This window comes from Hydra viridissima, unplaced genomic scaffold (genome assembly GCF_058129835.1).
Source record: "Hydra viridissima isolate aposymbiotic clone 2 unplaced genomic scaffold, HvirCarnegie_v1 scaffold_3, whole genome shotgun sequence".
Classification (NCBI taxonomy): domain Eukaryota; kingdom Metazoa; phylum Cnidaria; class Hydrozoa; order Anthoathecata; family Hydridae; genus Hydra; species Hydra viridissima.
In genome coordinates this window covers 18,106,791-18,227,808 of record NW_028324302.1, presented here as the reverse complement: position 1 = coordinate 18,227,808, position 121,018 = coordinate 18,106,791, and the positions used below count along the sequence as shown (strand labels likewise).

The 121,018-nt window shown below is 28.7% G+C and overlaps 9 protein-coding genes, 2 long non-coding RNA genes and 1 pseudogene across 31 annotated transcripts; 6 read left to right on the top strand and 6 right to left on the bottom strand.

Annotated features, from left to right (window-relative positions):
* The first annotated feature begins 4,280 nt into the window (after positions 1 to 4,280).
* On the top strand, positions 4,281 to 10,459 carry LOC149891273 (uncharacterized). 2 transcript variants are annotated; one of them, XM_090081898.1, is made up of 10 exons: positions 7,145 to 7,280; positions 7,380 to 7,494; positions 7,779 to 7,871; positions 7,993 to 8,173; positions 8,301 to 8,390; positions 8,559 to 8,633; positions 8,720 to 8,789; positions 9,089 to 9,154; positions 9,284 to 9,471; positions 9,653 to 10,459. In XM_090081898.1, the coding sequence occupies exons 2-10, from the start codon at positions 7,411 to 7,413 to the stop codon at positions 10,294 to 10,296; spliced, it is 1,491 nt and encodes a 496-aa protein (XP_089938024.1). In that variant the 5' UTR covers positions 7,145 to 7,280; positions 7,380 to 7,410; the 3' UTR covers positions 10,297 to 10,459. The 2 variants fall into 2 exon arrangements, 1 of the variants encoding a protein (XP_089938024.1); XR_016450757.1 differs by lacking the exons at positions 7,779 to 7,871; positions 7,993 to 8,173; positions 8,301 to 8,390; ... (3 more) ...; positions 9,284 to 9,471; positions 9,653 to 10,459 and adding exons at positions 4,281 to 4,792; positions 5,111 to 5,225; positions 5,994 to 6,214; ... (1 more) ...; positions 6,590 to 6,644; positions 6,839 to 7,015 and having other exon boundaries at positions 7,135 to 7,280.
* On the bottom strand, positions 10,438 to 12,870 carry LOC149891272 (uncharacterized). The gene is made up of 6 exons (XM_090081899.1): positions 11,761 to 12,870; positions 11,489 to 11,639; positions 11,189 to 11,379; positions 10,920 to 11,064; positions 10,761 to 10,826; positions 10,438 to 10,631 (listed from the first exon to the last, which is right to left on the bottom strand). Exons 1-6 carry the CDS (start codon positions 11,914 to 11,916, stop codon positions 10,438 to 10,440), a joined length of 903 nt encoding a protein of 300 aa, XP_089938025.1. The 5' UTR covers positions 11,917 to 12,870.
* Positions 12,871 to 14,194: 1,324 nt separating this feature from the next.
* LOC149891271 (uncharacterized) lies at positions 14,195 to 18,667 on the bottom strand. Its single transcript, XR_016450828.1, has 3 exons — positions 18,502 to 18,667; positions 17,205 to 17,284; positions 14,195 to 14,402 (listed from the first exon to the last, which is right to left on the bottom strand). It is a non-coding gene; the product is annotated as an uncharacterized LOC149891271 (long non-coding RNA).
* Positions 18,668 to 19,560: 893 nt separating this feature from the next.
* Positions 19,561 to 21,909, bottom strand: LOC149891270 (uncharacterized; annotated as a pseudogene).
* Positions 21,910 to 28,532: 6,623 nt separating this feature from the next.
* Positions 28,533 to 60,593, bottom strand: LOC145200522 (M-phase inducer phosphatase 1-like). Of its 2 annotated transcripts, none has more exons than XM_090081416.1 (17): positions 60,456 to 60,593; positions 37,195 to 37,286; positions 37,038 to 37,104; positions 36,603 to 36,638; positions 36,450 to 36,483; positions 35,428 to 35,637; positions 35,128 to 35,301; positions 34,761 to 34,841; positions 34,517 to 34,569; positions 34,314 to 34,374; positions 32,426 to 32,528; positions 31,396 to 31,433; positions 30,974 to 31,036; positions 30,725 to 30,823; positions 29,245 to 29,372; positions 28,952 to 29,069; positions 28,533 to 28,809 (listed from the first exon to the last, which is right to left on the bottom strand). In XM_090081416.1, the coding sequence occupies exons 1-17, from the start codon at positions 60,494 to 60,496 to the stop codon at positions 28,675 to 28,677; spliced, it is 1,533 nt and encodes a 510-aa protein (XP_089937542.1). In that variant the 5' UTR covers positions 60,497 to 60,593; the 3' UTR covers positions 28,533 to 28,674. The 2 variants fall into 2 exon arrangements, with proteins under 2 accessions (XP_089937542.1, XP_089937541.1); XM_090081415.1 differs by lacking the exon at positions 60,456 to 60,593 and adding an exon at positions 37,418 to 39,511.
* Positions 40,728 to 60,128, top strand: LOC145200506 (uncharacterized). Of its 3 annotated transcripts, XM_090081414.1 has the most exons (31): positions 40,728 to 41,702; positions 43,287 to 43,852; positions 43,957 to 44,269; positions 44,381 to 44,585; positions 44,779 to 44,831; positions 45,536 to 45,583; positions 45,665 to 45,739; positions 45,838 to 45,951; positions 47,370 to 47,545; positions 47,760 to 47,855; positions 47,935 to 48,070; positions 48,207 to 48,287; positions 48,467 to 48,766; positions 48,934 to 49,013; positions 51,380 to 51,539; positions 51,783 to 51,846; positions 52,755 to 52,840; positions 53,133 to 53,229; positions 53,381 to 53,568; positions 53,681 to 53,778; positions 53,976 to 54,071; positions 54,197 to 54,269; positions 54,451 to 54,537; positions 54,707 to 54,793; positions 55,006 to 55,122; positions 56,911 to 56,973; positions 57,221 to 57,409; positions 57,664 to 57,752; positions 57,890 to 57,967; positions 59,321 to 59,382; positions 59,461 to 59,572. In XM_090081414.1, exons 1-30 carry the CDS (start codon positions 41,235 to 41,237, stop codon positions 59,379 to 59,381), a joined length of 4,344 nt encoding a protein of 1,447 aa, XP_089937540.1. In that variant the 5' UTR covers positions 40,728 to 41,234; the 3' UTR covers position 59,382; positions 59,461 to 59,572. The 3 variants fall into 3 exon arrangements, 2 of the variants coding, with proteins under 2 accessions (XP_089937540.1, XP_089937539.1); XM_090081413.1 differs by lacking the exon at positions 59,321 to 59,382 and having other exon boundaries at positions 59,461 to 60,128; XR_016450621.1 differs by lacking the exons at positions 57,890 to 57,967; positions 59,321 to 59,382; positions 59,461 to 59,572 and having other exon boundaries at positions 53,996 to 54,071.
* A 6,758-nt stretch (positions 60,594 to 67,351) lies between the features above and the next one.
* On the top strand, positions 67,352 to 69,629 carry LOC149891269 (uncharacterized). Its single transcript, XM_090083364.1, has 2 exons — positions 67,352 to 67,981; positions 68,412 to 69,629. Exons 1-2 carry the CDS (start codon positions 67,759 to 67,761, stop codon positions 69,392 to 69,394), a joined length of 1,206 nt encoding a protein of 401 aa, XP_089939490.1. The 5' UTR covers positions 67,352 to 67,758; the 3' UTR covers positions 69,395 to 69,629.
* A 6,265-nt stretch (positions 69,630 to 75,894) lies between these two features.
* LOC145180255 (heme A synthase COX15-like) lies at positions 75,895 to 83,449 on the top strand. Of its 4 annotated transcripts, XM_090083117.1 has the most exons (9): positions 75,926 to 76,149; positions 77,866 to 78,052; positions 78,339 to 78,525; positions 78,996 to 79,166; positions 79,752 to 79,833; positions 80,145 to 80,299; positions 81,153 to 81,266; positions 83,129 to 83,307; positions 83,372 to 83,449. In XM_090083117.1, the coding sequence occupies exons 1-8, from the start codon at positions 76,041 to 76,043 to the stop codon at positions 83,264 to 83,266; spliced, it is 1,143 nt and encodes a 380-aa protein (XP_089939243.1). In that variant the 5' UTR covers positions 75,926 to 76,040; the 3' UTR covers positions 83,267 to 83,307; positions 83,372 to 83,449. The 4 variants fall into 4 exon arrangements, 2 of the variants coding, with proteins under 2 accessions (XP_089939242.1, XP_089939243.1); XM_090083116.1 differs by having other exon boundaries at positions 75,895 to 76,149; positions 83,129 to 83,449; XR_016451141.1 differs by lacking the exon at positions 80,145 to 80,299 and adding an exon at positions 80,327 to 80,406 and having other exon boundaries at positions 83,129 to 83,449.
* Positions 83,450 to 86,324: 2,875 nt separating this feature from the next.
* On the top strand, positions 86,325 to 98,227 carry LOC145202452 (drebrin-like protein B). The gene is made up of 15 exons (XM_090080879.1): positions 86,325 to 86,651; positions 86,902 to 86,957; positions 91,845 to 91,957; positions 92,085 to 92,159; positions 92,319 to 92,459; positions 93,718 to 93,795; positions 94,962 to 95,048; positions 95,119 to 95,183; positions 95,799 to 95,934; positions 96,156 to 96,479; positions 96,558 to 96,606; positions 96,777 to 97,012; positions 97,364 to 97,418; positions 97,523 to 97,738; positions 97,852 to 98,227. Exons 1-15 carry the CDS (start codon positions 86,569 to 86,571, stop codon positions 97,986 to 97,988), a joined length of 1,851 nt encoding a protein of 616 aa, XP_089937005.1. The 5' UTR covers positions 86,325 to 86,568; the 3' UTR covers positions 97,989 to 98,227.
* A 10,496-nt stretch (positions 98,228 to 108,723) lies between these two features.
* LOC145201713 (extracellular calcium-sensing receptor-like) lies at positions 108,724 to 112,786 on the bottom strand. 6 transcript variants are annotated; one of them, XM_090080874.1, is made up of 3 exons: positions 112,334 to 112,539; positions 112,131 to 112,210; positions 108,724 to 111,790 (listed from the first exon to the last, which is right to left on the bottom strand). In XM_090080874.1, the coding sequence occupies exon 3, from the start codon at positions 111,707 to 111,709 to the stop codon at positions 109,181 to 109,183; it is 2,529 nt and encodes an 842-aa protein (XP_089937000.1). In that variant the 5' UTR covers positions 111,710 to 111,790; positions 112,131 to 112,210; positions 112,334 to 112,539; the 3' UTR covers positions 108,724 to 109,180. The 6 variants fall into 6 exon arrangements, with proteins under 6 accessions (XP_089937000.1, XP_089937004.1, XP_089937002.1 ...); XM_090080878.1 differs by lacking the exons at positions 112,131 to 112,210; positions 112,334 to 112,539 and adding an exon at positions 112,767 to 112,786; XM_090080876.1 differs by lacking the exons at positions 112,131 to 112,210; positions 112,334 to 112,539 and adding an exon at positions 112,566 to 112,759.
* Positions 112,787 to 113,989: 1,203 nt separating this feature from the next.
* On the bottom strand, positions 113,990 to 116,854 carry LOC149891268 (uncharacterized). 9 transcript variants are annotated; one of them, XM_090080880.1, is made up of 6 exons: positions 116,493 to 116,854; positions 115,444 to 115,544; positions 115,125 to 115,185; positions 114,801 to 114,973; positions 114,477 to 114,544; positions 113,990 to 114,270 (listed from the first exon to the last, which is right to left on the bottom strand). In XM_090080880.1, exons 4-6 carry the CDS (start codon positions 114,927 to 114,929, stop codon positions 114,120 to 114,122), a joined length of 348 nt encoding a protein of 115 aa, XP_089937006.1. In that variant the 5' UTR covers positions 114,930 to 114,973; positions 115,125 to 115,185; positions 115,444 to 115,544; positions 116,493 to 116,854; the 3' UTR covers positions 113,990 to 114,119. The 9 variants fall into 9 exon arrangements, with proteins under 9 accessions (XP_089937006.1, XP_089937012.1, XP_089937007.1 ...); XM_090080886.1 differs by having other exon boundaries at positions 115,454 to 115,544; XM_090080881.1 differs by lacking the exon at positions 116,493 to 116,854 and adding an exon at positions 115,971 to 116,482.
* Positions 116,855 to 117,146: 292 nt separating this feature from the next.
* LOC149891267 (uncharacterized) lies at positions 117,147 to 120,087 on the top strand. The gene is made up of 2 exons (XR_016450445.1): positions 117,147 to 117,559; positions 117,785 to 120,087. It is a non-coding gene; the product is annotated as an uncharacterized LOC149891267 (long non-coding RNA).
* The last annotated feature ends 931 nt before the right edge of the window (positions 120,088 to 121,018 follow it).

The window sequence follows — 121,018 nt, the reverse complement described above, 5'->3', positions numbered from 1 at the left end:
ATATGAGCTTACCGATTTCTTCCTTGACTACTTGCCATAGGTTTACTATAGGATTCAAGTTTAGACTTTGTGCTGACCAATCTAAACACCTTGATATTTTTGCTTTGGAGTCAGGCTTTGGTATTTTTTGCCGTATGTTTTGAATCACCATCTTGCTGGAATAAGAATTCTCCATCGAATAATTCTCGAGCAGATGGTAGCATATGGTTTAAATATATTCTAACATACTTAGGGGAAGTCTATGTATCCTCTATAACATTAATACGCCCCACACCATTCCAACTGAAGCATCCCCAGGCCATGACATAATTGTCATACTTTATTTTCTGTTTAACATGCTTTTGTTGCATTAATTCACCTGGTCTTCTCAATGTCCAACGTCTATCATCTGAACCAATAAGGCATATTTTTTTTTCGTCCGATCATAATACCTTCTTCCAATCATCAACGGTCCAGTTTTGATACCTCTTTGCAAATGCAAACCTCTTTGCAATATGTTGTTTGGTAAGTAACGGTTTTTTGGCAAGTGCACTACCATGTAAATCATAATCATGCAGCCTGTTTCTAACAATTCGAGGACTTATATTGACTAAATTAAGTTCTCTGAGTTGATTCGCAATATCTGTTGCATTTGGTCTCACAGAATTCTCAACCAAAGTGATGATTTTTCGATCAATCCTTGGAGTTGTTTTTCGTTTTCGTCCAGATCTTGGCAAACTTTTGAGTACTCCATTCTTTTTAATTCTCCCCAGAGAATCTTGAACAGTTGATTTGGGCATACCAATCTGTTGTGCAACATCTGGAACCGTTTTGTCTTCTTTTGAGAGTACTTCCATCTCTTTCCTAGCAACTTCTGTCAATTTTTTACTTTTCACCATGGTAACGGTTGTCAATGGATTCTAAATGTTACAGAAATAGAAATTTTGATTTTTATCATTTTTACTTATATTATCCTAAGCAACTAGGATACTTATAAGATCTTACATCATGAACTTTATTGAATATCTTGACCAAAAATTAGCAGAAAGTAACTTTCCGGATATTTTTCCACAGTCATTTTAGTTTTTCTCACCAAAAGAGACATCTACCTAGTGTAGTAAATGTTTGATGGTACACTTAGAGCTTGTCGAGAGCTACAAAAGTATTTATAGGTTATGAGGTTTCTTTCAATTAATATAGAATTATACCTAAAAAAAGTTTGTCTGGATACTTTTTTCCGTAACTGTAATTTCATTGAAACTCGACCTGATTATGGAAATTGATAAATATAAAATATTTTCGGATTTAGCATCCCAAAGTTGTTTAAAAAAACACTGGAGCGCTGGCAGAATTTAGACATTAACTTTAGACAGAGCTCACACATTTGTCAGAATTATGAATCGGCCAACAAATTTAGATTTATGAAAAAATTTTTACAAAATAAATGGTCACAAATGTTATGAACTACTACGACGAGTCGCGAAAACAATCAGAATTAAGGATTTAAAAAAAAAAAAAAAAAAAAAAGGAATTCGGCCTTTTAACTGATTTAATTAGAGAGGAATTTGGAAATAGAATAAAAGCTATTTTAATTTACAAAAATGCATGTGATACTAGAGATATTTTATAAATCAAACTTTCGAACACCAAAAAATGGACTTTTTACCTCTTTTAAGATGTTTTGTTACATGGCCTTCTTTATAGAAGGCCTCGACACCGCACAGTGGAAAATAAAGGTGTGTTTCGGACCAAAAATCGATAACTTTTTTGTTACTAAAAATAGAGATTTGAAATTTTGCACAAATGTAAAGTAGTATATGACGCTTCTTGTGAAATACTCTTTATAAGAATTTTTTGTTATACAATATTAAAAATAAATAAATAAAAATCAAAAACTTCAAAATTGGCAGTTAGTTAATTTACACTTTAACACAATGCTTTACAAATATATGAAAATACCTTAAAATTATTAAAAACTACGAAAAATACATAAAGTGCTTACCTACTAATTATAGAAATATTTAAGACAGTTTCTTAATAACAATTTTTAAATAGTTGTTTTTATGAAATAATGTATAGGTATATTAAGGTGGTACCAGGGTAAAGGTAACTTTTTAACAAGAAATTGAAAACTATTAATAGACTTTAGCTCTTTTCTGTTAATGAACAAAAAAAATATATAAAACAGTAGCCAAATAAAAAAATTTTAGTGATAACGTCATTAATTATGCGCATAATTAGTGTTATTTTACCCCCAAACCTTCTTATTCTTTCATCTAATATAACTAACTCAAAAAGAGTCAAAACTGCTTGAAAATTTGAACATGAATTCTTTAATGTATTTAGAATGTTGTCTATGAAACAGAATTTTTTAAAACATTTTTAATTTTACCAGGTTGACATTCGAACTTTAAGATATAAAATTAAGGGAAGTTTGGGACAAAAGCATGATAAAAATGAGCTTTAAATAAAAAATAACAAAAATTTGCTTCATAGACAACATTCGTAATATGTTCATCTTTAAATCTGCAAAATTTCAGCCCATTATCTATTTTCTATGAAAAGTTATTTTTTCTGAAAAATTGAGATTTAGCGAGATAAAAAGCGTTTCTAAGGTCGTTGTTATGAAGCAAGAACCAAACTGCTCTTTAAAAAAAGGCCAAATTTGATTAAAATTAAGAAGATTTTTGACTTTTTGCAAAACGCATATTGAAATAGGTAGATTTAAGAATTCAAAACATTAATTTTGGTATTTTTCAAAACTTTATCAAAAATAGCCGTTTTTTACCCTGGTACCACCTTAAAGGTACTATATCATAACTACATAGGGACTTTCAGTTCCTGAAATCAGTTCGTTGACTTTCAAAAGCTGCGAATATCTTCATCAAGTTCTTGCACATTTCACGCAAAGAGTTTATTTGGCTCTTTACTTCATCTACAATGGCTTTAGTTTTCTTGGAAGTCTCTTTGCAAAATTCAATGCATATAGGTCGACAAAAACGAACATATGAAGGTGCCGGATTTTGCCAAACAACTGCGCCAGTTACTTTATCAATTAGTTTGATAGGCACCAAAGAACTAGTAAACAAATTTGCATCAGAAATAAGTTCAGATTCCTCTGGAAGTTTCTACTTGTATTGGCTTTGGCCAGAGGAACCATCACAGCCCCATTTACTATATGAAAGTAAATGCTTGAATTCAATACTGTACAGAGAATCTATGGTCAAAATTCTAGCTACAGTGTGATCCAATAAATCTTGCAGTTCCAGAATTTTCGCATGTGTGTTCGTAATTTCTATTGCAGAAGATGGTGGATAGCAGGTCTGTTTAATTTCTTGAATTTTACAATATGGTGGGAATATGGAACAGTTTTGTTCATTTGTCACCTTCCTCATATACAAATATTGTGCTTTTGTTAAATCTAAATCAATAAACACACTGAGTGCTTCTTCATCAGTTAGCATATTTTTCTGGCTTGTGTTTTCCATAAAACTCGATGTTAATTTTTTGTCTTTATCAGCAATCCTTAATGATTCCACAAGTTTTGCTTCTGCTTCTTCTCCTATTGAATGCAACGCCTGAAGATATGTATTAAAGATATGCTCCATCGTTTATTAAAAGACGGAATAATGTGCCTTTAAATACCACTAATGATGAAACACAAGTTGTCCTCAGAAAGTTGATAATTTTCTTTTAAAATTGTTGACAGTGCCTCAACTGTCATTCCTCCATCAATATAGGAAAGCAATAATTTACATTTCAAACACTTAAAAGTTGTCATTTTAACAAGTCACAAAAGTAACTTAAGTAATATTCAATAGTCAAACGAGTCGGTTTAATTTCCACTGTGAGTTTCTTATACTGATATAAATGTTTCAACTCTTTATATATTGGCAGTGTACATTCACCACAAAATGAGTGCAAAAATAAAAGAATGCCATGGTATCAATAAAAAATTGATAATAAATTAAAAAACATATACCAAGCTATTGTTATAAATGAACAAAATTTGAAACCACGATAAAAAGCGGTTTTCTGTTTTTTTACTTTTATCACTCTTTTCTCGATAATTTCGGAAACCGCACGTTTCTGCAACTCATTCTTATACATGTTTTTAATAAACACCTAGGCTACCACCCGTTCCGCATCTTCTAAATGGGTTGAATCTATTATTCTAAATTTTAGAATATGGGTTGTATCCACGCTAGATGATGCTTTTTCTCATCCGATGATTTAGATTAATGGGTTTTTACACTAATTCTAAACTCGCGCTGATTTCTCTAAAAATTCAAATTTTAGGAATGCATTTGCGAAAAACAAAATGGCACCTAATAAACGATTTCACAGCTTTAAAAAAACAATCAAAATAAGAGGACCAGGAATATCAAAAACCAAAAAAATTTTTTTTAGTTTGTTAAGCCCAGCTTTAGTTTCTACTCAAGAAAATAGTTCAAACTCAAATGCTGTATCGATAAACAATAACTTAAGTGATAATGAGACAGACTTGCAAGCCGAGAAAAGTGGTTCCTCAGAAATATGTTCTCAGCCTTCAATAACAAGCTATTTAAAACGAAAACTTAAAGAGGATGATGATTGGGAGAAAGTGAGAGAGAAACTAAAGTTAGTATTTATTTAGAATCAGTTTTTAGCAAGCGATGCTTTATGCACAATATGCATAAAAAATAATCAAGTTCCTCCAAGAAAAGCAGTTAGTCGTTGTGAAGATTGTGGATGGCAACAGTACTTCTGTTTAGAATGTGCAACATCGCATCATAGCAGTTGTAATATGTTTCATGTACTGCAGTTATGGAAGGTAAATGGGTGCATATATATATATATATATATATATATATATATATATATATATATATACACACACATATATATATACACACACATATATATATATACACATATATATATATTACACACATATATACACACACACACTCCGACCCACACACACACACACACACACACACACACACACACACACACACACACACACACACACACACACACACACACACGCACACACACACATAGCTATAGAGTTATAAAAGCATAATGAATGAATTATAAATAAATCATTATACATATTATAAAGTCAGTTTTTTAAAATTTGAAACAGGATGGAAAGTTTGTTCCAATGTTTCCAAATAATCAACTTATTATTCCAAATGGTCATGAGCATTGTAACTCCTTTCTTCAAAACGTAAAGTCAATAGTTTTTATTGATTTGCAAGGTATACTGATTGTTATATTTACATATTAATATATATTGTATAGTTGAAAATATTCACGTGCACTTCAGTTTTTTTTATTCCTTTTAATATGCAAATAATACAAAAAAAAAAATTGAAAATGAACAGTGAAGTTTGAGTACTGGTTCAGAGGGCTTCAAGTTTTATATAAACAGCAATGGCTTTAATTCCTGACTCAAGTACCATATGTGACAACCAATTGTATTTAATCTGGATCTAGACACAGCTTTTGAAGTGGACTAGTAATTTTGCAGCAATCATATTAAATTCAGATTTTTGAAAGGAGCATTAGAAGTATTCGGAAAATTCATCCAATGCTTACATGTATTAGCACTACAATGAGTGCAAGACAAGATTTCTTGCCCAAATCTTGTCTTGCAGCTATTTGAGATCACATCTTAGAAATTATTCACTTGTAGAGAGAAAGAAAGATATATTACAGGAATTACTAAAACATGGTGAATTAAAAAAACAAAAATGGTAGTTTTACTAAATACTGTATTTAAAACTGCACTACTGAAAGCACCACTTGACAAGAATCCATTACATTCAGAGGGGTTGAGGCCTTCCTAAACATTTCCTGATTGGAAAATTAATTTAGGGTGATGAGCTACTTACTTAAATTAGTAAAAAAAAAATTGCCTCCAGAAAATAAAAAATAACATAATGTGTGTGTGTGTGTGTGTGTGTGTGTGTGTGTGTGTGTGTGTGTGTGTGTGTGTGTGTGTGTGTGTGTATATATACTTTTAGGGCGTCAGCATTTAAAGAAAGTGGTTTTTTGTTCATGTCAGAGTGAGGCAGAGACACTTGTTTCTGTTGGATTTTGGCCCGGTTCAGCAAATAAGCCAGTCACAGCTTTTGATATGAGACTGCTTAACATGCTCTCTGATCTTTTGTTGGAGTGTCATTGTTCCCTAGATAAACTTTGCGCAACTATCTCCTTGTGGAATGGATCTTTGTTACCAACATATGTAAGCATTAAAAGATTTTATTATTCATTTGAATTAAATTTATATAAATGTAATTTCATATTTTACAAAATCAGTATAGTACTAAAAACATTTTTATACATGTAGATAAAAAGTATCTACAAAATCTTGAACAACTCATCCTTTGAAGAATACAGGTTAGTGGTTTACTGTGTGAAACTCTTTTTTCTCAGCTCATGAATCTGTCAAATAAATTTCAGCAGTATTTTGTATAAATAAAGAATGCTTCACAAGAATGGTAGTTAATATATATTAATACAATTTTTAAGTTATTTTTTGGATATAAAATTGAAAGCCTAAAATATAACTTAAATTATTTGGAATGTCATTTTATATTCTACTGATGTTTTTACATAGGTTTTTCAGGCATTCAATAGAGATTCAAGTTGAAAAATGCACACTTTGTCCAAAGGTAATTGCAACATAATTATTTTATTAAAATTAGTATTTAAGTTATATTTTTTTGGAGGTTTTATACCCTATTTATAATATGTTCATAGAAAATGTGTTAACACATTACTTGTTAATCACAAATATAGGTATTTAAATAATTTTTGTTTTTAAAGTTACAAACATCCTAAATATTAATAAATCTACCTATTTTAGCCTAATTCTAATGGAGTACTCATTGAATGTATGGATGCATGCTTTGGATTTGTGCGGAAGAAAACTGCTGGCTCCAGTTTTAATAATCCTAAATATAAATCACTGTTATTTGCTGATCAGGATGATGTAGATAACTTTATTGAGGCACATTCAAAAGAGATTAAGAAGTCTGACAATGTATATTTTAGTAAAATATCTTAAAAATGTATCAAACTATAAAGCAATAAATATTATTTTATTACTATATACTTGCATGTTATATTTTACTTTTTTTCTCTTTTTCTTTCATTTTGTAGAATTGTAGTCAATACAGAGCTGGAGAAATAATTGAAAACATATGATCAAAAGGAAGAAACGAAAAGTATGATGAAAAAGGTGTTTTTGGTAGAATTTGTCGACATGGTTTTCCAAAAGGATTTGTTAATTTGAAGCATGGTGAAAGGCAAGCTCATTTTTTATTTTAGTTATTCATAAAATTGAACTTTATTTTTTAAACTTGAATTTGTCTATTGTTTTTTTTTTTTTTTTTTTTTAATTTTAGGATATCATATGCTGTTTATGAGTTAAAGCGGATGATTGAACCATATGTTGGCTCAACTAATATTGAAATCAAATGCATGTATGATATAGCTTGCATTCTTCATAACCACCTTCAGGTAATATATTTGGTTAAGCTTCTTTTTGTATTTTTTATAAATAAGCAAATATTGTTTTGCTTTGTGATAAAATTAAAACCTAAGTTACAAGTATTCTTTTGTTGAAGAAACTACTACAGATGATGTATAAGGTAAAATGAAATATTTAATTAGTATAAAAGAAAACTCCTTTTTTTGTATTTTATAATATCATTTACTGGATGTACCAAGAGAATTCCCAAATATATTTAATGGTGTAATGTATTAATATAAATGTTATATAGGTTAGTCTTTTCAAATTTTAGAATAATAACTGTTACAACCTTGGCAGTTGTTTAGACAAAGTTCAATTTGGTATACCCATTTTTCATGCATATGTTCATATCTCTAAATGTCAGGTAGTTATAATTTCAATTATAATAGCATTTATTGGTCTTTTTTAAACCATGAAAAAAAATATAAAATTTTGTTGTTGAAATACTAATAACAGAGTAATGAAGGTTTTCCTTCAATGTTCAGATGACCTATTCTCCTCGGCGTGTTAAGGGATTTGGTTTAACAGATGGAGAAGGTATAGAGAGAATGTGGTCATATTTAAGAAAGTTTTGTTACATGACAAAAGAAATGACTGCCAGCAGAAGAACTGATTTACTAACAGAAGCTTTATTACATTATGCACAAAGAGTGAGTCGAAATCAAGGTATTGTTTATGCTTTTTTTTTTTTTTTTTTTTTTTTTTTTTTTTTTTAAGATTGGCTTTGTATAAAAAAAATCTCTATTAATGATCAGTAAATGTTTTTTTTTTTCACAATAGCTTTTTCTTTCAGGCAGGTATTTGGAATGTAACTTAAAAAAGACAAAAATTTTAAAAGAAAAATCTTTAGCAGAACTGCAAGAACTGACTGGGAAACTACCATGTAAGTTTTATTTTAAATTATTTTGTTGATTTGAACAATTAAATTAATTTTTATATGTACTATAGAAATCAACACCTATCTAATTATCATAGAAATGAGTTAGGTTGGATGCAAAAAGAGTGGTTGGCTGAATCATAAATTTATACATAACATTTTTTCTCTTGACAGCCGAAATTTTTGTTACTGATTCACTTGTAGAGGAATGGAAAAGAGAGCAGATTGAACTTTTAGAGGCAAAAAAAGGTACCTTAAATTTTTATTAAAGTTTTTTTTTATGAAGTCAAATAATTTTTTAATATATACGTGTATAATATAAGATATATCTTTAGTATCATGTTACACAACGTCTTCCTGGGAAGTTGACTATGCTCGTCTGTTATGGGATCACTTTCAGTTGAGGTGGTAGTTAGTCATTTGTTGAGTTTTAATGTAAAACTGTTTAAAAATATTTTTAAAGTTGTATTTTTCATGACAATATTTGTGATTTAAATGGTTAAAAAACATGATTATGCTTCATTTCTTTTAATTTCAATGAAGATACTTTTAAATAAATTTAATAACATTTTATAAAATTTTTTTGAAGTGTACAGTGTAATGTGTTTTTTTTTTCTTTAAATACATGTAAAGAATAATCCTCCCTAATTTAACAATAATCTCCCAAAAAATTATAATTTCCCAAAATTCCCTTTTTTTTGTAGAAACTCAATTGCATCATCACAGTTAAATGGAAAAAATCATAGAGATCTGATTACTAAAGCATGCAGGTATAAGGTTACTTAAGGTTTAAGATAATGTGATGATTAAGGACTTTTTTTTGGTCTTTTTTACTAAAACTTAGTTTTGTTTTATTTCAGTTTCTGCAGAGTGAATAATCAAGTTATTGGTATTTTTAGGTTGGATGAGAGACTTTCAAAAATTGAAAGAAAAAATAATGTCAAGGAAAGATGGAAAAACTCAAATCCCACTTTTATATTAGGAGTTAAAGTTGTTGAAGAAGAAAGAAGAGATTCTATTCTCATGAAGCTGCATTCATTGTCAATGGAACGCCACCTCAAGTTGATGTTAAAAGACAGATACTCTGGTAATATTTTTTTAGTAATTATTTACAAAGTTTAGTTTTAAAACACATTAGAGGTTTAGATAACTTAATGAAGTTGTAAAAATGATCTACGATTGGTTTTACCTAAAACTAATTATACGAAAAACTAACTTTTCACTTAGTAAATCATTTTTTATGCATTTTTATTTGCTTTGTCATGTAGTTGGACAGAAGCAAGCTATTCGACTGGCACAGCGTGTTAACCAGCAAACAAAAAAAATGAAGATAGAGTTATCAAAGTATAATGCACAGTTGTCTCTTATTAAAGAGCATGTTGACCTTGCTCTGGAACCATTAACTTTTGAAAGTGTAAAGGATCCAAACTCCAAAATATTTTATAAATTCGCAACTAGAACGCTATCACAACAAATCTCTTTTGATATAAAAAGTCGTATTATTGAATTAAAAGAACTTTTATTGCGATGTGAAGAAGAACGGTCTTTGCTTCAAACTGAGTGTCAAAGTCTTTTGGATTCAAAATTAGAATTACTTTCTGTACTTACGCAAAAGTGTGAAGTACTATCATTTAACATTGACAATTATTCTAAGGGTTTATCGGCATTATTAAAAAACAAATTAATGCAAGTGGAACATGAAATTGACACTGATAAAAATGTGTATGAGAAATTTGGTATCAAGCTCCCCATTGCTCTTAGTGCTCCACAGTGTGAATATCTTGGCAGCATCAATACTAACGTTATTTTACCTAGCGAGTCTAACCAATCTGATAGTGAAGAGTCGCTGGAACTTTCTAACTCAGAATCTTCTGACTCTGAATCAGATTATAACTTTTGTACTAATTATTAGAGAGTAATTATTGTTTTTTATTGTTCAATATGTAAATATTTGTGTATAACTTATAATACTCTAGTAATGCTTTTAAAATGTAAAATTTCTTTTGAGCCTCATTAAGTCCATGTAAAACTTCCTTTAACAATAAATAATATGTCATTTTTCATTAATAACAAAAGTTATTTGTTCTTTTATCTTCATGATTTTATTTATTTGTTTCTTTCCGTAATCGCACGGCTTTTTAATGCTGCCATCTTTTTTTCTCCACTCAATATCCTCTGGGATCCCTTGAATAATAAAGTTCCCTTTTAAATAAGGAACCTTTGCAGTTTTGCAATTGATTGCTTTAGCTGAAAGCAAGGTAAAGTTTAGTTAGAATTGTGGCACGTTCACAAAAATTTACTTCTAAATCAAATTTGATGAATTATATACCACAAAGTCGATGTATAATATCTTAAAAATAAACAATTTTACTATACCATACGATTTGTTGAACAGATCCTGCAAATCTTGATAAGAATAGGATGGCTCCTTTTCTTTAATCTCTAACATGATATAAAAGAAAAAAACTAATAAGAAGGCTGATGAAATTTGCGATATTAGAATAAAATGACTTCGTTAATTTTTATAAAACTTACCAAAGAACTTCCTAATCTCAATATCAATTTTGATGTTGCTGTTTAGGCATTCTTTCCCTCGTTTAGACCCATAATAAGAAATCTCATTGTTCTCATCAACTAATATGTTAGCACTTTCAACGCCAAGTTGTTCAAGAACAGTTATCTAAATAAAAAAGAAAATTCTAATGTAAACAATAGCTTTAAAATCTATTAATGATTATAAACTTTAACTACAAAAACTTTAAATTTTTCAAAAATAAGAAAAACCAATTGAAGATAAAACTAACTTCATTTAGAAGTCTCTTTTTGTGCTTCTTTAACAGATGTTTTTTTTCACTTTCTGACATACTTCTGACGTCGACTTCGTTAATTCGTTTCGCTTCTTCTTCGCATCTTTCTCTCTTTGATGGGCTCAACTTTTTCCATTCATTGGAAACCAATGTGTTTCTCATAGAATTGCCAAGACCGTTTAACCTACCTTAGTAAACAATATTTGTGAAATTGTAGATTAAGTCGGTAGTTATAGTGAAAAGTAATTTAGAAACAGTAAGCCATCACAAACTATACACAATAAATTAAAATATTACCTTCTCTAGACAATTGGCTGTAAAACATATTCTGTGCAGTAAGCCGTCTGTCTCCAGCCTTTTTTTTGTAACTATATTCTTCTTCGCAGGAAACATTCTCAGGCTGTTTCCTCTTTTTCCCTACTTTGGCATTTTGATTACCAATCCATTTCTATTAAAAATACATTACATGATGCGAGATATAATATGGTGTGAAAAACTTTAGTTTATTGTTAAATGTTTTTTGTTAAATGTTTTGTTAAATGTTTTCAACTGGAAAAAACATTATTTACCTTTACTTTTTCTATTGGAAGGTTTGTTTCAGCAGCTGCTGCTTTGACTTTGTCTTTCATTAAGGTAGATGTCATACCTGATTCATAATGTTGAGTTAAAATAACCTTTACCTCATCATCCATTTTTGCATATTTTTCTGGCCTCTTGTTAGCCATGCCTTAGGTCATTTACAATTTATGCAAATTTTTACAATAGGTATTAATTGTTTGATGGGTTTTACCTTAAATTATTTCTACGTTACTTAACCAACGTTACTAAATTCATCTTAACTTTTTTTTTTTTTAATTGCTAATTAATTGTCAGTTGCCGATGCCATGAAAGATTACGAATGAAGGTTATAACGGTTAAATCACTTATCCGAGTTCAACCTAGCCCTCTCACGTACCTTTAAAAAGCAATAACTTTGTATTAGATTTGGTCACAAGATTTTTATAAAGTTTATTTGGTCAAATTAGTACTAAGTTACTTTTCGACAAGAAACTTATTTCATTAAGAGTACGAGGATTATTTCCTAGTTTGTGTTCTGTTCAGGGACCTGAGGATTATATTACATTGAATGATATTAATAGAATTCAAATAATTTTAGACTGTAAAACATTTTATCTTAGTTGTTAACATGTTTTCAAACTGCATTTTATGTACTTTTTCTGTCTTTTGATACTTAAGAAATTCTAACCCTAACTTTTAGTACCAGAGTTGTAAAAAAGTATCCTTAAAGTAAGAAACTTTTTAATGCTAGTTCATTTGCTTAGTTTCTTATAAAAAAAAAAAAAAAAAAACGTGTATAAAGTTTAAAGGAATAGAAAAAGGAAAGGAAATAAACCATCTTTAAAAGCAATCAACTATCAATACTAATAGTTACGAACAAAATAATTCGTTTACACTCAATTAGCCTGTATGTCTTCATTAAGTATAAACTGGTTGGTATTAACACCTTTTTGTTTCATTATAAATTTCGAATTTTTTTATAATAAATCACTAATTTTCTTTATGCTGCGCAAATTACATCGCTATATCAAATTCGCTCAATACATTGCTGCCATAAGATAAGTTCAACATGCATTTCATTATGTTTCTTGAATACAAACTTAGAAGAACCAAAACACGTTAATTTCTTTTTTTTTGCGCTTTAACTGTAGGAACTGTAGGATGGTTTCTTCATGTAAAGATTTTTTCAATACAGATTAAAGAGAATATCAATTTAAAGTGCAATTAAAACTGTACATTAATTTCTAAGTAATGTGAAATTTTAATTGCATTTTAAATTGATATTCTCTTTCAGTCATTCTTTTAAATAGCTTCTGTAATAGAACTACTAACTGCAGAAAGGGATCGTGTCCATGTTTTAAAAAAATGTTCTACACTTAAAACAAAATACATTAAAAAAATTATGTATTTACCTTACGCACTTACCGTTGAATAGCTAGGAAAAAATTGAAAAACCTAAGTTTGAAAATAAAGTGTCAAAATAGTTTTTTGTCTTTCTTGTAAAATCCGGATTTGTGGACTTGTAACCTTTCTGCAGTTAGCGATTCAGTTATACAACATGTTTATCTTCTTTTCTTATACTTTGTTCTCGGAAGAAAACCATAAATAATAGAAACCATATCAAAATAAACAATCTATTTTAGGAATGATTTGGAAAATGTTCTTGAAAAGAATGAGAACGAAACCGATACACCAATTAAACGATGAAATGCAGCAAAAATAGGATTTTAAGCAAAGATTGTAGTCACCACATATCCTATTATCAATTATTAATTAAATATTAATGAAAAACCTGGTCGCTGATTTCACCTCTTTACAGAAAACAAGGAAAAAATTGAAAAACCTAAGTTTGAGCTAACTGCAGATTTAAGCTAAGCAGCTTAAGCTGGATCAACACGACACACAACGCGCGGCACTTTTCCCAACCACCGCAAGTTTAATTTAATGGCACTTTTCCTAACCACCATCTAATTTAATTGAAGCGCTGCGTTGTTCGTTATTGTGGCTCCCGTTACCCTCAAGCAATAAAAGTACTCGAATACATCAGCTGATTAATTTTAGCTCATTAGAAAATTTAAAAGAAAAAAAAACTAGAGACCGCCGATTCGTAACTGTTTATCGGATTGCGGATTGTGCACCGAATTATCTATGCTAAACGGTTCAAATAACTTAAGAATTGATTTGATCCGAAAATAATGAATCGGAAAATAATTAGTTAAAATTTTTTCGGATTGCAATCCGATTCGATACTTTCGGATCGGATTGCAATTTTTTCGAATTGGAATCTGAACCGATATTATTTATACGGATTTATACGGATTCAGAATAAGGAATGCTTTTGAAATAAGATTCATTTTTATTTATTTATATTTTTTGGCTGGGTTTTTGATGCCTAAAAAAAACCCGTAAGGTAATTTTAATAAAGATATAAAGAAAACAAAAAAATACAGCAAGCATAATATATCTTTGAATCGTAACGTTATAAAATATTTGAGAAACAAAAAACAATACAAGTTTTGGTGAAAACTGTTGAGCCACTTTAAAAAAACAAAATATTTCAGATGATATATGAGAAAGGATTTCTGATGCTTCAGTTGTTTCTTGCACCAAATTTTTTTAACAACGATTTCTACAGTTGTATTTTGTTAATCACCTAAATATAAAAAAAGAAAAATTATACGATGTCAGAGGAGGTATTTTTCTTATAAAAACCTTTGCACTTTTGTAAAATGTTTGTATTAAAAAACAATAAACTGGTTAAATCAACTTTCGTACAGAAACTTGCGCAATTGTTATTCGCAGGTTTTCCAAAAATACCTAATAGACTTTTTATTTTTATTAACTATAGTAGAGTGAACTGAAGAGTTTACGTTGGTGAAATGGCACCTTGGAAGAGGAAATTAGGTTAACAATATCAGTAACATAATCATCTTCCATCAACATAAAGACGGAAAACATACATCCAAAAAAATTTAAGCTCTAATATGAAAGTAACTACATATAAGTGTTATCATAACCTATTTCCAATTCAAGATATATAATAGATATTGTATCCAAAGATTGGATGTAGAATAAAAGATGATTTTAAAGATGCTGCAAGGGAAACTTGGAACAAAATCAATAGGGAAGAGGAGGGAGCATTGGTAGACTTGCAAATATTCAGCCATTTTAAATCAATTTCAACTTTTGAATGCAGATACCAAATGTTGTTTATAATCATTTCTTTCACAGAAAATATTGTTAGGTTTTAAGCATTTGTTACCTGTAAATGTACCTTTTGTTTATTTTGCCGCCAGGTTGAATTTTTTTCACGTTTAACTGTGTATGGTGAATACAATACTTTTAAGTTAAGGGTGTTTTTTAATGTTTTAATTTTTTTAAACTAAAGTTTAAACCTAAAACTCATAAAAAATTAAAAAATTAAAAATTTTTTATTACAAATATTTCATTTTGAAGCACTCATTTGTAAAAGGTGAGGATTGGTACATTGAAATCGGGTAGCATTGGTACAGAATTTTTAATATCTGATTTGTAGATTACATATATACTTGGTACAGTGTAGTAAAATATACTTTTTACAATGTGGTTCTTATTCTCAAATGCTTTGCTAATGTATAAACTATGCACTATGCAATTTAAATATAATTGTTTAAATACTTGTTATTTAAATAAATTATCTTCATGTTTCTTTCTATGTTATAAAATATTTTATTCATTTTAAAATCTGTTTAATCTTTAGAAAATTCAAAAGTATTATACTTAACCATTAGTATTTCTGAACATAAATTATATTAAAACATAGCTAATGCATTTAAAAAATAGCGAAAGTTATTAACCTCCAATTTTTTCTGATATTCTTTTTGTTTTTTAATTTCTTGTTATAACGTGCCAATGCTCCCTCCTCTCCCCTACAGAAGATATGAAGTCAATTTCATCCCAAATTATTTAGCTGAAGTCAATAAATTTTGGGTAGCATAATGAAAATTAAATTCTTCCTTAAACACTTAAGAAAAGAATACAGACAAAAAAATACAACTATTACTTAATTAATACATCAATCTATCAGAAAATCCTTCTAACAAGATGTTACACTAACATGCAACATTCATACAGCATTAGAGAAGGTCCTGATAAAAATCAAATTTAATAACAGAGTAAAATACAAAATTAACCGATAAATATACTTTAAGTGAACTTCATCTCATAATTATAATACAACAGTGGTAAAATTTATTTAATAAATTTAATATATCTGGTACTTGCTTACTATCTAGATGTTGGCAGCGGTTCAAATGAACTACTACTTTTTTTGCAGGCTCTTCTGCACATGTCTATGTTTATCTCTGCACACGTTTGTTCAATCCATTCACAAATATCACCAATTTTATTGGGTCTGTCCTTATATACAATATTCTTCAAGTAGCCCCAAAGGAAGAAGTCTGGAGGAGAAAGAACCTTGTCTACCTTTTGATCAAGCCAGCTTCTTACTTGACAGGAATAAGGGGCAGATGCCCCATCTTGTTGAAAGTACATACCATGTTGTTTAACTTGAGGCCATAAAAACTCTTCAAGCATTTGTAGATATATACCAACTGTGACTGAAATGTCAACAAAGTATGGACCAATTAGACCACTTGAATATTATTCCACAACACACTTTAACTCCATTCTTTGAATTGGACAGAGTATCAGTTTGTGCTGATTAGAGTAGGCCTGATAAGAACAAATGATGGTTTGTAATACCATTCATCATGAAGTGTCTCGCATCTGAACAAGTAATATTGCTTAGCAAGTTGAAATTTCGAAAGTCATGAAGCCATGGTTTTTTTTATATATTTAAATTAATAATTAAACTTTATATATGTATAGATTTTAAATAAATATATTTGGTAATTAGGAGCATTTTAAAACCAAAAGCATGTACAAAATTTATGAAACACCATGTACAATTCTCATTAAAAAGTTTTTTTTGCAGAAACGTCTTGTAAAAATCAGGTGTGATTGATAAATTTATAACTATGTATTACATAATTATAAATCTATTAACTACACCCTTTAATAAATAAATTTATAATTATATAAATAAATCATTACATAAAATAATTATAACTAGTTCTTCTGTTGTCAAGCTTCTATTTCTATCAACAACTAACCATATAGAATAAAGTAAATGCGGTAGTTCATTTTATTTTTGTTACAAATAAGTTTAAATAATTAAAAAAAACAAAAAACAACCAAACAAAACAAATCACAATTTAAAATTTTGAAAGGAAATGTGTTCAGCTTCACACAATTTATAAGGTACTTAACTAAAGATTTAACTTAAAGATTTTTTAAATAATAAAGTTCTATTTTAAGAAATTCTCTCCAAAGATTAAATATCAGATTAACCCACAAGAAACAGATATAGGGGATTCAATAAAAGCCACAGAGAAGATGAGACAGTTCTACTTACTATGGTTCCCTTTGAAGAGCTTTGTTCCCAACATGCTTCCCACTGATAGTGAATTACTTAAGAGATATTACTGGCTCAATCTGAACAAAAACATCAGGTACATAAGATTAAAAATCTAATTTTAGTATTTGTTAAATAAGTATATTTAAGTGTATACATAAATACATAAAATTTATTACAGGCTGTATTTGACAGCACGTTAATTGTCACTGAACAGAGCATCAAGATGGTCAATAATTACTACACCCTAAAAATGCTTAAAACTCTGGATCTACCTTAGCTGCTACAAGAAGATGAAACATTTTTTGATGGAGAGCTGTGTCCTGTTTTCCATTCACAAGATAAATATCTTTGACTTTATCAAAAGTGAAACAGACAGGGATAATGAGGCCAAGAGGGAAAATGTAAAATTCCTGAAATAATGCCTAAGGAGAGACAAAAAGTAACCAAAGATTTTGAGAAAATGTTTGCTTTTGGAAGGGAGAAGCTAAAGAAAATGGCACAAGCAACAACGCAGAAAAAAAAGAGGAAGAAACAAGAGGGTGACCATATGGGTAGAACTAGAGTTATCAGGAAGTGACAACCAGACAGAACTTGCCTCCAGCTTAAGTCCAGCAGAAGTAGAAGAGGATTCCAACTGATTACTTTTTAGCTAGAGATAGTATATGAATTGAAAGAGTTTGTTTCCCTAAAAAAAAAGAATTCCTCAGCTAGTAATTTTTGCTCTTAAGGACATGGAAATGGAAACAGAGTCAAGACCAAGATGCTAAAGAAGTCATATGATGCTCTAGAAACTAAAGATCTGAAGAATAAGAAGCTTAATACTCAGATTAATATTGTTCTGTCAGCACTGGAGAGTTTGTCAATGAGCAGTCATACCTTTTTTATGTTGGAGATCACAGAGAAAGTGCTAGGAGGTTTGTGAAAAATACATGGAAACTTGTCAAAAGCTTCAGCCTTTTACTTCTCTAAATGTGTCAGTCAGCCTAACTTTTACACTATCCTGCTGATTTAATCCTACCTTATCTTCAAACCTAACCCAAACCTCAACTTTAAGACTACTAGATAATAAGGCAAGTTAAAAGTGAACATTAACAAAAACAAGATCAAGGCATCATAAATAGAATCTCACCAAATTATAAAAAATACAATTACCATTGAAGAAAAATTTTACTTTCATAATTTAAAAACTAAATGTAAAACTGTTCTTAAATCATCATAGTATTGTAAACAAAACAAAAAATAAAAAGCATTTTTAGTATATAGAGCAAAGAGTGTAGCTAAGCAGTATACTTACTTGGAACTGCAACAGTTAAAGAGAATTTTATAACATAATGATTGGGAAATATTAGTTTCAATAAGAATACATTACATAAATTGATCTGAATACAAAGTTCAAAAACGTATTCGATTAACTGTTTTCCTATCAATTGTTGAAAAAAATTTTTTTTAGTGAAATTTAGTTCCAGACCCCGCGCTCATTTCGGTAAATTTAGAATTAGTGTAAAAACCCATTAATCTAAATCATCGGATGAGAAAAAGCATCATCTGGCGTCGATACAACCCACATTCTAAAATTTAGAATAATAGATTCAACCTATTTAGAAGATGCGGAACTGGTGAGGCTACAATATTACATTAAATGTAAAGCGTGGGGAAGCGTGGGTAACTACCAAAAGTCTCAGTGAACTTGAAGAATATTATTTTTTTTCATTTATTTTATTGTTCAAATAATTACTCCTAAACTGAACCATATAAGTAAAAATGTATAATTTTCTTAAAATCTCCATAACATGAGCTTTTCAAAAATGTATAATACTTTATACTTATTCCTAGAAAGTTTTATAGAAAATTCACTTTTAAAGTGATGAAGCGAACAGGTTTGAAATGAACATCCGCAAAAGTAATAAACAGTAGGGCTTCAAATCTTTTATTTTTACATAAAATTATGTGAAATTCCTGCATTATAGTAATGATTGACTATTAAATTATTAAATAAAATTGAAATATAATGATAGTAGCGACATTAGTAAAAAACATTTATGATATGCTGTTGCTCTACAATTTTCCTCTGTGCACCGTGCGCGATTTTTTTTGACTGAAGGCCGATTTAAAAAAAAATATCGCGGTTTAGTAAAATAGAAAAATGTTGTATAGCTTTGCTAAGACTAAATATATAATTAGTGAACATTCTACTTGCATTTTTTTGATGCATTATTATAAAATTATTTTTTTGACGTTAAATTAACAACTTTTTTATAAGCTTAAATTATTTATTAAAATGAATAAAAACATTTTAAATCAAAATTTTATATATATAATATATAAGAAATAATAAGTAATGAGAAAAATACACCAATAAAAAACCAAATTATTTTTTTACTAAACATGAAAAAAATTTTTTACATAAGCTTGATTTCTTTTAGTTTGGTTTCTTTATTACTTTTGGGAGTGTGAAGTAATGCAAAGTTCTTTAAAAAAATGTTTGCTAATGTTTGGCATTGTTTCTTTGCAATAGAAAAACGGTACAACTCTGCAATAAATGCAAACTGTCGTATAAGAAATGTTCTGCAAACTCTTTTATCTAATAAAGTAAAAAATATGTAGCAAAATAAGGACCACTGAGATAGAGTATCTGATGGAATAGTTAATCCTCCTCTATTTAAAGTATTCAAATAAGTTCCATATTTTTCATAATATGTAGTTGTATCTTCATCATTTTCTTCAGTAGAACACTTTTGAACATAACCAGCAATATAGACAATAGCATATAAAATGTCTATATTTATAGTATCTTCTAGATCTGCTAAATTGTAAATTATATCAATTTCCCTATCATTTAAATCTTCAAGACATAAAAGACAGTCATGGCCATCATTTCCTTCTACATCAATATTCAGTTGTAGCACCAGCTTAGCATGTTGAATACGTACTTTTTCGATAACTGATTTAGCTGTTATAAAGTAAGTACCACCAGAGCCTTGCCTTAGTTTTCCAAAACATTTTTCAATTGGATCACTAGAAAACCAACCTAAAATAACATATTCATTTCCACTTGATAAAAGATGACAAGACAAATCAACTAGGCCATGACAAGTATGTGAAAGAGCATTGTATCTCTCGTAAGTTGGCGAAAGAGCATTGTATCTCTCGTAAGTTGGCGAACACGTTTACCAGATGTTGGTTTCATATTTTCAGCCATTGTTGCAATAGCGAGCAACTTTTTTAAATTAATGTCATCTGAAGATCTGATTACATTACGCGACTCATCCCTAAATCTAGCATTGGCACCTGGACATTTAACATTCACTATTTTCCAAAATTCTATAATTAACTCCAAAAAAATAACAGTACCCTTGACACTTTCTTGTTCTATTTTAGGATGAGTTTTTAGAGCTGCAACTGTCTCTTCACTAAATATTTGTAAACAAGTGCTTACTTTTTGTCGTTCTATTGGTTTAGGATTTATTGATGTTTCAGTCAATTTGGATAACTTTATTAACTGGTTTTTTTCAAGTGTATATAAGTTAATTAAATCTCTCCAATTTGCAATGTGAGTTATTTCATTATGAATAAACTGCAACTGACCTAGTTTTTCTGTTAGCCAATTGTTTCTTATGCACTTCAAAAGATGAACATAGTCATATAAAATATAAGAACCATTTTGACATAACCAAGGTTTTCCCTCTACTGTTTTGAATTTAGAAAAGAAGCTTTGGTTAACTTTATTTCCATCTGTAATAATTGCAATTACTTTACCATTACACGTAGAGGTTTCTATGGTGTCTACAATTAATTTGCATTGTTCTAGTTGGAAATCTGAAGTCAGATTACTAACTGGTAAAACTCTTGCTAAAAATTCAGGTCCACCATAAAGACTTTTGACCATAAATGAAAGTACAGTAGTAGCTAATTTCTCTGGATCATTAACAGCATTTCCAAAAATATTTCCACTTTGATATAATAATGCTGCTTTTACATAAACTTCATCTATCAATAAAACACAATTTCTTTTTTTTTCATCTAAGTTCGATAACACAGAACTTAAAAAAGTTAAATCATCCTGAGAGTTTATTTTTGAAGTTATGCGCGTCAAAGTTCGAATACTTGGCAACTGATAATCATAACATAATCGATGGTAGGTGGAACGACTTGTTGCAAAATATTCAAAAGCTCTCGTTATTATATCAGCAGAATAGACTGCACAACCCACAGAATGATTTCCCATTACATTTAGATGCTCAAGAATTATTTGAATTTTATGATCCTTATCCTTAATTTTCAGATATCTAAGGGCTTCGTTTAAAGATGACTTTGTACAAAGAGAAGTGATTTTGTTATTTGACAGAGGTTTAATAATACATTTTGAACCAAAATGAAACGCTTCGAACAACAAACTTTGATTAATTATCAGCAAAAATAGTGGAACTCCACAATTGAATACTTTAGATTGGATGAAAATTGAATTGTTTTGCTTGTATGTAATCAAATCATTATCATTAGATAAGTATTTTTCGATTTCTCCAAAGTTTAAATTATCAATTATTTTATATTCTTCTAATTCATCTTTTTTGATACCTCTTTTTGAAGAAGAAGATAAAGTCTTTCTCATTTTTGGTGGTGGAGAGGTGTAATTGAATTGCGTGAAGAAACTATTTACGGCGGATTTTATTGACGTAGTTTATTTGATATGTTGTAAATATAGTTTAAGCGGTTTATTTTATGAGCATATTTGAGATTCTTTGTATAGTATAAATTGAAGGAAAACTTTTTGTAAAGAGAGAATTTTAAGGAGAAGAGAAAATGTAGAGCTGAAACGTTGTGTTCGCTGCGAGAAAACAACAAGCTAACCGGGCACATGATGGAGCCATCTTCGAATAATTAGAACATCTTTGAAAAATACGATGGTATATCCGATGCCGCAATTTGGTCGCAGCGAACCAAAGTTGTTGCAGAGAAGCAACGCGTTGAGTTGACAGTGCTCTTTCCAGTTTTGTTGCGAAGTAATACTTAGTCTTCGATTGTTTGTGAGTAGAAGATAAGAAGTATGTGAAGAGAATCGAAGATGTCTTTATTTATCGAGTTTTTCCTTCGGATGCCTACGTGGCATGATTTGTGTACGAAGCAGAAGATGAGAGATGAGGAACAAATGGATGTCTCTTTTGCTGATCTAAAACGTTTCTCGTGTTTGGCAGAGTAGCCTGACGAGAGGGTGCGACTGGCGTTGCAGTTGGATTGCCAGAAGCGGTATTTGAGATTTGGATCCGCAAAAGAAACAATTGATGTGATGTTCCGCAAAGCAAGAGTTGCTTTGAATTAATTGTGATCCCGAAGGATCAAGGAGGAGTGTAATTGAATTGCGTGAAGAAACTATTTACGGCGGATTTGATTGACGTAGTTTATTTGATATGTTGTAAATATAGTTTAAGCGGTTTATTTTATGAGCATATTTGAGATTCTTTGTATAGTATAAATTGAAGCAGGGTTGCCAGATTGGCCATTTAGTGGCCAAATCCGTGAATCTGGCCACCGCAAAAAATAATCGGCTTATCGGCAATTTAGCTATGTTTGGTTTTTTTATCCATTATTTTATTTCTTAAAACGATTATTATAGTAGGCTGATTATGATAACTTAATTATTAAGTGTAAAATAATGTTATTTTTTAAAATTTTAAAATGTTATTTTTATTAATGCAGGTATAAGGTATAAAAATTATAATATAAATAGTTGAATATGTTTAATGTTTTTTTATAACTTCTAAATTAGAAGTTATAACAAAGTAATAACGAAGTAATAGTAAAAGTAAATAAAGAAGTAATAACAATTCTAGTAAAAAAAAAACAAGAACAACAGTTTGATTTTATTTATTTTTAGTATCTAAATTTTAATCAGCTATGTCTTCAGAAAAGTGGAAGACTTCTTATGATGTTAATCGCCGATATAAAAAGATATGGGAGAAAAAGTTTTCATGGGTTCAAATGGTTGAAGATGGTACCCATAGAGCATATTGCAAATGGTGTCACTGCATCATTAAGCCTAAAATGACCAATCTTGTCACACATAACAACTCTTTGAAACACAACCAAAGTACTCCATTAATTGAGAGTGTTACCGATATAAATTTATCAGAAGATATTAAAAAAGCAGAACTTCATTTGGCTTTAACTATGACATGCCACTGTGCTGTGCACACTGTTGACCACTTGAATGAAGTTTTTGTTGTTTATGGACGTGGAAGTTTACTAGAACATGTAAAAATCCATAGAGCTAAATGTATGGGATTGATAAAAAATGTTATTTCTCCTTCATTGAAAGATGATGTTGTTAAAGACTTTAAAAACAAAAAATATGCCATAATAATAGATGAATCTACTGACATTTCAGCAAATAAACATTTGTGCATTTTAGTTCGTTTTTTTAGTGTTTTAAAAAATGAAATTGTGACGAAGTTTTTGGGATTAATTCTAGTCCATGAAACTACAGGGGAAAATATATTTCACTTGCTTGATGAAGAAATTAAAAAGTGCGGTCAGAGTCTTTCTAATTGTATAGAATTTGCCACAGATGGTGCATCAAACATGATAGGATGTAATAATTCTGTTTGGACGAGAATTCAAAATGTTTCACCTAACTGTATCCAACTTAAGTGCACATGTCATTCATTAGCATTGTGCATTGAAAATGCAGTGTCTAAATTGCCTTCTAATATTGCTTTTTTATTGTCAGAAATACCCTATTGGTTTCATAATAGTGCATTGAGACGTGAAAATTACATGGACTTATTTAATGTAATGAATGCTGCTACCAAATCTGAGACAGCTCGATATGCCCCTCTTCCATTTGAAAAACCTTCATTTACAAGGTGGCTTGCTCATGGAAAAGTGATGTTTAACATTTTAATGAATTGGGAAGAGCTTAAAGCCTATTTTATTTGTGCTGAACTATCACCTTCAAATTTTAGGTCCAGATTCAAAGCAAGACTTTTGAAAGAATTGATGTCAGACACTGAAAATTTTCTATTTTTTCACTTTATAACACCTGTTGTTCAGGAATTTGAAAGAATGAATAGTTTATTTCAGCAAACAAAAGCTGATCCCTGTGACCTTTACAAACAAATGAATTTGTTTCAAATGAGCCTTAAGCACAGAATTTATGATTTTAGCAGTAACAAAAAGAATATATATAATGTTGACTTTGGTGCTAAATTTATAAAAGAATGTGATTCTTTTTTACAAAAGTCCAATCATAGCATTGACTCTTGTATCAAAATAAAAAATGTAAAAGAAAGATGCCTGTGTGTATTAGATGAAGCTTATAGTCAAGTAACATCTAGACTACCATCATCAATGGAGACATAAAAATTTATCGAACTTGAATCCAGATATAATTTTAAGTAAAGAATCAAGACCCAACGTTTCTGAACTGCCCTTTTTACATCTAGTAATTGATGACTTGGGTTTAATAGAACAGTATCGAAAAATTCCATTTGTAGATTGGAAAGAAGAAGAACCATTTAAAGTAGGTGGCTTTCCAACTGATACTGAGCAGTTTTGGCTAGGTGTACTCCAGCATAATACTTTTAAAAACCTTGCAAACTATGCCTTAACTTGTTTGATAACACCTGTCAGCAATGCTGTAGTTGAGAGGATATTCTCTCTTGTATCTGCCACTAAAACAAAAGCCAGAAATAGAATTTTACTAAATATGTTAGATGCTGTTATAAGAATAAGATCAGAACTAATTTTTTCAGGAAAGTGCTGCAAAGATTTCACTATCTCAAAAAAAATGCTGACTAATTTTAGTTCAGATGTAGTGTACAAATCTGAAATTGAAGACTCTTCATTTTCAGAAAATGTTGATGACTTTGAAGATGATATATAACAATTGTGTAATGAAAAATTTAAAAAAAAAAATTGCTAATGGTTTTATTTCTCTCAATAAATGTGTTTACCCCAAGTTAATATAAAAAAGAAGCAATATAAAAACTTACATGGCATTATTCCATGAAAAGAAATAATTTTTTATCATTGTTTTATCAATATTTTAATAAAGGAATTATTACGTTAGAAACGACAATAACATTAGAATCAAGTTTAAAATAGTATTTTTTTTTTTAATTAAATGGATGATTATGTCAGTATTAGTATTTGGCAAAAGCTATATACTGGGGTATGAACAGGAGGGCGAACGCCCCCCAAGTCGTCAAAATATCATTTTTTTATTCTAATTTTAATTCTGGCTGTTTATGCCCATTTAATTTTTGTTTTAGCCCCCTTAATTTTCTTGACCTTTCTAAGCCACAGTCTCTCTCTCTCTCTCTCTCTCTCTCTCTCTCTCTCTCTCTCTATATATATATATATATATATATATATATATATATATATATATAGAGAGAGAGAGAGAGAGAGAGAGAGAGAGAGAGAGAGAGAGAGGGAGGAAGGGAGAGTATAATTTATATGTTTTAAATGTAAAGCCTTTTTTAATCAAATTAAATAAAAACTATTGTTATAGATTTTAGATAACTTGATAAAAAATATATAATAATAATAATAATTGTTTTCTATTAAAGAGTTTATAATTTAAGAATACATAAAAAAAAATTTTATTTACTTAGCTAATAAACTTAACTTTTTTATTTATTTTATTTATATAACTACGACAGTTTTTACGGTATGTTGATATGATCTAAAGAATCATTGGACAAATTTTATCCGATTGTCTTATTTTAGCCAGTAAGATTTACTTTTTGAAAATTAAACCAATGCGATCACGGAGAATTTGGCTACTTTTTGGCCACTTTTGGCCATTTCTGGATACCTTATTTTATATTTCTGGCTACCGGGTATCGCAAAATATCTGGCAACCCTGAATTGAAGGAAAACTTTTTGTAAAGAGAGAATTTTAAGGAGAAGAGAAAATGTAGAGCTGAAACGTTGTGTTCGCTGCGAGAAAACAACAAGAGGAGAGACAACTTTTAGAGATATTTGGAAACACTGATGGAGCATGAATCGGTCTCAATTTACCACGACATAATGTAAACTCCGCTTCATCTGGCCAATGCAATTTACAAACAGCAGTGAATTTTGTAACGGTCCAATTTAAACGAGGGATACTAATAAACCATTTATTTTTTTCAGATTCTTCACGAGGGAATTTATATACAGATACATTACAACCTGAAGACTTATAATTTGAGGAACATTTTGGAACACAGCATTTTAAAGGCATTCTAAATTATTTAATTTAAATTCACTTGAAGAATAACTTTAAATATTTCTGAAAAATAGCAATCAATATTTTACACCTTTATCCAAACAAAATTTGCGTTTATAAGAAGTTTTTAAAAACCGGCCTTCAGTCAAAAAAAATCGCGCACGATGTCGAGGCCTTCTATAAAGAAGGCCATGTTTTGTTACTATATTTTTTGTTAGTTAATTTTTTGTTAGTATATTTAAGAATGTCACTCGGTCTACATGATGAAATAATCTAACTGCTGTGAGGAACATTTTCCAGTCAATTATGTAACTAAGTGATTAAAGTGATGAACATTATTACATTAAATAAAAAATTGTCATAAAATAGGTTGAATCAAGAGAGGTTTATGTAGACAAAAACCCTGTGAAATAGAAACGTTTCTTAGAAGAATACTTGCTATACGCATCTATACTTATTCGAACCTATACTTGTTTTCTGCTTAAAAAAAAGGTTGTTTATATTACATCATTACGGAAAAACCTCAGTACTTCTTTGTACATACGCCAAGCTGTCGTTTGTCCAGGTTGAGGCTTTAGTTGCTCCAACAAAACGGACAAAACTATTGAAATGCCCTTAAAACTTGGTCATAATGGTTATACTAGAGAGGATGAAGAGTTAAAAACTTTTTACTAAAAAAAAAAAATTGATGACTTAACAGGACATGACACTTGATGATTAGCAAAAAAGATGTTGAAAACACGTAAAGATGTTGCGACGGCACTAAATTATTCCTTAAAATTCAAACACCCATGGGAAAGGATGAAGCGCATTTCCAGCTAGGACATGCTTCATATTTTATTTTTATACTCAGTCAGTTTTAAAATTATTTTAAAACTTTTACTGCCCTGTAATTACATATTCATAAGGCGTTAAGAGAACTGATGCCTATTAAATTTAATTCTCAACTCGAGTTTTTCGGGAACGGAATACAACCTGAGAATATTTCATTTATGTAACACTTTGTTTACTCGTGTTTTTAATTAATCATGATTAATTTAAAATTTTTTTAAAAAGCTTAAGGTTTTTGCAACCAAGAGACTTTAACAAAAAAGAAAGGGAAGTCTAATAGAAAATTTATATTTCATTGTCAATCACTTTTCTAAAAATAAAGTTCATTTCTGAGGGGTCCGACAAATTTGGAATAATACAGGTAAATTGATTAAGTAGACTTATGTTAAAATTAATAAAAAACGTCACTGAAAGTTTTAACTTTTAATTTTCATTAAACCTCAAGAATTAAGAGAATTTTCTTGAAGCTTTTGCAAATATTAAAACCATTTGCACCCCGTTGGCGACTATATGTCGACACGATAAATTCCTTTGTAACACCTTCGGCGACTGTAGGTAGCCATTCATACAATTATTTGAATATCAATTTGCGTAATCTTTTTTTTTTTTTACTTATCTTTATCTTGATTTAACTCAAAATCTACCACTTTTACTTGAAATTACAACAACTTCACTGGAGCAACAGGTATATTATACCAAAAAAAAAAAAGAACCATTATTTAAACAAAAATAAAGTTTACACGAGTCTTTTTCACCTTAAATTTTCTTTGTTTACGCTAAATTTTATTTAAAAAGGAATAATCATAAATTATATTTAAAAATACTAATGAAAACACACTAAAAAACTGAAATTTCAATAAATCGACCATTAGAAAATGGCAAACTAGGGTCTCCTTAGTGCGAATAAAAAGCTGAACCAGTCAGCTACAGGAGGTGTTAGTAACATTTATGAAATTCAACTTAAGAATCAATTTTTCGAAATTCAAAAGCCATTTTAGCATGTATAGAAATATCTGTATAACTTTTCAAATCAAAAACAAACAAAAAAGTTAAGTAATAAATATACAGTACAAGTTTTTAAATACTCGCACATAAAACCATCACTAGTCATAAATTTCATAAGTTTTTAAGTTATATTTACATTGGGATTTTTATGATAAGCGCAACATAATAATTCAAAAAAAAAAAAAAAAGAAAAAAAAAAAGAAAAAGAAAAAAATTTAAGAGTGTGGGTAGAATAGCTTATTTACCAATTTTAATCATTTCAAAAGTTATATTTTCAGATGGAAGATAAGTTTATAAAATCATTAATTAGAATAGGCAGGGATATAGTTAAATTTGTGCAGATTTTTAAGAAAACTAATCAAAATGAAACTTACTTGCTTTGGGCATAATCATATTTATTATATACATACAATTATTTACTCAGTACCTAAGCCCAGTTCTTTTACGCCCAGATTTATCTTCTGTCCAAGACTTTGAACGTTTACTGAATTTCTTTAGCTCCTGTGCGAAATTAGGATCAGACATCTCTTGATAAAACTGTGGTGTGCAATACTCCTGCAGAAAAAAAAATGCTTTTAAGTAAACATGTTCCGATCCGAATAAAATTTAAAACTCTAAATTAAAACTCTTCGGCGCTAAAAACAAAAAAATCATTTTTCTACGTAGAAAGTTCAGAGAAACCAACAGAAAGCCTCACTTTTTTTTGCAAAAAGAACTCTTTGTAACCTCCTTCTAGTATATACATTTCAGGGTAATAAAGATTTGGGTAGCAATGCTGATGTATGTCACGATCCTTGTTACGCAAAAAGCGACTCCTAAAAGTCACAAAAGAATTGTTTCTTACATTGACTGCTTTTAGCTATATACCCCGCTAAACAGAAATAGATGTAGAAATCGATGAGAAGAACATGTCTGAGAATGTTTTTCTCCATCACTCTTTGTTTAGTGACTGTTAAGATTAATTAGATATTTTAAAAATATAATACTTACATCTCTGGACCTCTTTTAGATGAGAACTCACAATGAAATACAAGCACAATTCGTTTTCCATTTTTAATTTTTGGAGATTTTAAAAACTGACGAACAGTTTCCTCTTTTTCATAGATATTAATTGCACCCTGAGTTAAACAAGCATTAGTTAAATGATAGACTACATTACATATATATGGTATATCAGGATGTCAAGGATGAAATTTGCAGGAAAAAAAGCTAAAGTTGGTTGATTGCTTGCAAATATAAGGAATTATTTCACTCATCAAAATATGCACACTTACTATCTATAAACATTTGCCATTTAAACATTAGCTTGTTTAGACTGATGGTTAAAAACCCTGGCAGACAAGAGCCAACTAATTCTTGGAGGGCCAGTTTTACAGCATTGTCAAAATTAAATCGTTTTCAGTTGAGCCAAAATATTAGTCAAATTACAAAAGAACTAGCAATCAAAGGAACTTAAGTCTGGTAAAAATGGAGGATGATGAAGAAACTCCAACTCTAATACTTGTAGTTTTGCCACAGTTTGTTCATGTTTGTGCACTGTGTGGTTTAGGGTTATCATATAATAAGATAGGAGTCAATCTGTTGACAACTATGGGCTATTTTTTTAAAAAACTTTTTGTGTCTGTTCATCCAGTTGGTTGCAGTATATTTCTGCCATGACAAATGAACCAGGTTTCATAAAATCATAATTGATCACTCCTGTGCTAGGCCAACAAACACTCATCACCAGCTTCTTTTGATGTTGCACTTTGGGGTGTGTTTCGGTGATCAGAAACAACTTAACCAATTTGAGCTTTTAATGAGTTAATACTGTTTATTTGCTTTCAAACTTCAATGATAATTGATAGGCACTTTGAAATGAGTCAGACTCAACAGTGACCTTTAGTTTGTAATTATTGACATTTGATTATGGGCGACCATGCGGCTCATTTGTGAGGTCAGATTTACTTGTACAAAGTTTGGCTAACCAATTTGGAACTGCCTGGTGCATAGTAAGACAAGAGCCACATATTATATTATCATTTCACATTTCTGCTGCAGTTGCATATAAAAACTCATACCTCATAGTATAGATTCTGATCATCCCATTTTTAACAAAATGATTTCTTAAAAGTAATAAACTTTTTTAACGCTTAAAATGATTTCTTTAAACCAGTGAAATTTGTAACTTTCCAACAAAAAACAAAACAGTAAAATACTAGGCCAATGTCAAATAATAAGCTGTTAAAGTTGGCAATATACTTAACTGCAAACTTCATCTTTGACAATACATTTGAAAACTATCAGCTTCTTTTCTTTCTTTTGATTTTTCAGAAAAAGGAGGAAGAAAAGGGTTACAAAAATATTTTTATTCATGAATCTTAACCTTTTTTTAGACCACTAACTGCTTTTTGTAAACCCATAAAATCAAATCATGAAAAATGGAATAGAAGTAGTTTTAAAAAACAATTAAGCAAATAAAATTTTTTACTTGGATATGTCCACCATCATATTCATAAGGATACCGACAGTCAATAATATAATATTCATCAATGACATCTTGGTAAACGTTATCAATGACACTTGCAAGCTGTAGCAAATAACTTTTTTAAATTAGAAACAAAACAGATTGATGACAATTAATTTAAAAGGGCTAATAAAGAATGAAAAGCAAAAAAATTTTGTAGCAATTATGAGAACTTGTATCCTGTTTTCTGAAAATAGTTTTATATAAACTTACAGTTTCTGCAGTGATTCCCTTGAGATCAAGATGTTTGCTTTTTACAACAGGCAAACAATATTCCTAGAAACCAGTGTATTCAAATTTAAGTAAACAAAAAAAAAAAAAAAAAACAATTCAAAAAATACTGAAACTATATAGAATTTTTTTTGCCTCTATTCTTTATAATTCACAGGATATAACTTAATATACATAGATTTTCTCAATTAGCACAATCTTGTTAACTCACTAATCACTTTTTATAGAGAATGATTGAGCATGATTAAGTTTATAAAGTTGAAATTTTATATACAATCAGGGTATATAAACAAAAGAGTTTTAAAACCAAAAAAATTTTTGGTATTATTTCCTTTTCAACTTATATCAACAAAAATTATAATAAATGAAACTTTAATCAAATGATTGAAGTAATAAAAAATTACCCTAGAGCGATCACCAATCATATTTTTGTTATCCATATCTAAATCAAACAATGAATTGCATAAAATGTATAAAACTGTCATTCCAGAAAAAAATAAATTAGCACAAGCAAACAGATCAGAGATAAAAAGTAAAGATTGCAAAAATTTGTTGATACTAAGCTCTACCAAGTTTAATGATATAAAATGATTTTAGAGGTAATTTTAACACTGACAATCATTTCAGGCATCGATTCAGTTTTTATACAAAATCTCAAATAGAAGATAATCTTTAATTAGTAAATTTCAAGCCTTTTTATAGACACATGTAAAAATTAACACATATAACACGTAACAATGCTTAAAAAGTTTCCATTTATAAAAAGATCTTTTAAAAAACATGGAAATGTAGATCAGATTACACAATTAAAAGAAAGACCTGTAATTGATTTGATGACTATTTTTCATAATAGTAACATTGGTAACATTACACCATGGTGTAAAAAAAGGCCACTTTCAAAATTTATAGATCTTACTAGGAATTCAAAAATTGATTTATCTTGATTTATTAACTTTATTATTATTATTATCATCATTATTTATTTATTTATTTTTTTTTTTTGGGGGGGGGGGGGGGGGGAATTTAATAACACACTTGGTAAAGATTATTTAGTAAAACTGGGTGTTGGTCTTATTTTTAAGTTCTATTAATTGAGATAAACATATATTTTCATTTCAAGATCTACTTAAATAAATTTCACTCCATTTTGCTTAGCAGCATTTAGGTTGCACTTTGTGGCTGAATTTTACATTAAAGACAGGGTATAATTAATAAGAAAAATAGTCAAAATTAATCACAACTGTGTAAAAAAGTTTTACTATGTCATTCTTTTAATCAGCTTAGTATTAATAAAAAATTTACAAAATTTAAAGACCACTTTTTAATTACCAAAACTATTAATTGCAAAAAAAAATCGGGAAAACATTTTAAACCTAAGAGATCTTTTCAGTATAAGATTTGATAAATATAGATTTGGTATTCATCAAGCCTTACCAAATAAAGATGTGATTTCCACACTTGGTGATTTGGTTGAATGAGTATCAAAAGATTGTGAGCGCTGCAAAGTTCTCACAGGAGTTTTATTTTCTATTAATCTCTGAAAAATAAATTTAAATTAAAACAATTTATTTTAAAAACTAAATCTGATAGCTATATAGCCAAAAATATTACTGACAATAAATAACATAAATAAAGAAACTGCTTGATATATGTAAGGCAGTTTGTATGATGAGGAGTTTTTGAAATTGTCTGTTAAGATGGTTTGCGTACAGATTTTTATATAAAAATCCTGCTAAAGGTTTTTCTGTTAGTATATTTCTTTAGCTTTTTTATTAGTATGTGTTTTTCTCATGAATTACAATACAAATGAAAAGAGCAGCACTTAAACAGGTTTTGTTTTTAATTTTTTAACATAAATTAATGTAAACTTAACCAATAATATGCAATTATTTATGATGCTGATACAACTTATTTGGGCCTTTATTAAATCTTTGTCTATCCTACCCCAAATAGAATTGATTGAACATAATTCTGGCACTCAAGCTAAAAAGGGCATTGAATTTAATTTGCTTTCTTCCATCCAATCTTTAACTGTGCAAGCTGTGTGGGCAGGAGCCATATCTTGTTAAAATTACCATCATTTTTTTTTTTTCAATTAATCAGCATGTCTACTGATAGAACCAACCAGTTCTCTACCATTTCTATGTAGGTGTGTTGACCTGTATAGATACTAAACAAACCTATTACTTTAAAATTAAAGCACCCCTAAATACTAGCACACTCACACTATCATCTTATAACCTTAGTACACCTAAATAATTGCTATGCTTTTCAGATTTAAATCTTTTAACCAGAACTTAGCTTTTCCTGTTTATTACATTAGAGATTTTCTTCACTGAAAATTACTTGCTTCTACTTTTCTGTAGAACAAACAATTCTTTTTTATGTCAACTTAATCTTGAGAGCCTATTTTTGGAGATCATGAAACAAAGAAATGTATGGTAAAAAATGTCACAATTTTCTTCTGGAATCTTGTAACTTTGTATGTTTAAATATACAAATTATCTCAAACTTCAGTTATTTGACTAGTTACATGACTGATATAGAATTTGTACCTTATTCTTTATTATTCGTTAAAAATTTAAAAACCAAACGCCAATCTTTAGATAAAATAGTTACAAACTGTTAGTTTAAGAAGAACATAAAACAAAATAAATTTCTATTCAATACTCTCCTCAAACTTTGTGAGCCTATATCTTTTTTATATGAACTTGATAAAACTGAATTAACACAAAAGGAATAAAATATTAGGTGTGGAAAAGAATTTTTGCAGTTTTAATGAATATATTTTATCATATTTTTGAAAAATGGGTGCTCCACACAAACACCAAATACAAGAGATCATGGAATGATGCTGGAGCATCAGCAAAACATAGCCTAAAACCATACTTTGTCGTTGAAAGTCCATGTTGCGTACTAGGTGGGTAAAATCATTTATTGGGAGATACCTCCTGAATACAGCAACTCTGTAGTGTGGACAAATTAGCAGCAAACTTCACAGAACTTTGCCCATGTCTGAAGAAAGTGATTCCTACATAACAAAGCCTGCCCTCATATTGCAAAATTAACTCATGAGAGACTGATGGAGTATTCTTTGGTGCTAGCCCCACCAAATTTTCAACTTTTTTTTGTCCCAGAGTATTATGGTGAAATCTTTACTCATAAGGTCCTTAAAGAATGGTTTGAAACTTCTTCACACCCAAATTGATTCAATTCTACAAGTATGAGATTCATGGAGAAAAAACAAAAAACCTTAGTAACACTTTAATTATTATTTCTCCAAAATTGCTTTAGCTAAATCAAGTAAAATGTTAACACCAACCTTTTCTAATGGCATTAAGGCAGGGTCTGTCTCATATAACGAATTACTTCTACAGATCCAGCTAAAACACAAATATTTTCACAACCATATTTTTAGAATCAGAGAAAGTAGAGAAGCTTTAACTAACTGTTGGTAGATTACCAGAAAAGTTATTTTCTGTAAAATTTAAATGAAACAAAAAAAAATTAAGAAAAAAGTAAAACCTTCTGTGCTTTTTCCTTGATATTGGACTACTTCCATCAGCTGGTTTGTCTCTCTAAAGAAAGAAGTGAAATTTACATAAAATATTTTAAAAAAAGATGATTTCCTTATAATCATATCAGCCTTCAAATATTATTCTTTTGTAATGACACGATTTACATAAAAAAGAAATGCTACTTATTTCAATTTCAAATAAAATCAAATTATGAAAATTCCTCTTATTTGTATTACTATTTGGTAATTTACCTTTACTGAAAAAGATAGTGAACGATTTCTTTGAAGTGGAACACCAGTAGGTTTTTGGAAAATATCATTTTTTCTTTGTAACTAATGTTTAAATTTTAATACAGACACAAGTTTTGTAATCTAATCTAATTCTAATATAAAAACTAATAATAACAATAACTAAGATAAAAAATTATCAAAATAACAATAGTAGTAACAATAATAAATAACAACAAATACAAAAACAAAAACAACAGCAACAACAACAACAACAAAAAACAATAAAAATCTTCATAAAAATGCTTTGCAAAAATATTTCATAAAAAACCAAGCTTTATAAAAATTCTTTTAAAAATATATAAAGCACTTTTTAGTAAAATAAACTTACAAAATCTGGTAAATTCTCTTTATCTTCTTCGGATCCAGCATACTTAGAAACTAATGGTGCATCTAATAAGCCAATAAAGGCTGTTGGAATGTTTGTAGGAGAACTACTTAAACATTCTTGTGACATTTCATCAAAAAATCCATCATCGCTGTTGTAATGATCTGCAATCATGCACTAACAGGGAGAAATTAATTAGTGTTTTACTAAAACTCTAAAAGAGATAGTATTAATTAAACAACTTCATTAAATATCAGAGTTTTGTTTATACTGTCCCTATAAGTAACAAAATTAAGAAAATACCAATGTCCCAGGTGGAGCTGAATTTGATCTTCCACTGGCTTTCCTTCTTCTAATCTCAAAATCTGTTTCCAGTTCTGGAAAGTCATCAAACATTTCACATATGGATAGGTCACTATGATTTTCTTCAACATTTTCAGCAACTTCGATTGGTATAAAATTGGAATCAACATTATTGAAATTGTGTGGCTCCAGTACCTTTAAAGTGTTATTCTGAATCCAAAACATATGCAATCAAATAAATTTATAAACAGATATTTTATAACCTTAACACAATAGTAATTAGATAACGTTAACAACAATAGCAAACAAAAATTAGCATTGTGAAATGTAGAATACACAGAATTGACAAAATGTGTTTAATATTTTAACTTTATAGTTATACATAATGCTATTCTTGTATTCAATCCTATAAATTGTTCTGATAGATAAACACTTTATGTATTTGAATTATTAAAGCAGAACTTAACATAAATTGTAAACTCCTTTTGATGTATGAGACAATAGAATATTTATAAATGAAATCTGGGTATATATCATTAGATTCAAAATTGATAACTAAAACTTGCATGTGTTTTATTTTTCTTTAAAATCTTCTCCTTTTTTAATTGTTTAACATACATTTTTATAAGAACACAGAATGAAAAAGAATAAAAATAATTTATCTGATCATTTTTGTAGTGTGAAGACAAACTACAAAAATGCCGATATCTTATCTATAAATTAAATTATTTAAAGAGTTTTTTTAAAATATGAAATATTTTAACTTTGCTGAGGAACAAACAAAGGCATCTAATGTTTTCATTGACATCTTATCTAATTCAAACTTTAAAAGAAAAAACTGTAAAAATAACTGTTTTTTTTTTAAACATATTATTGATGTTTAAAATTTAAAAGGAAACCTTACAAATATATTGCTTCATAACTCAATTTTAAACAATTTATTTCTATGAAGCAAAACAAAACAAAAAGTTAAGACATTGAAATTTTTGAATATAAAATGTATAATATATGACAAAACATACCGGTGAAGAAAAACTTCGCCTAACCATCAATCTTCTACAGAAAAAAAGAAAGATTTAGGAAGAAAGAAAAAAAGTACACAAAAGCAAAGATTATTATCAAAAAACTTTTCTTTTTTTAAATTTGCACAACATTCAATTTTTGTGTCAACTTACTGATGTAGTGAAGAGCATGCTGCTAATTTTCTTGCTCTAAAAAAAACACCAAAAGTATGTAACTGAATAAAAATTTGGAAAAAAACCCATTGATTTAACTTAGTGAATTCTGATATCTCTCTAATCAAATAATAGATGTGAAAAAATATATATATACAGTACAGATCTCAATCTCTGCATTGAATTATGTTCTACTAATTATACATCAAATAGTATAGCTATTACTATATAATGCATATTTTGAAACAATGCATACCAAGATAATTAAGTAGAAAAATAGTTAAAAGGCTTAAAAAAAATATATGCTAACAACAATTATGGCAATTTACACACCAAGTTTGCTAACTTTCCTACTCCTTTTTTAGTTAAATACAAATTAAGTTGGAATGTTAAATGGATATTTTTTTTGTTAAAAACTGAGAAAATTTAGAATACCTAATGTTTTCCATTACTGGTGATTCAAAATTAGGGCATTCTAACAAGGGGGAGTCCAAGCCAATTCCTAAAAAAAAAATCAATTATTTGTAATTAGTTAACCCAATTAATTCTTTTAAATAAGATAAAAACAAATAATTACAATAGAAACAATTACCGGATTCAATAGATTCTGTAACTGAATTAGCTCTTTTAGGTGTAGGTGTTTCATAATCAAGTGACAACCTTCTTCGAGGGGTTGATACAGAACTATAAGAAACAAATCATGAAAATCTTAAAAAAACATGTCAAACATGAAAATCTTATAAGTTAATGTCCAATAAATGATGCATGGCTTTGAACTATACATATATTGAATCTGTGTTTTATTATGGTCTAACCTTAACTCCAAATCTATAGACAATTCAGTCATTGGTGAATTAACAAGCCGTCCATCCATATTAGCTGTAGATATAAAACTGCTGGATATGATAATTGATAAATCTATGGGTTGAAGCTTACAAATTTGCTTATGATGATGATGACAGAGTAACTAAAACACATTAGTTGCCAAATTTCTGTCCAACAGACCAGCTGTGTCACCAGAATAAATTTAAATGTATTACTTTTGTTATTTTTAAACCAACTAAAATAATTGCTAATTATCAGGAATCTTATTTAGTCAAATGTGGTTATTGGACTGTTTAAAACGAAAGATTAACTAAAATGAATAGGATTAGTTAAATGAAGATACAATAAATCCTAAAGTTTTTTATAATTTTAAAAATGTAATCTAATTAGTAAATCGATCTTGCAATTTAAAAAATTTACATCAAGAATTTAATTCCTAATATGCAATAAATCCTCTTAAAATTTAACTAGAAGTAAAACATCAGCAGAATATAATTTTTCTATTTTTAACATGAAATTCCAAAACATTTAGTTACATTCAGAGACTCACAAAAAATACTCTGGTGGTCTCATCATTTTTTACTTTATATGTAAAAGGGCAAATATAGTAGCAAAAAAAAAGAAAAAAACCATCTTTTCTTTTAACTTTAACATTTACTATTAAGAATGATAGGTAGTTACTAGTGCTACTTACTAACTTTGATTGCTTTCTTTTTTTTATACTGTTGTATTTCTATATGTAACAAAGTTTCAAAGATTTTAATGACTTTCATGGATAGTTATATAATGGGTATTTTTTGTAATATACAGTTTTTATACTTTTATTTTATCTTAGCAATTTTAAAGTAGAGGGGTGCCCAACATTTGAGCAAAACACACCCAAAACCATGTTTCCAAGCTGCTGTCTCATGGCAAATGGTTTTGATCTGAATTGTAATAGCTTCTCTGCATTTCGGAATGACTGTCATTGTAAGTATTTAGTTCTGGGTGAAGTGTAAGTGTCTTCTAATCAGAATAGACAAAAGGGATGTCATGCTTATTCTTGAAGTTAAAAACTAATCTAGTCTTGTGTCTTTTCACTGCTCTGTTTTTGACATTAATCAGTTAACTCTTTACAAAACTTTTTATTTCCAAATCTTTCTGAACTACCTGTTGAATTGTACAATATGGAATTTTTAAATATTCAAAATTTGTAGCAAATTTGATTAATTTAGTGTCTTAAGTTTATGGGGCTCCTCTGTAATATTTAACTCATTATTTAAGTTGCAGCTCAATTTAGAGTTTTTAAAACATAATGCTGTTAAATGATACAAAGTAAGATGGTGCATTAGTCAACAAAATAACAGAATTAACTCATGTTAAAAACAAGCATAAGGCAGTATCAACACAAAAGCTCTCAAAAGATGAAGTGAAAAAAAGAGTTAAATACAGAGTCAACTATAGTGACATAGTCAGCATGCATAGGAATTGTTTGGAGGGCACCCTGCTTAGAATCAACTGGTTTCAAACAAGAATCAAACTTTGTCATCTACACTGGGCATCAAAAGATTGATCCAGCAAGGTATTAAACATGCTATATTCCATCAAATCCAAACAGTATAACTTTCGTTAATCAACAAAACATTAAACATATTTTTTTTTTTTACACTAAGAAAACCTCGAATGAGATAGATTGACATCCCAAGGTTAAAGGTTCCATGCCAGAGTTCTTAATGTAAAAAGCTACCCAACTGAAAGTTCTGATAAAATTTAAATAACTTTTTATGGTATTTAAGCTGAAAAAGTTCCTTTTGAATTGTTCTAATGCAATAAATACATTATTATGATTTGTGCAACTCCTGTTAAACCATTTTAAGGCTTAAGTTGCAACAAAAATATTGGAAGCAATTAAAAGCAATAAATATACTATCAGTTACCAATCATAAACACTCAATCAATTTCTGACAACAAATTTCAAAGTTACATACCAAAAAATAATAAGATAAGAGGTAGTCTTTTTGACTACTTATATGTATTTTATTTCATACTGAATACTTGGCACTGCATTATTTGCCAAGTGCAAAATCTTTTTTTCTTTTTTACGCTAGATTTTTCCAGATTTAATGTTAATTTATTATTATTTATTAATATTCATTACACTTTTCCAGATTTTGTTGTTCTATTGACTTATTTGCTTTGCTGATAACTCCTGGATGTCCCTCTGTTATCTGTATTAAATTTTTTATCATTACTTATTAAGTGAAAACTTACAACTTAGCTGTGGTTTAAAACTAAAATATGATTATAACTGAGGTAAATCCTAACTTTAACATAACTTTAATGTTAACAGTGTATATTGCATCAATAAAAACACCTCTTAAATATATTTGTTTAGGTTAAAAAAATCATAAAAGAATAAATCTACAATAACAAAAGTAATTAAATATGTTTATGCTTTAACTTACTAACATTAAAAAAAAAAAGCAAAACTATACTTAAACATTTTATTAAATATTAGAAAAGAAAATTTTATTAACTAACTATGTTGACATTTATGGGCTAGTTACTTATTATTGTTATTTTAACTACTTTTACATAAACTTAAGCTGAAGAGTAAGAAAGAATATTCACATATTCACGTATAGAACTCAGCTTTAGGAAGAGAGGGCTATTGCTAAATTGTATAAAATCTACATGTAGACAAATATATAAGACATAGGGATTCATCCATTGCCTGAAAACCATTTGTTGACCATACTATCAAAAATATGCAATCAAAAAAGTCTAAATGAAACTTAATAAAAATCTCCACCTGGTTTTACTTAAATCTATAAAATGTATAAAAAATATTGCAGATACATAGATCTATAAAAAAAAAAAAACACATTTTATATATACTTTTATCTTATAAGAGAGCGCTCTTTTTCGAATAACTTTTTATTAAATACTTTATATTGTTTTATGTCTGGCTTATTTGCCTGGGTAAGGTAATCGATATTTAATGTTAGTTTTAGTTAGAGTTTTTTTTTTAAAAAAATACCTGTTCATGACATAAGAAAGATTTTTAGAAATATAGCCTCACTCTATTATTATAGCTTATTTATATACAAAACGAAAACTATACTTTCTAGTTATGAAAAACTATTAAAATAACCTTTTAAAAAAACTGAAATAATATAAACAAGTTTTCGATTAAAAAAGCGTTATTGCTCAAGAGTTGTTAAAACGGTTCCAAAGATTTAGAATTGAACTGTACCGCCAAATAGACTTGAAGCAAGATTTATATTCAGGCTAATTTATTTAACTCGATTGCCATAGCCGATATTCTATTTCCATAGGGACGGCTATAACAACACAAAACGCCTAATGCTAAGATTTAATTTCTCTCCATTCAAAGCCTTGAGTTTTTCAGTTGGTGCACCCCGTAATTTTAAAATATAAATGTCATGTTGAATACGTTTCAATATAATACACAATTCCCAGCTTATTCAAGACTAATTGAAGTTGTAAATTGGCATGTTAAAATCTCTCAAAAGATTAAATGATACTTTAACTACTTAACATTCTTTTTAAAAAGAAAACATTTCTTGAGAGCTTTTTATACCCAGGTAGATATGGCAAACAATTATATAAGTATGATCACTAATAGTTGCTCCATAATTTGAAGATCAGCAAAACTCATTTTCAATGAATAATGGTTCACATAAAATAACAGTTAGCTAAATATTTATAACTGCTTGAGCATATATCATCCAAATTAGTTAAGTATAAAATTGAAAAAGCTGCTGAATTGATTATAACATGTTTTTACATACTTACGTATGAATAATGCTTTACAAAGAAGAAATGTTAATTTTAAAGGCAAGTTTAACATTACTAATTTTTTACAATGCATCCCCTTGTGATTTGGGTAATAATGTATCCTACACAGTTATTTTCAAGAAAAATGTATTTGGCTCTACATTACAGCAACAACCAATAGTTATCTCAAAATCTGGTGAAAAGCAAGCTTTAGATATTTCTTTTAACCTTTCTTGTACATCATTTGACAATGTCTCTGTTACTATCATATGTAGATCATGTTTCTGGATGGATTTGGAAATCAATAATAGTCAATTTTTATCTACTTTAAAGCAAGAGAGAAATAAAGACTTGGTATTTTTTTCTAACACTAAAATAATAAATGTCAGTTTTTCTTGGATTCAAATTTCCACTGAAATGCTATATGATGAGTTGAGAGTTCTTATAAAAAATCATGCTGAGGTTTTGTTCAACCATTCAATTATTAAACTAAATGTAAGTTTTTTCTTTTTTCTTTAAGCTTTTACCTAAAATTAAATTATTATTATTTATAGAAATTTGTTACAAGCTCAATTTTTTTTAAAAACTTTTATTTTGCTTTTAAAATTCTAGAGTTACTAAACGAATCATAGAGGTTATATATTTTATATCATGACATATTCAAAATTAAATTTCAAAGTGTTAAATTATTTGAAGTTACTTCACCTGATTTCAAAATTATTCTTTTTGTTATCTTCATGTGAATAATTTCAAGCAAGAAAGAATATGTGTAGTAACATAGAGTATTAAATATGTTTAATTTTTACCACTTAAAAAAAGGTGCCTTTCATCTTAGATTAGCTATCTAGATTAACTAGTTTCAAAATATTTTGACTATTTAAAATTGTTTTGCTTATTATTTGTTTAAAATGCCACAAAATGAGAATCTTGACATGATTTTTTAAATTATTATTTGAAAGTAAAATTGTTCTACATACTTGTTCTTACATCCAAATAAGATAAACAGCAATTAAAAAAAAAAAAAAGAAAACAATAACAAATTACGATAAAGTAAATTTGGTCCAAAAAACAGCAAAGTTATATAAAATAGCCCCAATTTGCTTTTTTGTAAGCTATTCATCTTTTTTTTTAATCAATTTTAATATTAACTCTTTTCCTAATGACTTTTTGTTTTTTGAATCAGAATATTTTATGACTCGTTATTTTTTCAAGCAGTTCTCTCTTTACACCACTCTTTTTTTCTTTTTCTTTTTTTTTCTATCTCGGGAAGCTATTGTTTTTCTAACAGTTGGATATTACATCAATACTTTTCCTAAGTAAAGTGTTTTTTACTGCATTTTATTTTTCTTATTAAAATTATTTTTTTCATTGTTTTTCACAGCTTTTGTTAAAGCTTCTTTTAAGTTCACTATAACTTGCCCTTAGATCAGCTCTTACTTATCTTGTTATAAGTTGTTATAGAATTTTTGACCAATTTTAAGAAATTGATAATTTTCCTACTTTTCTATTGCAACACTTTTTATAGAAAATAAATAAAATTAATATTGATTAATAAGTAAATGGTCTCAAACCAATTGTTAATGGTAACTAACAGTGTGAAAAAAAAAGGAGTCAAATGAATTGAAAATTTTGTTCACTTTTTTTTTTTTTATTAAATTTTTGGTGAAATTATGAAAAAATATTAAATTACTATATTCATTAACATATCAGTTGTTGAAAAATGATGTTTTACAAATAATGTTTCAAAAAAATCTTGTTTTTTTAAAGTGATGTTCCTTTAAAAAAATAATATACTTACTTTTTATAAGGTTTTAAAAAAAAAAAAATTTAAATCATGTTATTTTTATTAAGCCCAAATATTTATGCCAATTTATAAAAGGCGATAGACGGTTGTTAAGATAATGCTAGAAAGACAATACTTGAATCTCATGAAATATGCATAATCTCTTAACAAATTTTTAGGAAATATACTTAAAAGTATTTAAAATAAACTCTAGGTATATTCCTTTTGTTAGAATATTGTTACTGCTGTACTTTAAATTAATTTAAGTGAAAACAAAGTATGACATTGTTTTTCAGGTTTCTTTTTCTTGTCCAGAGGTTCTTGCTGTAATAACACCTTTAGATGTAATACTTCACCAAAATACTTCATTTCCTATCAAACTCAGTTGGCAGTTTCCATTTTATGATGATGCTTTGTATTCTATGGAGTATACTTTACTATTTCCTGAATTTCTAATGTTTAAAAATTTTGATTGCACCGCTGGTAATTTATTAAGTGTAAATATGAGTGTAAAACAGATTACCTATAGATTTAATCTTAGCTCAAGTCTTGAATGCAATGGGCTGATGGTTTTTAATATGCTGGTGACTCCTGGATTAAATTATTTTATCAACATTTCATTGAAATATTCTAGAAACATGCAGCCATTCTGTATTTATGAGAGTAAAAAAAAAATATCTGTTCATATTCCTCCTGCAAATATTACATGGCTATCACATCAAAATCTGTTGAATTTAAGTGCTGGTGATGAAGTTAATGTTACACTGATCTATAGAGTTCCACCAAGTTTTTTTGTTTTCAATATTACTATATTTGAAAAAAAGGACAGCCATGTTATTTCTACCAAAGAAAATTATGTCAAGTGAGTTTAAGTAATTATTTTCCATTTACATTCTATAAATTCATTAAAAAATTATGAAATTTTGAATAAACATCTGTATTTGACTATTGTAAATTTTTTTATAGATGTGATTTATCTGGTATTTATATTCCACAATCATATATTTGGCTTTTAATGGCTCGTTCTTCTGTTTTAAAAAAGGCTTTTAAAACAAATACATCAAGTTCATTGATAATGTTTCCCTTTGGAGTAATACATGCAGAAATGGAAGAAGAATTTGTTTTGAACATAACATTTAAACTTTCTAATGATTTGTATTGTTTACCAGGCAGGGAAATGAATTTGATTATTGAATCTGATATAGGAAGATTACCTATCACTTTCAAAGTTATTAGACCATTTTTTAATCCTGATTTGATAGTTAAAGAATTTTTTGAGGTAAATTCTATTGTCTTATAACTAATTTTTATATATCAATTTATTTGAAATTAATTTATCTTTTTGAGTATGTTATGGTTTGAAAACTTCAATTGTTTTGATTATTTAAAGATTACAGGTAAAAATCTTCTCACAAATATTTCAATAACTCACTCACCAACCTCTGCTTATTCCGCTCATGATATTCAAGTGATTTATGAGTGCAACGGAATGGGAGTTTCTGTACTAAGCAAAGATCCATTTGGAATATTTGCTTTATCTGAAAAAGTTAGTCTTTCAGACAAATTTCTATTAGGTGAAATAAAAAAACTGGAAGGTAAGTAGTTCATTTTAAACCTGTTAACAGTATTTAATTGGAATTAGGTTTATTTTTCAGAAAAGCTCTGTTTTTCTGTCTGTTTTTTAAGGAAAGATGGCTGTTTTGAAAAGCATAAAGCTTTTCTTCTGAAAGTTTTTTCAACTAATAAACTGAAAAATAGCCACAGCTAGTAAATTTTAATTTGTTTTAGTTGGAGAGAAAGCACAGATTTTAATCAGTGGATATTTTTATGAAAGTCTTTTGGTGAGTGTTGTAACTTTGTGAAAAAATTTTTTAAACTGAATGAAAGATTTTTTTTAAATTTTTTTTTATTGATGATAAAATCTGAATAACTTGCAGTGACAGTCGAATCAGAGGTTTGGTTAAGAAATTATATGGTTTGTTTTTTGGTTCGAGCTCCTGAATCAAAACCAATTGTGCTCTTATAAATAGTGAATATTCTAGTTTACAAATATACAAATACAAAAATAGTTGTTTTATGTAAATAAAACAACTTTTTTTGTATTGAAATTTTTAATTTTTTTTGTCTGACTTTTGTCCTAAAAATTTCAAAACCAATGATTTACAGAGGCTGAGTCTAAGTTAATATTAAGCAAGTAAATACTAAGAAAGAATAAAAATATGAAAAATGCTTTTTCAGATAATTAAAATATTGAAGTAAATGATAACTAAACAAAAAATATGATTTGAAAATAAAGATATTGTTGGAGTAATTTTACAATCATCAATAGATTCTATTATTAAAATTGTCCAATCAAATTTACTCATGTTTAATGGGTGAGAAATAATACTTCAGGCCTTTAGAGGAATGCAGTAGTTGTGCATCTTACATCTGAGAGTCTTTTAAGCATTTGATGAATGATTTTAGTCAGATAGCAAATATAATATTGTAGTTTTGTTGCCCTTTTTTTATTTACTGCGCACATTTTATGCTTTTTTGTTTTTAGAGTGATTCCTGTGACCAAAAGGTTTCTTTGTTTTGGAAAAGTCAACAAGTGAGCAGTAAATTTGTTTGCATAATAAAATATTTTGCATTTGATTTTTAAACTGCTCAAAAATTTTTCTTTTTGTTTCAGATTTATAGTCCTCTCATCGGTCCACAAGAATCTGAAACAGTTGTAGTTAAGAAAAAAGTAGTATATAGAACTTATGTAAGTATATTTTTGTAAAATGTTGTTGTTTTTAGAAAGGTTTTTAAAAAGCCAAAACATTCTAAAGTTAAGGTTAATGAAATAAATATTTTCTTTAGGAAATACCTAATTATGGCTTTATATTTCTTGGTTTTTTTATTGGTATTCTGTTTGGAGTTCTCTGTTCTCTCATAACTGTATGCTGTTTTAGAAAATATTCCTTTACAAAAAAAGTGAGTTGTGTAATATTGCACCAATATTAAGTTCATAATAATAATAATAATGATGATGATGATAATAATAATAATAATAATGATGATGATGATGATGATGATGATGATGATGATGATGATGATGATGATGATGATGATGATGATGATGATGATGATGATGATGATGATGATGATGATGATGATGATGATGATGATGATGATGATGATGATGATGATGATGATGATGATGATGATGATGATGATGATGATGATGATGATGATGATGATGATGATGATGATGATGATGATGATGATGATGATGATGATGATGATGATGATGATGATGATGATGATGATGATGATGATGATGATGATGATGATGATGATGATGATGATGATGATGATGATGATGATGATGATGATGATGATGATGATGATGATGATGATGATGATGATGATGATGATGATGATGATGATGATGATGATGATGATGATGATGATGATGATGATGATGATGATGATGATGATGATGATGATGATGATGATGATGATGATGATGATGATGATGATGATGATGATGATGATGATGATGATGATGATGATGATGATGATGATGATGATGATGATGATGATGATGATGATGATGATGATGATGATGATGATGATGATGATGATGATGATGATGATGATGATGATGATGATGATGATGATGATGATGATGATGATGATGATGATGATGATGATGATGATGATGATGATGATGATGATGATGATGATGATGATGATGATGATGATGATGATGATGATGGTGATGGTGATGGTGATGGTGATGGTGATGGTGATGGTGATGGTGATGGTGATGGTGATGGTGATGGTGATGGTGATGGTGATGGTGATGGTGATGGTGATGGTGATGGTGATGGTGATGGTGATGGTGATGGTGATGGTGATGGTGATGGTGATGGTGATGGTGATGGTGATGGTGATGGTGATGGTGATGGTGATGGTGATGGTGATGGTGATGGTGATGGTGATGGTGATGGTGATGGTGATGGTGATGGTGATGGTGATGGTGATGGTGATGGTGATGGTGATGGTGATGGTGATGGTGATGGTGATGGTGATGGTGATGGTGATGGTGATGGTGATGGTGATGGTGATGGTGATGGTGATGGTGATGGTGATGGTGATGGTGATGGTGATGGTGATGGTGATGGTGATGGTGATGGTGATGGTGATGGTGATGGTGATGGTGATGGTGATGGTGATGGTGATGGTGATGGTGATGGTGATGGTGATGGTGATGGTGATGGTGATGGTGATGGTGATGGTGATGGTGATGGTGATGGTGATGGTGATGGTGATGGTGATGGTGATGGTGATGGTGATGGCGATGAAAGTTTTGCTATTTATTTACAATAACTTGATTTTTTTGTTAGTATATTTTGCAAAAAAATGAAGTTAACATAGCTGATTTTGAAAGTGGCCAGCACCAGAATAATGCAAATATACTCTCAACTGAAAATGTATTTTATCCAAGTTTTGATACTGATTCACCAAAAGTACTTCCAAAGAAATCATTTCTATCCAAGCTGAAATTTTGGTCAAAAAAAAGGTGAACTTTTTCTAATTGTTATGTAACTTGCTTAAGTTTGGTCAAAATACTTTTTATTGTATCTTGCTTAAAAACTTAGTAGAAGTAAGTATCAAAGAAGAAGATGGAATTTTTGTAAAAAAAATTGTATTAACAAATAAATTTTTTTAACTATTTAAAGAATAAATTCAAAAAAAAGATTTATAACTACATTTCATATTACTACTTTTTTCAGCATCTCAGTGGCTCATGAACCTGAGTTTAAAGATGAAGACTTATGGAGATCAGCATTAATGCACAAAGAAAAAGAGCAAATTTTCAAAGTGCCTAAGTATGTTTTTAGCAAATAATAAATTTTACAAAATAAATGTGTATGTAAGCATTTATTTGCTCAAGCATATCGTTTTCAGGATTGTAGAAAAGGAACATGAGTTGCTACATAAATTTCTACTAAGCACTTTTCAACAGCTTTGGATTAATGCAATAAAGACATCTCTTCAAAAAATGCATGATATGAAAGATATCACAGATGAAGTACTACTAAATGTAAAATATATTTTCCAATTAGTTTGTCCAATCTTTACTTAAAGATGTTGAATTCAAGCAAATGGTTTTTTATTATTATTACATTGAGAGGGTTATTAAGTTATTTAAATAACCATTTTATGTTTTCTGAAAAAAGGCAATACATTCAGTTGACATACTGTTATCAACACTACAAAATCATTTAAAAGTTAGTTGTTTGAATGGTAAAAATGAACATGTGAGTAACAAACATTTATTCTCTTTTTTTTTCTTTACAATTTGGACTTTGTATTTTTTTGTTCATAAGCTTGTTAAATACTCATTTTTTAGAATATGTGAAAAAAAATTGATATATTCTTTGGTTGATATGTTTTTGTTGTAAAGTACAAAATAATACTTATATTTCTTTGCCTTTAGGAATTGATTGCAGAAATTATTCTTTATTCATACAAACAGGGGCTATCTATATTTGAAGATAATTTGCGTTTTATTTCTATTCCAATACTTGACCAAAAGATTACTGGTAAACCAAAAACCATTCAACTGGAAAATAATGCCTTAATTGAAGGTCACAAAAATAAATGTAAAAAGTACAGAGAAGACTTGAATGATATGTTTAAGTTACTGTGCGATAAGTTGGTTTTTGAATGTCTCCTTGACGCTAATGGATGCTATATAAGCAGTTCTTTTGCAAGTTTATCACATTCAATGTTTTTGGTAAGTCATATTTAATATAGAATTGCTTTTGCGATAAAAAGTTTTTAAAAAGATTATTTGAAGATAAATAAACATAGTTTAAAAGTAAATTCTTTTTTTTGATACAATTGATAAATTATACATGTATATTTAAAATCGAGATGTTTATATTTATGTTGTACTTAAAGGCTTTTCTTGAAGAGTTTATATCTTTATTCACTCCATGGGTCAAGCATATTGTTTTTAAGCAACTGGATATGCTGATAAGGTTGGTTTTGACACTTACAGTTTTGATTAAATAATGGAGTGTCTATAAAATGGTACTATCCATATACAGTGTGTCTAGAAAGTTTATATGAGGGCAAAGATTTCATGATAGTGGTCTAGTTTTTTTATGTTAAAATTGTCAAAACAAAAGATTTTTTAAAATTCTTTTTAAAATAATCTTTATCAAGCTTTAATTAACAAATTAACAAATTTTGTAATTGAATTTTACAAATTTTTATATATATAAATACAAGGGCAAAATATAACTATTAAATAGGTTTTACAAAAACTGACAAATTGAATTAACTCAAAAATCTTACATAAAAATTATAAATTAATATTTAAAATAACCTCCTTTTGCTTTTATACTTAATTGGGTGCTATGAGGCATGGGTTCAAACAATATTGTGCAATAATTCTTTGACAATTCTGCCCAAATCTCTGATAAATGTTGTTTAAGATTTTCAAATAAAATTATCTTATATATGGCAAGTTTTCTGTCGATACAGCTCCTTAAATGCTCAATAGGATTTAAATCAGGCAACTGATCACAACAAAGAATAGCTTTTTAGCCTTTTTCATTGAAGCAGTCTTGAATTAAATGAGCAGTATGAGCTTTGGCGCAATTCTTCTGAAATATCCAATTTCTGCTTCTTCCATAAAACAATATAGCTGACTGTTTTAAACACTTTTCAAGAGTATCTTTGTAGCTATATTGATTGATTCTTCAGATGTATATATTGCTGAGACCTGGACATTTTTGAGAAATACATCCCCATATTTCAGTCTCTGCCTCCTTATATTCTTGGTATAACATAGGAAGATAAATAATTCTCATGTTTGTATCTTTTGATATACATCTTTCCTTTGCATTTAAGTAATTCAAAATTCGCCATTTCAATTGTTTTAAACACCATTTCAATTGTTTTAAACAGTCTTTTACAGTCAAAAGATATTTTTTAATGCTGATATTTGATCCTATGCCTTTATTGAGTAAAACCTTCCTCACTGTTTCTTTGCCTATTTTAAAATTCTTTAAAGAATCATTGAATTCTCTGGTTAGATTACAAATGCTTATCCTAGGATTTGATAGGACCGTGCAAAAAATGACATTTTTATTTCTTTCAGTTAACATTAAAGACCTTCCAGATCCTGGAGAATCTTTGATTGTCTCAGTTTCTTCAAACTTTTTTAATCTATTTTGAACAAAGCCCACTGAAACACCAACTAATATTGCTATAGCAACATTGGTTTTCTTGTTTATTGAAACCAAAAATTTGCTATTTAATACTATTAGGGGTACTTTTCTTGCCCATTAGGTCAAAATTTTGCCTGTCTCATGAAAAATCTTTTAGTTGGCTGTAATATAATTTATAAATAACAAATGTTATCATTTTCAGAGGAAACTTTTTTTCAGAGAATATTGGATAGATAAAATAAATCAAAAATTGATTTGACTGATGTCATAAAAAATTTGCCCTCATATAAGCTTTCTGGACACACAGTAAAAGGTTTTTATTTAGATAATTCTACTGCACACTAGTATGAAGTCCTTTGTTTTAAATTCAAATAGAAGAAATCACATATATATTTTATGCTAATAATAGTCTACTAAACATTCTTAGAATGAAAAAAAATCTTGTTTATTTGTCCTCATGTCACTAATCTTTTTATGTATATAAAGTGACATGTAAAGATTTGGAAATGATTATTTTTTATTTTAATTTTTTTTTGTTAAATCTTTTTTTCTTTTTTGTCCTATTAAATTGAAATCTTAACAAGAATTTGATATAAAAACTGATTCTTTTTAAATACTTTAAGAAGTATTTAAAAAGAATTATTTACCAATTTAACTTAACCAATCATTTACCTTTCTTCAAACATTGTTTTGTTACTTTCAATTTATATTTTCTTTGAAATATCTTTTCTTTAAATTGATGAATATGGAAATTAACAAAAAGCCAATTTTTCCTGTGAAACATTTGATTATTAGAGCTGTTTTTACCAACAAAAAATTCTTACAAGACCTCATTTTCATGTGCTAAGGTCTTTAGTTTGTTTAGTTGTGAAGGATTGTTAGTTTGAAGACAAGAGTTGCTACAAAAATAAGTTATGTTATCAACTAAGTTAAAGCTATGTTGTGTCAATTTATTCTGAAAACAACTAGAAAAGAGAGCCCTAATGGAAATAAAATAACAGATTTTTTTTTTTGCACAATTTAATACTTTTAATGTTAAACTCCTTTGAAACTCTCAGCTAAATTGGACAAAGAAAAAAAGATGTAACAAAAAAAACTTAAAAAGAGTGCATCTTGCCCAAGCTATTGCATGCTGTGTATATTTCCCCCCTCCAACTTTTATAATATAGAAAACGATATATTTCTCAATGCCTTTCAACAAAGTTTAAAGAAGTTTTTGTAGAAGAACTAAAGCATGTTGATAGTTACTTTAAAAACCAAAGATACATTCTGGTGGAAAAGTTTGAGAAAAAACATTTATTGAGCTATCTACATCAAAGAGACACATTGGTAAGCTAATAAAACTAATTTCTTACTGAGATATTTTGAATTATAGTATTTATACAAAACGTTCAGCTATTACATTTTCATCACTTAATTACTTTACCTTCAATATCTAAATATGGTGCAATTTTTAGTAAGTTAATAATATAAGTCATATTTGTTATGCTTTTTCAAATCTCTTATATTATTTGTTATTTGTATGATAACTTTTTACCATGGCATTTTATGATTTTCCTTTGGCCTTGCAAGCTTGAAGATCATGTTAAATCTTTGGATTCATTATGGGCATCAATAGTATCATTTTCTGAAGCCGGTAAAACTTTCTATTTCATAGTTGTAAATGTGTCAGGAATAAATTTTAAAAAGAATTTAAAAAAGTTGATATCTTTTTAAAAATGTGTTATTGTTTTTTTCTACATGTTTTAATCTTATTCTTATCTAAGATTTACTCCTATGTAATTGTTTTTATAGATAATTTAGGGTGTTCCCAATATGAGTACTGGGTTTAGTTTTTGAATTTAATGCATAACTTATTTTCATCATAATATATTTAGTCAGTTTTAAAGTACAATATTGCAATTATTTATGAGATATAGTGTCATACAAATGTGCACCACCTCTCTGCTGACACTCAACCCAACCTTGATAACTTTGTTTATGCACTCATTAAGTTAAAAGTATGTTTCATCAATAACAAATAGCTGTTTGCAAAATTATCTCCTCACTTTAAACGGTCTGCTCGTGTAAGTCTTTGGGTCTGCCATGTAAGCGTGCAGATCCAGATCTTTCAAAAAAAATTCCTGAAGCACAGTTTAGAAACTGCATTTGAGTTCTACAATTCAGTCAGTTTGTAAAGAGAATTTCCTTTTATCCAATTCAATTACAGTTTTCAAGTAAATACTCATTTCAGTGTGACATGAGTTTTCATATTGTTTAGTTTCCTCAAGTTTTTAAATTAATCTTTGAATTTGAGACACATTTGGATCATTAATTTTAGCAATGATTTTTTAAAGTTTCCAAGCTGTTTCAGCAAAACCTTTCCCATTTTTGTGAATTTTGACCACAGAAATACATAGGATTTCATAATTACTTATCACTAGATTAAAAATGATTGGTGCAAACATTAAATCAAGCACTCATATTGGATCACCTTTTACATAAAACACTACTTTTTAACATCACATGTAACTTGTATAAACATTTAAAAAACTTTTAACACAGAATTCGTTGAGAATACAAAGAATTGCTTAAAAAGTGTTGTACAAGTCATTCAGTCAATGAAAGAAAATGATAATAATTTTCATTTTGTAAGTTTTCTAAAAAGTAAAAAGTCTTTTTCTTACTAATATGATATATATATATATATATATATATATATATATATATATATATATATATATATATATATATATATATATATATATGTATATATATATGTATACATACATACATACATACATAAATATATATATATATATATATATTTATGTATGTATGTATGTATGTATGTATGTATGTATGTATGTATGTATGTATGTATGTATGTTTTTATCTATCTATCTATGTATCTATGTGTATATAAAATTTTACTTTTTGTAGAGTATGTTTGAGCTAAATAACTTATTGGTTGAATTCCTTCAAGATACAATGAATATTTTTATAACTCGTTTAAATGTGCTTTCTCAGAACCTTGCTCGTATGTTCTTTTAGTTTACTCCTTATTAATTTTTCCTTTACTCAAAGGTTATATTCAAAATTGGTTCTTTAGTATTTGTTATTTGAATAAAATAGGTACTGCAGCAATCTCTCTTGTTATATATTTTATTTAAATGTATTTTATTTCATAGAGGGTATGTTAATGGATGAAGCTCATATTGTAGACTATAATGAAAAAAGTTTCCAAGAAGAAGATTGGGATACTCTAAGGTTTAAAAAAGATTTTTTTCAAGATCTTATCCAATATTTGAAAAAAGAGTTTTGTGAATTGTTCGATGAAATTTCCTCGACAAACAGAGTTTTCTGCTCACAAGTTGAGGTAAGCATTAACATCAGCTCTGTTGCTTTATCATGCATTTTCTAAAGTTTCTAGTAAACCTTTTTCTGTATCCATAATTGGTAATATTTCTATATATAAGTTTAATTGCTAGAAACATATTGTGCACCTACATAGTGCATCATTGCAGAAACTGCCTTCAATCAAATCAACATTACCAACAACAGTTATACTTACTAAAATTTTGGTCAAGTACGCAGTGCTTTTAATTTAATTTGTGATAATGTATTTAAGTGTGAAATAATTTTCTACTGTTTGATAGATATAATTGCTAACAATAGCAGTTGCAATAAAAAATACCAATATACAATATACAATTCATGGTTCACTTTTTTTAACTATGATAATTTCTTTTCATATAATAATGATGGTTATATAAAACTCTTTAGATCCACAATATATTGTTCAGGTCCTGTACCTTGGGGATCATGGGAGAGTTTTTGGTCACATTCTGCTTTAACTACATTGTCTACAATCATAAATAAGTGAGTTTTCATATCCTGTACAACAAATAAATTTCTTTTGTCTCATGGATGGTTAACAAAAAGGGCTACATAACTTGGTTTTAAATAATATGTTATTTTATTATATTTGTTTATTAACTTTTAAGATTTTCCAGCATTGATTGCATCAAAGCAATAAATATTAAAGAAAATATTCATAGCATAATTGAACATGAAAAGGTCAGTTACTTGTTTTAGACACTCAATTGATTAATAAAATTCTTCTGTTTCATAATGAGTTCATTCTTCCTTTTGTACTGCTGCTGGTTCTTCATTTTTCCCATTATTATCTTCAGAATTAAATTTTTTGAGTTTTAAAGTATCATGTCGTTGAATTTAGAACAACTATGTTTTGATTTAGAACAATCATGTTTGGTTAAAAAGAAACTTCAAAGAGATGTTGGGGTGCATCATTCAATCAGTTGATAGCATGTTTCATTCTATTGAGGTAAAATATAGTTGCTTTTTTAGTTTTTAAAAGTTCTTATAACTTTTTTATAAATGTACTTTGCCAAAAAAAATTTTTTTATTATTATTATTATTACTTAAAAGATAAAAGATTATTCATATGATAGTGACAATATACTTAAAAATTTTTTTTTTTTTATACATAAAAGATGAAAGAATATTCATATGATAGTGACAATATACTTGTAAACTTATACAAAAAGAACACTTTGTCTGGAATCACTACCAATCTAGAGGTATCAATATTTTGAATTGATTTATGTTTCATAGTTTAAAAAAATTTAGGTTAGAAATTCTCCCTCTATACAGCCATTACTTACATGTAATTAGACAGCATGCAAGTTTTTTTAAAGCATTATTTACCTGTAATTAGGCATTAACAAAAACTTTATTAAGGTGTTTTAAAAATCATACCATTAACAAATCAAAATTTTTTTTTTCATATTAGCTATCTTCTAAAGAATCCCTGTTTGATACATTAAAAAACTTCGTTATTGGAATTCTAATAGAAGCTCAACAATCAAAAAATGAGCAAGTTGCATCCCATGTGAATATTTTTATGCAGGTTTGTTAGTTTTATTCAAATTCAAATTCACTTAGTAGTAATGTATTGTTATTTAAAATTTGGTACAGTGTTCAATAAAGCATAGTTCCTTTATCTATTTTTAAAAAAAAAATAAAATAAGGTTTTGATGAAGTTTATTTCTGTTTGCTATAATAAAATTTAAAACAAAATAAGCTAAAGATAAAAATCCACTTTCTCATCCACTACAGAAATATTTAAAGTTGATCAAGGCTTTTTGCTAGGTAAGGCCAGAGAAGATTTTCATTGCTTTTACTGTTAAATGAGTAAGTTTCTCCATAATAAACTTATTTAAATAAACATTTATTGAGTACAAGGACGCCTCAGAGCAAAGAAACCTTTTGAAACTCCTTTTAAATAAAATGCCAATCAGATGAGCAACTTGGTTTCAAGTTTTGCAGATAGCCTATACTTTACACTATTAGGAGTTTATTTAATATTTCTTGATCAGAAAGTCCAATTTTTAGTAGGTGTATTACTTGCCATTTTAGATATGACACATGAGAATTCAAAATTTTTCTTGAGTTATTGGAGACATTTTCTTCTAGCAACTACAAATTCATTTACATTGATTATTTGTTTGCAGTGAAATTCTCTTGTAGAGTCAGATGCTAGAGATTTTTATTTGAAACTTTATTTTTATAGTGAAATATTGTTTTTAAGAACTTGATCATGATTTATACTATATATGTTGTGATAAATTTGACAAACATTAAGCTTGACAAAGAGAGACTTCAAAATGTTAATGAGGTTGAAAAGGTTATTTATGGTATAAATATAAATGAATATAATTCTTATGATAATTGTATTTATATTACAAAGTATTGAAATTAATTACTTATTTGTACGCTGGTTTTAATTGCTCTTTTGGCGTTCAAATTGAAGTTGACTATGTTAAGATCTTCACAGATTATCATTATTAAGAATGAGAATGAGTACCATAATTAAAGTATCTTTTTTTTTTGTCAAATTTGCACATTAAAACAGAACTGATTTCACAATTAACAGAGCACTCTGAGAAAAAATGGGCAAGAATTATCTATTTTGGAAAATCTAATGAAGGTAATAACACAGAAGTTATCTTTAGATCAAGCAAAGAATGTTGCAAGTTTATTGTTGGTGATGATGACACTGATGTATGAACTGTTATTGTATCATTAGTGTGTTCATTTAAAAATTTAAGTTAAGATCAAGGATAATTTTCTATTTTTTGGTTCATGGTCAAGGTAAAATGTTACATTGTCCGTCCAGATGTGCAATTTGTACCACCAAATTTATTGAAAGCTATTTGGTGTAGATGTGTATCTGATTTATGTAACCGTTGTAAAAATAGGATGAAGCGGGTACTAGCCTTTGGTGGGTGTTACAAAGAAGACTGCAGCAATACAAATTGAAAAAAAATAGCCTGTAAGGCTGTCATTTTTATTCCTATTTAAGGCTTAAACATTTGTGACATTCTATCTAATGATGTTTTTCTTCCTACAATTTAACCAAACCAAAGATTAAGTTATGATTAGCATACAGCTAATAAACCTCTTTCAAAGGAGGTTAAATTTAATGACTGATGGCTGAAAAGTCTGATAAACAAATTGATTTGAAATTTTATTTAAAAACATTTATATTTGTTGAGAATGGATTAAGTCTGATTACTTTTTAGTAAACACCTTTTTTTCCAGTTTATTTAAGAGATTAATGTTAATGATGTAAAGGAAAAGTTCTTACGCAAAATAGATTAGCATGAAAATATCTTTACAACATGCTTTTCTTTAGAGCATTGTTAAAGTTTTAAAAAATAGTTATACAAATGCAGATTCTGATGTCAAAGAAATCATGGTTAGATTTTTTTTTTTTTTTTTTTTTCCAACTTTTTATACAAGGTGAAACTTTGTTATTTAATTTATTCTTTATGATTTATTTTTTAGCTAATTTTTTATGATGGACTTTTTTTTATTATGGACTATTTTTAAATTAGTTTCTTCAAATTTTAGAATTAATTTTTAATTCCACATTTCATATTAAAAATGTTGCTACTTCTTTCCCCATCTTTTAATAGTATTTTTTATGTTATGGCTCTTTTTAGAATTCACTCAAATCAGATTTACAAAGTTTTCTATCATTTTGCTCGCTATTTCATTCCCCAGTACCAGGTCAATTGCTTTCAGATATTTCATTTCATCAAGATGAAATCACTGAACATCTCTATCATCTTGGGTTGCATCACCAGTTTAAAGAGCGAAAAGTGATTTGCTATGAAAAACTTATTTTTGAGGTTAGTTTTATAAACCAGTTGCTAATATACTTTATTTGTTAGTATCAGTTTTTATTTTTAATATCTGCTAGCAAACAGAATTTTTTATTTATGTTTGTTTTCTTCAATAAACAATCTGTTTATGCATAAATTGTAAGTATGACACCTTTTTATTATAAGATATGTTTTTAACAGATCTACTTTTCTGTTATTTTCTGTCATTTTAAGTTGCAATAAGATGTGTTCATGTTTTTATGTTGTTGATTGTATTTTAGCACTTCAATTTTATCAATTTCTTGCATTCCAATCATTTGGTTGAAGAGTTAGACATGGTTTTGTTGCTTAGAGAACTTGCTAATGTTTTGTAAGAAATTTTAATATTTTCACTTTGTAAACTTTTTTAAACTTCAGTTTTTAACTTTTTTAAAATCCTAAATTAGATTTTGTAAAGTATACCAGATGTAACAGAAAGTTTTGTTTTTAAAATTTCATTTTATTTAGATCTGAAAATAAACTAAATGCCTTTTATAAAAGTAATTATGGTCCTTTACTTGACTTGAGATGGGATGAGCTTTACAGGTGCTTTTTTGTTCCTCACTAATAAATTGTTTTGCTTACCAAACAACATTATTGTTTTGTTTTGTTTGTTTTTTTCGCTAAGGCATTATAAAAGCAAAATGGCTCTAGTTGCAAGACACATTAGATTTTGTCACTGAAATGTTGTTTTAAAAGTTTTTCCTTAACAGAAATTCACTACCCATCAACATGCTTTTCTTTTAGACTCCCATCTTTAATGTGAATATTCTAATTGTCACGTTTTTTCAAATTGAATTCTAAGAAGCATAAAAAATATTAGTTAATTAACAATAGCTAAATTAAATTTTAAAAGGACAAGAGGTTTTGTCAAAAGGACACCAATATTTACATAAAAAAACTTTTATATACTTTCAACATGAAAGCGCAATAACTAATAATAAAACTATGTAAACTTAAGTATAGTAAGTTTTTATTTTTGATTGATTGATAGTGTATATGTTTTTTATTTCAAAATGTCAAAACAAGAAAATTTATGGGGGAAATCTTTACATAATCTTACAAGATTCTCGATTCACTGCACAAAAGCTTGAAAATTTAGCTAGGTAAAGTAAGATAACTTGTGCATGGTTAAACATTATTTAGATACAGTCATCCTTAGGTAGATCCACTACTGAAGCAGAAAGTGTTACAGACCTTGAATAATCATGGTTGTGATTGAACTAAGAAATTTTGTTGTACACAACTTAAAATTGAGGCAGGTAAATAAAAAAGTATAGGTTGTATTAGTATCTTAGTTTTATATTGAGGAGTTGTGTGTCTTAAGAATAAGGAAATCTATGTAAAAAAAAAAGTTCAAAGCACTTCCTAGTTAAAATTTTTGTAACAAAAAGTCATCTAAAGCTGTCCTCAACACATTTAACTTTCTTGCAAGGAACTCCCAGGGATATACTTATTTTGGCATGCTATTCGTCATATGGAAATAAGAGCAAATATTTCATTGCTACTAGAGCTATTAGAGTCGAAATTTACTCAAAGGAATGTCTATATAAGCGCCCCAAAGCCAATTTTTTTTATAAAGATAACATTAATTTTATGCCCGTGGACATGAATCCTCCCAATAACTCCGAAATCCATCCGATCGAGCGCTATTAAAGAGAAGTTATATGACAGAACAATACAAAAATTGGAATATAAATGGAAAGAAATTTTTAAAATCTTTGGAAAATCTGTTTTGTAAAAGCTGATCGAACTATAGCGCAGTTATGTGATAAAGTTCAGAAAAATGAAGAAGGAATGTAAAATGGCTGCAATTACATTTATAAAATTCTAATACTTACAATAAAAATAAATTGGTGACAAATTCTAATGTGCTGTTCCTTATTATTTTATGATCAGACTGGCTGATTCACTCCTCAATAAGCAAGTCTATAAAAGTTTACCCCAACCTCCAGTATGAGGTAATCATAACCCTTATTTCCCTTCCAGCTTATTTTCTCTTGAGAATTTCACGGATATTTCATGTTACTTTCGTTTAGCTCAACTGATAAACAAATTTTTAACCATGAAACGGAAGAGCATAATAAAGTACCCCCTCGGAAATTGAAAAAAGGGATGAACTCTCGTACGTCCAGACAGAAAAAGGAAAAATAAGTTCTAAATAAACAAAAATGTTCTCTTTTAAATTAATGAAAACTAAAATACGAAAACTTTGTCTTTTGATCTTTTGTATTGATTTTAAAAAAGTCATTTTATATATTTTGAATCTTCTTTGTTTGCTTTTTTACACTTGCTCTATCAACAATAAGCGTTCAATATTTTTACACAGCATGCTTATCCTGCTCTTGATTTTTTTCTTTGCGATTTTTTATTTCGTCTCATATATTTTGTTTGTGTAGAAGCAATCTCTTTTTTTTTTGTAGCTGTTAAATTATTGTGATGAGCCTGTTTATAAAGCTGTAAACATCGAATTTTTTTTTTTTTCCTTCGATTTTGCATTAAAAAAAAATTCATTGATTTCATTCAATGACAATTATTTTGTTTCTACCTGGTAATTGTTATTATATTTGTATATATCTGTATATATAATTGTATTTGTATTGTAGGTAATGGCATTTTTTATTTATACTGTTTATGAATTATAAACTTTTATATTTCTACATATAAACTGTATGTATTTTTTTTAAACTAAAAAAAAAGAAACAAACTATAAAATTTTACTATTTGACTGGTTATATATTGCTAAAACGCTATTTAAAACATTTTTACCCTTTTTTAGCCTAACTAATTCCCGCGTTATTTTTCTTTTCTTTTTTTTTTTTTTTTTTTTTTTTTTTTGTATGAATTAAGGTTGTTGGTCGAAGAAGCATGAATGTAATAAATAACATGCTTTGAGAACATCTACCTGTTAATTTTAATACATTTAAATCACTTTTAGAAAAATGAATATTTTTCATTTTAAAAAATTTAGTTGAGCATTTACTTGATGCTGTCATTGTTACATTAAAATAAATATTTTATTGAATGTTCGCACCTTTTTCTCCTCTCTCGATGCCACTGATCACGTTTTTTCATTTACAGCAGCGGAATTCTTTTTATGCATCTTGCGTATTGTCGACTTCAACTACAGAATGGTCTCTGTTTATATCAGAACCATCAGGAGAATAACAGTTCAAACCTTAACAGCTACCAACCAAAAATTCTGAAATAATCCTTAGATTATCATAAATAAATATGGTAATGACTGTTTAAAATAATCTTTAATTCAATAAGAAATTCTTCATAAATTGGTGTATTACCGTCATAACTATTTATGGGTGCTTTTACAGTTTTGTAACACTAATGTGAGAAAAAAACCTTTTGTAAATCAAAAATTGTTCATGGCTGATAAATACGCAAATTTCACAGGCTGATACAGAAAAAACTTTTTAGTAAAAAAAGTTTTCAGGAAATGGGGCATATCGAATTACAGTTGAGCTTTTACAGCGTAAGACTTGTTTAATTGGATTGGCTCATTTAAACTTTCTTCAGCTTGTTACTGGCAGTTATGGTTCAGCCTCGTATGCATCTTTTAATTACCCGTCATATTGCTCCTTTTTCTAAGTTTTAAATAGTTTAAGTAACATAATGACATTGTTATCGTGTTGTAGCATAATGACATACTTATGTTGTAGTATAACATACTTATCATGTTGCAGCATAATGACATACTTATCATGTTGTAACACATCAACGCTAACGGTTCTAAATTGGATTAGAGCTACTTTAATTAACTTTAGTTCATAAAGAAAAAAAATTAATCAAGAAATAATTGTTGATAAAAAGGTGTGGGTTTTAAGATTACCCATTTTGCTTGAATTAAAAACATGTAAAATTTTACAAGCAACGAAATTATCAAAAGTTTTGATTTGAACAACCCAAAAATGTTTGATGTAATAAATTATTATCAAATTTAAATATGATAAAAACATGATTCTATCGCGCAACAGCAATTCAAAAAATGCTTTCGGCTAATCTCGGCCATGAATTCAGTTGTATGTTTATTTCAGAACCGAAAGGGCCCTCGTTTACCGGAGTTAACATTTAAAAAAATTAATTCCCCGGTATTGATTTTTGTAGATTTGCCCCTCAAACTATGTCGCCTTAAAAGGCGATATCTTATCAATAGAAAAGAATATTTAAACGCTAAAGGGAATCTCCTTGCCGTGTTTTTTGCACAGTGTGTCTGTGCCGTCCGTTGATAGTTCGCTGAAGACTTTTCTGCTCTTAGCTTACAGGGATTTAGATCAACTTAAAAATCAATGGCAAAAAATTTTAAAAATACGATTTCAATAATCTTCAAATAAAAAATTAGTCTTGTGAATTCTACAGACCATACTGTTTGAATTCTACTGAACATTTAGTTTGTTTCAACGGCTCAAAATGTTGGAACGAATAAGTGTTTTATTGAATGTAATTTTCCGTTACGAACTTGTTAAAATTGGTTTCTGGTATTTTTAATTGAATTAAGATAAAATCGCGTTTCGTTTAACTAGGGAATGTTTTTATTTCGGCAAACTTTTCGTTATAACGTTATTTATATAATATCGGATTATTCTAAACAATTAAGCAATGGCAACCAGTGTGCTTCCGTTTTTTTTCTTCCTGTTTAGAAAAGCAATATTGATTTTTTTTTTAAATTCGTTTCATTTTCAAATTTTTGTTTGATGGTTAACAATAAAACGCTTCCGCAAAATGTTAAAACAATTTTATGGTACCTTCCTTCACAGGGCATTCGGCCATAAACCTTTCATTGACGTCCTTTTTGAATTAAAAAGCATATAGCGTTTCCTCATTTGTTGTACTTTAACGTTTATTACTGTTTGGATAAATCTTATTACACTTTTCAAGGTTTTACTTTTAATTTTCAAGGTTTTTTTAAGCAAATTAAGTATTTTGCTGCCAACATGGTTGAAAACAGAAAAGTTTCTTCCATATAATTTAAAAGGCGATCTTTATCTTCTTTTCTTCTCACCTTCCATAGTAGATAAAAGCATGAGTCCTGAAATTTATCTGATTTCTAATAAAATTAACTTTTGATAATTACTGTTGCTTTAGCTGATCTGGTATAATGTTTTATCTTTAGTAGAAGATTGTTTCGAATTATGACAAACAAGTTACTTTCTCATTTATCTTTAAGATCATCGTTAGCAAATGAGATTTTGATGTTCGATTCAGCTTGCAACTTCAGTTGCATTAAGGAAAATTCTATTACGCTACATTGACATAAAATTTTTTGGGAGGAAAGATCATCTTATATTAAATCATCTAAATAAAAAATAGGATCAAAATAACTTTAGATTTGTGGTGGAGGATAGCTCTAACCTTGTAGCAAAGTTTTAAATTAAGCCCCGAAAAGGAGACCGGTAGATGCTCTTTCACAGGGCCTTCTATAATTTTTCAAATAAATGATTTTCCATAATCAACATGTGGATTTTCGCCATTTTTTTTCATTCAGGAATATAAAGTTTGCGAGACTTGTGACTTGCACTATCCGTATATTGAAAATTTTTTTTTTGAAAAACAACAAACCGGTTTAAAATGTTCAAAACAAAATAAAAGTTGCATGTAATCGGCCTAAGTAGTAAGAAAATATATTTGAAAATTTTCGAAAAGACCGTTTACACTGTTACAGAAGCACAGCCCAACGTGCTGACTAAAGTGTGAAAAATTTAATGACGCATTCTCTGATCTGTAATTTACATACTTTCATCCAATAAGCTTCATTGTTTAAGTCCAAATTTTAAAAGCTCAGCAAGTCAAAGGTCCTTGTTCAGATTGTTGATGCCTTTCTAGTTATAGAATTATGAGTTTTTCTCATCAATCGCATTTGAAAAATCGTAATCTGGTTCTGCGTTACCTCTCCTGAAGATGATTGATTCCTATACAAGTTTTTGGGATACCTAATTTTATAGGCCTCTTTTCTCCTATGTACCAAACTGCAAGTATTTCAGATAGAATTACATTTAAAAAACATTACATTTACACATTTGACAGAGCATAATATCTTTTCCTAAAACATTGAAAATTGCGAAAGTTTTTTGAACTTTTTTAAATTATGTTAAATTGTTAAAATTCTACAAAATAAAACGCTGCCATCTGAGAAAGCAATAATTGCATTGATCAACTTTTTATCAATGAGTACTCATTCAAATATCAGTCCAGCCCAGGGTTTGTCTTGATCGCCGAATAACATTACGAAACATACTTTACAATTCTCACATATCCTGATAGATGCACAATTCTCCTGATAGATGCACAATTCTCCTGATAGATGCACAATTCTCCTGATAGATGCACAATTCTCCTGATAGATGCTACAATTCTCCTGACAGATGCTTATAACTGGTGTTACAACTTTTTGATTTTTTTTTTTTTAAAAAAAGATTTTCTGTATCATAAATGGATGAAATTTTGCTTAAAAACAATTAAACAAGCTCTAATTTTTCTTATTTAAAAAAAAATGGTCACCCTAAAATCAATATATGGAATAATTATATTTGTCTAACATGGCTGCTTTATTACTCTTACTTGAAGATAAGCAGTAAAAATAAACCTATTGTGGACCTTTCCATGAATGGCAGCATGGCCAAAGACATGCTGCCATTCATGGAAAGGTCAACAATGATGCTAAAAAGCCTCTGAGTACTGTCTACACTGCGATTAAACGTTTTCAAATGACTGGTAGTGTTAAGATATGCCTGGCTGTGATTCGAAGAAGTCAGTTTGAACTCCTCAGTTGATCAAGGCAATCAAGGGTAGAATTTCTTGGAATTCAATAAGGTCAATGAGGAAAATAGCTAAAAAACTTTCTATCAGTGAGCACACAATCAGAAATGTGGTCTAAAGAGAAAAAAAGATCTAAAGGCAAACTCAAGAGCGAGGATTAAGAAATATCTGATTTTCCCAAGTGTCAAAGTCTTCTTGAAAAAGAGACTAACACTTCTGAGCTTCCTGAAAAAGAGACCAACGACCATCCTCTTGTCAAATGAAAAGATGTTCACTGGTGACTCAGTCTCAAACAGTAGAACCATTGTAGAACTATGTTTTATTAGTCATCAACAAGTCCAGGCAGTTCCTGAGCATGTAAAGTATATATTCAAGTCCAAACAGCCAGCTTCAGTTATGATGCTTGGTCTGATTTCTTTCTAACGGTCTCAAAATGCATCCGATCTTCATCAAATCTGATCAGAAAGATGACACTGTTGAGTACATTCAAATCCTGGAGAACTATGTCAAGCTCTGGATTTATCCTCACAACTCTCCAGATAACAATCTTGTATTTTAGCAGGATGGAGCATCTCCACATACATCCCAGAAGCCCCAAAGGTGTCTCCAGGAGAACCTGCCAAAACACTGCTTTATAGAGTTATGTTCCCCCTTGATCTCCAGATTTGTTACCTCTTGATTATTCAATCTGGGTGGATGTGGAGTCAAGAGTTTGTCGACGTCCCAACAACAATGTATACTCACTGAAGAAGGCTGTTATCAAGAAGGAGTGAGATAAGATGCCAAAAGATCTAGATTACCTGTTCCAGGTTCATGAATTGACTTGAAGCAGTGATTGATACTGAGGGAGGACATATTGAATAAAGATGTGGTAAATGGGTTTCTTAACACTTTTTGTTAAATAGATTTTTTTATTTCGCTTCAAGTTTTTATTCTACATTAATTTTTTTCAAAACACGAATTTTTTACGAAATTTGCTGTCGCATACGGCTAAAGAGTAAAACTTTAGTTTTAGAATAGTTCTTTATAATTATGTCAATGCCAGGAGTTTTACAGCAGTAAATGTAGGGTTAGATTACACTGGCTTAAAAAGAAATTGAGGTAAGCACGAAAATACCCATTTTTACCTGATTTGGGGGTGTTGAATTCAATTTTGCCAATTTTATTCATCACCTTTAACTTTTTAGATATGCACAATGTGCATTTCGTACGTATACGGTGCATAAAAGCGTATATGCACTCAGGGTTAATTCTAATATTGTAAGACTTATGACTTATTTTTTATATATCAAGATGGATTTTGGCAGTTAAGGAAGCAAGTCTCAATCTATACTCAGTGGTGCTCTGGCAGTCATTGGAAGAGGTTGTCTCGCAACGCGGAGCAGGAGGTTGGTGTCCCCTCAACTATCGTGTTACACATCTTTTTGGTAACTAAATATTAGTATTACATTTTCCAATGCACATTTTATTCCCTTGCATATGATTTAGTTTCACCTTATTATATTTTCAAATTCTCCAATGGGCTTCAAGCAAATCAAAAACTTCCCTCCTAAGAACCGCCTATTTTCGCTATTTTGACTGTAAAATTAGTGATCAGGACAAGTCTTAGACCCCCACACATCTGTTGTAAACCTCAGATCCGAGAAGTGCTGAAGGATATTGATTTTAAGGAATTTCTTAGTTAAAGGAACTGAGAGCATGGGGAGTATACAAGTCAGTCTGCAGTGGCTTCCTTTGTAACACACACTTACCAGATCAAAGTCTTACAAGGATGTGAGGTGCCGAATGTCACTCAAGATTCATTTTCTCCATTTCCGCCTCAACCTCTTCCTGCCAAATCTTGAAATCGTGAGTAATGAACAAGGAGAAAGATTCCACTAAGATATTACGAAGATGGAGATAAACTATCGAGGCAAATGGAACCCTAGCATGATGGGAGACTTCTTCTGGATGCTCTTGTATGACATACCGGAGGCAAAATACACCAGATCTTTTAAGAAAACATACTTTTGACTGTCTATGGTACTATGGTTTAAGTAATTGTGTCACCCAAGTATATTTATTCCATGAGTGTTCTTTATCTATCCTGATTTATCAGCTGCAACTCTTGAAATATGCAAATATATTCTCTGTTTATACTAAAATGAGACTTTAAAAGCTAGAAAACTAGAGGTGGTAGAGCAAAACTATTTAAAATTTGTAGTTATATAAAAATTGATTTTTAAATAACTTCAATTTTGCTGTAATTACTGTAGATTCGGAATGACTGCTATTTCTTGTCAATATTTGATATCTATTAGAATTAATAATTACTTACAAATAATATTTTAATACTTCTAAATTTTCAAATTTTTTAAAAAATTGTTTTAGTTTAGAAGCTTAGGTTATGTAACTAAACTTCAAATTTGTCATGCAAAGTTGTCATGTAAATCTTATTTATAAGTTAATTGCAATACAATAAAAGTATTTAGCAGCATTTAGATAACAGCTGTTAGAACTATACAACCGGATTTCATTGTTGAAAGCTATTTAGCAAACTAGAATATATTGCACGGTAATGTGTCAATAGTCACAATTTGCTTAAAGCTGAGATTAAACGTTTTATAAAGTTTTTTTATTTTATACTTTTTTTTTTCTTTCAATTTTACTTGCTTTAGATGAAATTAAGTTTACTACTGTTTAAAACATGGTTTATTAACCAAAATATTGATTAAATTCGTTCAACCGTTGCCTTAATAATTACCGTTTATTACTCACTTCATAAGTAGATAAGTAAAGAGAACAGGAAGAAGCATTAAGACTTTAATCGGGTGCCAAAAACGTTGTTATAGTGTAATTCTCAAGAGAGTAAAATGGATTAACTTTTACTTATACCTTTTTGAAATTAGTTGATACTGGTGGCGTTTTTCCCTATTCCATTAAAGAATTAAAAGAATTTAATTAACGTCTGAAAGAATAACCAAATAACTCTATTTCTTCACGCACAGATTATTAGCATTGAGTCTTAATACAAAAGAGCCTTTAAGTGTTTTAAAATGTGTTTAAGTCTCACGTTGCTACTAGATAATTGTTAGAGTTATCGAATTATTAAATTAAAATTTGCAGCCAATCATTTTAAAGCAAAACTAAGCTCATAAACACCATTAATTTTAGTATATCTTCGTATTACTTTATAAGTTTAAAAGGAGACGAAAGGTATGATATAAGTAGTGATAGCTAAAAGAACTGGAGTTGTGATTAAAACTAATAACTCTAGATGAAATGATTATTTTTCTAAGAAGTTTGTTTAATTTTTTTTTAATGTTTATCAAATCACATAACCAATATATGCATTCTAAATAAATCACTAATCAACGTTATTTGAATAGTAAAACTGAACTTGTTAAGCTTTTAGAGTTTATTAAATTACCAATGATGGCTTAATTTACTTACTGAATTTAAGTCCAACATAAAGTAACATAAGTGAATGGAATTTTTTTTATCAAATCAACTAAAAAAAGTGCTTTGAAAATAACTTTTAGGGATAGAAAATCTTTGAGTTATTAACAAATATCAAAGATTTTTAAAGAATGTCAATCATCACGGGAAATCTTAAGTCACTGCTGACGATCAAGTTCAAAGCCAGACATGATTCGTTTACAGACCAATTTAACCGTATTTTCATGGTAAAAATGACAATGGTGGCAGCATTTTTATTAGGTTTGAATTGGTTTAAAGATACTATCACGTGCATTGTCCCTGCAACGGCAGGAATAGATAAAGGTTACGTTGCACAAACGTGTTGGATCCAAGGTGAATACTTGTTCTTTTTTCCTATAAAATTGAAGAGCGTTTAACAGTGTGTTTGACGAAGAACATATTTTTGACACTCTTCATGTTCTTGTTATGTTTTATGTTTGAATGACCAAACGTGTAAACTTTAACTTAAACTGTAAATACTATAAAACATTTATAACAAAAACGGTTAGATATGCCGTAAAATTCCAAGTGAGATTATTTCATAATGGGCATTTAGCACATGCACTTTCAAATAATTTTATATAGTTTAAATTTTTAATTACCATGGTACGCAGCTTTTAAAAAATAAATCAGAAATGAAACCAACCAACTAAATTTATTAGGATAATCTAGATGTTACTTAGCAAAAAATTTTTAAAGAATGTATAAGAATTTAGCTTATTTAAAAACTGCAAACATTTTATTTAATGAAATTACTTACTAGGATTTTACATCTACAAAGAACTAAAACGTATACCTGGTCTTCTTGGTTACTACGGTATACCCAAAGATATATACCAAGATGGAATGTTCTTCGACGGAACCCTATGTAAAACAAGTGAGAAGAACTGCATTCCAATGACAAAAACGTTTTACTTACAGTATCAATGGTTTCCTTTCTACGTTGCAAGCATTGGTCTGCTTTATTATTTTCCTTACATCATATTTCGCTTTGTAAATACTGATTTAATTAGCCTGAGAACGAGTATCAGAGCGTTAAATGTAGACATCGATGGTTTGGTGAGAAACTACTTTAATTACCAAATTAACCCACCAATGAGAATGAACATGCGCCTCATTGGAAATATGGGAATAAAACTAGGTTATCTTTGCGTGAACGTAATTGCGTTTACGGCTACTGACAGTTTAATTAATAATGACTTTAAAAACTACGGTTCTCGGTGGTTGGGTTGGAGCAAGGGAACTAACCAAGAATCGTATGATTATACAGCAAGCAGAGGTTCTTACAAACCTGGAGAAGTTCTTTTGCCCACTTTTGGTTTCTGTGAAGTACTTGAACTAGGTCAAGATATCAAGCACACTGTCTACAACAATCATCGCTTTGTATGCGAGATATCTCAGAACGTTTTATACCAATATGTTCTTATTATACTATGGTTCTTGTACATCTTAGGTATGGTCATTAGTTCGATAGGTTTTATATTGAAAATTGTTGATCATATCGTCGCAGTGGGTTTTCTCTCTCAAGGATCTGAAGCAAAGGTTGTATATGAATCGCTCACTTTTCGTGAGCGTGAGTACTTAGAATACGTTCGAAGAAAAAACATGCCCGTTTATGGAAAACTGATTCGTAAGTTAAAAGATGAGCGTGTACCTGACCTCCCAAGTAAATACTCGGATGAAAGTTCTAAACACCCTTATTCCGCAAATCAAAAGTTACTTAATGAAGGTATTGCAGAGTTATAAGATTTTCTATTCGTTAGTTTGTATTAGCATAAATTTATAGTTTTTAACCATGCCGATTACTACAACATTATGATAACCAAGGCAGAAGAGTTTGAATTCATAGGGCTTTTTGGCTTTATTCTCATTATTGTTTGCTGTTATGATATATTAGACTCTTCTTTTTTGCGTTTGTTGTTGAAGTTGATATTCTGTAACTTTTTGTTTTTTTTTTATCTCCGAAAATTCTTTTCCCGAACTATTTTGTAATAAATGCAAATTTAAGTTTATTCATCTAGACAGCCTTAAATAAATTGCTCTGATACAAGTACTTTCAATGAGATTATTTTGGCATAAATAAATTTTAGCATGCGTATGCTCTAATTCTATAATACCTTGGCGCGATAGCAAGTTACAGATTAAATAGTAACTTGACACGATAGTAAATCACCGATAAAATCGAAATATTTAAATCTATAATATCTTGGCGCGATAGCAAATTACAGATTAAATAGTAACTTGACACGATAGTAAATCACCGATAAAATCAAAATATTTAAATGTAAATGAAGAGGAAAATTTACAAACTTTTAGAAAAATAATTATAAAAAACTTACAAATTTTTTAAAAAGTTGTTCAGCAAAACTCTGAAGTTTCAATTATCTCCCAATTTGGTAGCCTTCGCGCACAATAAAATGTTATCCACTTAAGTTAATAGCATTGTTGTAATGTTTTTTGTTTTTTTTTTTGTGCGAGGATTTAAAAGTTCAACAAATGTCTGCTATCAAGTGAATTATTTTATATATAATCTATAGACAGTCTCAATTTTAGTCATTTAACTTAAGATTAGTAAATTTCTAATAAGATCTAGAGATTGGGCAGGCCACACCATTACTGGTTTCACCAAATTCTTACCAAACCATTATTTAACTACTTTGGGAAAATGTTTTAGATTCTTATCTTGATAGAATACTGTTGTAATGGGTATTTTTTTCTTCTAAAAATTACAAATCTTCATTGAAGCATTACATCTTGCAATTATTTTCTGTAACAAAAACTTTACTCAATTCCTTACATTAATTGTATTAGACCTAGTCCATACCAAGAGAAGTACCCTAAAACCATAATATTACCAACTCAGTGTTTCAAAGATTTTTTAATATATTTTGGATCGAATGCGTGTTAATGTGACGGTAAACATAAACAGCGAACCAAACAACAAAAGTTTAGATGTGCCAGTGGGACCCAATCTCTTCGTTCGTCAGCAAATTTTAAACGAACTTAGTTGTAATTCTTAATAAGAAATAGTTTTTTTTTTAACGCTGTTTCCCCAAAGTAGTCCGATCTCTCGAAGGCGACGATGGTAACCCAATGTACAAAAAATCAGTTTTAATAAATATTCAGTTCTTAAAAGCGTCACATTTTAATGTATTTACAATGGAAAACAGTTAACAGCTTTTTCTAGGTCATTTTTCAGATTTGATAACTTGCATTGCTTTTAAAATATTTAAAATATTTTGCGTGTTAAAAATATTGTTATTGAACTATAAATATTAGCCTCTTCTTGAAGAAGTAAAAATTATTTGAGTTGGTCCTGGGGGCGATGTTAGTCTCTAATCATACATAAAAAATGTAAGTTTCTAAAATATATCTTTCTTATATATGTACACTATAACCAAGGTGTCTTGTCGAAATAATCTGTTTTCCAATATAAACATTCCTGTGCTATGAATGATTGAAATCGGAAGCGTTTATACTGTTTTGTTCACCACTATATATGGTATATATTATATGATTTATATAATAGATACAACTAATTTTTAGTTGTTTGTTTTCCAATTTCAAAAAATTTTACAAGTATAGTTAGAAAAGAAAAAAAAAAGAGCAGATTTTTAGCCAAATAGGTTTTTTCTACTGGAATAAACAGTTCAGTGTAGCTACATGACCAAAGTATTTCTCAAGAGATAAATACTAACATGGCTGTGAATACTTCAAAAACTTTACCTTTTATAGTGAATTTTGCATTTGATGTTTAATCTCCATTTTCTAATTATACAGCAAGAGCTCAAACTAAACTAAATGCTATCTAGAAGTTTTAGTGCCTACTAATCTCATTTTTGTGGATTAAGAAACTAACATATACTATCCCTCTTACAAAAGTATCTAATTTATTTTTTAAATGCAAAAAACTACCTTTTTTTCTGTAGCTTACAGTTCATAGAATACATTTCATGACTAAGTGAGTGTAAGCTCTATAAAAAAGCAGGCTCTTTATTCCACAGCTTTTTAATTTTAAATATTTTTTTATGAAGCTTAATTGTTATTATTATTGACTTAAGAATGTCTTTCGTGAACCAAAATTTACTATGATAAATTATTCTTTTTTTTGTTTAATTTTTGTAAGGGGAATATCTTTATAAGGGGGACTAGTTTGTTGATAGAAGTACCCAGCTCTGGAGTAAATGTTATGAAAGGCAATGTTGAATATTTCATTAAAGATATTCAGATTCTAAATGATGAAGTGATGAAGATTCATATTGAACAACATTTTAAAAGTTTTCATTTTTCATTCGTTTTGACGTTTTTCGTTTTTGCTGTTCAAAGTTTATTTGTTTTTGGATTTTTCGTTTTGTCGTAGCCGTAATATTTTATAGATTTTTTAAATTCTATTTTGATATGTAACGAACAAGCAGCATGGTAAGCGTGTTGTATAACGCAAATTTATTCGCAATTCTTTTTCATTTTATCGTGATCTACACAGTGAATTACTTAATTCCTTGACAAGGATCCAATAGAAAGGAGAAAAGAGCTTCCCTTATGTTCATCCATAATTAGAGTTTGGGTTGTGCACAACGGGAAAGAATTTCTACAGAATGAACGATTTCTTTAACAATTTTTTAATGCATGCTCTTTTTTGCTGTATGACAATCTTATTTAACTATTTTATATATTACATCATGATCTTTTAACTGATTGTAACAACGCTTTTGAATATATATGGGTAAAATGCGTTAACAGCATCATGTTGTATTACTATACATTACAATTCCTAATATCGTGTTAGAAGTTTCATATGGTAGGCAGAGATAATTAAAAATTAATTTAATTGTAAATAAAAAGAAACTTGGAAACTTTTATTATAAAATGCATCTAGTTACTAAAGAAACCTAAATAATTGTAATCGAACAGATGGTCGAAAAATTTTGTGACAAATGTAAAACGTTTATTTCTACATCACTTTTCTTTTCTGATTTTTTCATTAAACATACACACCAGCTGAACTTAAATAATCTCCTAAAATCTTCAATTGGTAGTGCTTTTAGAATTATATGCTGCGATAGAAACAATACTTTTTGTTTGTTCAACCACTCAGGCATAATGTGAGGTAGATCCAGCCAAAAAATGTAGTTATCATGTTTTTTGATAAGTTTAATCAACTTTGGTAAACATGATTTGCTGGATGATCTTTTGTTGACTTTATCATATTGTATTTTGCGATAAATTGTTAATTGTGGAATGCCTTCATGCGAAAATGTTTTATAACATCAGACTCTTTCATTCGTCCAAATATAGAACAGACGAGTCTTCAAAAAAGTTATCTTCCACACTGCAATTCTTCATTGAAATATTTACGTACCGTCAACCGGGGCTACTTTATTCCGTTTTTTATGGTTATTTCACTGAAGTTTAAATTTAAGCTTAATAAAAAGTTTGCTTTATAAAATAAATTGATTTTTCAAGTTCTAAAAAAAAAAATGTTGATTTAAGTGTAAAGTTAAGTTCAACAATTTTATTAAACGCTACTTTAAATAATGAAAATATTTTATGTGTTTATAAAAATATGGTCTTTAAACTCTAAAAAAAAAAAAAGAGGTTATATTCAGTAATTTCACAAAGCAATTTATTAAATAAGTGCAATATTTTCTTTTAAATAAACAAACATCAAAAACAAAACAAAAAAAAATCCAAAAATAGGCCATCTCATAAATAAAATAACTGAATTAAAATACCAATGTTTTCACATTATTCCGCACTATTAAACAATTCTGGCACTGAGAAGATCCCTCTTTTGCTCAAAATTTTAGGAGGGCTTATTCCTCCAATTATTCTATCCCAAGTATAAAAAAAATCTTTTTTTTTGAGAGGCCATTTCCTATTATATGAAGATTTTACCATGATACTTACCATTTTAGATTTTACCATAATACTTAATTTTACCATGATACTTACTGTTGCTCCATTTTCGTCAAAAAATTTTATGATTCCAGGAAAATATTCATTTTTGCAATTTATTACAATTAAAAATGTATCAATCTGCTTGTTAATTGGTTTCACCAAGTCATAAAATAAATGGTTATCCAGAAGCTGGGTACCTAATGATTCTGTTTTACTGGAACCATCGAGTGGTTTTTGAATTTTTCTCTTACGCTTTCTGGTTGATTTTGAAGGTTGACTACGATTCAAAGCTTGAAAATATAGGCTGTTTACCTGGTCTCATCAAATGTTTTTGGTTTAACTTATCAGTTATTGTCTTTCTTGGTATATTAAATTGTTTAGCAGCTATACGTTGACTTAGTGTTCCATTTTTTATTAAATCCAAACATAATTTTAGTGTTTTAGTTGAATAATTTTTGTTACTACGAGCTCCTATCTTCCTCTTGTAATACCTTAACGTCCTTAAAAACAATTTGTATCTGTTAGCAAGATTTATAAAATATATAGTCTGAGGTTGCTTTTCACCACTTTCTTAGCTGGTGCAAAGTAGCTCCTTTTTGGTTAAAACATGGCACACAAACTATTTTGAACAGCACTTTCATAAATAATAGTCTAATTTAATTTTTTTTTTTGCATAATTTAAACTACTGATAGTTTCTTCGCATATAAACCTAAACTTTGCTTCAGTTGATTAAGTTCTCGTGCAGAAACACGCCACTTTTAAAGGAGGAAAAAATGGGGAAGAAAAATGGCTTCCATAAATATTAAAAAAACAACGCTTAAGATGACAGCATTATTCAAAATTAATTCCAAAAATTGAAGATAATAGCCCAACAAAAAAAAAAAAACCAAATATATTTAAAGATCAACATTGTTAGTAGAGCTGGTGAACTACAAAAACTTTCAATATTGGTGCAAAGTAACCCCCGTAGGAGTAAAGTAGCCCCGGTTAACGGTATATCTAGAATGAGATTTAAACAAGTTATAAATCTTTATGAAAAAGTTGTTTTTTACTAAAACTTTCCGACCACCCGTTTTATCTATTTTTATTTTTTATTCGTGTAGTTTTTATTTATTTATTCAATAATAGAGGTTTCTGATATAGACACATCAATAGCACATATGTGGTACAGGAGAAAACGTTAAAGGAAGATTATGGTTAAAAAAACTTTTTTGCCACAATTGCCTGTCCGACGTTTACTTCTATCAACTCTACAAAAACAGCAATCTTAAAAATGATTGATAGATTCTCTCCATTTTCTAGGCATTGCAAACCTCATTAACTTTTTCTCAGTGACACCTGGCCTAAAAAAAAATAAAAAATTGTGAGCGATGTAAACAGGGCTGTTATATTATTATAAGACAACGTTCGTACTGGTTTTTAAAAATCTTAAAATATTCTATCAACAATTACAACACTACCTGATACGCAGGTACACTATACGTGACACTGTAATACGTAGTTTGGTAGCCTACTTTACCCATCACAGGTATGGTATGGATACTGGTAAAAAAAGTTTGCAATGAGGATAATTAATGAACATTTATCAACTAGAACATTACTATATTACCAATAAAGTATTAACAATAAAAACACTATCGTACAAACTGCAACAGATAATTGGGTACCGTACCCATAACAAAAATATTACCGGTACCGTTACAAACGTTCCAATTTTATAACTTGTGCATTTATTCTTATTCACTTGTGTCCAAATCCACCTCATTTTTTAATCAGAATTAACCTTTTCACGTAAAAACATATAGCTCAAAGAATATTCATTTTACCGCTAATGACGTAAATTTGACATCTTTTATCAAATAATTAACTGGTAGTCAACATTTTTCAGCTATTAAGTTTGATTAACTGCAAATTGCAGTCACCGGCATATTTGCATTGAGGTTTTGTCCAAATTCACCTCAACGTCCGAAATCACCCCAACTAATGGTATGGCTTTGTCAGAATGGCCTAACTGACCTCTAAATAACTATATTGTCTAACTATAAGTTTTTATTACAATATTTAAGTATATATTACAATAATTAAATTAAGCTAAATAAAAGTTAAAAAGAATTTTCTTAAAAACGATTATTTTTTTGTTTTCGTCCCGAACGGTATTTTACATTTACATTTTCTACCCCATAATTAAATACGTCAATTTCTTATGTATTTTAAAATATTTTTATGTATATTAAAATAGTTTTAAGCTATGTAAAGTATTCTTTTAAATCCTATATTTTTGATAATTTGATGAAATAAGCTTGGGTCTTTTATACCGAAGCTAAAGTAAGTATGATTTATGTATTTTTATTTAGTACATTGATTTTTCGTAATAAATATATTTAACTACATTTTCAGTACCGTAACACATCGTAATTTTAACACACAATAAAATTATACTTTGTCTTTCATTCTGCTGATCCTACAACTACTACTGTTAGCAAACAAGCAATAATGCTAAAAGCTCGAGTCAAATTGTTTACCACAATTGCATCAGGTGCTGAGGCTCTATTATTGAAGCAAAATGCATCAGCAACTATAAACAATTCAAAGAAATTGGTTGGTAAGCTCTTTATTTTTATTTTACCTGATATAATCCTTTGTAAAAATTCTTGATTTTTCAGTAAGCACACTTTAGATAATTGTGTAGCTAACATCACAAAGCATTTTAATTATTTTTTTACCTTCAATTTTTCAATCAATATACTTACATAACTTTCTGTATGCTCAGTAGAATATAATTTGACATTTGGTAAAAGGTATTTAAGGTCTTGCTCTTATACAGTATCACACTGATTTTGTTGCTTTTTAAACAATTTTTAAGTTTAACAAACTTCAAAAACTCAGTTTCAATAGAGTTGCCAAATATATTTACAAGAAAAACCTGCTACTAGTTAAAATTTTATTTTATTTAATTTTCTTAAATAAACTTTAGTTCAAGTAATTTTAACTTACAAACACCATATAGTTTCAATAAAACCACTGTGAACTATAGTAATTGTTAGGTTTTATTTTTTACTTACTAATAGTTTATTTTCAATGTAAATATATCTTAAAAACATTTTTAAAATTTGGCTTGTGTACTTTTATATTATTCATCGTAACTAAATTTATCTTGTTGAAATCATTTGTTAATTTCTCAACAATTTTAATATTATATAGTAGGTATTACTATTTGGAATCAAAAGCTTCTTCCCTTACTTTCTAAATGACCCTGTAACAGATTACACTGGTGAAAAGATAAAAATTCTTTCTTTATTATAGAATAAGATAAGTTTTTCTTACTAATTACAAATCTGTAATTGGTTTAGCTGCAGCTCATCATATTCCTGAATTATTGTCTAATAACAATTTGGTGAATTTCCTAAAAACAGCAAATGAAGGGGAGGGGGTATATAGAATATTCTTGCATACTTTGTTTGTGAACAATCAGTTGTACCCTTACGTGGCTTTATCAAGTCAGATTGATTTATCAAATCCAGTATAAACAATCATGTCTCTTGAACATACACATATCCTTTGGAATTTTCAGTAATTTCAGTATTTGTAAAAAAATTTTTATAAATATCATTTTTCAGACATGAATTATTGAGATCTGAATTGAGAAATTAAATGAGTTAAAGCATTAACATAAAAAAAATCATATTTATGTACCTCATACACCATTTAAAAAAAGGAATGCTAATTCATAAAGTTAGTAGACATTAAACTAGCTGCACTATTTCACAAAAAATATTGATGTAATGCATGTATATACATAATATATAAATGTAATATATATGCATACATAATATATAGTATGTATGTATGTATGTATATATGTATGTATGTATGTATGTATGTATGTATGTATGTATGTATGTATGTATGTATGTATGTATGTATGTATGTATGTATGTATGTATGTATGTATGTATGTATGTAATTAAGAGGGTATTATAAAATCTGTCATGTGTTTGTTATTTTAAGTGTTAAGAAAAGGTCATCATCATTTCTAAACATGTTAAAATGTGGTTTCAATTTCAAATTTATTAAATTATAAATACTAAACTAGTTATAATGATTTTATTGGAGTGATAAAACTACCGCAGTTTGCTTATGTTTTTAATTTAATGACAGTAAAAAGCAACAATATACAAATTTTTAAAATAAGTTACATGTAAGAACCTTCTAAAAATACTTACAAATTATACTAAATTAAGTTTTGGAAATAAAATAAAAACCAATTAAAAACATGGTTTATAAAGTATTTGTTAATTCCATATTTTTCAAAATGTAGGGTACTGGCTGTTGGGTTGTTCTGGAACAGTTGCAGGTGCAGTTGTTTTAGGTGGTATTACTCGTCTAACTCGATCTGGTCTCTCAATGACTGATTGGCATTTGATTAAGGATATGAAGCCTCCTCGTTCACATGAAGAATGGGTTGCAGAGTTTGATCGATACAAAAATTTTCCAGAATATAAACTGTATGAATATATGTCCTGTATGATAAATTTAAATGAAATGCTAATATAATATTTAAATTTACAAACAATGCATCAGTATATAGAAACTCATGGAAAACAACTATTAAGTTTAGCAACAGTTGGGTGACTTTCTTTTCTTTTTCAGTATTGTTTCAGATTTGACATTTGAAATATTTGTATTTACTAATACCAGGAGTTTCACTAATTTTTAATAAACTCCAAGTAGTAGTAGGACAAATTAATCAATTTTCTATTAACATAAACATTTGTAACAACTATTCTTTAGTGCTCGAAGTGATATGACACTGGCTGAATTTAAATCAATCTTCTTTATGGAGTGGCTTCACAGAATGTATGGTCGAGGTGTTGGACTTGCATTTTATTTGCCAGCTATATATTTTTGGTATAAAGGATATTTTAACAAAGGAATGAAAACAAGGGTCTTGATTTATGGAAGTCTTATATTATCCCAAGTATGTTTTTCCCGCTATTCTTTATATGTAAAATGGTTGGATTTCTAAATTAAATTTTCTTAAAAAATTGGGAATCAGAATAACTTTTTAAAGTTTAATTATTAGGTAGATATTTAAATTTAAATCATTATTCCAAAAATATAGGTAAATATTTAAACTTAAAAATGTTATTCCAATGAACATCACTACTGTAAATATGTTTAGAAAAAAGTTTTTAGAAAAACAAAATGAGTTATAATAAATTTTTAAAAATGATTTCATAAAAGATTATAAATCACTTTTGCATTATGATATAAAGTATTTGAAATATTTGTATTGTGCTATCTAATATTAATTTATTTTCTTAAATATATGAAATATATTTTAAATAATATAAATATATTTTCCTAATTATATACGTAAATATATGACTATTTTTAACTTGCATGGTTTTAAGGTATGCTCCACAATGTTAAATTTTTTGTTACTAGGGGCTACTTGGCTGGTATATGGTAAAGAGTGGATTAAAGGAAGAAACAGCAGCTAATACTGATTCTCCTCGTGTTAGTCAATATAGACTTGCAGCTCACCTAGGAATGGCTTTTGTTGTTTATTCTGGGCTATTGTGGCAAGCTCTGACTCATTTGTTAAAAGAAAATTCAGTAAGTTATTCTATTTTGTTGTGAAAATAAATGTAATATTGATCAGACTTAATGATTTTTATTTATGACATAACACATTTTTAAAAACATCTGAAGCAGTTTTTTTCATTTCCTTTAAAAATAAAAATCTTTTTTTTTTCTTCTTCTTATAAAAGCAAGTGATTTTGATTAGTAATGATTTTAAAGCATACTTAAGGAACTGTTGAGCTCCATTCTGCTCTCCATTCTATCTCCATTCTTCAAATTTTAGAATTTTATTTAGTGAAGGCCTTGATTTACTTTGATGTTTGTAAACCAAAAAGGAGTTACTAAAATTCTGTGAATGAAAAAATTCTGTCAATATCAAGCAACAACATTGATGAAAGAATGTCTATTCTATTTTCTGTTGCCTCTGTTTTATATATCCCATCAAATTTTCTGTTCCCTTGATTATTATCAATCATACAAAGTATCTTTTCAGAGTGTAATTTTTTTCAAATGCAAATGTTTCAACACTAGGATAATGTTAGTTAGATAAAGAGTATCTTTTGTTTATTTATATGAGTAAGATAATAACAATTTTTTAAAAGATCAATTCTTATTTAGATCATGTATACTCCACAAATCTCAAGACTCAAGAAGTTTGCTCACACCTCAATGACACTTACTTTTTTAACTGCTCTGTCAGGTTTTTTTGTATTATCTTTATTATATTTATTTTTGTTGTTGTTGTTGTTGTTGGTGTTGGTGTTACTATTATTATTATCACTATTGCTATAATTGTTTTATTATATTTATTTTTATTATAGTTATTTTTATTATTATCATTTTTATCATTGTTATCTTTTTTATTATTATGTTGTTATTAGTTTTACATTTACACTTGAATGTAGAATTATTAAACACTTATTTTATTGTTTAATTATTATGTAATTTTGCACTTTTTGTATTTTTGTACTATGTGTTGCAAGTATTTTTTTATAAACATCATAATTGCAGGAGCATTTGTTGCTGGTTTGGATGGCGGTTTAGTTTATAATTCATTTCCAAAATTTGCTGATAAATGGATCCCTGATGATCTATCAAGCATCCAACCATGGTGGAAAAATATATTTGAGAATCCAACAGCTGCTCAGTTCAACCATAGAATTTTAGTAAGCTTCTTCAATATTTTCTTTTAGGAGCAGTATCAGAATTATGAATTGGCTATTTTTGACAGAAAACCAAACACATTTCTTTGAATTATGAATCAGCCTAAAAGGTCAGAATTATAAAACAATATTACAGTGAAATTTTGTTTGCAATATTTCAGTGAAATAATATTTTCTTTATTGTTTTCGAAATCAATATTGATTGGTTCTAAAATGTCAGAATTATTTTTTTAAAAAATCACTGAAAAAGGTAAATTAAAATTAGAGTTATTAAGAGGTAGATGCAAGTTGGGTGAATTCCCCTAGCAATCACAAACTTTGGGCCCCATAAATGATGTGAGAATCCTTTTTAAAATATTTTGATCCCATAACTTAAATATTTTGCTTTTTCTCTGGGAAAGCTTACAAAAAGATTTTTCCCAGCACCACTTGAACAACTCACCAACCCCAAATAAAAAACAACTAATGTTGGAGGTCTTAAAAAATATAATAATATATGAATAAATGTATGCTGCTACCTGAATGTGTTTTGTATGTGTTTAACCCACAAAACAGTTCAAATGAAATGTTACATGAAGACAAATATTTTTAACTACCTGTGAAATTTATCATTTGTTTTCTCCATAACTATTCTCTTATTAATATACATTACTGTTGTTCACAAATCATCAGAGTATTTCAATTTACTATTATTTCACATCAATATTATGTTATTTTCCTTTGTAGCTAATTTTATATTTTAATTCAATTCTGAACAAAATTGTATATATTTTGTACAAAACATTTTGAACAAAATAGTATAGATTTTGAGCAAAAAATTGATCAATTTAAATTATATTTTATCTTCCTTCTCTAGGCCATCACAACACTTTCAAGCATTCTTGTTACATTCTCCTTAGCTGCACCTATAGGTTTACCATGGAGAGCTAAGCTAGCGATGAATTGTTTTTTTGGAGTTGGTTGTGCTCAGGTAAAAACTATTGAATTTGCTACAATTGTCTGTAATAAAAAAAGATTTTAAAATTGTTTCCCCTATATGTAAATTTATTTAAGTAGATTTTTAACAGTTTAACCAATATTGTAATTTATCTAGTATGTTAACTTGTTTAAATTGTAGCAATTTATACTTCAAATGTAGTTAAATGTAGACAGTTATTAAATTGACCTATGCATTGAGCTATTTAAAAAATCTTTTATTTAAAAAAAGCTGTTGTTAAAGAATCTGGTTACAATTTTAAATATGACTGATATATAGAGGAACAAGTTTTAACTTTTTAAAAAATGGAAGGAAATTTTTTGATATTTCCCACTATGTCATGGGCTCTGATCTAAATTTTGATGTTGGTTTTGATCTGGTACCCTCATTTTCTGAGAAAAAAAGAACTACATCGTTTTGTATTTTATAACTATTTCTGAGAAAACCTTCAATACTAAGTATGGAAACAAAGTATTATGCTATGACATAAAAATGAAACAAATGTTTATGAGCCTTGTATAAAATTTTGTAGAAATCTTTCTCAAAGTGACTTGAAATTTTTCCAAGCTATTGACACATGACAACCATGAAATGATTATCATGTAAAAGTTGTATGATTTGAGGTCTTCTAAAAACCCCTTCCTTAATCTTTGCTACACTCAGTGCTAGTGACGTTTTTCTGATATACATAAAGGCTGCACTGTCTTTATCAAATTTGTTCGCCATATGAGTATAATCTCTGCTATCCCATAAGCAAAGAAAAGACGAATACAAGCATAATTCAACTGAAGACCAGTCAAAATTGCAACACCTAAACTGCACAGGTGGCATATTTTTTCCTAGCAGATACATTTCAGAATTTCTTTATGTTTGTGTATTTTTCCTGAATTCATATAGAACAAGCGACAGGTGCATATGGAAAAGCGTTACCATTTTGAAGAAGAGCATGGTCAGCTTGCTTCTTTCCTAGATTTTTAGACGTCACACCAAGTCGTTCTTTTAGATATGAAATGAGGGAAACCTGAATGGGCTGTAGTATGATATGGCTCTGCATTATCTGTATTTTCATTCTCCCTGGTTGATGAATTTTTTGGAGGAGGCGGTTTAATTTAGGGGTTGAGTATGGAATGGTAAGTCAGAGGAATTAGGTACTAGGTAGATAGCTGAAGACAAGTAGGAAACACCTCTTCTATCTTTTGTGACTAAAGCCAGCGATAGAAAAGAAACAAAGGTTTTCTGGATGAACTTCTTTATAATCGCAATATGAAACGGAATTTCCTTTGCATAATGTGAATTTTTCTAAAGTCAAATCATCGGTCCAGAATAAAATAATGCATTCAAAAGTATGCTAAGTAACCTGTTGTAACGCATAAAGAAATCACCATAATATTGAAAAGCATATTTCATTTTGATTACAAAAAGAATTTTCTGCTTTCGTTTAGTCTCCTAGAAGGAATTTCTTTTGTATGCAATCCTATGTCAATCAAATACCACAGGATAATTCAATTTCGTTCGGAAGATACAACTATTTATTGCTTATTATTATTACTCATTACTATTATTACTTATTGCAATCAAACAATTAAAAGGTAATAGTCAGTATCATGGCAATCAGAAGTTAAGACTACTGAGACGCGATTTAATTTTAAATTTTCAAAAAATTAGAGGCCGCCAGCAAAAAACGAATATCAGATTCGAAATTAGCGCTATCGGTTTACTTTGGAACAGCTTATGGCTTCTTTTCATTTTTTAAATGTGTTACACTGTGTTATTGTTATTTTATTTCTCATTATAAATTTCATTTTTCTGTTTATTTAATTATTTAAGGAATAATAATATTAATTTGTTTTCTTAAGATTGGACTTGGTATAGCCACACTTTTATTGTATGTACCGACGCATTTGGCTGCTACTCACCAATTTGGATCACTGACGCTGCTTTCTATGGCAATCTGGTTTAATCACGAGCTCAAATCTAGCAAAGTTCCGAAATAACCAAAGCATCTCCTACACGCGTACGGTTGAAGTTGACCCAACTTTTTACACATTTCTCTTATGTTGTTATATCTCCTATTATAATGCCATTTGTCCTAATGTATATGTAATGTATTGCATATGCAGTATGTCCTATCATAAATGTAATGCCTTTTTTAGAATCTAATGGGTTCTTTTTACTGATATTTCTCTAATATCTCTAATGGAAAGTAGATTTAACATATTGTTTTCCGATATGTGACAGTTAAGTTGTCTGCATCGATGACGATTAATCTTAGAAGTTCTTGTAATTCCTTTGTAATGAACTTTTAAGCAATTGTATTCGATAGCATTCCATCGTTTAATCATAAGCATTCTTGTATAATATTATTTCTACCACAACTTCATATACTTCTTTTGATCTAGTTTTTCACAGTTTCAGAAAAGCTTATCGCACGTAAGTTTTCACACCTCAATAGTATCATAACTGATATTATTGAGCAGGTTTTGATCTACTGCATTTCATAATCTGTAAATAACCAACTTAAGCTTGGATTAAAACTTCTAGCTTTTAATAATTAATATCTTCGATACTGGTTATTATTTAATTGATCTTTCGATAATGGTTATTATTTAATCGATCTTTCAATACTGGTTATTATTTAATCGATCTTTCGATATCGATTATTAAAAAGCAGAAGTTGTAACGATGTTAGACCGACTGGAACTGAAGTTGGTTGTCAATTTACGGGTCGAAGTCCCCGGGCGTAAATACATTTTTTCAGACGTTCGATGTTTTTTCAACCTTCTATGAGTGACGATTAGATTGCAAACCACTTTCCCACAGGAGGATATCTCGATGCACTGTGGTTTTAGGATTATTATCATCAATATAATGATCCACAATTGATTCTATCGATGAAATTCGATGCGATTCGCAACGCTAGTACTGCTCAGCCTAATTAATTTTTTTTTTACTTTCAAAAATAAAAGTTTACAAAAATTTTACTTTCCAAAACAAAAATGCAAATTACTAAGAACATGAGGCTTGGTGACCAGAGAGGGAAAATAAAGCTAACACACTGCACAAGCCGCATTTAAAAATAAACCATGGTGATTAAAACATGTACTTCATATATTACAAATACTGAAAAAGGGCATATACATTTGGAATTTTGGATTTTATATTATGTTTCGGAAACAGGGTTTAGTCACCCCGCTCACCATAAAATTACTGTTAACCAAACACTTTAAACAAAAGTAAACCTTACTAAGACATATTTGCAATTAAAATTTTTTTTTCAACCAACAAAAATGATTACATGTTATGAGTCATGTTAATGAAATTAAAACAAATTGTATCGAGCCCCTTGAATCCATATTTAAACCACTTAAACCAAATTTAGACCACCGCATTTAAATTTTATTCACCTGATCCTAATTTAGCTTAAAAGGTTAACTCAAGTTTTATATTTATTTATAATTCTTAACTAAAATGAAGTAAATTACCCTAAAAGCTATACATATCCAGTCGTATATATGCAATCATGTAATAAAAGGTACTTTAAAAATCATGTAAGTGCTTAAAACTAAATTTTGTTAACTATCTGGACGCCCATTAAAAAAAAAAGCTTCACAGCAATTTTTAAATTTTTTTAAAATGTGAAATAAAATTTTAAAATTCACCTCGTAAAAACGTTCCTCTTCTTATGCTACGTTCGTCTGTTCTTCTAATGCTACATTATTAACGAGCATTGACTATTGTTGTCTTTCTTTATTGGATTTTTATTTTTCTGCTTTTCTAATTTTGTTGTTTATTTTTCTCTCTTCGTTGATGTTCTTTTAACTCCAGACGTTTTACTATTTCACGAGTAGCCTATTTTTTTTTGTTACTATGCTTCATGTGAGTTTCATATGTTATGGAAAAGCTTCTTCTAATCTTGGATAATTTGAAGCCTGCATTTCAAGCATCGATAAGACAGAACACTTCTATATAAGTTTCCCAGGTGAGCGAATTGTTGAAAGAAGGTTTTAACTTCTTAGTAAACAGTTATTTTTGAAGACCAATAGATCGCAGAATTAGTTCTTTTTTACTGAGTAAACAAAGAAATGAATTTGCAATAAAAATTATCATGGGTTGTTTTGTCAAGCAACTCCCTGTTTACCATCAAATATGTCGCATTAGAAACAGAGATTGTTAGTTTTGTAACTTTGAGAACAGCAGAAGGGTCTAGGACATATATGCCACATGCGCGAAATAATTAAATATTTTTGGTTGTCATGATCTTATCCCATGCTATCTTTATCAAAATCCAAAAGTTGTGCCACGAAACAACGGTACTAGAAAAAGAATCCGCCATCGATTTGTCAGCGTAAAATGTTTTCTTTAAACCACAATGAAGATTTCCCTTGCGTTGTCTAACCTGAATTTGATACACTACAGGCTGTTCCTGCAGGACCTGTTTCAGACTGAAGGCTTGCAAAAAATTTAAACATCTTACCTGTTGCAATTATATAAAGAGGTAAGCATGCTTACCTCCTTATATAATATGAGTGCAGGGATGATGCATCTTCCCTGCACATTAAGAGTAGCTGCAACTGTAATCATTTCATGATTGCTTCTTGTACAACTTTAACGGTATTTTGTTCCAGTTGCGGCTTTAACCTATCTTGGTTAATGATCTGATGTGATTGCTGGAATCATCCATTTTCCAGATATTGGAGAGAGAGAGAGATTTTGTGTTTAAAGACCTCCAACGATTGGATTGCAGACTTATCCACCTTCGTTTGGGAAAGACCCTGTATAACGTCAGTCTCAGACTGCCTCCCCTTTGTAGAAATGACGAAAGACCTCAATAATTCTTGTAAGACGGCCTAGGGCGACTCATATACTTAATCTTAACCGTTTTGCAGATATTAAATGTTGAGAATGTGTAATAGTATTTGACTAATTCGCCCTTAAATAATCGGTATTCATTGACTTGGGGTTTAGTAAAGGCACCAACAGGATTACGCAATGATTAACGGGGTTTAGATTACTTTATACTTTAGATTACTTTATACTTTATACTTATGATTTTAAATTTACAATTTTAATTGCGCATCGCAAATTCTTATGTGTGTTATTTTAAAAATAGATTAAAATAATGGTATCTATGCTCATAGATAGTTTTTTTAAAAAATCTTTATTATAAGCATGATGCAAAAATTAAATATAGAAAGAACAACAACTTTGTTTTTGAAATTCGCTTCAGTTGTTTTTTTCTAAATGTTACGATAAGCTGCTTTTCATTACTTTTGGACTAGTACAATATAATATCTAAATGGCAGTAAACTTATCAAAAAATAAAAATGCTCTCATAAAAGCATGGGAAGATCTATGTAACCCAAGTAGTAAAAAAGACTGGTAAGTTTTTTAAGAGTCAATTTCATACTTCTCAAGTTATGGCTGTTAGCTACACATCTAAAGTGAACATAGTTCATCAAAATTATCTTTAAATGCATTTGAAATAAAACAAAACATCAAATAGTACTCCATATTTCTGACATCTCCTTAAACATGAGACATAAAACTTTAGTACTTTTAAATACTTTAAAATTGAATAATCAAATGATGTTTTTGTAAAAAATGAATGAGGATTTATTAACTTATTTAGGGTTTTGTTTGGTTATGAAGGGTCATCTTTTGACTTGAAAATAGTCAATGATGGAGGTAACATTTCTTGTTGTTTGCTTGTTAGTTTCTAAAATTAAATAAGGTTATATAAGTATATGTTTATAAGAATGCATATAATCTAAAAATGAATTTATTTCCTTTAAAATAAAAAAAAACAAAAACTGAAGTGCTGATTACATTTTATATTAAAAAAAAAATGCTTACGAAAAACCTAAAGTAATTTGTTAAAGTAAATTGTTCTTAAATATTTATAGTTATACATAAGTATATATACTTTTTCATTATTACTTACAATCATTCATTTGTAATTTTTAAAAATCCAAGTTTTGACTTGATTGTAAACAGGTTATTTATAGTCATCTCAAATAGATAGATGATTATTAAGTAAAAAAATTTATATAAAAGATAGACAATGATTAATATATATATTACAAATTTTATATCAAAAATAGACAATGATAAATATATTACAAATAGATGATTAAGTGAAAATATTTTTTAAAAATGTAGTCAAAATAGCATACAATAAGAAAATAAAAATAAGTAGGATAATGTTTTTGATACCTTAGTACCTTTCTATAAAGTTCTTAAAAATTTGTCTGATTAAATTGATATTGACTTGTATATGGAAGGGATTTTCATCATAGGTATTATTCATGCAAAGATATTTGAAAATGATATACAAAACCTCCTTTAAACTTAGCCGTGATAAAAGTTCCTTTTTTCAAATAGTTACAAAACTTAAGCAAGTGATTTTCATTTCACTAGGTTAAACTTGTATATTCCACATTAATTTTTTCATTTATGATTCTCCCTCTAAGTTATTGATTGTTCTTTTCAAGTTATTGGTTGTTTTTTTTTCTTCTAGAAATCTATTGCATACATTTAATGGGTTTTTCTTTTTACTCTTGTTAGCTTTTTTTTTTTTCTTTCCCTTTTCTGTTTCTTTTAACCATTGATGATTTTACCAATGTGGATTACAAATATTTTTCTTATATATATAGTACTTAATGAATTTGTTGGTTAAACCCCAGGCTATTTCAACAATATTGTTCAGACTCCTACAAACCTTTTTCCTATTTACAGGAACATGCTTCCCTAGCCTAAAATGTTATTGGCTGTCATTATTTATTTTTTCCAGGTTTAAGTTTTTCTATTAATAGTTGACCATTATATCTTATCTGCTATTTCCAAGATTCCATTACTTTTTGTCCGAAAGGAATTTATTGGTTTGAAAACACTTGTCTAGTGGTTATATTTTATTTGTAGGGTTACTTGAGAGTTTTAGTGATACTAGATTTTATTATTTAGTAAATTTTCAAAGATAACCATCATAAATCAACCTGTTTGTTCAGCCTTGTTTTTTTTATTTAAAATTATTGAAACTGTTCTGTAAAATTATTGAAAGACTATTAGAAGAGTTGTGGTTCCTTTATCCAAACATTTTTTCTAAAATCATATAGTGTGTATTTTGTGACATTTTTGTAAGTCAGTATATTTGTACTGTAGCACCTTGAATAAAATTATGGGTGGTATATACCCAGGCACAAGTTATAGTGTTACTGATTCTCCTCTTGATTTACTAGCTATGTAAACCAAAAATTTCCCTTTCTACCCCTGAAAAGATTCATTTTGATTAATTTCAATTCAGGTTCTCTTGATTCACAATAAAACTAAAATCAAGTTTCTCAGAATAATTGTAATAAATATTTTCTCTTACGATTTATGATAAAAATTGTTAAATAAAAAAAAAAAGCTTTTCTTTTGTAAATTTTTAGGCTTTTTTTAATGGTGAGTTTGGTCTCCTCAAAATAGAACGGGAAAATTAGTTGTGATTTTAGTTAAGTTTTGAAAAATTTTTTTTGTTACAAAGTTACTAGTAAACCACAAAATAGTTTCCCATTATACAATATTACTAGTGATATTGTTTAATGAGAAACTATTTTGTTAACATAAAGTTTATTACAAGAGTTTAAAAATCCAGTCATAAAAAAGAAATTAAATAAAAACTTATATCAAAAACACTGAGCACTTGGTTCTTATTGTTTAAATCAAACATTTTTTAGCTTCTTTTTAAGAATTTACCATAGTTTTAACAGAATGCCATTGCTTTTAGCATAGAAAGTATTATTAGGAGTATTTGATACTGTTTACCCACATATGGCCCGAGAAGGCTGTAACCCCAACTTGATGTTCCAGAGAAACCCTCTGGAGGGAATGATATATACACACACAAAAATTAAAATCAAGCTATTTTGTCTGAGAAAAAAAAAACCATTTTTAAAACTCTCAGCTTTTAATACATTTGTTTAAATAATAGCTTCATATACTTTGCATTTATTACAGTATAAGTAATTCTTTCTATTCAATTATGAAATTTTACTTTTGATTTGATAACAGAAATATGACTTATGAAGCTTTTTGTCTGCAAAAAATCATAAGTAATTTCCATCAAATCTTTCAAATAGAACTTTAATTTATATCAACCATAAGTATTTTTGTGGTGGTGGTTAGTAGAATTTTCAAAACTGTGTTTTTATCGAATTTCTGGGAAACCGCTGTTGCTCATTTAGTTTGCACATCAAGTGACAACAAAATTCACTAGTTTGTAAATGCCAAATACAATAAAATCACATGAAGACTGCAGGAAGACTGTGTTTATGTTTTGTATGAAAAAGTGTACTCACAGTCTTACACCATTTCTGATTGAAAGAATCAAAGAGCATTATTCATGTCAAATTAACTTTCATGATGCAAGAATGCCTAAAGACATTTGTGACAGTTGCAGAATTCGTCAAAGAAAGCACGATGGAGAGAATATCAGTCTTCCAACTCTTTTTCAGTTTTTCACAATAGTCATTTACCCCACTAAAAGGTGTCAGATTTGTGATTGCCTGATCTGCAAAATTGGCCATACAAAGCTGAATGAAAAACACCCCTTGGAAAATTTGAACACTTCTCAATCTGCAAAAGTTGAAAGACGATGTTCATTTTGCTTGACAGTAATTGGAAAAGGATTGACACAAAATTGCACTCAATATACCTTTAGAGAAAACATGATCCAACTTGCTTCAACAGACCCCGCAGTAGGTGAACAAATTGTATCTTCAGTAATCACTTCTAAAGATGCTTCACCACATGGCACTATCAGAGTCACACAGGCGAAAGGTGGAAGATTTCTTCCTCTTACACAAGGTAATGTTTTAAGCTAACATTACTCTGAAACATTTTATAAGATGGATTTGAGAAAAATAGAAAACATTTTACTTTTGGTTCAATACAAGTTATTTGTTTTAAGATTGGAAGTAAAAGAATTATTTATTTATTATTTGTTATTTCAAACTCTTAGTTTTAGAAAATACAAATAATATCTTAAATATGTCCACTATTTATTAAAAAAATACTTCAACGTCATTCTAGGTCCATCTTGCTCAAAAACCCTTTTTGGTAGTAAGCCAAAGCTGAGAGCAGAGGATTTAGTGCAACTCCAGTCAAACACAAGGTTGTCTATTCAGGCATTAAAAAACTTGCCACCACTCTGAATCAAGTTACAAAATCACCGATTGTTGAACCAAATTATAGAGCAAAGTTTATGCATCTTGGAAGTCAACTTACCAATTATTTTTCTTAGAGTGTAATTGATATTTCCCTGGATCAAACAAAAACAAGGCAACAAATTGTTGTACACTGCAAGAATCTTAAAGAGATTTAAAATGCGATCTTGACACAGAGACAAATATACTCAGAACATCTTGTCAAGCTGGGGTTGTATAATGGTGGTGGCTTTTTCAAAATCAGTCTGGGTACTCAAGAGCTTAATAAAAATAGTCCCATTCCATGCCCACTCAGCAAAAAAACCTTGACTTGCCAAACTGCAGCAAACAGTAGTGTAAAACGACAACTTCTTGTTGCAGTTGCTGAAGATGTACCAGAAAATTATTATAATGTCAAAAGGCTTTTGACCTTGATCTGTCCTGAAAATGTTCCATTTGCTGTCATGTGACTTGAAATTGGCAAACATTCTCTGTGGTTTGCAGTCAAATGCAAGTAGTCACCCATGTACATGGTGTGACACTGACTTGCGAAATTTGGAAAATTGTGGAAATCTTCATACATTTGAATCACTTCAAAATTGCTTTGAAGCTTTCAAAGCTGGTGGAAAAGATGTAAAAAAGCGAAAGATTTCAAAAATGTAGTCCGTGAGCCTCTTATCTCTAAGTCAAATAGTAAACCTGTGCTTGACTTGATTCCACCCATGGAACTGCATCTTCTTCTGGGTGTGGTGAAACTCCTCTACAAAGCATTGAAAGACAGGTGGTCAAAGGCAGAAGAATGGCCTACCGCACTTCACATTAAAAAATGAGCAACAGCGGTTTCCCAGAAATTCGATAAAAACACAGTTTTGAAAATTCTACTAACCACCACCACAAAAATACTTATGGTTGATATAAATTAAAGTTCTATTTGAAAGATTTGATGGAAATTACTTATGATTTTTTGCAGACAAAAAGCTTCATAAGTCATATTTCTGTTATCAAATCAAAAGTAAAATTTCATAATTCAATAGAAATAATTTATACTGTAATAAATGCAAAGTATATGAAGCTATTATTCAAACAAATGTATTAAAAACTGAGAGTTTTAAAAATGATTTTTTTTTTAGACAAAATAGTTTGATTTTAATTTTTGCATTTTTGATATCAGGGGTGTGTATATGTCACTCCCTCCAGAGGGTTTCTCTGAAACATCAAGTTGGGGTTACAGCCTTCTTGGGCCATATGTATACCATAAGCCTCCAATAGCTTGTATATAGAAGTAGCTTGTAGGATTTAGAAATCCTCTGCTTAAATTTTTTGTAATTTTTTTTTTGACATGAAATTACTGAATTTTTAATAGTCAAGGTTGTTTTTTTTGTTTTTGTAGAAGATGGCTTAGAAGAATTGGTAGATGAGTTAAGTGGAGGGAAAATACTATATGCTGGTTTAAGAGTTATTGACCCAAATACCAATTTGCCTAAAATAGTCTTTATTAATTGGGTACGTTACAGAAACTTTTTGAGAAAAAAAGGTTGTATTTCAATAAAGTGTTTCAAATCATTGCTCTTACTCAGTTTTTTTTTTTTAATTTTCTTTTTCAAAATAAAAATTTTGAAGTTTTTTGTAGCAAGGGGAAGGAGTTCCATCCTCTGTTAAAGGTAAATGTGCTAATCATCTTCGTGATATCACTGGTCTTTTTCGTGTAAGTAAATTCAAAAACGTAACTTCATGATTTTGTTATCCTGCATAAATAAATTAAACAGCAATGTCTTGAAATAAATTTGAACTTATTATACATTTTTAAGTTTGAACTTAATTGCTGGATTTGTATAATTTCTATTTATTTATAATATCCTTACAGGGTATTCATGTGCAAATAAATGCTCGATCAGAAGATGATGTTGAGAAAGACTCTATTATGGAGAAGGTGAAAAGCTCATCAGGTGCCAACTATAGCTTCCACAAAGAGGCACCCAAAGAATTTATTCCTCAAGGACAAATTGTACTAAGCTTTATTACATTACTTTATTTTCAAATTATTAAAAAGTTTTTGAAAGGTTATATTTAGTGGTGAGGTGTGCCTATCTTTTAAAAAAAACCATAATCAAATCATCAAAAAAAATCATGTTGTGAGGTTATTGCAAACCTAAATATTGTGTAGTCATATCTTCAATTTATAATATTGTCAATCATACACTAAATTTTCATATTATTATTTCCTAACTCTCTTAATGAGTAATCTTTTGAAAATCAAATAAGCTTTAGATGTAAAAATTTGCTATGCTTCACTACCATTACTATTATTACTATTGTACTATTTTTCTTTTTATTATTAATATTTTAGCTATTATTATTATAAATATAATAGTCATAGCAACAATTAGAATAACAATAGTGATAATGATAGTAATAATAATAGTAATAGTAGTAGTAATAAAAATAATAATAATAATAATAATAATAATAATAATAATAATAGTAATAATAGTAAATAATATAAAATAGTAATTATTATTACTATTATTATTATTATTATTATTATTATTATTATTATTATTATTATTATTATTATTATTATTATTATTATTATTATTATTATTACTATTATTATTACTATTATTATTATTATTATTATTATTATTATTATTATTATTATTATTATTATTATTATTATTATTATTACTATTATTATTACTATTATTATTATTATTATTGTTATTATTATTGTTATTATTATTGTTATTATTATTATTATTGTTATTATTATTATTATTATTATTATTATTATTATTATTATTATTATTATTATTATTATTATTATTATTATTATTATTATTTTACTCAATTTTACGATTGCATTAGTTGATTGAAAAAAGTAATACAAAATTCATATTTTAGATGATATCACAATATTATGAACTGACAATTTTCTTGTGGGTTTTAAGAATTTTAAGAAAGATGTTTTTAAAGCAAGAATTCAAAGCAGCCTTTTTGAATTACAAAATATTTGAAACTTCAGTTTTGTAATAGTAGTTAAAAAAGAACAGATTTTATTGTGTATTGGCATAATATGATGATTTATGATCTTTCTTAATTTGAAAAATTTTTTAAATGTTATAATTTGTGCACCACATAAAAAAAGATCAGTAGTAACAACTACATGACTTTCACCAAACAATTGTTTTAAAAGCATGTAAAAAAATTTACACATCTAAATAATTTTAGTCCTATTCCAAAAAATGTACGACTAATATTTTTAGGGTACCAATTATGAAAAGAAACGTCCTGACAAAGAGATTGATGTTCAGAAAAGGAATGAGTTCTGGGCTAAAACTGAGGTAATCCATGAAGGAGTTTATAAATAAGTTCTTGATTGTTTCTTTTTCTATTATCAGAAAAGTAATTTTATTTGTGTATGTTAGGATGATCACTTGGAAACTTTTTTTAAAAAAAAAAATAATGTTCTGTATGATATAATGATAAACTGAAGCAACAAGTAATTTTATTTGTGTATATTTGACTAAAAACAACTAGTAGTTAAACTAAGGCTTTTATACTTTTGACAAAAATTAAGACTTTAAATCACTTGGTTAACTTGCCTTCACAAATAAGAAAAACTTAGTAGTAAGTAAAGAAAATTTGGTAAAAAGTAAGAATAGCTTATCCAAACAATAGACCTGACCAATAAAAATTTACTTGGAATAATATTTATTTTTACTTATAATTAGGATGATTAATAATGTAAATAAAAGTATTCTTGAAATAGTTCTGTTTAAACAGTGTTAAAAAATGGTGATTAATTCTGTACATTTTACAGAAGAAACGGCAAATGACATTCCATATCTTGGGTGGATATTTTTTAAAGGTTTAAGCTAAAGTAGGATTTCCTTCAACAATAAAGTTCATCTCTTAATGATAAAGTCAAGATGTAAAAGAGATAACTGTACCAAGTTATTAAAGAGATAACTCCGAAGTGCATATATACTGCTGGAAAATTTAAAAGCAGATTTAGGTTTTTTAGAAAATTCAAATATAAGCTTCTTATTAAATTATCAAACCTCCAAGCTTGATTCCTTGTAAATGAACTTTATGTTAAGTTTTTTGGCCATCCCAAAAAGTAAAACCCAGTTTTTGAGAGTAGTTAGTAAACTTCCAAAAAAAAATTTCTGGGACAATTTGGATCAGAAAGCCAAAGATCAGTATTCAAAAGAAATGATCATGGGAATATCTACAAGAAGCAAGGTGTGAAATAATATAAGAATGGATACTTTCAAAAATTAATAAATAAAATGTTTAAACTAAGCGTTACAGTAATCTAAGTAAACTAAGCGTTACAGTAATCAACTGACATGGAAATCTTATCAATAAATAAACCGGAATTAAGTTTATTTTTATTGGTTAATTTTCTTTTTGTCATTGTTTTTTGTGTTTGTGCTTATGTTTCTTACTTTTACCTATTATGCACATTATCTAATTGCTACCATTATCATTACTAAAATTTCAGAATGATGAAAAGCAAAGAAAGCTTAAAGAAGAAAAAGAATTTGAAGAACAACGTATTAAAGAATCAAGACTGAGGGCTGAAAGAGAAGTAATAATAACTTTTACTTTTTTTTGTATTTTATAATTTTTTAACTGAAATTTTAATATCTTGCTTTTAGAAAAAAGAAGAAATGGCCCGAGAGGCAATGATACGAGAAAGATCAAAATCTATTGATGAACAAAAGTATGTCATATCATTTTTATGATTAGTGAAAATTAATACTTTGCAGTTCTGTAAGATTGACCAATTAGGGAAAATTAAATATCTAAAATTAGTGCTTCCAAGATTAATAATACCAAATGTGTGATAAAATGACTGACAACTTTGACATTGTGACACACAATTTTGATATTGTAATATTGTTGTTTGTGATTGTCATATGATGTGACTCACTTTTTGGCTAAAGGATGTGGACTAAACCAATTCTTCCAAAGCGATATTTTTAATGGTAATCTTTTAAGAGGAATAAACTCATTTTTTGACTAATGATTTGTTGAAATTAAAAGTTAATCATGGAGCTACAGGTTAGGAAAGGCAATTCAAAATGTGGCTTTATAAAATTTAAAATATGGCTTTATAAAATTTAAAATTTAGTTTTATAAAATTTAAAATGTGGCTTTATAAAATTTAAAATTTAGTTTTATAAAATTTAAAATGTGGCTTTATAAAATGTGGCTTTGCTAATTTTACGTCATTGGCTCTTCATAGTTATTCAGTTACTAATCACTTTGCTTTACTTTTTTATTTCATTAAAACTAAAAATATTTTGCTTTTGTAAATCATGCTTGTTTTTTTTAGAGGAGCTGCTTTAAGTTTGGAGAAAAAAAGAGTTGAGGAAGAAAGACTTAGATATCAGCAGACATTAAAGGAAGCAGAACATGATGACGAAGAGTTCAGAAAAAGATCTGAAGAAGAAAGAAAACAACGCTTACTGGTTATTTTTAATGTTTTTTTTTTTTTTTTATCAAAGAAAAATTTTTATCAAATATTTTGTTTTGATTTGATGAGTATAAGAATCATAATAATGATATTTTTTTATGATTTGATGAGTATAAGAATCATGATTAGGATAATTTATAGTGGTTAAATAGTTGCATAACATTTTTTTTATCTTTAAAATGAATCAACCTATCTTTTTAACCTTTTATATGGCAGGAGGCTAACAAATTGATTCAATCTCGTCAGCAATCTCCTAGAGAAAGTTTTAAAAAGTCTGAAGAACCTGAACCAATTCCAACACCTGTACCAAGCAAAGGGAAAAAACAACCTCCACCTACTGTTATGAAAAAACATGTAAAACCTGTTGAAGAATTTCATCAATCAGAAAATCTGGAAAAAGCAAAACCTTTAGAAGTTGCACCTGCTGTTGTTATACCTGATGTAGTTTCTCATCCAAGTAATGAGGTTAAAAAGGCTACACCAGCACCAGGCATTCAGTTAAATCGTGAACCAGAACAAAAGCTGCCCCCAGCAACTGTTGTAAGTGTTTTACTCTGTAAATTATCTGTCAAATTTTTATGAAATTTACTTTTATTACTTGATCACACTTGTTTTTAGACTCCAAGTCATTCTAATGTTGCAAAAGCATTGTTTGACTATAGTGCAGGTGAGGTTTACTTCTCTTTATTTCTCTTCTAATATCAAATATCTTTCTAATATCAAATATCTTTCTAATATCAAATATCTTTCTAATATCAAATATCTTTCAAATATCTTTCCAATATCTTTCTAATATCAAAATATTGGAGTCTTTAAAACAAGTTTGTCTTATTTTAGCTGATGAAAATGAAATAACCTTTTTCCCTGATGATTTGATTACAAATATCGAGTTTATTGATGATGGTTGGTGGAGGGGTACTGGACCAGATGGTTCTTTTGGTTTGTTTCCTGCTAACTATGTAAAACTTATTGAGGAAGTACCAGTTGTTACCCACGAAGCAGTACCGCAACAGTTACCTGTGCATGTACCTGTTAAACTTGAGGAGAGCGTTTCTTCACCCTCTTCTCATAAAGTTAGTTTTCTCACAAAATATTTTAGATTATTTTTGCTAATACCATAGAATCACCTAAAGAATCCGTAATATCAGTAAAAATTCTGATTTTCAGAAAACATTTTGCATCTCGAACAAAAATGATTTTTCACAGAAATTTATAGCCGATGATATTATTCAAAATTTCAACTTAACAAAAATACGAACTTAACGTCTGTTTCAATCTGTCGATCGTATGAAAAAATATATGTGTATATTCATAATAATTTGATGACATTATTTCCATAAAAAACGTAGACGTTAACCTCAAGCCATCAGTATATAGATACTATTTGTAATGTATGCTATATATTACTAATTTAACTCTTTTAGGAATCTGTTGTGGGTTCTGTTAAGAAAGCAAAGGCACTATTCGATTACCAAGCAGGTTATAAGACTTTATTAAATTTTTTTTTTTTTTTTTTACCTCCTTTCATAAAACACTTTTTGTGATTTTTTTTTTTTTCATTTCACTTTCTTTATTATTTTAAGCCGACGAAACGGAAATATCTTTTGACCCTAATGATATAATCACAAATATTGATGTAATTGATGAAGGCTGGTGGAGAGGTACTGCTCCTAACGGTCATTATGGCTTGTTCCCTTCCAACTATGTAGAAGAAATATTTGACAGTGCTCCTCAACAAGCTCACTCACCAAAAGCGTTTGGCGATATTAGAGCACGCGCCCTCTATGACTATCAAGCTGGTAGGCTTAAGATTCGTTCTCCGTTCGAATTTTTTTTGCCTAACTTATTAAAAACTTAAAAGCTTATAAAGTTTATAAGCGTAAGTTTAAGATGTCTTTTTTTCTTTCTTTAGCCGATGAATCAGAAATCACTTTTAATCCTGATGATGTCATTATAAATATTGAAAAAGTCGACGAAGGATGGTGGAGAGGGATGGGGCCTGATGGCAATATAGGTCTTTTCCCTGCCAATTATGTGGAATTGCTATAAATGAATTTTACGACCAAAATAAAATTAAGTTATTTAAAATTAATTCCCATTTTTTAGTTTTTTAGTATTTTCTTTTGAGCATTTTTTGTTGATTTCGTACTTTATATAAAATTTTTACTGATTTTGTGAAGAAAACTGTATTAGATTTGCTTTTTCTTAATTTTTTTTTTTTAGATTTGCATTCCCAAATTTTTTTTTTTTTTTCACTCAAGTATCAAAAAAATTTGTTACACATTAAACACTGCTTTACATTGATTTGTTTCCAACGAAAGAACTTTGCTCATTCAAATGGTTTAGCAAGTTTACCTCACTATAATGTGCATTCAATAAAAAAGAGGATCAAAACTCGATACAATTTCTATTTAAAAATGTCAAATAAGTTCAACTAGACAGCTTTTTATTTTAAATTTAACTTTGTTTGAAATTGAGCCTTACATAAATTTTATCCAATTTACGTCAATCTTTGGCCGAAAATAGAGTAAGCAAATATTATTTCGGTCATAGAAATGGCTGTCATTGTGTCCAGTGTGATGCCAGTGTCATCACACTGGACCAATGATTCTCATAAATTTTGTTCTTTAAAAACTATTAGGCATCTGTATTGCGACGGAGTTAACCTCTGACGATTAGAAACATGTATGAACAACGAAATTCAATTCATTAGCGCACGTTTTGTTCACCTGTTTACCGATAAATGCTGTGAGTTTTTTCATTTAAATGTCAATACAAATTTTCCTAGGGTTGTGATTGGGGTAATTGAGATGGTCACTCTATTATTAAATTTGGCTAACAAATTACAGTTTGTTAAATACTATTTTAGTTTATAGCTAGATAATGGTATCAGGATATGATATTTTGATGAATTAGTTGAAAATATCTTCTTTTTTTTTAAAATGCAGCATAATATGATAAAGATTTCAAAATAGGATTTGATGAAGAACTAGGCTTTTTTAAAGTTTATCATCTGTAACTAGCAAAGCAAATGGAGGAACAATTCCTGTAAAAAAGATCAATCTTGATGACTGCAGTAGTAAGGGGGGGGGGGTTCAAGGACATCAATGACATTATCATTTAAGGTTATCACTTATTCAAGCTTTCATCCTCACCACATTTCCTAAGTTGTTAACCAATTTTACGATAATTTTCTAAAAATACTGGAGCTGTTTCGCATTGACGGATTTGAATATTCTTTCTTACGAGATGTTATGTCATGTCTATTATCCGTACTCTAATTAGCCCAGCTAACTCTTTAGATCTTATTGAAAAGAAATCTTAGTTAAGAATTCTTTGTAATCTTTATTCTGAGGTTTTTACTATTTGGGCTCAATATGGAGAAGTTTGACAATGTGATTAATCCTATGATCAATAGACTTGACATGCATTATGAACATTCTAAAAATCCTTCTGCTATAACTCATGGTAGATGAGCAATTTCTGGGAATAGAAAAACCAGCTTTCAATTTTCTCAAATCTCAGAAAAATAACGGTTTACCTGAAATGAGACAAGAAATCCTGTCAAGAACAGCATTTATGTTGGAAAACCATATGTTAGTAATTCTGTGAAAGCAAAAAGAGAAAAAGATGATAACTTGGAAGGAAGTTTGTTAAAATCGTTTTATGTATATAAAACAATACTTTGTTTCTATCTACTTTAAGATGTAGGGGAGACTGGTTCTCCTAGGGACGCCATGTACCTAGAGACACTCAAATATTTTGAGAATTTTGTATGAGCATAATATTTTTTGTATATGGCAACACTCCACCTTTTGAGGTCAGTTGACAGCCGAAGTGTCATCGTGTTGGTGTGAAGCGTTGCAAAGTGGTGATTAAAAATTGATTTTACAACCCTTTTACGTAAGTTTTTTAACATTTTTCTTTTTTAATTTCGCCCTTATAATGTATTTAACAAAATTTTTCTTAGTTTATACAAATACATTATTTTGTTTGCTTGAATATTGCGTTAATAATATCTCTCAAATCCTAACCTCAAACTTTTAGTCGGCGTTTTTTGTCAATATGTCACTCTGTTGTACCTAGGGACATGTACCTAGGGACATGTCCCTAGGTACAACAGAGCGCCGAACTTCTGTATCATCAGGAATTATTTGTGTTTTTATGTAATAAATAATTCATTTATGAATCGTGGTGTAATAAATAATATAATTGTGACTCGTTGTGCAGTAATTAATACGAAATAATAGTTGTAATTCAATTTATGCCAATAATAATAAATAATTAAAGTTATAGTTATAAGTTATCTTTAGTATTTTTTTATTTTCATTCTAGATTTTGTTTGTCATGCCACGCAGCAAGAAACAAAAAATCCGGCAAGATCCAGATAAAGAAGTTGTGGAGAAGGCTGTGAAGGAAATAATTGCAAATAAAAATACAGTCAGAGGCGCAGCAAAAAAATATGGAATATCGAGATCGATGCTTTGCCGCCAAGTCAAAAAATTTAAGGAATCTGGACCTGAAAATTACTCGTATGAAACAAATTATGCACATTGGAGAAGTTTTTTTTCATAGCGAAGAGTGTTTACTGCTTGAGTATGTTCAAAAAGCTTCTCAACTTCATTTCGGATTAACAACAAAGAAGCTGAAAGAACTAGCTTTTCAATTTGCCAAAATAAACAATAAAAAATATCCTGAACAGTGGGAAAAAAAATCAAGAAGCGGGCAGTGAATGGCTGCGTACATTCAAAAACAAATTTAAGGAAATTATATCATTAAGGAAACCTGAAGGAACTAGTTTGGGCCGGGCTACTTCATTCAATCGAGAAAATGTGACGAATTTTTTCAATATATACACCGACATTCTACAACAACACCACTTCGATCCGTCAAGGATTTATAATGTAGATGAGACGGGAGTTTCAACTGTACAGACTTGTCCAAAAGTATTTGCGAAGAGAGGAGTCAAACAAGTGGGAGCAATGACTTCTGGTGAGGCATCAATGTAACGATGATTGCCGCAGTGAACGCGATAGGAAATTCGATTCCACCTATGTTCATTTTTCCTCGAGTCAAATATATACAAATGACAATGATGAGAGGAGCTCCTCCAGGATCAATTGGGGCAGCAAATCCCTCTGGTTGGTCGAACGAAAGGACATTTAGTGAATTTTTGGATCATTTCATAGCGCATGTTCATCCAAGTAAGGATAACCAGGTAGTTTTATTAATGGACAATCACGCAAGCCACATTTCTATTGATGCTATTGGCAAAGCCAAAGAAAATGGCATTCATTTGGTGACATTTCACCCGCATACTACACATAAGATGCAGTCGTTAGATAGAACCGTCTTTAATCCATTTAAAACACATTACAATAACGCTGTAACCAATTTTATGATATCATCAGAAAACGCAGGAAAGCCTATTACTATTTACCACATTGCAGAACTAGCTGGAATGGCATACACAAAAGCGTTTACACCATCCAATATAATAAATGGTTTTAAAATTTGTGGCCTCTATCCACTGAATCCCGATATATTTTCGGAAGAAGACTTTTTGCCATCAAGCATGGCTGATAGACCACTAACATCAGAAGATAATAACCCACCTACGTCGTCTCAGGGCTCACTTCTTTCAACACCGTCAAAATCTGATTGTACAAATCTGAAATCTGTGTCTCCTTTCAATATAATGCCATTACCTAAAGCCGGTCCAAGGACAAACAATAAACCTTCCCGTAAGGGTAAAGCACGTATTGTTACTGACACGCCAGAAAAAAAGGAAATAGAGGAGAGGAAAAGAAAGAAAACAACTTGTAACGATAAATCGAAAAAACAAAATCGGGAAATACCGCCGAAAAATAAAGTTTCTAAAAAATATAAATCGAAATCAAAAAACACATTTCGTTTAGTGGGATCATCTCCATGTTTCTCGAAACAAGTATTTTGCCGTGTTTGTCACAATATAATACAAAATGATGAAAAATGGAATAAATGCATAGTCTGCCGAAATGCAGTTTGTGTAAAATGTGCAGAGCCTGGTATTCTGCCATTTGAATTTATTTGTAAAAGATGTTTAAATGATTATAGCGACGATAGTGCTGCAGATAAAGATTACAACCCAATGAACCAGTCTTGTAATGAAGATTCTTCTTAATTAAAGTATTTTTTATTCTGGAAAAATTGGTATCACTCTTTTTGACCTATAATTATTAACTATTTTATTTTAAACACTGTTGTTTCTTAATTAAAGTATTTTTGTTCTGGATATGTTGATGTTACATTTTTATCTATAAGTTTTAATTATTCAAAATATATTGCTGCTTCTCAATTCAATCATTTTTTGTACTGGAAAAAATGATATCACTTTTTTTCATCTATTGGTGTTAACTATTTTAAATATGTTTATTTACAATTTAAATATTTGTTTGTTCTAGAAAAATTGATCTCACTATTTTTTTATTTATTAGTTTTAACTATTTTAAATAATATCGTTACATTCACTACAAATAAATAGTTCTTTTAACGATATATATCATTGTTTTAGTTTCCTTTCAGGATTTTTTACAGGTTCTTTTGTATTTATAATTATTAGCTCAATAGAAGCCAATGTGAGTATTCTATTACCCAGCGTCCCTAGGTACAACCGCCGTCTCTAGGTACAACCACCTATGTCCCTAGGTACAACCCCATGTTGTACCTAGGGACAAAGTCAGACCTCATTTTTCAGCTAAAAAAAAGTACTAAAAAATTGGATTATAAAGCAGAGATTCTCATCAAAAGTGCACAAAGGACCATATTTTCATATACAGTTTTCAAAAGTTCAATTATATTCACCGATGAAAAATTACACTCATTAACCTAAAAACGTCCCTAGGAGAACCAGTCTCCCCTACCCAGCTTTCATTTTCTATCCCTCCATCTACTAAATGTACCAGTCTGATATGGTTCGCATTTGCCCCGTGCTATTGATGCCTTATAGGAATCACTTTATCGCTAAAATATTCTAGCTATGTATTTTGATTATGGGAGGTCTAAAAAATTGCGTAAAAATTATCTAGCAAATAATTCGATAAACGCACGCTGTTAAAAAAATTTTTCTAATTATCATATTACATGGTAGAGCTCATAATATTGAACACAAACAAGATATTATGTCAAAATCAAACTTAATAAAAAAAAAAATAGAGAATTTTCTTTAACTTTTTACTGGATGTTAAATCTCAAAAGTATGAGATGGACATAATTTACATCATTTTACATATTTTCTTGACGATGCACTGTCACATCCTAATTCAAGAAACACGCAAGGTGTTGCAGGCATGAACATGCATACGGACCTGAAGAAACAGCAAATATTGATTTGTTGAAACTTGTTTTTGAAACCGAAATAAAAAATAAATAAATAAAATGCGTATTATTCAACTCCTATTTTACATCCAATTACATTTTTTGTTGTATCAAAACCTGAGTACAAGTAAATAACTCTAAGCCTAAATTATTATGAATATTTGTTTATTTTTGCAACATTTGTCTATTTTTGTTACAGAAGAATGCCTACGTTTTTCGCATAATTTGGATTTATTTATTTTTGCTGATTATCTTCGGCTTTTTCCTCGATTTCAAAATTTTACTTAGAATAAATCGAATTTTCGGTAAAGATTCAAAATATTTACTTTTCAATATTTTCGCAACTATTGGTGTTTTCAAAATATTCTTCAGAATTAAGGTGTTTTTGACAACCTAAAATTCTTTTTTTTTTAAGACTTATTCTTTATAAACAAAGCTACAAAATTTTTATAGATTATCAAAAAAAAAACAAGTTTTTATATTGAGATTTCCATTTTTTAATCCTTTCAGTTTTTTTCAGGATTCTTTCAGCTTTTTTGCGCAGTATTTAACAAAGAGAATCATTTTCGGATCCAAACTAGGTTGTCAAAAACACCTTTAATTCTGAAAAATATTTTAATATACACAGACACAGCAGCTGTACAAGGTCAAAATACAGATACTGTGTTTTGACGTTGTACAGCTGCTGTGTCTGTGGCCTGTCACAATATATCCGACTCCATTGTAAACTCTTTCAAATGCATAGTAAGTCATCTAGAATTGTGAACTATATCCTTGCATCTCTTACATTAATGTAAAAAGGATTTTCAACCATCTGTTTTAAACCTCGTACAAACTAATCTGATATGGCTAGAAAAATCTGAATTTTCACCATAAATCCACTAAATATCTTATTATGAGTTTTAGTTAAAACGTATTTTTCACTAAAACTTAGCTACACATCAAACCTAAAATCTGTGTTATTTCATCTCAAAGTACAAATCTCGGCAGACCCTTCTACCGCTATCACTTCTGTTAGACATATTTTCCATTGACTTCGTTTTTAATACTTACATTATCGGAAAATAACGAAAACAAAGTTAGACAAAAGCTATGCAAAAGATTTAAAATTAAATTTCGATAGATATTTAAATAATATAATACCATTCAATTTAAAGCATTCTTTTTTGATGACCTGTTCAACATGTTGCGACCGATTAGATTTAAAATATACTTTTGTAGCTAAATCAGGGAGTTTGGATATGGCTTTGATATCCTCTACATTTCTCAAGTGTTGCATTAGTTATGTAGTCTCCAGAGAGTTAGGAGATTTCTACACCAGAAGAACTGCAGACTTCATTGTACTTCATTTTCTTTAAAGCAGATGAGAATACAAACGCAAGATTTAGAGCAAAAATAACGCAATCAACATTTGTTAACGTGGCAAGTGAACTTGAAATGCAATGATAGTTAATTACAAAACCTTTTTACATATTTTTTTTATTATAAGAAATAATTAGAAATTTGTTAAAATTACAGAAAAAGCTAATAAATTTTTTCTTTTCTTTTCTATCAGGAAATTTTTTGTCTTTAGCTTATGTTAAGTATTGAAAATCATGCAAGTAGTGCAGTGGCATGGCATACTTAATAAGGCTATTCACCGTGCGGAGAACCTCATAATCTGGAGACGAGTTTTTTAAACAGAAAAAAAAAAAACTTTGTTTTATTTACTCTTTATATATATATATATATATATATATATATAAAGAATAAATGTAGTAATTAATTAACAATTAGTAATAATCTTCTCAAAGCTCATGTAGCTTACATGAACTTTGAGAAGAATTATGATGTAGAATTAGTATCTATACGAATAAAGATAATGGTCTTTATAAAACACTCTTTAACTTCGTCAACTCAACTTCGTTTTTTGAAATCTAAAAAAAAATTAAGATTAATTTTTAAACTTAATATTAAATTGAAATAAAGCTTCAAAAGTTCTATGTTATCCAAGTCTTGGGAAGCTTGAATACCTTTTCTTCCTTTTATATTTGGGTGGTAGTGTGGCAAGTGTAATTTCATCGGAGTGGTACTGCCCTTTGTGAGTTTTAGTTTGATGTTGCATTTGAGGCATATAATAAAGCTATCTTTCTGTTTGCTAAAGTAAGTCCAGAAGAGTTGCTCTCTTGGGGATAGAGAGCAATTTACTATGTTTTGATAAATATCTTAAGGTTATAATAAAAAGTTTGAATAAAAATTTTGTTGATTCAAAGACCAACTAAAGCTTGTCTAGACTAGTGAACTAAAAAGATCATTAAATGAGACAAAAACTAACAGAAAAGTGATATATATGTTGAATATATATTTTAATACATATTCTGAAAAAAATATATATTTACATATTCTATGGTTTAAAAGGTCATCATCTTTTAACAATATCAACAAAAAGAAGTTGTACTGAAAAATACCAGATAGATTCCATAAAACATTAAACATGGCAATAAATATTAAAGGCCTACCCACCATACATCCGTAAAGATTTGACTGGGGGTAGTCAAAAAAAGTAGATAGAAAACAAAAGCTCTTCAGTTAACTATTCAATCCAAAATATAGTTTATCAGTTGTTTAATAAAATATTACCTAATTCAAATACAGCAAATAAAATAAGTCAACATTCATTATTAATTTTTACACCATACAAAATTGTAATAAAAATGTACATATGAAAATTGTTTGATGTTTAAAAAAAAAAAAAAAAATTGTTTGATTGTACAAATAATTGGATGTATCATTTAGTTTTCGACAAATTAAACAACTTATCATTCTCTAAATCATTCATTTAACAATAATTCACTTTTACTTTGCTTTGATTTATCATTGCTCATGTTAGGCTGGCAAAACATACCTGGGCTGGTAAAAATTTTGTTTTACTGCGAAAGCGCGAGTGAGATATCTAGTTAATATTAGTGTTGTTACGACTTTGAAATTATTCGACGGTCGACTAAATCGATTAATGCATTTTTCAAAGTCGACGAAAATCGACATTTTTAAAATCGATTAAGTCGACTAAAAGTCGATTTAGTCGGGTAATCTTCCTAATATCCTTATTTCAAATTTTTCACTTGATTTAATTTTATCAATCTTTAAAATTGTTATGATGCTGATCAATGAGAAAAGAGATATATTTATAAGTAGTTTTTCTTGTAAAGATAAACTATTTATAACTATTGAGCCATGCGTAAAAATATCATTCATAGCGGTTTTATTTAATTCAACCAAAATATCTGAACATTGAACCTAATTTGCTCTATCACATAAACTTAATTCATAGCTTACTGTATGTAGCACCAATTCATTAATATTTCCTTTTTCTCATTATAGTAACCAGTTGATGCTTTTTAAACCAAAATGTTAAGTAATATGATTTAGTCGAAGTCGATAACAACACTAGTTAATATATATATAATTGGGACGCATATCCCAATCGCAAAATTTGATTTCGAAATTCCGGAACAATAGAATAAAACAATAGAATAAAACAATAGAATAAAACAAAATCCGAAATTTTATCGTCCAGTTGATTTTAATGCTTGCGGAGACTTTTTTCCACTGCACTTGAAGACAAACATTTGTAGTTTTTTAAGACTTATTTGTGCAAACAAAGCTCATCAATGATAAAATAGACCTGTAAGGATAATTTTAAAATGACTAAAAAAAGTATAGCGAAATATAAAAAAGCTTGAATAAAATTTTTTGTCAAGGTCTGGTTTCATTCAATTCTTTGGTTCTTCATTCACGAGTCTTAATTTTGTGTATTTTTTTAGTATTTTTTCCGATATGTCGCCATTTTTTGCCTCGGTTACTCTATAAGTTCCATAATATATATTCCACTATGCATTATTTTTTTATAGGTGTATTTTCTAATGGGCTTTTTTATGATTCATTTGATAAAGCAAAACCTTTTAAAAAGTTATTCAAATTTACAATTATATCTTACAAAATGCGGTCAGATATTTCATGTTTTTGTTTTTCATATTTCATATTCCACTTGTAATTAAAAGAACATAATAATCCATTTGTCTTTGCCAAATAAAATTTAGTTTATATATAGCTGGTAAATCATGTTATGTTAAAATTAAATACTTAGTTATTCTTGCGGTTTGCCATAAATTGGCTTTGAAACTGTAACAAATTATTTTTCTTTATTGTATTTACATTCATTTTATGTGTAAGCTATTTATCCTTAACTGTATACATTTCTGTTGTAAAACATAAAAATAAGAAATTCTATAATATTCATAAACTAGAAGTCTACAGCAATATAGTAGATGTTCCCTGGACACGACACCATTGTGCTCTAGGTAGCTTCAAAGCAAGTTGATATTTTGTATTATTTATTATATCTCGAGTTATACATGTACTAAAGTAGTCAAGCAAATGATCTCAATTTCTATATTATCATCAGCGTTATTTCTTAAAATGTTAAGAATGTCTGGCTATATAAAATTAAGCTTAAAACTTGTTTTTATTGCTGTTATCTTTAATAAGTAAAAGGGAGTTGATGTGACTGGTTAGACGAGACTAAGACTTTTCGATGAATCCGACAGACTTTAATGTAATTTAACTTTTATTGTTTAAAACAAAAGATTTGTAATAATATGCAACGAGCATGGTTCGCAAAAAAAACAACATCGTTGCACGTCCATTTCTTATACATCCATGACTTGGTGTAATTTTTAACAGGCCTATTTACCGTGCGATGACGTCATTAATTGGAGGCGAACATTTTGTATTTCCATATTCAGATACTTGCAAAGCGTTGAAGGTCTTGCTAAATTATTTAGACAAAATTTTTTTTTATTTTTTTTTTTACAAAAGATATTTCTAAAAATCTAAAAAAATATTTGAAGACTTCATGGTAAAAACCAGAGATGTCCCATTTCATAAATTTGCATTTGCTACCTTTTCATCACCAACTGGTGTTTACCAATTACTTCTGACAATACATAAGCCAAAAACCACCTTTATCAGGCACCTGACATCGAGCTGTTTAAAAATGATTAACATTAAAGATTACTCATATCTTCAAACACAAAATTCCATTTTTCTCAAAAGTGGACAACTGTGGGCTTTCTTCAAAAGTGGACAACTGTGGGCCTTCCCATGCAGTCTTCATTTGTAAAGGTCTTGCGGAGTTGTCAAAGTTCCTCTTATCTAGATATGTTTGTTTAGAGCATTTATACTGGGCTTTTAGAGAAATAGTTTGGAGAACTTAGACAAGGATCACGTGGTACAAATTTTATTACTGTACAGCAAGTACTTGAGAAATTTTGTACCATAAAGACAAAACTACTTTTGTAGTTAGACAAAAAAAGGGCATTAGTCTTGATTTTACAACATTCTTGAGAAAGATGTGGTTTTTACTTAAATGAAGAAAAATGTTTGAAAATTGATAACTTACTAGAATTAGAAAGTATATTATCTTTAGATATCAAAATCTGATTTACATAGCTGTGTATATTATTCGAAATGATCAAGATTGTCTATATGTGTGTGTGTATATATATATATATATATATATATATATATATATATATATATATATATATATATATATATATATATAATATATATATCAAGAATAAATAGAACAAAGTTTTTTTTTTTTTTCTGTTTAAAAAACTCGCCTCCAGATTATGAGGTTCTCCGCACGGTGAATAGCCTTATTAAGTATGCCATGCCACTGCACTACTTGCATGATTTTCAATACTTAACATAAGCTAAAGACAAAAAATTTCCTGATAGAAAAGAAAAGAAAAAATTTATTAGTTTTTTCTATAATTTTAATAAATTTCTAATTAATTCTTGTAATAAAAAATATGTAAAAAGGTTTTTGTAATTAACTATCATTGCATTTCAAGTTCATTTGCCACGTTAACAAATGTTGATTGCGTTATTTTTGCTCTAAATCTTGCGTTTGTATTCTCATCTGCTTTAAAGAAAATGAAGTACAATTTAGGAGCATACATGATTAAAAAAAAACATATTGTAGAAGTGTAAGATACAAAACACCAAATCGCAAGTTTTTGGTGCTGATTGTGTGTGCTTAAGTATATAGGAATGAACATCAGCCACGAAAGCAAAAATACAAACATAGCAAAACTAGTTAACCGAGCTTCATTGTGTGTTTCCGGTATGTTTCTTGCTTTGAATGCATATACTCCACATACAAGTGCTATTATCGCTACATAACCAATCATCAAAAACAATATTGAGTTATAGTAGCCGTCACAATAATAAGTGATATCAATTCCATCATCTTCTTCTCTATCTACTTTGAAGTTAACTTGAATAGGAAAAGAGAAAAAAGAAACGATACATAGCACAACGCCTATAAACGTTAAAGCTGCAACCGTGAGAAACTGCACTTTGTTTGTTTTTACAACGCTATTTTTTGTTAAACGACCCGATTTGCTGTTGTTGAATATCCTTAATAATCGATCAGCTTTCGTAAAGGTCACCGAAACAGCGATAGAATTGAAACACACAAAGTAAAGCAGTTGACCTCCGCAAATGTATTTCGTAGTTTCCTTTTGAATGCAAAAAGATGGCAGTAAGAAAATGAAAAGAACGCTTACAAGCTGCAATAAAGATAAATTTCGGTTTGATGCTTTAACTACTGGTGTTTTTTTATACTTGTAAAATAAAAAGATAGAGAAGAAAACCAGTACGAATCCGATCGTAGAAAGTATGATAAGGAAAATACCTTCTTCGCTATCAGGATAAATGTAAATTTGTTTGGGTTGAACACAAATTGTTCGATTTTTGTTTGCTTTTTTATTTCCAGTGCAGGAAATACAGCTGCTTTGTCCATAATTAGGTTGTATACTGTCATCTCCGCACTTTACACACTCCCAACAGCATGACTTCTCGAATGAAAGTCCATAAAAGCCTGGTTTACAATTTTCTTTGCAAGATGAATAAGGTGTTTCTTTTAAACCCCCGGCATATATTATTGGGTTATTAGAGGTGAAGACTATTTTTCTTGATAAATAATCCCATGAGGCGATAACATTCCACGTTGAGTTGGTATTACTGTCTTGCCTTAGGTTAGTGACAGAGTAACTGGCAGCAATGGGATTTCCTTTTTCATCATACGATACTGATAAATTATTTATACCAAAAAAGGTGACATTTTTGACATATGAAAAAAGTCTTTGGGGTTCAATGGCCAATGGATTCTCTGATTCAATATAAGAATTGAGGCCCCTTGCAATCGACTGAACTGCGTGTATAACTTCTGCATATTTGCTTTTAGGAAGTTCACTTAAATTCATGTTTGAGCAGTTAGCTCTGTTACTTGTGTCGCATTTTAATTCTTTCCAATATTCCTCAATCCATGGATTATTATATTCCAGAGTAGGATTGATGGACTTAAGTCGATTTTCAAATGGCTCATATGTCACTTGCAAGGGGATTACTCCAAACATTCCTCTCACAACATTAGGATCTATATTATAAACATCTTTAGTGATTCCGTATGTTTCCGTAGCTATCCATGTTTTATTGTGTAAACGCAGTGACTCTGCAATTTTTAAAACACGTATGGCTTCAGGTCGTTGGCACCAAAGAACGATAACGTTTGCTTGTTTTTCTAGGAGAAGTTTCTCAATGATTTTTTTGGTTTTATTGTCGCTAGTGTCCCCTTTTACATCATAAATCTCTTGGAAAGCAATACACACATCTGCATCCTTTAGTCTTGGTAGAAGCTCATTAAACCCAACTCTACCGTATTCGTCGTCGCACGCTATAACATTAACGTAAGTCCAGTTGTTATGCACTATTAAGTCCGCTATTAGAACAGCTTGAACATTGTCAGGAGGTATTGTTCGTAAAAACGACGGGTACAGCTGCTTAGCATTTAAATCAGTTGACGTTGCTGAGTAACTTATCTGAGTAGTTTTAGTAGAAGATAGAATAGCAGCGACGTTTGTTGAAGTGGCAGACGCTGCATCCCCGACTAAAGCTACCGCTCTACTAACATTTGAATTGCATGAACACACGCCATCAATAACTTCTGTATACTGAGTAAAGCCTTGCGTAAGTTCTAACGCAGATTCGATAGCAATGTTTATGTCATTGCAGCTGTCTTGTATGCGATAACCCAGTTTTTTATTATGTAAAAGATCATTATTTTTGTTTATTTCGTCGATAGCAAATATCATAGCCTCAATCCACAAGAGTCCTGGTTTATTTAACAAATATTTATTACTTATTTTATCCCAATAATGAACAGGGAACATCCCACCTATTATTACTGATGCATTCTCTATATTGCTTAGTTCTATCGGTAATCTATTGCATCCATTATATTCTGATGTTACAGTTACCAATAGCAACAACATTAAAAAAGAGTTCTTGCAATTCCATAGCATTGTAACCGACTCTGGCACATTCGAATACTTCTTTTAAACAAATTTGTAAGCTAATTCCAAATCATATGTAGACTTCTATAGCTAAATAAAAAAATAATAATAATATTAGTAAAAAAATGATAATAAAATCAGTGTTAATAATAAATGGAAAAAACATCAAGTTATAAAAAGTAAACTTCAACAATGTTAAAAAATCTTCTATTTGCAAACAAAGAATTTTGTTCAGGGTTTGTTTGATTTTAACAGTATTTGCAATTTAAATATTTTGAACACGTTCAAGTGACGTCACAATTTTAAAAAATCTGTCATTTCATTGGATCTCTTGTTATTGTTGCTATAACACAAATGTACAAAAAAAAGTGAAAGTTTTGAAAAGAGTTTTATTTTAACTAAATAAATATCTTTGGTTCATTTTATTTACTTTTAGATTTTTTTACTTCATCATATTCGTGCTGACCTGAAGATGCTTTTTGCTGTAGATTTTCGTATATGTTTGTGATACTAATTGGTATTCGATTATTGAAATTTTAAAATTGAAAGTTTAAATTTATCAAAAACTAAAGCTTAAAAAAAAACTTTCAGTTCATTTGTTTTTACAAAACTTAATACTTGTATACTTCACACCTGTACTTTACACCATATAATGCGTCACACCTGTAGTTGCTGTTAGTAACTGTTTAAGCATTGACAACTAAAATAACTCTTTTTCTACTTTTAACATTCACTATTTTTACTGAAGCCAAATTATGCTAAACAGTTTTAAATCGAAAGTTGATATGTACGATGTTGTTATAACTGGATGCTAAAAAGCCGCAACAATCATTTTTAAAAAAAGTAAATATTAGTTGATACTTACATCAACAAGAGAAAACCTCATGCTGAGAATCATGAAATAATTGTTTATTGCTGACTGTTACGTAATGTGGTTACATCGTAAATAAATATGCATTGCAAACTAATTAAGTGTGTAACTGAGTGAAAGGCTCTTTAGCAAATTTCTTAATTTTAATGAAGCATAACCACACTAATCAAATAGTTCAATGAATACTGAACTTACACGTAATTATTAATTTATTTGCAAACGTCAAAAAAGATATATATGGTCGAAATATGTGCCATATTAAGATGGTTTTTTTTACGATAAAGCATGTGATCATCGCGTAAATAAATAACTCTTTTTCTCATCCACGTTTCATTTTAAGCCTTATTAGCGGTTAACCAATTACTTCTTTTTATATTTTAATCTCTGTTAATAATTTATTTTTACTATTGAGGTTTTGAAATGAGTTAATAATTGAGTCATTATGCGCTTACAAACGTTTGCTGTGTGACATTTTTTTTTTTTTAGCAATCGCGCATCTGACATGCGAAAGCTTTGGCTTGAAAAAGCAATTTTTTTGGCTTGAAAAAGCAATTTTTTTGAAATAGTTCATTAAAAATTTTAACATCAGTGTAAATATCATGAATTTTTAAATATGAAAAATTCAATTTTTTAATATAAATATAACGAATGGGCATAATTCAATTGGAAGCGGCGAATGTCTTTGAAGTTGAATAGATAATACCAAACAGTAACTTCGTAAAACTTTCGGGACCGAAAGTTGAACGAATATTCAACTTCGACTTAAATTTGTACTCAACAGAGAAAAGTATTTTATTGAAGATTTTTGAAATACCCCAGCAAACATGTCAGCGTTGATTCAACGTTGAAAACCGGTCGCAAAAGATGTTGCGGAAACGTTGACAAAGTAATCGATTTTGCAAAGATATGTAACGTTAAAGACACGTTGATTAAATGTTGTTGCGTAACGTTGTAAAAACGTTACTAAAAGACGTTACAAAAATGTCGCAACTAAACGTTGAAAAAATGTTACTAAAAAAGCGTTGCATAAACGTCGCAAAATAACGTCGAAAAAACGTTACTAGAAAAGCGTTGCTTAAACGTTGTTAAAGCAGTCGATTTTGCAAGGATTTGTAACGTTGATAGTAAAACGTCGATTTAACGTTACTCAAAGACGTCGAATAAAGGTTGAAATAAAACGTTGAATCAATAAAAACAAATATATATATATATACATATATATATAAACTTTTACTATCATCAGTTTCTCTGAAGCAATCTAATTAGCTGACTGTAGTTGCTTAAATTTGAAAAGCTTGAATAAAACAATTTATAATACAATGAAAGATTAAACAAATAAACGTATATTTAAGAAAAAGCGCTTTACACAAGACACAAACAAAATCATATCACATATCCTAAAATGTCATTAAAAAACTCTAAACTTCTGATTACTGCTTTCTAGAAAAATTTATTGGCAAATATTTCAGAATTGATTTTACAGCTTCATAAATCCCTGCTTCAGCTGGGTATCTTTTTGAGACACTCTTTAAAATATAAAATTCAAACTTAAATGCTATTAGTAAAAATCTGCATACTTAAAAAGTTTACAATTACATACAATTTTGTCTTTGAAAAAGCAAACTTTTGTTTGGTTTTGTTCATGGAATTGATTTGTCCCTTCATGTTTAACAAACAGCGCAACTCAATCGTTAACAGTCTAAAAAGTTAGTAATTATTTGAATCAATATTTACAATATTGTACAATGCAACATTCATGCTACAGGAAAGAAAGCATATAATGATATGCTTAAAAAAGCGTATAATTATATTTAATATAATAAATATATTTTGCAAACACTTTTTAAATAATCCATTAAAAACCACTGCCATTTCTGCTTGGAAAGGTGTAGAAAATTGACCTACCGCTCAATAACACATTTTACATAATCTTTTAAGTTAACTCCACCAATTTTCGCTATTTGCGATACCTGCTTTCAAAAAAATCTTTAATCAATGCTTAAATAATTATATAAAATAAGGCAATCTTTTATAAAATCCCTTACATTTTTAAACAAATTAAAAAACATTGAAAGTTGAAAAAACAAATAGTATGTATAGAATGACAAATTATAATAAATAAAATTAAATTATATTCTTTAATCAACTTTTCAGTTAATAAGGTAAATGAATTTACCATGACAATATAAAGAAAAAATTCAAACTAGCAATAGCAACAGGGCAACTTACCCATTTAGAAAAAATGACACTGTCATTTAATGTAGTATCTAGCTCAATAAGTTGTTCTATTGAACTCAATGCACTTATTTGCAGATCTTTGCATATATCTGAAGAAACATTTTGAAGATCCTTTACCATATTTTCAATTTCTAAAAGTTGTTTAAAAACCTTTTTCTGAAATTCTAAAAAAAAAAAATGCAATTTATTAAGCATGTATGTACATTTTTTTTTTAAATACATACAACTCTTTTTTTTTTATTCTTTACCATATAAAAAACAAAGAAAAGACAAATCCAAAAAGAAACACAATTATTCACAAACATAATTACTCACATTCTTCTTTAGATTCCTCATTCCAGAGTCATGAAATTAAATCCTTCACATGCTTCTTTATCTATTAATAATTATTTAGTAAAATAAATATAAACCATAAATGTAAAAACTAAAATGTAGAATAAGTGTAAACAGATTACAATATATATCTAGGCAATAATAATAAAATAAACAGATTCAAAATATTACTTATCCCAAATTAGAAAGAAAAAAGTTTATTTGATATTGCACTTCACTATTAATATAAAACATTAATAATAGTTTTTTTTATTCATATTTAACAATTAATATAGCAATGAATACAGTAAAAATAACCAACCATCTTTTACCCAACAAGATGGAACAACTGCCTCTGTTTCAATCTTATTTTCAAAATAAACAACTTAAGCCCAAGATTGTGAAGCCATTATAATAGATTATCTAAATGGATATCTTTTATATATATATATATACATATATATATATATATATATATATATATATATATATATATATATATATATGTATATATATATATACATATATATATATATATATATATATATATATATATATATATATATATATGTATATATATATACATATATATATATATGTATATATATACATATATATATATATATATATATATATATATATATATATATATATATATATATATATGTATATATATATACATATATATATATATGTATATATATACATATATATATATATATATATATATATATATATATATATATATATATATATATATACATATATATATATATATTTATGTGTATATATACAAATAGCTGTCATGTTTTGAAAATATTTGAGGTAGAAGTTGAAAAACTTTTCTACCACAGGATGTTTGCCACTAAAATACCTCCTCCAACCAAAAGTCTTTTAATGGTTTACTACTCCAACAACTAATTTAAAAATGTCCAAAGTTTGCTACTGACTGAGCTGAAATTCATTTTGTATAGATATTTATATACATTTATGTGAAACTTTAAAAAAAGCATGAATATATAATACAGACATACAAGCACACAATGTGTCTTTAAAGTTTAGTCTGTTAACAGACTAAATTTAGTCTGACTTATTATATTTTATAAGCTTTGATATTACTTTGTACATCTGAACATTGTTAAAATAAAGTACTATTTATAACTAAGAAATAACTTTTTTAAAAAAGTTGAGCATTTTATTAAAATGGTCAACTTAAAATAAAATAAAAATATAGACAAAAATAACCTGAATAAATAGAATTTACCCTGAGATTTATGATTATTATATACACTTTGATATTAAATCTAAAAGTTTTAAATTAGTCGCATTAAAAATAGGTTATAAAATATAACTTTAAAATATTTTTTATACCATCTGCATGCATTCTATTAAGTTTTCCTTGCCTTTCCACTACGGCAAATTATTTTTGTAATGGCTACATCGATGAGACAAAAATTGTCAATGTGCTACTTCCTCAACGTTGCGAAAGCAACGTTTTATTAACGTTGGCAAAAAAACACTTTTTCAACGTTTTTTAATTACCACATTTTCAACGTGGGTATATGTAACGTTGAATAAACGTTGTTTTATAAATAGCTTAAATATGTTGAAAAAGCAGCTAATGTGTAAAGTTGATAAAGCTTAAACTTTGCGACGTTTTTACTGTGATTATTTGCGTACTTTTATTCAACGTTGAATAAACGCGATTTTTTGAGAAGATAATTTACGTTGAAATTTAAACGCTTTTTCAACGTTGAAAATGTAAGGTTTAAAAAGCGGTTTATTTTTAACGTTGATTATGCATAAATTTTGAAACATTTTCAAAGTGGCTTTTTGCGTAAAGTGATTCCACGTTGAATAAACGTTTTATTTTGAGAAGCTAAATTACGTTACAATTTCAACGCTTATTCAACGTTTCAATTTACCGCGATTTAGTATACAAAAACGGACATTGATTCAACGTTGAAAAGACGTTGTTTTTGTCACTGTAACGCTTTTTCTACGCTGCGACCGGTTTTCAACGTTGATTCAACGCTGACATGTTTGCTGGGACGGTTTATGAAATTTAATGAAAAACACAAAATACAAACTTTTGTCTAGAACATGTTTAATATATAATCAAATCCGAACTTAGTTTAACGAAAAGCAAATAGTAAATTTGACAACCGAAGATTTATGAAGTTTCTGGTCAGAAAAATCTGACAAAAATCATCGTGCTTTCCTTTACATGGACGGTTGAGAATACAAAAAGGGTTATCTACCAAAAATGAGGATTCGGATGCAACATTTTATGTAATGAAATTACATAAACTACACTGTGTCAAAAAAGTTTTCATCCACCTGTCCTGTTCATTTTTCAGACGCGATAACTTTTTATTGAACAAAGATATAAGCAAAATTTCAACTAAATGATATCAGCTCATCATTCAAGAAATATTGTAAGAAAATATTTTACAAAATAAAGAATAGAAAATTAAATAACGCATTTTAAACTACACAATGCTTGTTTTTTGCGCCAAAAATGTTTTCATCCACCCTGCACTTCAACCTCAATTTATTATGTAATCAGTATTAAAGTAACGTTTTTTAAATATAAACTAGATTTAGTAAGATTTTTGTATCATTTTTTCTTTACATGAATCTTTTATATTTTTAATTTTTAGAATAATTATTAAAAATGAGAGTTGCAGAGGAAACTCGATCACTTATTGTTAGACTATGGAAGGAGGGAAAATCACAGCGGAGAAATAGTAAAGAAACCACGTTCAACTGTGCAATCCATTATCAAGAAATACCAAACCACCAAAAAAGTTGCTGATAAGCCACGTACAGGACGTCCAAATAAGATTCAAGTATTGCATCGACGAGCTATTCTGAGAAGAGTCATCCAGAACCCTAAAACAAGTGCTCCAAAACTTGCTGGAATGCTTCAAAATGATTACAATTTAAAAGTGGATCCTGAAACTATTAGAATAACTTTAGAAAGAGCTGGATACAATGGTAGAGTACCATTGAAAAAGCCCTACACCAGCAAAGTAAACAAACCCAAACAAATACACTTTGCAAAGCTTTATATTAATGAACCACAAACACTCTGGGAATCTGTCCTTTTCACCGATGAGACAAAATTTAATGTGTTTTCATCAGATGGAACAGTTAAAAAGTTTGGAGAAAACCAAGTGAAGCATTTAAAAAACAAAACTTGTGTCCAGCAGAGAAGCATGGTGGAGGAAGTGTTTTACTGTGAGGGTGTATGAGTGCTTCAGATGTAGGAAACTTGGTTTTCATTGATGGAAATACGGATCAAAATGTGTGTTTAAATATTCTAAAAAATAATCTGGAAGAAAGTGCCCTAAAATTGGGACTTACTAAGTCATTTGTTTTTCAGCAAGATAACGATCCAAAACATACAGCCAAACGTGTCAAGGAATGGCTTATATTTAAAATAGCTAAGCAACTTCATACACCCCCGCAATCTCCAGATGTAAATCCTATCGAACATCTGTGGAATGAATTGGGTAGAAGAATTAGGAACAATGATGCGAGGAATCGGCAACAACTCCAATCAGTAATTCTGAAAAAGTGGGGCTCAATCACTCCAGAAATTACCCAAAAATTAGTTGATACTATGAAAAACAGACTGCATGAGGTAATAAAAGCTCGTGGTGGAAACACAAGATATTAAAACACTAGCAAATTGAGTTTGCATAACAATTTTACTTTACTTTTGTAAAGTGGATGAAAATATTTTTTTGGGGCAAAAAACAGCAATGTATAGTTTAAAATGTGATATTTAATTTTCTATTCTTTATTTTGTAAAATCTATTTTTAAAATATTTCTTGAATGGTGAACTGATATCATTTAGTTGAAACTTTGCTTATATCTTTGTTCAATAAAAAGTTATCGCATCTGAAAAATGAAACAGGACAGGTGGATGAAAACTTTTTTGACACAGTGTATCTGATGCAAAGTGTATGTATTAGTTTTCCTAGAAGAACATCCAACAGAATCATATTTACTGATACGTTATATTTGTTAAATGAAGACGTTATTTTGTAGCAATTTTGAACTTTATGAATTTATAAATTTGAGACAAAACATAGAGACTACAAAAATTGTTTAACTAACCTTCAATGTCTTCTTTTTGAGGAAATATTTGACTCTGAAGGAAATATCAGTGTTTTCCTCAGAATCAAAAATTTCGTCAGAAAGTGTGGTTGCTTTAAAAGGTTTTTTATACTTAAACAATTTCAAATGAGAAATAATTGTGGGAGAAAATGATCAACTGTAATATCGAAATTCTACTTCCGATGGTTCAAGTGTAAGATTTCGAGGAGCTTGTTCATCCAGTTTAAGATGTATATTATGGTCTATAAATACATAGAAAAAATAAAGTAGTAGATACCATAGACTTAAACTCTACAAATAGAATAGTATTATTCTCCGATACAGAAAACACGGGTGAAGCATGAACTAAGGAAAGTAATTCAGAGATCAAATAGAGAAAATAAAACGAGAATCAAGTGAAAACACCAGCAATAGTGAGCAAGCCATTCTTACGAAAATGTTGCAGGTCTACAAAAAAGGTCACTAACAACCAACAAAACTGTCATGCACCTTATATCAACTATATACTCTAAGTCACAGTATTGATGAGATTCTATTTGCGTTGGACATCTACATTCATCGTTTATCAATCATGCTGTTGTAACTAATCAGTTCAACTTCTGAGTATGGCGCTCGGCGCATTGGGTGCATCATTTAAATGTAGAATTAGTTTTGTCAAGAGCGTTGTTCAACCTCCAAATATAAGTTAATATGAATCAAAACTTATCCATATTATTTATTTATGAAGTAGGTCACAATGCTGATTTCAAATTAAGAAAAATATCAATTTTGATTAAATTTTTGTAAGTATTTTAGTTTATTTCAATTCATTAACATTGACAGTATCACTTATAAAAATATTTTTTTCGTATTTTTTTTTGTCTCTAAGTTGAACTTAATAATTAATTCAAATAATATTTTAATTACTTAAATTAAATATAAAATTCAACTAAGAAAAGTACATATACCTTACATATACTTTACATATATTTTTACATATATTTTTACATATATTTTTACATATACTTTACATATATTTTTGCATATGTTTTTACATATACTTTTACATATATTTTTACCTATATTTTTACATATATTTTTACATATATTTTTACATATATTTTTACATATACTTTACATATATTTTTGCATATATTTTTACATATATTTTTACATATGTTTTTACATATATTTTTACATAAATTTTTACATATACTTTACATATATTTTTACATATACTTTTACATATATTTTTACATATACTTTACATATATTTTTGCATATATTTTTACATATATTTTTACATATATTTTTACCTATATTTTTACATATATTTTTACATATATTTTTACCTATATTTTTACATATATTTTTACATATATTTTTACATATACTTTACATATATTTTTGCATATATTTTTACATATATTTTTACATATATTTTTACCTATATTTTTAAATATATTTTTACATATATTTTTACATATATTTTTACCTATATTTTTAAATATATTTTTACATATATTTTTACATATATTTTTATATATATTTTTACATATGTTTTTACATATATTTTTTTATATATTTTTACATATATTTTTACATATATTTTTACATATATTTTCTTATATATTTAACATATATTTTACGGAAAATTAAAAAAAGACGTCAATATTCAATTGAATTGCGTGGTAAAAACCAAATTATTTTAAAACGGTAATGCTTATGAAAAAATTGCCGAAAGATTGAAAATTCCGAGATCAAGTGTTACGTACACTTTGGCTCGCTT

What these genes read in the sequence shown, in the direction of transcription:
- LOC149891273 (XM_090081898.1), top strand. Translation starts at nt 7,411, where the DNA reads ATGATTGAACCATATGTTGGCTCAACTAATATTGAAATCAAATGCATG. An exon ending in ACTTTTAGAGGCAAAAAAAG is followed by an intron (nt 8,634 to 8,719) that starts GTACCTTAAATT and finishes ATATATCTTTAG; the next exon opens with TATCATGTTACACAACGTCT. An exon ending in GTTAAAAGACAGATACTCTG is followed by an intron (nt 9,472 to 9,652) that starts GTAATATTTTTT and finishes TTTGTCATGTAG; the next exon opens with TTGGACAGAAGCAAGCTATT.
- LOC149891272 (XM_090081899.1), bottom strand. Translation starts at nt 11,916, where the DNA reads ATGGCTAACAAGAGGCCAGAAAAATATGCAAAAATGGATGATGAGGTA. An exon ending in TTCCAATAGAAAAAGTAAAG is followed by an intron (nt 11,640 to 11,760) that starts GTAAATAATGTT and finishes TATTTTTAATAG; the next exon opens with AAATGGATTGGTAATCAAAA. An exon ending in AAAAGAGACTTCTAAATGAA is followed by an intron (nt 11,065 to 11,188) that starts GTTAGTTTTATC and finishes TTTTTTATTTAG; the next exon opens with ATAACTGTTCTTGAACAACT.
- LOC145200522 (XM_090081415.1), bottom strand. Translation starts at nt 37,476, where the DNA reads ATGGATGGACGGCTTGTTAATTCACCAATGACTGAATTGTCTATAGAT. An exon ending in TGATTGGTGATCGCTCTAGG is followed by an intron (nt 31,037 to 31,395) that starts GTAATTTTTTAT and finishes ACTGGTTTCTAG; the next exon opens with GAATATTGTTTGCCTGTTGT. An exon ending in AGTTCTTTTTGCAAAAAAAA is followed by an intron (nt 28,810 to 28,951) that starts GTGAGGCTTTCT and finishes TTTTTTCTGCAG; the next exon opens with GAGTATTGCACACCACAGTT.
- LOC145200506 (XM_090081413.1), top strand. Translation starts at nt 41,235, where the DNA reads ATGCTTTACAAAGAAGAAATGTTAATTTTAAAGGCAAGTTTAACATTA. An exon ending in ATGATAATAATTTTCATTTT is followed by an intron (nt 52,841 to 53,132) that starts GTAAGTTTTCTA and finishes TACTTTTTGTAG; the next exon opens with AGTATGTTTGAGCTAAATAA. An exon ending in CTGATGTCAAAGAAATCATG is followed by an intron (nt 56,974 to 57,220) that starts GTTAGATTTTTT and finishes GGCTCTTTTTAG; the next exon opens with AATTCACTCAAATCAGATTT.
- LOC149891269 (XM_090083364.1), top strand. Translation starts at nt 67,759, where the DNA reads ATGTCAATCATCACGGGAAATCTTAAGTCACTGCTGACGATCAAGTTC. An exon ending in ACAAACGTGTTGGATCCAAG is followed by an intron (nt 67,982 to 68,411) that starts GTGAATACTTGT and finishes ATTACTTACTAG; the next exon opens with GATTTTACATCTACAAAGAA.
- LOC145180255 (XM_090083116.1), top strand. Translation starts at nt 76,041, where the DNA reads ATGCTAAAAGCTCGAGTCAAATTGTTTACCACAATTGCATCAGGTGCT. An exon ending in AATTTTCCAGAATATAAACT is followed by an intron (nt 78,053 to 78,338) that starts GTATGAATATAT and finishes ACTATTCTTTAG; the next exon opens with TGCTCGAAGTGATATGACAC. An exon ending in TTTTTTAACTGCTCTGTCAG is followed by an intron (nt 79,834 to 80,144) that starts GTTTTTTTGTAT and finishes TCATAATTGCAG; the next exon opens with GAGCATTTGTTGCTGGTTTG.
- LOC145202452 (XM_090080879.1), top strand. Translation starts at nt 86,569, where the DNA reads ATGGCAGTAAACTTATCAAAAAATAAAAATGCTCTCATAAAAGCATGG. An exon ending in AGTTCTGGGCTAAAACTGAG is followed by an intron (nt 93,796 to 94,961) that starts GTAATCCATGAA and finishes CTAAAATTTCAG; the next exon opens with AATGATGAAAAGCAAAGAAA. An exon ending in AAATCTATTGATGAACAAAA is followed by an intron (nt 95,184 to 95,798) that starts GTATGTCATATC and finishes TGTTTTTTTTAG; the next exon opens with AGGAGCTGCTTTAAGTTTGG.
- LOC145201713 (XM_090080878.1), bottom strand. Translation starts at nt 111,709, where the DNA reads ATGCTATGGAATTGCAAGAACTCTTTTTTAATGTTGTTGCTATTGGTA.
- LOC149891268 (XM_090080880.1), bottom strand. Translation starts at nt 114,929, where the DNA reads ATGGTAAAGGATCTTCAAAATGTTTCTTCAGATATATGCAAAGATCTG. An exon ending in GTGTCATTTTTTCTAAATGG is followed by an intron (nt 114,545 to 114,800) that starts GTAAGTTGCCCT and finishes TTTTTTTGAAAG; the next exon opens with CAGGTATCGCAAATAGCGAA. An exon ending in GTAAAATGTGTTATTGAGCG is followed by an intron (nt 114,271 to 114,476) that starts GTAGGTCAATTT and finishes CTAACTTTTTAG; the next exon opens with ACTGTTAACGATTGAGTTGC.